The 144,179-nt window shown below is 41.4% G+C and overlaps 3 protein-coding genes and 1 long non-coding RNA gene across 4 annotated transcripts; 3 read left to right on the top strand and 1 right to left on the bottom strand.

Moving 5' to 3' along the window:
• The first annotated feature begins 34,723 nt into the window (after positions 1 to 34,723).
• On the top strand, positions 34,724 to 98,113 carry LOC132828376 (RNA-binding protein 33-like). The gene is made up of 6 exons (XM_060845423.1): positions 34,724 to 34,797; positions 43,969 to 44,015; positions 79,677 to 79,789; positions 83,894 to 83,987; positions 92,419 to 94,744; positions 96,565 to 98,113. Exons 3-6 carry the CDS (start codon positions 79,736 to 79,738, stop codon positions 96,665 to 96,667), a joined length of 2,577 nt encoding a protein of 858 aa, XP_060701406.1. The 5' UTR covers positions 34,724 to 34,797; positions 43,969 to 44,015; positions 79,677 to 79,735; the 3' UTR covers positions 96,668 to 98,113.
• On the top strand, positions 34,856 to 40,160 carry LOC132828377 (uncharacterized). Its single transcript, XR_009646113.1, has 2 exons — positions 34,856 to 34,898; positions 39,904 to 40,160. It is a non-coding gene; the product is annotated as an uncharacterized LOC132828377 (long non-coding RNA).
• A 14,630-nt stretch (positions 98,114 to 112,743) lies between the features above and the next one.
• Positions 112,744 to 137,043, bottom strand: wdr77 (WD repeat domain 77). Its single transcript, XM_060845096.1, has 10 exons — positions 136,920 to 137,043; positions 128,527 to 128,712; positions 127,647 to 127,788; positions 127,079 to 127,128; positions 125,784 to 125,854; positions 120,239 to 120,293; positions 118,910 to 118,981; positions 117,762 to 117,873; positions 116,284 to 116,352; positions 112,744 to 116,162 (listed from the first exon to the last, which is right to left on the bottom strand). The coding sequence occupies exons 1-10, from the start codon at positions 136,996 to 136,998 to the stop codon at positions 116,021 to 116,023; spliced, it is 978 nt and encodes a 325-aa protein (XP_060701079.1). The 5' UTR covers positions 136,999 to 137,043; the 3' UTR covers positions 112,744 to 116,020.
• A 70-nt stretch (positions 137,044 to 137,113) lies between these two features.
• atp5pb (ATP synthase peripheral stalk-membrane subunit b) lies at positions 137,114 to 142,772 on the top strand. Its single transcript, XM_060845422.1, has 7 exons — positions 137,114 to 137,311; positions 139,138 to 139,174; positions 139,541 to 139,686; positions 140,299 to 140,462; positions 140,972 to 141,097; positions 141,312 to 141,491; positions 142,559 to 142,772. Exons 1-7 carry the CDS (start codon positions 137,284 to 137,286, stop codon positions 142,628 to 142,630), a joined length of 753 nt encoding a protein of 250 aa, XP_060701405.1. The 5' UTR covers positions 137,114 to 137,283; the 3' UTR covers positions 142,631 to 142,772.
• The last annotated feature ends 1,407 nt before the right edge of the window (positions 142,773 to 144,179 follow it).

Genomic DNA, 144,179 nt, shown 5'->3' with positions numbered 1-144,179 from the left:
ACCATCACCTTCTGTTTTCTATGTTTGAGCCAGTTCTGTGTCCAAATGACTAGGTTAGATTAGATTCCCTACAGTGTGAAAACAGACCCTTCGGCCCAAAACGTCCACACCGGCCCTCCGACGGTAAGCCACCTAGACCCATTTCTCTCTGACTAATGAACTTAACACTATGGGCAATTTAGCATGGCCAACTCACCTGACCTGCACATCTTTGGAATGTGGGAGGAAACCTGAGCACCCAGACGAAACCCATGCAGACACAGGGAGAATATGCAAACTCCAGAACTGGCTCAAATGAAGAAGACAGAGAGTGGTGGTGGAGGGTTGTTTTTCAGACTGGAGGCCTGTGACCAGTGGAGTACCACAAGGATCGGTGCTGGGTCCTCTACTTTTTGTCATTTACATAAATGATTTGGATGCGAGCATAAGAGGTACAGTTAGTAATTTGCAGATGCCACCAAAATTGGAGGTGTAGTGGACAACGAAGAAGGTTACCTCAGATTACAGCAGGATCTGGACCAGATGGGTTGAGAAGTGGCAGATAGAGTTTAATTCAGATAAATGCGATGTGCTGCATTTTGGGAACGCAAATCTTAGCAGGACTTATACACTTAATGGAAAGGTCCTAGGGAGTGTTGCTGAACAAAGAGACCTTGGAGTGTAGGTTCATAGCTCCTTGAAAGTGGAGGTAGATAGGATAGCGAAGAAGGCATTTGGTATGCTTTCCTTTATTGGTCAGAGTATTGAGTACAGGAGTTGGGAGGTCATGTTGCAGCTGTATGGGACATTGGTTAGGCCACTCTTGGAATATTGCGTGCACTTCTGGTCGCGGAAAGATGTTGTGAAACTTGAAAGGGTTCAGAAAAGATTTACAAGGATGTTGCCAGGGTTGGAGGATTGGAGCTATAGGGATAAGCTGGACAGGCTGGGACTTTTTTCCCTGGAGCGTCGGCAGCTGAGGGGAGACCTTATAGAGGTTTACAAAATTTTGAGGGGTGTGGATAGGGTAAATAGGCAAAGTCTTTTCCCTGGGGTTGGGGAATCCAGAACTAGAAGGCATAGGTTTAGGGTGAGAGGGGAAAGATATAAAAGAGACCTAAGGGGCAACATTTTCATGCAGAGGGTGGTACACGTATGGAATGAGCTGCTAGAGGAAGTGGTGGATGCTGGTACAATTGTAACATTTAAGAGGCATTTGAATGGGTATATGAATAGGAAGGGTTTGGAGGGACATTGGCAGGGTGCTGGCAGGTGGAACTAGATTGGGTTGGGATATCTGGTCGGTATGGATGGGTTGGACCGAAGGGTCTGTTCCATGCTGTACATCTCTATGACTCCATACAGACAGTCACCCGAGGCTGGAATCAAACCTGGGACCCTGGTGCTGTGAGTAACCTTGCTAACCAGTCTCACATGGGGAACCTTGTCGAATGCCTTACTAAAGTCCATATAGGTAAAAACAATGACTGCAGATGCTGGAAACCAGATTTCGAATTAGTGGTGCTGGAAAAGTACAACAGTTCAGGCAGCATCCGAGGAGCAGTAAAATCGATGTTTTGGGCAAAAGCCCTTCATCAGGAATACCATTGCCCGAAACGTCGATTTTACTGCTCCTCGGATGCTGCCTGAACTGCTGTGCTTTTCCAGCACCACTAAAGCAGAATAAAGTCCACATAGATCATGTCCACCACTCTGCCCTCATCAATCCTCTTTGCTAGTTCTTCAAAAAAACTCAATCAAGTTTGTGAGACATGATTTTGTTTGGGTGCGCAGGAAAATCGGAGTGGTGAGGGAAATATATCTCTGGTGGTGGGGTCTGATTTTATGTGGTGGAAATGGCAGAGGATAAAGCATTATATCTGGAGATTAGTGGAGTGGAAAGTGAGGACAAGGGAGCTTCTATCCTTGTTGCAATTAGAGGAGTGGGGATCAAGGGTGGAGGTGCAGGAAGTGGAGGAGATGCTGGAGTACATTGTTGATCACGTCAGAGGGGAAATTGCAGTCTTTTAAATAGGAGGCCATCTGTGATCCTCCTGGGAGTGGATACCGCAGAGACAGAGGAATTGGGAGTAAGGGATCACATTTTTACAGGAGTGGGGGTAGAAGGATGTGTAGTCCAGGTAGCTGCGGGAGTCGGTGGGTTTGAAATAGATGTCCGTGGTGAGTCACTTGCCGGAGATGGAGGAAGAGAGATCCAGGAAGGGGAGGGAGGTGTCCGAGATGGTCTAGGTGAACTTAAGGTCAGGGTGAAAGGTGTTAGTGAAATTGGTGAACTGTTCAACCTTCTCGTGGGAACATGAGGTGGCACCGATACAATCATCAATGTAGTAGAGGAACATATCTCCTCATATCTCAACACTGTCCTGTTCCCCTTGGTCCAGAAACTGCCCACATACATTCAGGACACCATTCATACATGCCCTCCAACCCTTTTAAACCGTTCGATTCCCTGGCACACAATGCCTCATTTTCACCATGGACCTCCGATCCCTGTACACATCCATCCGCCATGACGAAGGCCACCAAGTATTCCATTTTTTCCTCCCCTGCCGACCCACCCAGTAGCCCCCCCCCCCCATTCAATTGATGGAACTGGATCCTCACCCTCAGCAACTTTTCTCTCGAATCCTCCCACTTCCTTCAGACGAAAGAGGTAGCTATTGGCATCCACAATATCCACATGGGCCCCAGCTATGCCTGCCTCTTTGTAGGATACGTGGAACAGTCCATCTTCCGCAGTTACACTGGCACCATTCCCCACCTTTTCCTCCATTACATTGATAACTGTATCAGCACCACCACATGTTCCCACAAGAAAGTGGAACTGTTCATCAACTTCACTAACACCTTCCACCCTGACCTTAAGTTCACTTGGACCATCTCGGACACCAAGTCTGCTTAGGGAACAACTCGACAGGATCCACCCTCACCTTTTCCCACAGGATCTTGAGGACACTATGTGCTGACTACTTCATAATGTATTTGTGATCAAAGGTGTTTTAGGTTTGATTAGATTCCCTACAGTGTGGAAACAGGCCCTTCAGCCCAACAAGACCAAACCAACCATTCAAAGAATAACCCACTAATGCACCTAAAGCTCTGGGCAATTTAGAATGGCCAATTCACCTGGCCTGCAGGAGGAAACCGGAGCTTCCGGAGGAAACCCACGCAGACAAAGGGAGAATGTGCAAACTCCACACAGGCAGTTGCCCAAGGCTGGAATCGAACCTGGGTCCTTGGTGCTGTGAGGCAGCAGTTCTAACCACTGAGCCACCATGCCGCCCTTTTTCTTTGCAAATTTCTCCATGAGGGACAGGATAGACCTGGTGGTCCAATTATTTGGAGCATTCCATGGCAACAAGGCCAGGTCTCTCCTCTATAACACCGGGGACAAATAAAATCTCAGAAAGTAGTGCTACTTGGTGTTTGCATACCAAAGGTCTATGCACAACCTGATGCTGCCAAACACAAGATGTCGGTGGTGTTGGGTATGCTCTTATCCCAACCATTCTCCAGAGTTTTGTACATTGTCTCCCTGTAGACATGGTCTATCTTATACTTCTTAGACTTGCAGCGGGTGACTGCAATGGCACAGAGTGTGGGAATGGGCCCGACCTGCACCATATACAATGACAGAGGGTGACTCACCCCGATGACCAGGTTTTTACCTGCAATGGAGAGGGAGCAGTGTTCCCGAAAGCCCAGTTTCTGCCTCAATTTGGCGATATGCTCCTCACAAGTTTGGTACACGCCTGGACCCCTCCAGACTATATTTCCAGCACCTTCAGGTAATCTGTCCTGATGGTGAAAGGGCTAAAGGATCTTTTAGCCCAGTTCCCAAAGAACATCAACTCACTCTTGCCTTGATTTACCTTGGCTTTGGAGGTCAGTTTGAACTGGTTGCAGATGCACACTGATAGCAGATCCGAGCTGATGTTTCTTGATGAACTGGCTCAGTCTGTGGTGGGGTAATCACTGTGGACATCTTAAGTCATTGTTTTGTCTTTTTGTATAACCATTTTAGTGCATGACAGGTCCAATTATTTAAAAATCAGGCATTGGAACTGATTGATAATCAACAAATTTATGGTCAGTTTTTATAATTATCATCACATTACACAATTGAAATGTACCCAAAATCACCTTAGCTTTATTAATATGTAAATGTTATTGCATGAGTTGTTAATCAGATCATCTTGAATAATGCAATGGAATCTTTAATATGCAACTGGACTTTGGTAACCTTGTTTAAAAAAAAATTGCTTCCACAAAGTTTTACAAAGATCCTTTATTTTATTGGAGGCATACAAAACCACACAAATCATGGTAAAATTAATCAACAGTGTGAAACCATTGCAAGCATTTAAAACTCCAACCTTTGTCTACATTATGGTTATGTGGACTCTGTTTATCTGTGTAGCCCAATGGTTGGTGCGATTCCACACCGCTGGTTTTCCATCTTGTTAGATATTAATCACTCCATCTTCACTGCACTATTGCAGTTCCTGATTCTCTTATTATAGCCTCAGACAGCTGCATCGTGGAGTAGGGACATGCTCCACCAGCTGATAATTGGATCGGATGTCTAAGTTTTCTACAATTTCAAGGATAATGTAATATGAGACAGGGACACCTGTGCTGCTGTTCTTACAATCCTGACTTTTATTACTGCAGCCATCTGCATTACACAATACTTACAGGAGGTCTGCTCACATTTTCCTTCTTGTGTGTGGTATTCTGAAAGGGATTAGCCCTGCAGTCATATTTTCTTCATGTCTTTAATGGAAATATGTTGAAAATGTCCATTCTTCCACATTCATAACATTATAAAACTGTAGAATCAGATACCATTTTCCTTTTATATGTCTGTTTAGGAGAAAAGAACTGCGAAAGAATAGGACTTCGTTTCAGCAATGGCGGCAATATTTTTGGGGATTTGTCAAAGCAACTGGTTAAATGGTTAATAGTGATATTATTCTGACATTTGTCCTCTATTGTGTCGGCACTGGGGATCCTTAGCTGGGGTGTAGCTGCCTGAAATTGATCAGAAATATATAATTTTAAAATGTGACAGTTTCAGTCAGATGCATTTATTACTCCATGATGTTCTATTTTCATCCCATAATGTCTGACTTCTTGTGACAGCAATGGGTCTCTAATTTCCTCCCCTCCATCAATTTCTTCCCTGGTTCCTCTTAAGAAACCATTGACACTTGCTCACTTTTGTTCAACAAGCAATACATTACCAAAATGATCACCATTCATGTGTAAAATTCCATATCATTGCCCTCTCTCAGATTCTAATCCAGCTGTGAATTGATACTACTAAAGTGAGTATGGAGCAGGGATCATTGGACAGTTGGCAGGAGTGAGAAATCTAGTTGATATTCTCTCTAATGTGGGAAAGGAAGGTTAATATTAGTTAATTAAAAACTAAAATGGGACAAAAATGTAGTTTTCCAAACTTCAAAGCTCAACTATTTATTAAATATGCTCAAAACGTCGAATTCTCTATTCCTGGGATGCTGCCTGGCCTGCTGTGCTTTGACCAGCAACACATTTGCAGCTGTGATCTCCAGCATCTGCAGACCTCATTTTTTACCCTATTTATTAAATATATTTGGTGAACAACTAGAGGAAAAATTTTGAATCGAAATGCTCAATGGTACTGAAGGATGTTTAGATGTTTCATAAATACTGCATTGAAATTTATTCATTTTCACATCTAAAGTAATCAGTAAATTTCTAGTTTTGAAATACCAGTATAAGTAATACAAATATTGACCAATAACAATTCTTCTTTGACCATTCTTAGATTATCACGCTTCTGCACAATAGGTCTTTCAACAATAATTTAGTGCCAGAAACTACATGAAATCCCTTACTATATTCATTACATGATCATAAATCAAAAGCTGCAGAAAGAAATCAGGGGATAAACATAGGGGACATGGGCACAGGCAAGATCATTATGGCTTCGGTTGGTGTTATCTCATCCTTGAAAAAGACTGATGAAATAGCCTTTTAAATAAACAACATTGTTGTTCATATCAAATACATTTTTTTAAGACCTAAGGTGAAAAATGAGAAAATTTGGGTGAAAATGACTTAAAAGAGATAATATAAACAGTTTACATGATTAATATATTTTCAGTTCTTCAAAAATTCTGATCACAATGTAATTTTTAATATTTTCCCCTACAAACTGCTACTATGTCCCATACAGTAACATTTCCAAATCTTTATTTTGCAGTTTTTCATTATTGTGTTCCTTCTCATATAAAATAATGAACTTTTGGATCTTTTATGGTATTAACATCATAGTTTTGGAAATGTATAAATTCAGTTTCTTTGTGTATTGCTGGTCTGATGATTGCTTAAAATATCTTCTGAAAACAAAAACAACTTTTTAGAGTATGTTTATATGGTCAAAAATGTTTATTAACTTCAATAGTATAATGTAGTGCCTGGAGTATTACATTCATGGAGCTAGATAATGAATGGCTAGATAATGAATCATTAGAAAAAGCAACATTTAACACCTTGCAATAGTGCATGGAGCAACTTAAATTATGAAGCATTACAACAGAAAATGTCAATAAACAACTGATAAGTAAAGTAATAATATGTATGCAGTTAATAAATATGTTTCTAATGTATTTTTTTTCTTTAGGTACTGAATTTAGTTAAAAGAAATTTTCTGTAAGATTTCTCATATTATACATACAGGCTTTAAACCTGGCATTACAGAATTTCCAGCTAATTAAAACAAAAAGAATTTCTGCAGAAACAGAACAGGTCTGACAACATCTGTGGAGAGAAAAAAAAGTCAACATTTCAGCTCCAGTGACCCTTCTTCAGGCCCAAAATGTTGTCTCTGCTTTTCTCCACAAATGCCAGACCTGGTGAGTTTCTCCAGCATTTTCTGTTTTTGTTTCAAATCCACAGCACCTGTGGGTCTTTAGTTTTTCTCTTTCTGACTAACTGCATTGTGTTCTGCCAGTGATGAGATATTCATGTGAATTATGGTCACGGCACATGCTTCAAGAATGCTTTAAATCATTTCTATGGAATGGAATGCAACAAAGAAGCTGGCTAGACCAGTTCTAAATAGGTTCAACATCATGTACACCACAAATCAACACTGCTAAATATTCTATTCTGATAAATTTTCACAAAACAACATGTTCATAAACGTATCTTCACTGACATCTTAAACTGGAATATTGACAGATTTTATCAGAGTCCATTGAACATCATTGAAATATGATGAAATGGCGGATTCAAAATGATGATTTAATTTCTCCTATTGCCTCAGGCATGTTTCTGACCAGCTCATACCAAGCAAAGTTGGCAAGAATTTAAAGCTTGCAATAGCACCACATTATCAATCTGATATATAGCTGTATCTCAAATTCTGATTGGTGAGAGGACATTAAATACACTAGCTGTTAACAAACAATCTGTTCAAACATCAAGAAGACATGTGCAAGAATGGAATTACAAGTACTGGAAATGCACAGCAGTCCAGACAGCGTCCCACAGAGAGAGGAACAGATAATGGCTGGGATATTCACATTTTTAAGTGAAGTGCGAAAGAGGCAGAGTTTCCCAGTGAGACGCCCATGACCCAGAGACATAGGAAAACGAATTAGTCATTCACCACATCAAGTCTACCATTCAATGATTAGGATAAGGAAGTGAGCTGGATCTTCCAGCAATGAGGCAAATGCTAGGTTTTCTGTCAGAATTAGAATCCTAGAACAGGAATTTCCACTCACCTAAAGTGGCTGGCTAATTAGGGAGCTGGGAGCACCAGGACCTGGCACCTCTATGGCAGAAGCAGCAACTTACTGACTCCCAGATATCACTGCTGGCAAAGATTGGTGCAGTTTGGTGGGCAAGTGGGTGGATAGTTTCTGGGATTCTGGGGAGAACTGGACAGGGGCATCACTAGGCCCTTGAACTTGCAGACATTACCATATATTGAAGCCCCCTCTCCCACCCACCAAACTGATGTCTGCCTACACCAATTTACCAATTCTTTCTTGATCTGCTTGGAGATGAAATAACTTCAGTCCCAGGGGACAGTGGTCATTAGTCAAATCAATTGGCAATGGAGCAGGTCCGAGAAGCTTGGGCCTTCTCGCCCAGACCTCAGAGATGCTGTGGGGTGGGAAGGCAGCAGACATCTCCCCAACCAACCTACCCAATAATATTCCCCTCAAATCACCTTCTCCACCACCTTTTAGGTGGGATAGATTCTGCTTGATGTTTCAGATCTCTGGCCTTTGTCAGAACTGGAAAATGTTATGGATGCAACGGGTTTAATAAAAACAAAGGAGGGAAAGAGGTGTGAGGAGAAAGGAACAAAAGGGTCTGTCTTTCATGGGATTAAAGTTAGGAGAGATTAAATGCATAACAAAATCATTATCAGCATCTAGTTCTTTGGAAAAAAAAACAGAACAATCGGAAATTAGTCAACATGTTATTGCCTTCAGATGTTTATATAATACATAATCAAAAGTTATGGTGTTGTTTCTTAAATTACTTAAGCTTCATTGTAACAATGGAAGGGTATGATGATTGAAATATAAGAGAGAGGGATAGAAATTTAAAATGGAAAGCAACCAGAAATTCAGGATCAAACTGAACATAGCGCTTGGCACAGCCTGGTGGTGGATAATGAAACAACTCACGAGAGGAGGAAGCTCCATGAATATTCTCTCTACAGTGATGGGGAGCATAGCAAAACAGTGCAAAAGATAAAGCAAAATCATTTGCAACAATCTTCAGCCAGAAGTGCCAAGTGGATGATCCATCTTGGCCACCATCAGAGGTCCCCAGCATTACAGATGCCAATCTTTAGCCAATTTGCTTCACTCCACATGATATCAAGAAACAGTTGGATGAACTGGACATTGTGAAGGCTGTGGCCTCTGCTAACATTCTAGCAACAGACTTGTCCACCAGAACCTGTCAAACTCCCAGCCAGCTTTAACTCTGGCATCTACTCAACCATTGGAAAACTGCCCAGGTGGTTCCCAAACACAAAAACTAGGACAAATCCAACCTGGCCAATTACCACCCTGTCAGTTTACTCTTGATCATCAGTAAAGTAATGGAAGATGTTACAAACAACGTGATCAAGCAGCACTGCAATAACCTGCTCACTGAGGCTCAGTTTGGGTTCAGCCAGGGTCCATTCAAATCCTGACCTCATTGCAGCCTTAGCTCAAGCTTCGAAAAAAGATCTGAATACTAGAGGTGAGGTGAGAATGATTGCTTTTGATGTCAAAGCTGTGTTTGACCAAGTGTGACAGAGGAGAGCTTGAGCAAAGCAGGGGTCAATGGGATTCAAGGAACTCTCTACTGGCTGGAGTAGTGCCGAGTACAAAGGAAGATCCATTTTAGTTCCAGGATATCTTTGCAAGAGTTCCTTAGGGTGGTGACCTAGGTCCAACCATCTTTAGCTACTTCAATAACCCTTAACATTTAATGTCATTACCATTGCTGAATCTTCTACTATTAATATTGTGGGGTTACCATTGATCATAAACTGAAATGGACTATCCATTTAAATAATGTGGTTACAAGAGGTGAGATACTAGGAATATTGCAGTGAATAACTCACCTCCTTACTCTCGAAAACATGTCCATCATCTACAAGGCACAAGTCAGTAATATAATGGAACACCCCTCACTTGGCTGGATGAATGCAACTCTGAACAACTCTATTTCTAGCCTCTGACCTGCTCTTGTAGCCACTGTATTTATGAGGTGAGTCCAGTTGAGTTTCTGGTGAATTTAACCTCCAGGAAGTTGATTGTGGGGGAATCAGTGATGGTAGCACTTTTAAATGTCAGAATCTGCAGGTTAGATTGCCTCTTATTGGAGATGGTGATTGCTTGGAATTTGTGAATGTTATTTGTCACATTTTAGGCCAAGCTTGAATATTGTCTAGGTGTTGTGTTTGAACATGGGTTTCTTAAGTACCTGAGAAGCTGCAAACAATGCTGGACATTATGGAATCATTGGTGAACATCCCCAATTCTGACCATATGATGGAGGGAAAGTCATTGACAAATCAGCTGAAGATATTTGGGCCTAGGACATTACTCTGAGGAACTCCTGCAGAGATGCTCTGGAGCTGAGACTGACCTCCAACAACTACAAATATTTTCCTATGTGCCAGATGATACTCCAACCAGCAGAGTTTTTCCCTTAATTCCCTTTGGCTCCAGTTTTGCTCGGGCTCCTTGATGCCACGCTCATTCATGTGTGGCCTTGATATCAAGAGCTGTCACTTCCACCTCAAGCTGATGTGCAACAAATGCTGGCCCAGCGAGCGATATCCACGTCCCACAAATGAATTGAAAAAAGTCGCACAATCCCTCGTGTAGGAGACACTGCACTATCAGGATCAGAAAACAGCACCGAACTGAAAGAAGTACAAGTAAATCACTGTTTCACCTGGCAGGAGCGCTTGGGACCCTGGATCACAGTAAGGGAGGAGGTAAAGAAGCAGCTATTCTATCTCCTGCACTTGCATGGAAAGGTGCAGTTTTGGTATAAAAGAGGGAGGAGCAAACAATATAGTTAATTGGGGTGGGAACTGTAGCCTTACAACAATGGGAGGCAGTGTAATAATCAAGGTCACTGCAGGAGTTACTGGGTTCAATGTAAACATTGCTTGGCAACCTATTCCACAGACAGAGATAGAGAAGTTAAAAAAGGGAAGCAAGAGTCAGAGATGAACCAGGTGAAGCTTCTGTCAGAATAAAGATAGCCTACTCTAAAGGAAAATATAAAAGTGATATGCTTCTTATTTTAAAATATGCAATTCTGACTAATGTAAGATTCCAAGAATGTAACCTCTCCAGCTGCCCATCTCATTGCTGGATGTCAAGATGTAGTTCAAACTAAACCAAGTGCATTTGATTATAACATCACTGTATGCTGACATGGACTGAAGCATAACACATGTAAGAAAACACTCTCACTGGGGCACTTGCCTCAAATAAGAAGTGGAAAAAGTACATTTACAGTACTTTTACAGACTTGCCTTTGATTACTCTGTTATTCTGACCATCCTGCCTCTGAAGTCCATCCAGTCAATTATTAACCAGCCCAGCAGATGGCTCTGCTCTAAGGTTCCATCTAAACTTTTCCCATTGGCAAAATAGGGATGAAGACTAATGCATTTTAAATCATTCCCTTATCTTTTATTTTAACAGAACCTTCAGATAATTACAAATAATTAACTAAAAATGGATGCATTTGAATGAGTGTGAAATTAAGTACCCCCAGCAAAACTGGAGTCAGTTGAAATTAGGGGGAAAACTCTCCACTGGTTGGTGTCATGTCAGACAGGAGAAAATGAGGTCTGCAGATGCTGGAAATCAGAGCTGAAAATGTGTTGCTGGAAAAGCGCAGCAGGTCAGGCAGCATCCAAGGAACAGGAGATTCGACATTTCGGGCATAAGCCCTTCTTCCTGAAGAAGGGCTTATGCCCGAAACATCGAATCTCCTGTTCCTTGGATGCTGCCTGACCTGCTGCGCTTTTCCAGCAATACATTTTCAATCATGTCAGACACAAAGGAAGATGGTTGTGTTGTTGTCATCACAACTCCAGGAGTTCCTCAGGGTAGTGTCCGAGGCCCATTTTCAGCTTTTTGATCAATGACTTATCCTCCATTAAAACATCAAAAGTGAGGATTTCACTGACGACTACAGAAAGTTCAGTACCACTTGTGACTCCTCAAATACAGAAAGAATCTATATACAAATGTAAAAATACCTGGACAATGTTGATTGATTGATTTATTGTTGTCACATGTACTAAGATACAGTGAAAAATGTTTTGTGTGAACTATACAGGCACATCATACCATACAAAGTGTATCAGGATAGCAGAATAGAGTAGGAGAAAGTGAGGACTGCTGATGGTGGAGATCAGAGTTGAGAGTGTGGTGCTGGAAAAGCACACCAGGTCAGGCACCATCCAAGGGGCAGGAGAATTGATGTTTTGGGCATTTGCCCTTCATCAGGAATTCCCGAAATGCTAATTCTCCAGCTCCTCGGATGCTGCCTGACCTGCTGTGCTTTTCCAGCTCCACACTCTCGACTCTAGCAGAGTAGAGTGTAGTACACAGTGTTACAGCTACAGAGAAGTCATAGACAGGGATCAAAATTAATATTGAGAGGTCCACTCCAAAGTCTCACAACAGCAGGAAGAAGGTGTTCCTTGAATCTATTCATACATGCAGTCTAAATTTTATATCTTCTGTCTGATGGAAGAGAGTATAACCAGGGTGGGAGGTGTCTTTAATTATTATGGTTGCTTTCCCGAGCCAGTGGGAAGTATAGATGGAGTCAATGGTTGGAAGATGGGTTTGCTCGATGGACTGGGCTGCGTTCATGACTCTATCATTTCTTGATGTCTTGAGAACAGCAGTTGTCACACCATGCTTTGATGCATTCAGTTAGGATACTTTCTATGGTGCATTTATAAAAATTGGTAAGAATCCTTGTGGACATGCCAAATTTCCTTAGCTTCCTGAGGTAGCAGAGACATTGCTGTGCTTTCTTGACTGTAGTGTTAACATGGGTGGAACAGGACAGATTGTTGGTGATCATCACTCCCAGGAACTTGACCACTTCGGCCATATCCACCCAGGGTGCGTTCCACTCTGCTTCCTTAAGTCGGTGACGAGCTCCTTCACTTTGCTGGCATTGTTGGTGAGATTGTTGTCATGCCACTAAACACTCAATACCTTTCCTGCATTCTGTCTCGTTGTTGTTTGAGGTACAACCTACAATGGTGACATCACCAGCAAACTTGTAAATGGAGTTGGGCTGGAATTTGGACACACAGTCGCAAGTTATAAAAATGTCTAGTTTGTGTAAGTAACATTTGCACCACACAAATGCTAGGAAAAGACCATTTCTAACAAGAGGAAATCTAACCATTGCCCCATTCACATTCAATGGTATCGCCATCACTGAATTTTCTAGCATCAGCAACCTGATGATTACAACTGGCCACAATCTGAACTGGACTCATCATGTAAATACAGCGGAAACAAGAACAGGTCAGAGGCTAGGAGTACTGCAGCAAGTAACTCATGTCTGATTTGACAAAGCCTGACCAATGTCTTCAAGGCACAAGTCAGGAATGTGATGGAATGCTCCCCTCTTCCCTGGATGAGTGACAACATCCAAGACAAAGACACCCACTCAATTGGCACACTATCAACAAACATTTATTTACTCCAACACTCTAGAAGCAATGTGTGTTACCTACAACATGCACTGCAGAAATTCACCAAAGATCCTTAGACAGCACCTTCCAAACCCATGACCACTTCCATGTGGAAGGATAAGAGCAGCAGATATATGGGAATATCATCACCTGCAAGTTCCCCTCCAAGTCATTCACCATCCAGACTTGGGAATATATTGGCATTCTTTCAGTGTTGATGTGTCAAAATCCTGGAATTCCTTTCCTAAGGACATTGTGGATGTATCTACAGCACAGGGACTGCTCACCAAAATGGTAGCTCACCACCACTTCGTCAAGAGCAAAAAGGCACAGACAATAAATACTGAACCAGCCAGTGAAGTCCACATCCCATGAATGAGCAAAAAAAAATTAAAAACAAGTATCTGTGATAAGGGTGAAGAGATGGCAAATAAACATATATCAAATATTTCTGTATGATATAGTGTGTAGTATAGTGAATAGTAATTTCAAACTTTGGAACTAAACTGTTGCCTAATGCAGCATAATTCTTGTATCTCTCACTGCACGTCTGTTGCAGGCTCACCCAATATGATTTCATGATTGATTTCAACACAAACATAAGCACTAGAGCAACCTAATAATGCTCACCTCATGGTACTGTCTGTGATGATGCATATGATTGTCCATTTGCTTCGTTCTACAGTGAAGTTTATAATAAAGAATGGAGAAGGATTTGAAACGTCCTTTTGATGTGCAGAACCCTGCAAAAAGATGGTGACAGGTCTTTATGTAGATAAATGGAACTCCACATTTATGGGTACAGACCCAGACATGTTTGATAGACACTGAGCACAGTTTAAAGGTGGTCCCAAGGGCTAGAACAGTGCATGCTGCACTCGGTAAAGTCATCACTTGTTTGGTTTTAGGGTCTTATTACAGAACAATAACAGAATGTCTTAGCTCTTGAGTTTTCTTTTCAATTTCAGTGCAATTGTCCATCTCGACAAAGAGTTTAGAATTGATCCGTTTTCTTTTTGGCTTAGAGCTCTGGCTAAATGTGTGTGCTTATGAGGAGGGAAACCCCCATTTGATCCTAAAGAACATCAAGCAAGACAAAACAGCCCATTTAATTGGCACCACATCCACAAACATCTACTCCCTCCACCACCAACACTCAATAGCCGAAATTTGTACCATTGTAGATGCACTCCATAAATTCTCCCCAGATTCCCTGGAAAACTAGATGAGACTCTCCACCCTTGCACCCTACTAATATTCCTACTGGCCTGTAAACCTTGGCCACAAGTATTGTTCATTTGATGAACCTGCTGAAAATTATTTCTTAACATCATAAAGCCCATGAGTTTGTTCACCAACACTCATTGAGTCATAGAGGCCTACAGCACAGAAAACAGCCCTGAAACCCATCAAGTTTGTGCTGGTCAAAAACAACCACCTAACAATTCTAATCCCCTTCTCAGGCAATTGACTCATTGCCTTGTATACCATGGTATCACAAGTGCACATCTAAATATATCTTAAATGTAATGATGTGATAAACCTCCTGCCCTTTACCTTAAATCTACGCCCCAATCATTGATCCCTCCACCAAGTTGCTTCCTGTTTATGCCTCTCATAATTTTATATAAATCAATCATGTTCTATCTCAGTTTCCCCTCTGAGGAAAACGACCCCAGTCTGTTCAATCTCTGTTCACAACTTAAATTCTTCTGCTCAAGCAACGTCCTGGTAAATCTCCTCTGCACCTCTCCAGTCACATCCTCCTGGAATGCACCTTCCAGAAGTGCACGCATTGCTCTGCCTGTTACTTAACCAGTGTCTTATCCAGTCCCAACATAACTTCCCTGCACCAAACCTCCACCACTAAAGGCCTTTTTAACTACTTTATCCACCTGACCCACTACCTGTCAAGTCACAGCATCACAGAGTCATAGAGTCACACAGCACAGTAACATGCTGACCAAATTTCCCAAACTAAACTAGTCCCATTTGCCCACATTTGATCCATATCCCTCTAAACCTTTCCTATTCATGATTTGGAGATGCCAGTGTTGGACTGGGGTGTACAAAGTTAAAAATCACACAACACCAGGTTAAGGTCCAACAGGTTTAATTGGAAGATAAAAACAATGACTGCAGATGATGGAAACCAGATTCTGGATTAGTGGTGCTGGAAAAGCACAGCAGTTCAGGCAGCATCCGAGGAGCAGTAAAATCGGTTTAATTGGAAGCACACTAGCTTTCGGAGTTCATCAGGTGATCCTTCATCACTAGCTCCGAAAGCTAGTGCTTCCAATTAAACCTGTTGGACTCTAACCTGGTGTTGTGCGATTTTTAATTTTCCTATTCACGTACCTGCATTTTAAACGTTATAACTGTACCTGCATCTACCACTTCCTCGGGCAGTTTCTTCCACATTTAAAGACATTCTGTGTGAATAAAAGTTGTTCCTCAGATCGCTTTTAAATCTTACTCCTCTCAGCTGTTGACAACAGCAAGGCGATTAATGACCATGATCTGATGTTACTTGAGGGATAAAGGACACTGGAGAAAACTCTGGTCCATTTCTTTAGGATCGTGATGACGGACTTGTACCACTCAAAAGATGGAAACTTGAAAGGCAATTGTGAAGAGGTTGAAGTGGAGTGAGATTATCTAGCTCAGTACTGACCTGAACCCAATCCCGGAATCGCCAGTTGTCAACAAAAATTTAGCTATCTCGCAGATAGATACTTCAAAAGCATCTGTTGGACAGCCAACCATTTTACGAAGAAAATTAGCCGAGATAATCGCGAAAAAACAATGAAAATTAACGTTTGATTTTGGTGTATATGTGGCCCAGCTTTATAACCTTTTTATAATGTTCACATCATAAGCAGATACCTTGTACTTAAACGGGCTTTCTGACTCACCTCTACTTCATTACTTAATGTGCTGGCATATTCTGTATGAAACAATACATCAAGATTTTGTGTAAAGTGGAAAAAGAACAGATTTTGGGGCTCACAGCAGCCCCTGGGAGCCTTGGTTACAGTACAGAGTGAAGTTGCGGTCATATCAAAGGGCTCCTCAAGAGATCCCCTTCAGTGACCCTGTGGTCATCAGTCAGACTTTCACTTCCAAACGTGCGGTTTCGTTTGTAAACTTGCCATACGCTTTTGACGAATAAAGAATAGATTTCGCGACGCTGAAGTTAAAGCAAAGTAGTTTCTGGACAAAAAAAAAATAAAACCAAGAAATTGGCTTTTGCTGACTGCATTTAGCCACATTTGAGAGTTTGTGAAGTCAACGTGACGTGAGCAAATGTGCCTAACTGGCAACAACAAAGTGGGGGCACATTTCAAGCTGCATCAATGTAGCAAAATGAAAAAAAAGTAGCAGAATAAAAGTTACAGTGTACCAAATCGCCAGTCACATTAACTGAGGAGCAGAAAGCAGCGCCAGGTAAATCCATCCAATGGAGATTATGTCAATGTCATGATTGATATTAAGAATTGACACAAGACAGTCAGTGCACTGGTTTCTACCCCCAAATATCATTTGCTCGAATACATATTGGAAGGAAGATCACTCAGATGTTTGACTGGTATCTCCATTTTAAATCCTTGCTCACTTTGAATGAAGTTCTGAGCCAGCATACTAATGCATTTAATTGACTGGCTAGACACTTCTTAAAATGTTCAGGTTGCTTTACTAAGTAGCGACGCTAGGTATATAAATAATGTCTGAATAGTCTGATTGCCACAAAACTGCCATTTCAAATCACAACTACTTAGAAATTGACTTATTTCAGCAATTTGAATTTCAATTCAAAATGTAATCCCTGTTTTGTTGATACATTAGCATTTTACTTGCGAACTAAAAAAATGAACAGAAAGTTTGAATGTTATCAAATGCTTCTACAGTGAAACAGGAGGAAATACTCAGCATTGAAGGACACCCTCCATCTATGAACTAGTACAGCAAGTTCCATCTCATGTGATCATGATGCTGCATACACCTATATATCAATTTAAAATCGGTGTGAACCCATTGATTCTTTGTTCTTTTGCTATTACACAACAATTTCCCACTATAGGCTTTGAAAATAACTGAGGTGCAATTTTTTTTTCTCTAGTGAAACGTGAACAGTGCAGTAAAACTTGTGTTTGACTGAGCAGTTTCACAGTATGAAGAGTTTAATTGCCTCATATCGGGAAATTGTTCACTTGATATGTGTGAGACAGAAGGATAAACACGGTGTTAGCAATTACATGCTGAAATTAATCTACTTTACATGATTTGTACTGGTAATTATAGCATCCAAACTTTTTAAAACAAAGGGATTAACTTTAGCCTGCCAAAATTGGGATGAAATGATCCGCAGCAGGCTTGAAATGGCGTCATTATCCTCAGTCATATTGAGTCTAACCTCGTTCAGAAGATCCTGACTGCTATTGTTATAAATTGGAGGGTGACCTCCCCCAATTCCCCCCTCGCCCCCACAGAACTAAAACTAAAACACCTAAAGAGGTGCACGTCACCCTATAATCTGTGAATAGAGTATAAAAAGTGGTGTAACCTGCTTCTTGGCAACTTCTAGTCATTAAATAAAATAAATCCCTGAGTCACTTTAAAATCAACAAGTAACAACTTATTTATTTAACTCATACAGTGAACAATGTAACTAAACTATTAACAAACTGAATAAATCCCTTCTATCTACTAACCATTCCCAAATAAAACAAGATTCTAATTGTTTGCTGTTCCAATTATAAATGCAAGTCCCAATCATATATATAAAAAAACATAGAATTTAGGCTTTTGAAATTACAGCCAGATTACAGAATGTTCTGTGCCTTGTCTGTGGAGCGTTCCGTCAGGAATACCTTCTCCATCAATTTTTCTGTCAGGAATGCCTTCTCTGTCATTGCAGTCATTGTAATTTAGATGGTGTTTTCTCTAAGATATAGATGAGGCTGTCAGAGCCAACTTTTCTCCCTCAAGGGCTGAGGGCTGTTAGCTCTGGTAGATAGAAGTTTGCTCTAAGGTCTTGGTCCAACCGTCCCCTTTTATATCCTTGATGGCATATCAATATTTCTTACAATAGAATTGGTCCTATGTTGTCAAAGCTGTCAGATTTAAATTTAATAGGTTTTTGGTATTTAAGTGTCTGGTTGAAATAAATTCGCTAAATTCAAAAGACTATTGGCTTAGTAAAGACTGCCACTTAGCTTGATAACTGTGTGGTTGTTTGATACAAGTGTTTCAGCTTGGGCTCTTTGTGTACTAGCAAACTTTCAAGCTGCCAATCACAGACATCCATTTTAAATCTCTAAGCACAGAAAAAACACCATCTTTTAAAAGGGACCATGCAATGTTTTCCCTATTTTACAATTTTATAAACACCAATTTTTAAATTCCTTCCTCCCAATTTACAATTATTCTACCCAACTTCACAAAACTATTTTAGGATATCATTGCTCAGATGTACACTTTGACCAGGTCCACTGGCAATACAAACAAAGGGGTCTCAGGAGTTAGTTGTTATGTTATTTTTAGAAAGGGCCAGTAAAAGTTGAAATCTTTTTCTTAGCTTTACAAGTCATGAGCAATGAAACCTATCCTGGTGTGGCAGCATTGGGCTTCTCTTGCATACTTCTACCCCAAACCTCCAAAATCCATCACTCATGCAGCCAAGTGGATATTTCTATGGCCCAAGAACTGGTGAGTTGTCTCAGGATGTCTGTTTCTCTGTTCACAGCTTGCTCATTAGATTTGATTGAGTCCCAGAGTTACAGTGCAACAGCATCTTCACCACTGCTACAGATATTTTGCTGTCTTGCTTGGCTTGTCACTGACCAACCTGTCTCTGCATTGCTCAAAACATGTCAAATAGGAAAAAGAAATTTAGTCAGCTCACCAGCTCACAGGAAAGGGTTAGGGTTAGGGTTAGGTTTATGTCAGGGTTTTTTATTTAACGACTTAAGGGAGATTTGGCTGGTTCTGGTGCAGCAAAGACCGGCTTGTAATAAACACAATAAAGCATTTTTTTTTCCTTTCAAACAAAAGAAAAAGGGAAACTTTGAAAATGGAATTTACTGTAGAAGAAATCAGAAAATGATAAATTCTGATGATGGCATTAAGTTCACAATTTCAACAGGACTCTAGTCCAAAGTACACAATTGAAATTCTGCCACTTAAAAAAAAACAGACAGCTATTTCAGGTGCTTCCATAATAGAACAAATATTATATGACCTTTAGAAGTTTTATTCCTGCAAATTTTCTTTTTGTTCTGCTTTATTTTAAATATCAAAGATCTCAATAAAAATCTGCACTGTATCAATTTTTAAATTTTTAATGATTTAGAGAAAAATAAACAATAAAAAGCACCAACAGATTTAATGAAGTTTCTAAAAGAACGCTTAAAAAAAAAGAGATTTAATTACGATATACAATAATCAGGATTCGAGCTACAGGGAGAGGCTGAAAAGGCTGGGGATGTTTTCCCTGGAGCGTAGGAGGCTGAGGCGTGACTTTATAGACGTTTATAAAATCATGAGGGGCATAGATAGGATAAGGAGATAAAGTCTTTTCCCTGGGGTGGGGGCATCCAGAACTAGAGGACAAGGTTTTAGGGTGTGAGTGGAAAAATATAAAAGGGACCTAAGAGAAAACCTTTTCATGCAGAGGGTGGTGCATGTATAAATGATCTGCCAGAGGAAGTGGTGGAGGCTGGTACAATTGCAGCATTTAAAAGGCATTTAAATAGGTAATGAATAGGAAGGGTTTAGAAGGACATGGGCCAAATGCTGGCAAATGGGACTAGATTAGGTTGGGATATATAATTGGCATGGATGAATTGGACCGAAGGGTCTGTTTCCGTACTATATGTCTCTATGACTCTGTGACTTTATTTTGGTGTTAGTAGATGACAAACTATGAAATTTATCTGCAAATCAGAAATAATTTGCATCCATTTACAAATTCTAGTACAGCTAATAAATTTCTAATATATTCTTTTACATTTCATGCTTCTAGTCTCAAAGATCAAGAGGTCCAAGGTCCAGTTTGTGGTTTGAATTAATTAGCTGATCTTAGAACATTGCAAAGGTTCTTTATAATTGGCTTTGTCTCTTTGGGTTATGATAAAAATGTTATTATTCAAAATCCACACTTAATTAACATTCAGTGACATTTGCTGGAAAATGAGGGAAGCATAGCCTCAGTTATTCTTGCTTTGTTTCACATTAAGGAGATTAGTGAAACCAACTCTCAGGACTGTGCACATAATGACTCAAAGGGATATCTGCAGAAAAGAAGACAAAAGGAGGACAAAACATGGGAAAAAATGAAATCATTTTTGGAAACTGTAAGAAAGTTGCTGTTGTACTTGACATGCAAATATGACACCATAAACACTACCATTTTCATTACAAATCTCTCTGAAGAAAAGTGCTTAAGTTGTCTTTCTTTCATGAGGTCATTAAGACAAAATGGAAATTTGCCCCGAAATAGATATATTTAATGAAAGGCCAAGTGAAATAGCATTTTCCATGTATTTATTTAAATCTTGTATCCGCCACTCACAATGTGGTCTCCTCTACATCTCGACTAAGCCCACAAGAATGACCGTAAGCTTCCAGTGGCCTGTCTTTTTAACTGCTGTCACACTAAGATCTCTGTCTTTGACCTATTGCAGGTTCTCATGAAGATCAAGGTGAGCTTTAAGAATGACACTTCTTTCGATTAGATGCTGTACACAATTCTGGACTTAACATTGAGTTTAACAATTTAAAATCATGTTCTCTGTCTCTCCCAATTTTTCTCATTTTCTTTGAGGGGGTTCAGTTTTAATCTTGCTTTGTTGTTTATATTTGCTGTTCATTATTCTTCAATGCACCCATTCTCTGGACCCATCTTTATTTCTTTAAATGTCCCATGCCTACTCATTAGTTGCTCCTAACAACTTTTTTTGTCATTTATTGTATCCTATAGTCTGTACTGTCACAAATTTTCCCTTTTGCTATTATCATAACCATGCCCATTTCATAACCTGACTGCATTTTACATCTTTAACTTTGCACACTTCTGACGAAATGTGAATTTTCCACAATCTCAACTAATATCACTGTGTAGAGTAAAATATTGTTTCATTGCTGTTTGTAAATAAATTGCTGTTTCCTGCATCACAACAGTGTGGCTCTATTTCAGAAGCTATGGTCTCAAAGGCTCTGTGGCATATTCTAACTTTGTGAAAGGTGTGATAGAAATAACCATATTTCCTTTTTTTTCTTCCTTCCTTCTTCCTTCTCTAAATTATATTCCTGTAAATGCTTGTTTTTATGTTGAAATAATGGACTCCTGTGTGAGTTTACAGCCCTGATACTGAAACACTCATTGTTATGTTATACCTGTTCGGGCACATACCATTCTCCGTTTAAAGTTAGATCACAATGACCTCTTCATTCGTGCAGGAACCTTGCCTTGCCATTGTCTAAAACAAGATTGCATTCCAGTTAAATAATGAATTGATTGTGGAAGAAACTGGGATCCTTTGTTAGTTTAAGGCTTGGATTTTCCAGAATATGTAACAATTCATGGCATTATAGCAATGCTCAGTGATAGTATTCTCTCTTATGATCAGAAGGTTACGTGCACCATTTCCAATCCAAACCTGGACACATAATCCAGACTAATACCTCAGTACATGCAAAAGGACTGTTGCATGTAGGGTGTGGATGATATGCCATATCAACCCACAGTCTACCTCCAAGGCATGTATAAGTTACATGACATTAGCTGAAGGAAAGCAGCTGCCTTCTCTCTGGTCACTATTTAACCCCAAAACATCCTTCCAGGTGAAACAGAGGTTCACCTGCCTCATCTCCAACCTAGTTAACTGCATCTGTGCACCCGATGCTGTCTTCTCTACTTTTTTGAGACCAAACGTAAACCTAGGAACGGTTTGCCAAGTATCTCAGCCAAGGCCGTAAGGGCAGTCTGACCTCCCAGTCACTGCCCATTTCAATTTCCCTTCCCAGTCCCTCTCTGACATGTCCATCCTCAGCCTCCCCCATTGCCCCACTGAATCAGACCACAAATTGGAGGAATAATACCTTATCTTCCACAGCCCAGAGGACTCAACATTGAGTTGTCCAAGGCGAAAGTGAGGACTGCAGATGTTGGAGATTAGAATCTAGTTTAGAGTGGTGCTGGAAAAGCACAGCAGGTCAGGCAGCATCCGAGGATCAGGAAAATCGATGTTTCAGGCAAAAGCCTTTCATCAGGAATTGTCCAATTTCAAATAACCTTCCCACCCATCCCCACCTCCTCCCTTCCATTCTACCTACCAACCCTTTCTTCCAGGTATCAACCTGATTCCTCCCTTCCATTGACCAACCAGGTCATAACCACCACCTATGTTGATCTATCACTACCTCATCATTCTGCTCCTGCCCCTACTTGCTGTACCTGCATGCTTTCTTTCATTGACTGATGTACAAGCACATCTAAATCTCATTGTACTTCCCCTTTACCTAACCTGACTCTATTTAGATAGTAATCTGCCTTCCTGTTCTTGCTACCAAAGTGGATAACTACACATTTATCTACATTAAACTGCATCTGCCATGCATCTGTCCACTTACCTAGCCTGTCCAAGTCACTCTGTATTCTCATAACATCCTCCTCATATTTCACCCTGCCACCCCAATGACCCTGCTTCAGTTTTCTGCCAGACCTGCTGAGATTTTCCAGCAATTTATGTTTTTGTTTTAGATTTCAGTTCTTTCATGTTTTTTTAAAATAAATCAGTGGATCATAGTTCTTTCATGTTTTTTAAAAAATAAATCAGTGGATTTTGTTTTTCTTTAAGTCCTACCATGAGTCCAAGTGTTCATGTTAAATCTTCAACCAACTGCTCCTTGATCAATTGTCCTTTACTATGCTGTTCCTTGACTCGCTATCCATTAACTTTATACAGTTTATCTTCTTCTACTATTTTAAGACAATAAAATCATAACATGTCTTCCTTTGTGTCTTGGACCATGCTGTTAGCTGCAGGTAGTGTTATTTTAATCATGATACAATTCCAGATAACACAATAACAATTGCCCCATTATTTAATCTGAAATTCATAAAATGATTATTGAAATAAGTATAAGTATACAAAATGTAAGGTCTGGATCATCTATTTCCCCAGAAAACACTTACAGTATTTCTGGGGAAGACTGGATGATTCAATCATTCATGTAAGCATTTCTTCTGTTGTAACTCAAATTAATCTCTTTGTAAATAGTTATTTGATTACTCAATTTTCTAAAACTGTATCCCACATCTGAAAATTTGTTGAAAATAACCTGTTGTATGACAGATAAAGATCTGCTTTTACAAGCCAGGCGCTGTACATATCTGTGAGGTTTCTTTGTTCCACAATACTGACAAGGATTATTAGTGTCCACTTCCTGTCCTACTCACTGCATTGGTTTCTCTCAGTTGTGAATTAAATGGACCCTACTGATTTGCTGTGCCAAGATTGACCTTCTCCCCCTCGGACTGATCAGTTTTTCTTCCATGCTTAGCCTTTGCTCACCTTCTGAATTATGTTCTCTATAGTTAGATCTCTTAAGGATTACAATAAATCTGACAAAGGCTCATCAATTCAGACAATAATCCTGACCATTATCAATTCTGACTTGGCATCACATAGTCTGATTTCTCCAAAAGTCTGCACAGATCATGAATGGAATTAGCGTGGATTCCCTTAATTGTTCCAACAGATCTTGCTCGTTGAAGAATCTTACTAGCTCTGAGATTGAACTAATTATCAAAGGCTGTCAGCACTTCCTTAAAAGAACCTTTTGCTCTGTTTACCTTTTATAAAGCTATAACCCCATTAACTAAATTCACATTTGTGTACAGAAGTGAATTTACTTAATCAGCTTCTGTTTTGGAATCCAATTTTGGAGCTATTCTGTATCTCAAAGGTTAGTTTCAGAGATGGTCTACAGAATTGGAAAACTTGGAGAAAAACATCTTCCATGCAAAATTATTCCTGATGAATGTCCTCCTAATGTGATCATATAATTTGCTTTATTTGGAAACTTTCATTTCCCAGAAATGGCACTTCAACTGTTCATTGTTGCTGTACTGGAGGATTTCCCCTCCATTTGGATCTAAAATAGACTATTGCTTCCTTCTTATGTCTAAGACAAAAGGGAGATTCCCTTTTTTTTGCAGTTTCAATGTACAAATCCAGCTGTTTGCAGCCTTAATAAATGATTCCTGTTTCTTTAACAGTTTTGTTGAATGATTTCCGTTCTCATAGTTTGAATTTATTATTTCACATTGTTACCTTGCCAAACTTTATTTCCACATTAGATCTGGTCTGCTTACACTTTTAATTTGTCCAATGTTACCATTTCATTACTGGCTTTACAATATCCTGGAGTCTGTAACCTCAGGTTAATATTTCTTGTGTTTGTCTTTACTTCCATTTCTGTAACTGCACCTTATGGTGCCCTGTCACTACGGCAGTGATAGTTGATCTAAGCAGGAAGTAATTTTTATCTTCTTGCTGTTCCAGCCTGAATTACTGCCCTTTTAACGAAAATTTCCCAGGAACTTGGAGTTTTATTTGAGGAGCCTCTAATTTTCATTCACTCCCTACTATACACTGATCTTGGACTGCTCCCACATAACACCATCTTGCAATGCTGCATTCAGCAGCTTTGGAATTACTAATTTCCCTTCTCTAGGTAGTTGCTAATTGTCCTATTGCAGACTGTTCCTAACTTGGTTGGAAAAGCTTTTACTATCAACCGGAGCACTCTTTCTTGTTGAAGATTGCCATTGGAGTTCCTTCTGGCAGCTGCTTAAATATTCAGCTCTTCACTCCTGCCTGTGCCATGTGAGCAGGTGACTTAAAGGTAAGTCTGAAGATTCCACACCACTGATCAATGTGTGTTGTATGAACAGTCAAATTTGCACAGCTGCCTACCACCTTGTGTAAGGACAAGTCAGCTGACTACATTATATGAGCTACTGTGCACATTGATCATCCTCTCTAAATCTAGGAATCTACGGGCCTCCTTGGTCTATTATGGAATAGGAAAACCATGTACAGGTCTAATTAAAAGAGTCTGTTGTAGTCAACAACATATAATTATTTTGTACATTATCAAGTAGTTACAGGTGACATTAACATGACAGGTATTGTTACAGAGACTTGAGGAGGGCCAGATGTCAGTACTCAATCCTTTGAGATCCTGAGCTGTTCTGCCTGCAAACCCATTTGATATATAAAAGTGAATATTTCTTATGATAGGCCTCAGGAATAACCCTTCCAAAGCCATATACAACAGAGGTGGTTGGTAAAGATGCCTGCTCACTTCCCTCAGGAACCACATTCAATTGGTATTGCCACCTCTTCACAATGAGTCAGATGTTCTGCTAATGTTAGCCACACTGTTCATTGGTTGCAGCTTGTTTCAGGTGGTGCAAAATCCAGCTTCACTGGTGCCACTGAAATGCAACTGGCATTGTAAAATGTACTCTAAAAGATAAAACTTTCTGCCAGACCTGCAGATAAAGCCCTTGAGTTCTCTGATACTGCCCTGCAGATGCTGTCTAGGGGACAGACCTAAGATTAGGGAACTCTTGATATCCACAGTGGAATGGAAGCCCTCTGCCCTATGCACCCGATGGACTCAACTGAAATCCTTATACCCATTCAGGGAGTAGGTTGGGACAGCACTTTATCATTAGGTGGGAAGGCTTGGGGCAGAATGCCTGTTATTCTCGCCATCAAAACCACGGAAGGTCAAGGTTGGTCTTCCCACCATAAAATCGGTATTATCCAGTTGAATTCCAATGCCGTGGCATTTCACCATGAGGAAAGAGAAACTTGTAATGCTCAGAATTGACTTTCAGTGCAGTATCAATGCAATGTGAAAGTCATCAAGCAGATAACTAAGGGAAATTTAAGGGTCTTTGCAATCTCTCTCACAACATGGAATTAAGAAGGACATTTCCAATGCTTTCAGTCAAATGTCAAATAAATCATCAAATTCCCGGGTGTCCCTGGAGAAGAGGCATGCGGTGTCCATCAACACCCTCAGGAAAGGTGAGCACTGCAGGGAGTGGAGTGTATTATTTCCCTCTCCAACTCTATTTTGATTTAATCCCTGCCCTCCCCTTCATTGTTTGATCATGCAGCATTGCTCTCTGATAAGGGCACTGCTTGTCGCTGGCCACTTGGGTGTTTCCTTTCTTCCTGGTGGTGGAATATAAATAAAGATTTATAGGATAGTGAAGAAGGCGTTTGGTATGCTTTCCTTTATTGGTCAGAGTATTGAGTACAGGAGTTGGGATGTCATGTTGCGGCTGAACAGGACATTGGTTAGGCCACTGTTGGAATATTGCGTGCAATTCTGGTCTCCTTCCTATCAGAAAGATGTTGTGAAACTTGAAAGGGTTCAGAAAAGATTTACAAGGATGTTGCCAGGGTTGGAGGATCTGAGCTACAGGGAGAGGCTGAACAGACTGGGACTATTCAGACAGGAATCCCAGATGCTGGTGCCCCCTCGCGACCTTGTAAACCTATCCCTGACTTCAATACCTTCAACCTCCTGTACACTGGAACTGCAATTCAGGTTCCCATCTCCCTGCTGCATTAGTTTAACCCTCCCCGAAGAGCATTAGCAAACATTCCCCCTAGGATGTTCGTACCCTTCTGGTTCAGGTGAAGACCATCCTGTTTGTAAAGGTCCCACCTTCCCCAGAAAGAGCTCCAATTATCCAAACATCTAAAACCCTCCCTCCTGCAACATCCCCACAGCCAAGTGTTGATGTACCCGAGAACTCTGTGGGAAGCTAGAGAAGTGATTGCTGGGCCTCTTTCTGAGATATTTGTATCATCGATAGTCACAGGTGAAGTGCCGGAAGACTAGAGGTTGGCAAATGTGGTGACTCTGTTTAAGAAGGGTGGGAAGGACAAGTCAGGGAACTATAGACCAGTGAGCCTGACCTCGGTGGTGGGCAAGTTGTTGGAGGGAATCCTGAGGGACAGGATGTACATGTATTTGGAAAGGCAAGGACTGATTCGGGATGGTCAACATGGCTTTGTGCGTGGGAAATTATGTCTCACAAACTTGATTGAGTTTTTTTGATGAAGTAACAAAGAAGATTGATGAGGGCAGAGCAGCAGATGTGAGCTATATGGACTTCAGTAAGGCGTTCGAAAAGGTTCCCCATGGGAGACTGATTAGCAAGGTTAGATCTAATGGAATACAGGGAGAACTAACCATTTGGATACAGAATTGGCTCAAAGGTAGAAGACAGAGGTTAGTGGTGGAGAGTTGTTTTTCAGACTGGAGGCCTGTGACCAGTGGAGTGCCACAAAGATAGGTGCTGGGCCCTCTACGTTTTGTCATTTACATAAATGATTTGGATGTGAGCATAAGAGGTACAGTTAGTAAGTTTGCAGATGACACCAAAATTGGAGGTGTAGTGGATAGCGAAGAGGGTTACCTCAGATTACAACAGGATCTTGACCAGATGGGCCAATGGGCTGAGAAGTGACAGATGGGGTTTAATTCAGATAAATGCGAGGTGCTGCATTTTGGGAAAGCAAATCTTAGCAGGACTTATGCACTTAATAGCAAGGTCGTAGGGAGTGTTGCTGAACAAAGAGACCTTGGAGTGCAGGTTCGTAGCTCCTTGAAAGTGGAGTCACAGGTAGATAGGATGGTAAAGAAGGCGTTTGTTCTGCTTTCCTTTGTTGGTCAGAGTATTGAGTACAGGAGTTGGGAGATCATGTTGTGGCTGTACAGGACATTGGTTAGGCCACTGTTGGAATATTGCATGCAATTCTGGTCTCCTTCCTATCAGAAAGATGTTGTGAAACTTGAAAGGGTTCAGAAAAGATTTACAAGGATGTTGCCAGGGCTGGAGGATCTGAGCTACAGGGATAAGCTGGACAGGCTGGGACTTTTTTCCCTGGAGCGTCGGAGGCTGAGGGGTGACCTTATAGAGGTTTACAAAATTATGAGGGGCATGGATAGGATAAATAGCCAATGTCTTTTCCCTGGGTTTGGGGAGTCCAGAACGAGAGGGCATAGGTTTAGGGTGAGAGGGGAAAGATATAAAAAAGACCTAAGGGGCAACTTTTTCACACAGAGGGTGGTATGTGTATGGAATGAGCTGCCAGAGGATGTGGTGGAGGCTGGTACAATTGCAACATTTCAGAGGCATTTGGATGGTTATATGTATAGGAAGGGTTTGGAGGGATATGGGCCGGGTGCTGGCAAGTGGGACTAGATTTGGTTGGGATATCTGGTCCTTGGTCAGCATGGACGGGTTGGACCGAAGGGTCTGTTTCCATGCTGTACATCTCTATGACTCTATGATTCTAAGGTTTACATACTTGTTGTTCTTCACTGTGTCTGGAAAAACAAATAAAAGGGAGTGTAAGGGTTCTGTTCACTCTAGGAAAGAAAACATCTAACTTAAAGTTATTGTACTTTTTTTTGCACTGAACATATAAAATGCTTGTAATGATTCAAAGATCAATAAACTATAGGGATTGAGCCACTATGATGAATTCCAATTATTTAAAAAATCTGAAATTTGTAACAAGGAGCTCTCACTTATGTTACTCATTAAACAATTATAAAGACATGGTTAGTTTTATATTGAAGTAGTTGTTTCCACTTGATCAACCATTCCCTGAAGGGTTTAAACTTTTCTTGCAATCCAATGGAATTTTATGATTGGTTGGCGATTAGGTAATGATTAAGTAAAAAAACAGCAATTGTCAAGATTGAACGATGCAATAAAATGGTTCACATGGAAATGAAATGCTGAGCACCTGAGTCAGAGTATTCAATCAGAGCAAATTATGTTATCAATCGGAACACATGGCATTTCAGAAATTAGACATAAAATGTTCAGTTCCACAAGCAGCAGAAATGCAGAGACAATTATAACCATTGCACAATTTTCTTGAGCAGATTTGCATTTTTATCTTTTGTTGTTCCTGAGAATATTTGTGCAATCATACGTCTTTCCCCACCCTGCTTTTACATAGTGAACTTTTGTATTTGTCAAGGTAAGGAATGTCTTCAGGGAGGGATAGAATGCTTATCCGCTTCTGGTATCAAGTTCTTCCAGTTTAGGCATTTTTTTTACAAGTTACATGATGAGTAGAAGTAGTTTCAAAATCCACCCAACAAAACATTGCAATTCCAGCCTAATCTATTTCCACCATTGACAAATTTTGAATTGAATTCAGTGCGACAATAACCATCCTCAGTTTCAAATTTCAGTTTTGCTTACATCAAACATTACCAATTTATAGATACAGCTCCAATAAGTACGGCACTGCTATATTTCAATTGAAATACTTCTAACTTTAATTTTGTATCAAAACTTGGGAATGATATTGAAATTGAAATGTATCTTGGGTCTTTTGCATGTATGTAAATAGAATAATGATAATCTTGAGATTTGGCAGAAGGTGAAGCAGATATATATATATATATATATATGACATTATAAACTGCAAACAGATAATACTTTATAATAATGGTAAAATAATATTATTATCTGACAATGTTGACATGAGGTTTTGGAGTATGGTACTTTGTGAGTCGAAGCTAGTATGTAACATCGAACAATGCATAATACATTGTCAGTTGTTCTGCTCACATAACATTAACCAACCATAAGCTTATTTCACTATGGAAATTTTTCATGTAAATCATCTAATCCTTGCCATGTTTGTCTTGCCCAAGTGCATCACCTCATTCTTATCCAGACTGAATTCCATTTGCCACCATTCTATATTCTTATTTATATTCTCCAGCAATCTAAAGATAACCTCCTCACTATTTACCACCTCACCAATGTTTGTACCATTCACGAACCTATTAATTGACTGATCTGCATTCAAGTCTGAATCATTTATATATACCATAAATAGGAAGGGCCATACCACTGATTTCTGCAGAACCTCACTCAACATAGACTTCTAGTCACAAAAATACCTCTCAATCATCACCCTTTGCTTTTTGTGACTCATCCAAGTGTAGAACCAAGTTGCCAAATTTCCTTAGATCATATGGGCTTTTGGTATCAATCTCTGATGAGGGATCTTATCAAAGGCCAGGCTGAAGTCCAAGGAGACTGCATTGCCCTCATCTACACATCTGGTTACCTCTTCAAAACATTCAGTCAAGTTAGTCAGACAGGATGTCCCCTTAACAAAATCATGTTGATTATTCTTAATTAATCCCTGCTTCTCCAAGTGCAGATTAATTTTGTCCCTCAGAATAGTTTCCCCACTCCTGAGGTTAGACAAACTGGCCTTTAGTTTCCTAATTTATCTCTTGCTCCCTTCTTACATACCACATTGGCTGTCCTGTTCTCTACTCCTCTGGCTTCTCCCCTATGGGCATTTAGGAATTGAAAACATTGCGAACACTATTTATATTTACTCCCTTATCTCATTGTACAGCCTGTGTTACATTTCACCTGGCACTGGATATTTATCTACTTTTAAGCTTGTCAGGCCACTTAAAATCTCTTCTCTTTCAAGGCTAACTTTAAGTATATCACAATCCTGCTCCTTGATTTATGTACCTATATCACCCCTCTCACCAGTGAACACTGATACAGAGTATTTACTGATTTACCTACGTCCTCCAGTCCACGCACAATTTACTGCTGTGGCCCCAAATGGGCCCTACTCTTTCCGTAGTTATCCTTTTATCCTTATGTAACTGCAAAATAAGTTGGGATTTTTCTTTACTTTACTTGCCATTATTCTTACATGCACTGCTTTATTGTTCTGATTTGCTTTTTCCAATTACACATTCTATACTCCTCCAGGGGTTCTGCTGTGTTGAATCCTCACTATCTGCCATGAACTTTCCTTTTCTCTTTATCCAATCCTGTATATCTCTGGTATCCAGGGCTAGCTGGATTTATTGGTCCCACCTTTGTTGTTATTGGAACATGTAGGCCCTATACTCTCCCTATTTCTTTCTTGAATGCATCCTATTGCTCTGACACTGAATCACCAAAAACTAGCAGCTCTCAGTCTACTCTGGCCAAATTATATCTGATCTTATTAGAATCAGCCTTCACCCAAGTTTCAAACTTTGATTGCAGGCTCAATTTTGTGCTTTTCCATATCAATCTTGAATCTAATGGAATTATGATCACTGTCTCCAAAATGCTCCCTGATTGATATTTCAACCACTTCATTACCTAAAATTAAGCCCAGGACACACACCCTCTTTTGTACAGACCAGTGATTTACCCACTAAATCACTAGCTCCCATTAAATCACCTGATTAAAAAGCAGGCAAAGCTTTTCATGCTTTACTGCCTTTGGCTTGGATAAAATATGTTTAGGCGAAGTTCCCAGTGAACATGTTGCACAGTGATAGTGGGGATTTCAACTTCCCCAACATTAACGGGGGTAATCCTAGTGCGAAAGAATTCATGGAAGCGAAATTCTTAAAATGAATTCAGGAGACCTTTTAAAGCCAGCATGTAGAAGGCTGTACAAAAGAGGGTGTGCCCTGGACTTAATTTTAGGTAATGAATTGTTCTGGAGCATGAACAATTACAAAATAATATAGAGATATCAGAACAAAATATTTACTCCTTATCAATTGAACACACAAATATAGAATTTGCTTTTAAGAAGTACGTCAATATGGTTGTCACACAAGGAAGCAATATTGTTCATCCATTGTTGGTCTAAGATGATGCTAGCAATGAATCTTCTTGAGCTGCAGCAGCTCTTGTGGTGATTGTGTTCTCACAATGGTATTAGAGAAGAATTCCAAGATCTTAAAATACAAGTCCAAATCATGATGGAATATGGCTAGGGGTGTTCCCATGACATTTTTATTGTAGTTGATAGAGGTTGCAGGGTGAAGAAATGCTATCATTAATTATTGGATTGCTGCACTTCATTCTGTAGATTTTACAAGCTGGAACCAGACATGGAAAGAATAATGATTGCATCTGATGATAATGGTACCAATCAAACAATTTTGAATTTACTGATTTTTGTTATCATCTGTCAAACTTTTGACATTTCGTTCACTCAGAGGCTTGTGAATCTTTGGAATTCCAAAAGGCAGTGGATGCAGAATCATGAAATATTTTTAGGCAGAGGTAAATAGATTTTTGATCACAATGGGAATGAAAGATTATAAGGAATATGCAAGAATGTAATGTTGAAGTTCAGATCAGATCAGCTCTGATTTGATTGAATGAAGGAGCAAGCTTGAAAGGCTGAGAAACCTATTCTTGTTTCTTCTTTACATAGACTTTTAAGTATTGAATAACTTTGAGAGACCAGGTGATGAGCCATACATACTGAGTGCACAACTTCTGCCTTGCCTTCACAGACACTGTAAGAATGTAGCTGGCCCAGTTAAGTTTCTGGTCAGAGATTATCCGCAAGACGTTCGTCAATGGTGGGGAACTGCCAAACAGTGATAACATCAAAAATCAAGGAGAAATGTCTCTTTTTCTTCTTGTTCAAGTGCTCTACTGAACAGGTTGCTATGGGAAGTAAGCTCTAGAGCATCCAAGCCAGGCTGTACATTACACAGTAAATAAACCAAATTGGCTGAATGTCCAGAGCAGGTGATACTTGAATCCAAGCCTCCTGGATCAGATGGCAGGACACTATCACTGTGCCACAAGAACAAGGCCCATAGCCTTTATTCTCTATTGTACACAATGTAACGTGAAATGAATAAAATTGGCTGAACAGTGATATTTGCATTGCGGAAGGCTTCAGGAAAGGGCAAACTACGATCATGAAGTTTAGATTAAAAAAAACTTTTGAGTATTTCAACCTCTGACTGAGGTTGATTATATTTTAAGAACTTTATTCTGTATGTCCATTTTGTAGTAATTAGAGTCAATAGTCAATGCCATTTATGGGTTTGGTATCACTTGTAAGACAGGCTTGATCAATAAATTACCAGTTAATGATAGCAATCATCAGTTACAGCAGGGCATAGATAAGTTAGTGGAATGGACAGGCAGGTGGCAGATGGAATTTAATATGGAGAATTGTGATGTACATTGTGCAAGGGATAGGAATAGGCAATATAGATGTAATGGCATAATTTCAAAATGTATGCGGGAACAGAGGGACTGGGAGAGGCACGTGCATTGATCTTTAAAGTTGGCTGGACATACTGAAAGAGAATAGTAAAGTATGTAGGATGTTGGACTTCGTAAATAGAGACTTTGAATAACAAAGCAGGGAAGTTGTGTTGAACTTTTATTGAACTTTGATAATGCTCTGGCTCTACCCAAAAGGTAGTATTGCATCCCAGGTTGATGACTGCACATCACAAAGGATGTGAAGCTCCTTGAGAAGGTGGGGAGGGAATTTTCCAGAATGATTTCAAGGATGGGCCTGAGGGGGCTGATATTTACAAGGTTGGGATATAAAAGCTCGGACTGTTCCCCCCGGAGCAGAAGAGATTGAGAGAAGATTAGACAGAAGTTCGTAAGATTATGACAAGTTTGGCTAAGAAAAATTGATCTCAGTACAATGAAGGACACAGAGTCCATGTTTTGGACAAGAAATTGATGGGTGGTGGGAGAAGGGATATGAAGAGGAACTTATTTTCTACAGTGAGTGGTAATGACCTGGAACCTCACTGCTTCTGAGGGTAGGAGAAGCAGAAACAGTCCATCACTTCACAGGGAAATTGGTGGGACACTCAAAAGCAACAAACGCTTTGGGGATCGCCTGGGGCGTACTGTATTGCCTCCTCTGTGGGGAATTGGCATGGTCTCAATGGACCGAATGGCCTCTCTGTGCGCTGTAAATGACTCGGTGACTGATCGATGTTTACATTCGACTTCACAATCTCCACAATGGGGGTTTAACCCACCGACCCTGGGGTTTGATCACCCAACCCCATAAGCAATAAGCCACTGCCAGGCGCAATTAAAAATCAGAATTAAAAATAAAATCGCTTGGAGACCGGGGAGATGGCTTTGCGGTTGTGGATATTCAGAGATTCCCCCCCGCAATTTCTCCACCCCCTTCAAATGTTGCGTCCCTCCTGAAATGTTGCGAATGAGGTTCGGAAGGGAAAGCTATTGTGGACTTGAAATAGTTGACATTGCAGCGCGGTGAGATGTGCGGACGGAGAGGAAATTCCTGTCGGAGGTGGCACCTGTTGGTGCTGGCGGTGCGGCTCTCCGTGTGGAATGCGGATGGTGTGTGCGCTGTTGCCTTGGTGACTGCGGATTCGGCGGGGCTGGGCTGGAGAGAGTATACACAGAGAGAGAGAGAGAGAGAGAAGGAAGGAGGCAGAAGCGAGCCCATTCCGCACTGAGCGCGATGAGGAGCTGCCTAGCGCTTTGGCAATGAGGAAGTCAGGGCCCGGAGAGACCATCAGCAAACTTCTGAGAAGGAAAAGTTCTCCCTCGCTTTATGCGGTGACCCCTCCGCCAGGCCGGGCGATCGCTGGCGCCGGCGAACCGGACGCACCGGGTGAGTGTTTGGGGAGAGAGGAGGGGGGGAAAGAGAGCAGCCGCACATTCCCCCGGCAGGTGAAGCAGGATTCTGCATCGCCTCAAGGATTTCCCTCTTCGGTGCGTGAAGGGTAAACTTAGCTCCAGGGTTATCGGATGGGTGAGAAGGGAGGAAACTGGTGTGTTTAGGGTCGCAGGGAAAGTTTGAAGAAATGGGAAAGAGGGATTTGGCGTGAATGCGTTTGCCTTGGTTAAAAACAAAGATAAATGGTGAAGATCGCAGTGTGTGCAGTACCGTACTTTTGTCACTGGGTTTTGAGCTCTCCCTAAGGATGAAGTGCTCCCTCTCTGCAAGTCCTACAGGCTGCTCAGTGAAATGCGCTGGGCCAGTCTCTAATGTCCAATCGATGTGGTCCCTCAGCATTGAATTACCAAATGTTTTGCAACTGATTAACAACGTGGAACACACAGCTCTGTGTACAAGATGGATGACATCTCCGAGCTCAATTTCACGTTAGATCCACAGTATCTTACGCATGTAAATACTGTGACATAGTAGGAAGGACCGGAGGTCTTACAATGTCCTTGATTTTAAAGACCACTGAGCACTATTTTGGGGAGGGGGGCGGGGGGTTCGGGTCGTCATTGACCTGACCAATACCTACCCCTCAAATCAACATGACAAAAAAACCCCTGTTTATTCTCACATTACTATTTGTGGCAGCTTGCTGTGTGCAAATTAGCTGTTGTGTTCCCACATGACAAACAGTGAGTACACTGCCAAAATAATTCATTGGCACTCAAGCATTTTGAGCAGTCCAGTAGTCGTGAAAAATGCCATATGAACATAGGTCTTGCTTTCTTTTGAATGAGTAATTTTTAAAAAATTCTGTTTTATTTAAATTCTAAGTTTTTCAACCAATGCAGGTATAATGGAAGAAATGCATTGTGGTGACTATTCCTTGGCATGGTCCTGTTGGGCTGTTCATAAGATGCAAATGCTATGGATGTGTTATTGTGTTATAGTTTGACTGTGCTTGGATAGAAGCCATTATTGGCTATTTTGAGCATGTGAAATTTAGCCAGACTCTGACCATTTACAACTTGCGTTAGTGGATTGACCTGGGTGGTCAGAACATTGTGGTGTTTGATCAGTTCAAAGTTTTGAGATTTCTGTGGATTTTGTGTGAAAGTAGAACTTGAATTATTTGACATAATGTGCGTAATAACATAATGCTGTAAATATGTGTTGTGTTTTGGGGGCTAGGTAGTGAGCACAATATACTTTGTCTGGCCTCCATCATCAAGAGAAATTTAAAATCTCAACCACAAATGGTCTCAGGTCATTTCTGTGACTGGACTCATTGAAGGGATATTCTGAATTATGTAATCAGCGCCAATTTGTAGACTCCTTGCCGACTTCCTGAAATTTGACAAGGGAATTCTGTAATCAAAATCAAAGACGGTTTAATAAAAACAAATCACTGAAGGCCAGGGAAATTACTTCATGGTTGTAGATATTCAGAGATCCCCACCAAGTTAATTTAGTGTGCAATGAGGGCTTGGGTTCCTGTAAACAACATTCATGTAAGCTTCATTAGAAAATGCAATGTACCTATTCCAAAGAATGTAGAATACAACATTTAACATAATTACTAAATTGTATAAATTAAGTTGTCACTAAAAAGGAAATGTAGACCATAAACAAATAAAATTCTGGAATTCACAGACCAAATGGTGAATACATGCAGTAAAATAAATTGATGTTTTAGAGCTGTTTCCATTCTTCAAATGTATCAAATCAGAAATCAAACAGACAAGACTTTATTTACATTTCAGCAAAGGGTAATCACTTATTGAAGCAGCAATTGTACTTAAAACACGTGAAACTTAAATAGTTCCTCACAAGCCAAATAGTAAATTTTGAAATATTCAGGTAGTCATATTTTCACTAGGTCACATTGAACATTAAAATGTTTTGGGTGCCAAAGACTTATTTCTGATAAATCTCTCAATGGATATTTTCCAGAAAGCAGCCTTTTTGTGTTCATTCAGAACATCCGTTTATGCAATATTCATCTTAGCTTATTCTACATTTATTACTTGTGCAAGCTGTCCAATTCTGCTCATTTACCATTTAAAAAAATAATGTTCCTGCAAATGAAACTTCCAATCTACTGAATACTTCATAACCTTTTCCTAGAGAAACCAAACATCCAGAACTAATTTCCTCAAATTCCTGACACTCAAGATAATATTTATTTGTGCACAAGAAGAGAAAGAGAATGGAAGTGAGGTGGATAGTGGAATGCACTATTACAAGGTACAGTTGAGGCAAGCTGCGTGAATGTGTTCAAGGGAGGCTAGGTAAACACAGAATGGAGAAAGGAACAGAAAAGATATTTGGATATGGTGAAATGAAGGGGGCAGAAGGAGGTGATAATGTAACAGCAATCTCTCTCGAAGCATAATCCAGAGCCCCTAGCAAATGCGTTTGAATCCCAGAAACAAAGCTCGTAGAATTTAAATTAAATTAATAAAATGCAGAATTGAATTTCAGTATTGGAGACTGTGAGATTAGCATTGATTGTTATAAAAACCTATTGGGTGCATTACCGTCCTTTAGGGAAGGCAATCTGCCATTCTTACCTGGTCTGACCTTTGTGAGACTCTAGATCCTCAGCAATATGTTTAAATCTTAACTGCCTTTGGAAATGGCCGATCAAACCAAGGGTCAATTAGGGACAGGAAACTAATGATGATGTTGTCGGTGATGCGTACATCATGGATATTTTAAAAATAAGGGTCTTCTGTGGAGCATAGACACCTGCATAGCCCAATAAAGTCAAATGGCTTGTTTCTAGACTTTGGGCCCAATGTCTTTCTTGATCACCTCATAGCTCACCAAAGGAAAATAAGATACTTCCAATACTTTGCCAACTGGAACTACACCCAGTACTCGAGATGCAGTATGACCAATGTATTATGCAACTACATAACAGCCTCTTAATTTGTACTTTATAGCTCTGCCAATTCAATCTAATAATTTATTTCCTTTTTCTACAGTCAAGTGGGTATATTACATCTGTCTTTGCTTTTCAGGTTGCCTAGGAGACTTACATTGCAATGAACAAGCCATGCTCCAAGCTACATGAGATTCTAAAATATTAAATATCAACTCCAGTGTTCTAATTATTTATATTTTGCTTCCTCCTCATTTATGTATGTCACAAAACAGTACATCTACTGCACATCTATGTCTGTTCATACTTTTCAAAACAAAACTGTAAAGCAGCCAAATTAGTTACTTGGCACGCACATGGGAAAAACTCCCACAGCAACTTAAAATACCTTGGTGTTGCAGGAATCCAAATGTCTGTAACTTGCACTAGTGGAGAAAGAAAGCTAGGTATTTATCCTGGATTCTCATCTGCACAACCTGAAAGCCAATTAAATTCTAATAGATCTAATCCTGTATGTATTTAAACTATAAGACACTATAGTCTTAAAGGGTGACTGAATCACTTTGGTGACAGAATAATATAATGTGCATCACCAGATAGCTGGAAGTTGCAGTTTAATTGCCTAGCTATGTTGTGGCCGTCTGTTATTATACCATTACTGTTGTAAAGTGGTTGGGTCAAAGTGTGTAATTACATGTTTCTGATTATTGGGGAGAAGGTGCATATGAGGTTGAATATGCTTGAGGACTGGTTAAGTGGATAGACTGTAATTACTAGGTGTACTCACAAAATAGAATCATTAAATTTTGAATTCATTTATGTTTTAAAATTTGAATATTTTATATTATCTTTTCCTCTGTCAAGATCAAACATGACCATTCTAATATAATAGATAGATCTCACGAAATATCATCTATTTGAAATGTTAACTGCTTTTTCTCTGTGTGAATGCTTTCTGACAGTTTCAGTTTCTTGGGGCACTTTATTTTTTGCAGATTTCCAGCATCTGCGGTATTTTGCTTCAGTCCTTTCTGACGCTTTCCTGATTATCCTACGTGTGATTTACCTCTGAAAAACATTCAACCTAATAAATAGCTGCCGTAGTCCTTTATTCCTTTATGTCCCACTCACCTACTGGGATCTCCACTGGCTTCCCATTCTCCACTGCATTTATTTTGAAATTAAACCACTTGTCTAGAAATTTCTCTACTTTGCCCCCACTCTAATTCTGCAATTTTCTCCAGACCTGTGCACTCTGGTTGCTGTTGGTGACCTTCCATGCATATTCACAGCAGATATCAGACTGCACCATCACTGTTCCATTTCTCCTTTCCATGTTTTCAAAAATTCACCAAGAATCAAGCCAGTCAACTATGGACTGTCCCTCTAACCTCAGTCAGTGGTTTAGTTCCTCTTTGTGCCCTTCGTTAATTTATTGTGAAGAGGTGAAAGTTATGCTTAAAAGATTATTTCTAAAGGTCTGTCGTGGAATAAGTAGAGAGCTGCCATGGCAGGTGTTATTTGGGAGAATTTATTTTGCTGCTGAAATGCTGCTGATTGGGCAGACCTTTGTTTTTTGTTGGTGTGTGAGTGAGTGCAATAGATGGTGAATGAAAAAGAGAGAAAGTCACCAAAGGAATGGAGCAAGGCAGCCTCAACTAATTAAGGTCAATTATAATAAAACTCTATGTTCTTTAATTCAGAATGATATTTGTAATATAGCAGTGACAAATCCTGCCTAAAGTGTGTTGTACAGTACACTATGGTTAGATTCCCTACAGTGAGGAAACAGGCCCTTTAGCCCAACATGTCCACACCGACCATCCAAACAGTAACCCACCCAGACCCATTTCCTTCTGACAAATGCACCTAACACTATGGCCAATTCACCTGACCTGCACATCTCTGGACTGTGGGAGGAAACCAGAGCACCCAAAGGAAACCCACGCAGACAACATGCAAACTCCACACAGACAGTCGCCCAAGGCTGGAATTGAACCTGGGACCCTCGTACTGTAAGGCATCAGTGCTAACCACTGAGCCAATTTGGAAGTCACTATCAAAGAAGCTGTGGTGAATGCTGCATTGTATCTTGTAAGCAGTATACATACACCTGATCCTGAGGCATTTATTTACCTCTCACATCACTTCTCGTTTGATAGGAGAAAGTGAGGACTGCAGATGCTGGAGATCAGAGCTTAAAAATATGTTGCTGGAAAAGCTCAGCAAGTCAGACAGCATCCGGGAACAGGAGAATCGACGTTTCGGACATGAGCCCTTCTTCAGGAAAATTGTGAATTTGCAGAGCATACTTGGACACTTATAACCTAGTCAGGATGGTTTGTAACACTTTAAGTGTTTACAATACTGTACCTGATTTGCTTCTTATTCTGATCTGTCATTAAAAGCCAAGGATTGAGTACTCCTGCATAGTGTCATTACTGGGGAATAAAGTAGTATGTGTACACCTCCCACAAGTATTCTATTTCTGCAACCTATCCTGACAAAGCTGGTTAAAACAATTTCCCTAATATTTAGTACAAATATGAATGAACAGCTTCTCTCCTAGGAATGCTTTTTATTTCTTAAAAAAAAAGAAGTACTGTTTTAAGGTTGAAGCTCTTCCATATAATATTCTAAGTCATTCATGTTCTGTAGTTTTCTATTGTACTTGGTGAATGCCTGATCTTATGTTGTTCTAATATGATACTTGCAAATTTATAAAAAGTGGGGCAGTTGAAGGAGTGGAGGTCAAAGGGCAGGAAACTGTCTGTAAATCAAACAATATGCTACAATGTCTGGCTCCATTTGCTGCTAATTTTGAAGGAACAGCATATCTTTGACAATTAACATTTAACTCTAGAAAGGATAACAAAGGGAAGGAGCACATGATATGTAAATGGGATAGAAATATAACATGGTCTGGTGACAAACTCAGTAAAAGATAAGTAGAATCCTTTTTGGTTTAGTTAATAAGTAAATGAAAAGCCAAAATATAAATGTTATTCATTCTAGATTCACAATTCTTTAGTTCAACTCATTAATGAATGATTGTGATGTGTGATCTAGTAATATTTACCTTGTACCCCTAAAGATCATTGCACATCTTTATGAAATATTAAAAGTGACGTGAAAACAATGTCGACATTGAATGTTCCTCTTCTATTCTATAACATGTATGAGGGTGGGATAGAGTGGATAGGTTTTGAAGCTAGAAAGGAGGTTAAAAATATATCCTCAAAAGTAGCAGTCTTTGGATCCCATATCATGCAGTAGCAAAATTGAAGGTGGGATAGGTTAATGCATGGATTGAGGCATGGTGTATTAGGGAAATCTTCAGATTTTTGGTGCATTGGCACCAGTTCTGGGGTAAGAAGCATCTAGTCAAATGGGACAGATTATTCTTTAATAGTGCTGGGACCAATGTATTTTTCTGGAAGTAGTTTAATTGAAATTGATCTGGCATTGAGCATACAGCAGTAAAATAAAGGAATTAAATAAATAAAGGAGCCTGAACATTAAATAATACTAGAGAAGGAAGTAATGACATATTAGATGAGAGCTGACAAAGTTGTACTATATGAATACAGAAAGGTTTGATTGTGCTGGATAATGTTACTCAAGGACAAAACGTGAACATGATATCATGGCAATAGTGGAAATGTAGCTTAAGTGGGGTCTGGGTACAATCAAGGATACCAAATGTTCAGAAAAGATAGGGAAGGATAAAGGAAGATGGGTTGGCAATATGCTTTAGGGAGATGCAGTTTTGAAAAGAGCAAATGTCTTTGAGGGAGCAAAGGCAGAATCCATTGGTTCAAGTTGAGAAGCAGAAAAGGTGTGACCTTGCTGCTGGGAATATTTATAACTCCAAATATTGAGAGAGTTTCAACAGTACATCAGCAGAGATTATGTGATGCGTAAAACCATAAGACTGGTGCTATTAGGGACCTTTAATGTTGGAGTAGTTGGAAAGGAGAGGGAGGATTTTCTCAAGTGTGTTCAGGAGAACTGCCTTGATCAGTGTGTTCTACATCCAACTTGGAAGAAAATATAACTAGATTGTCAAAAATGAGGTGTGCCACATGTTTGTGGGAGAACATTTGGATAAGAGTGATCACCATATCATGAGGTTTAAATTAATACAGAGAAGTACCAGGAACAATCTGAACCTATAAATTGGAGGAGGGCTAACTTCATTAGGATGAGAGAGCACCCAGTCAAGGTCAAATAGATCCAAAAATTGATGGAAGAAGTATTTCAGATGTAGGCTGGATATGTTCCAACATGAGAGAAAGACAAGGAAACTAAATCTGCCTCGTTAGATATTGAGGGCTAGTGAAATATGTTGAAACAAAATAAAGAGAGTGTATGAGAAGTGAATTTTACAAGTCATAACTAAGCCAATTACATTAAGCTGAGGTTAGAATTGAAAATGAACTGGCAAAGAGAAAATATTGAAGAATCGGAGGGTAAAATGGCTATAAACATAAAAGATTCCCAAAAATATATTACTGACACCTAAATAGCAAACAGGAAATAAAGGGTGCATCCATGCTATTACAGATAAAGAAGATAAAATTCACTTGTTGCCATAGAGCAAAGATATTTAATAAAGAGGATACTGTCAAAATATCAGTAAGAGTGGATATTGTAGAGATAATAGTTGAGGTAAAAATTGATAAGCTGCATGCACTGAAAAGACTTAGTGGAACTACATCATCTAGTCTTCATAGCTTTCACCATAGGTTACTAAGGAAAGTGGGGGTGGAGATGGCAGAAGGATTTGCCATAATTATGGTCAGATATAGAAGAGATTCCAGAGGATTGGAGATTTGTAAATATGACAAGTTTGTTCCAGCAAGTGCATAAAGATATTCTAATAACAGGCGCAGACTGATTAATTTGACATTAGTGGTGGTAAAGTTTTAAAAACAAAAATCAGAAAAATAATTAATATGCACTCAGAAATGTTTCATAAACTAAAGAGAACCTGGATTGATTTGCAAAAGATGGACCTGTTTGACTTTTTTTATTATTAAGTAACATATAAGGTTGATGAGAGAATGCAAATAATGTCATCTACATGGATTTGAGGACAGCTTTTGATCAAGTACCACATGAAAGGCTGGCTAACAAAATTGACAAACAAGAAGAGGTTGGGTTTAAAAAAAAATGGCTTAAGGACAGAAAACAGTAAATCATATTAAGGGTTTGTTTGTCAGACTGACAGACAGTAGACAGTGGTGTTCCCTAGGGTCAGTGCTAGCACTGCTTTTCTTTGTTATATACATAGAATACTTATATATTATACAGTATAAAATTTCAGAAGTTGATCCTAAAATTGGAGATGTGGCTGACAGTGAGGATAGTACCAATCAACTGTAACAAGACATTGATAGGCTAGCAAAATAGGAAGACAAGTGGCAGATGCAACTTATTGTAGAGACTGAGAGGGTGGCTTTTTTCAGAATGGATGGGGAGAGGCAGAATATACATACATCACCATTGTAAAGAGATCAGAGGGATTTTGGATTTATGTGAATGGACCTTTGAAGTTATAAGGACATGTTGAAAGAGGTATTAGCAAAATATATGGGGATTTTCTGCTTCATAAATGGATGTAGATTGTACAAAAGCAAGGAAAGTTAGGTAGAGCCTTTATAAACCTCTGGTTAGGCAATAACTAGGTTAGTGTGTCCTGCTGCGACAAGTGTGAGGATCTTTTAGTGGTGCTGAGGACATTTACTTGAATAGTTGTAGTGATAGTTCTCCATGTAACTAAGGTGATTGAGAGGTGCTGTGATGGAGATGTACAAGTTAGTGACAGGTGTAATAAAGTGTTGCTATTTCTGTTTTTTTCCCACCCTTGATGGTACAAGGACAAGAGAATGCAGACTTAAGGTTTTGTGAAAACATTATTGGGGAATATGAGGGAAAACTCACTGCATATGAGGATGATGGAAGTGGAAACAATAAGGAAATTAGATTCAAGCTTGAAGAAAATAAACTTGCAGGGTAGGAGCAGGAGAATGGGACTAACTGACTGGTTACTCAAGAGAACTGACGAGGATCTGAGAGTCTGAACAGCCTCCTTCTGTGCTATAGTTAATAATTATTTTAACAAATGCTTTCTAAAATATTTGTTATTCTACTTTATAGCACTTACGTGCTGTAATATAAAAATTGCATTTCCTGAAGTAGTTTGCAATTTATTTTTTCTGCAGAATTTTGAGCAGACAAACCACTCAAGTAAAATTCCAGAATCCAAAGGGTACGTTGCTACTGCGCCTTCTGTTATCATTTGCACTGGAGACCTGGAAATCTATTACCCTCACACTCTGTGAACCTCCCAGTTTCCAATATGGATTGAAATAAGTAAAATGATTTTGCAAGATTTTCTTGAGGTTTGGTATGTTACAGATACCATAAGTTGTTTGGAAGTTTCGATGGTGAGAACAATAACATTGAGTAAATGTCCCCATAGTCCCACTTGTGGATTAGAGAGAGAGAGAGAGAGACAAGGGGTGGTAGTTTAACCTGAGGGGTTTATCTCACTGGAGCAAAGTTGAGAGGTGGGACCTCATGGTGACATCAGCTGGTACAGGAATGAACCACACTTTTGGGGTCACTCTGCATCGCCAACCAACCTTCCAGCCAACTTGTGATGGTTGATTGCCATGAAAACCCATCTGGATCACTAATATCCTTTAGGAAAGGAAATCCACTGTGTGCCATTCTCACCTGGTCTGGCCTACATGCGATTCCAGACCACAGCAAGTGAAACATTTACAAGCTGCCACTTACAGTGCCATCACAAGTACAAATGTACCAAGGCACAGAATCTTGGTACACAACAGCAAAAATAATGAAAGCAATTTAAGAAATTAAACATTACAGTCCTTCATTTTAAAACACAGAAAAACAAAAAAAAACAGTTAATAGTTCAACGTCACAGTCCATGAGCACCTGGCCATGCTGGACTCCTCACAATGGCTCACCCTTGCTCCCACCGCTGATCTCGTGGCTGCCTGCTTCCTCTCTCACCCCCCTCAGGGCTGCCTGCGCCCTCTCTTACCCCTCTCAGGGCTGCCTGCTCCCTCTCTCACCCCCCCCGTCCCTCTCTCACCCCCTCAGAGCTGTCTGCTCCCTCTCTCACCCCCCCCCGCCCCTCTCTCACCCCCTCAAAGCTGCCTGCTCTCTCTCTCTCACCCCCTCAGGGCTGCCTGCTCCCCCTCTCACCCCCTCAGAGCTGCCTGCTGCCTCTCTCACTCCCCACCCCCCTCAGAGCTGCCTGCCCCCTCTCTCACTGCCTATCCTCAGGCTGCCTGCTTTGTTGTGGTTGAATCTTGACCATTTACTGCCCACCCATTAAGGATCGGCAATAAATGCTGACCTAGCAGTGATGCCCACATGTCATGAATGAGTTAAAGAAAACTCTCTCACCTGTTCCTGTTACTTCTGCAGATATGGTGAGAAATGTTGAGGCAAACTCATTAAAGTAACAATGACTCTTTTCTGAGCAAATATTTACATGATGTAACTGCAAACTACTCTGGTTGAATGTTACAAAAATCATTGCAAGTTTTACCACTTTGGACTATTAGTAAAAGTTCCAACAGTAAAAATGTCATTAGAAGTAACATTATATATTTATAAGCTGCAAGTGATGCTTTGAAATAGGGTGGGCATTGAATCTAAGATCAATTCTGTCAACCTATTGAAATAATGTTTTGTTTTTCCAAACATAGAAACAGATGATGAATATGAACATATTTCCACTAGTGGTCTGATTAGATGGTCATTATTGAGGGTAAGAGTGATGGCAGTGGGAATGGTTGTGCTAATACATTATGATCTTTATGTTTTAAATGCTTAATTTAAAGAAATACATATTTTCTTGCTTACTTATCAGGTTCTACTTCATTCCTGGCTGCATTTCGGCTGAGATAACAATTCCAGTTAGACCAGACGAAAATCCTGTTCTGTAATGTTTTAGTAATGGATCCATTATCTGTAATGAAAACAGAGAATGCTAGAAATACTCACTAACCTGTTTGATCATCTGTGGAGAGAAAATTAGTTAACATTTCAGGTCAATAGTCCGTCATCAGAACTGAGAAAATCCACCACTTTGCAATTTTTTGTCATACCCTGTTTACAAAACTTTATATGGTCTGAATAATTTAAGAAGTCTCCTTTTCTAGTATAATAGACCACATATCTGTAATATCTGTGGTATTAGCTCATTTCAGTGTGGTACTGCGTAGTGCTATCTAGTTAGAAATGCAGCTTTCCAAATGGAATGCTAAAATGTGACATCTATTGTTGATCAGGTGGATGGAAAATGTATCATTACACTATCCAAGTGAAGGCATAGTGTTCTATAATTATTATAATCAGTCTGTTTAGATATGTTACTGAACTCCTCTAAGGCAGGTGGGTTTTAAACTCAGTCTCATAGCCCAGAGATAGGGACCATACCAGTGTACCACATGACCCTCTGCAGGATGTTCTATCCTGCTGTCATTTATCTTTTTGGCAATGGCAAAGAGGATTTACTGCTAAACTATCTAATTTGCTGAATTTGGGATTTCTCTGGGCCACTGGATTCTGGTTTACATAGTAAACTAGACTATATTATGATACAGAGCTGAAAAATGTGTTACTGGAAAAGCGCAGCAGGTCAAGGCACCATCCAAGGAGCAGGAGAATCGACGTTTCAGGCATAAGCCCTTCTTCAGGAATCCTGAAGAAGGGCTCATGCCCGAAACATCGATTTTTCTGATCCTTGGATGCTGCCTAACCTGCTGTGCTTTTCCAGCAACGCATTTTCCAGCTCTGATCTCCAGCATCTGCAGTCCTCAGTTTCTCCTATATTATGATTTATGCCATCTGAATTTTATTTCTGGGCAAACTATGTTAGGGCAACTTCCTAATTCTTTAGCTGCTGAAACTTCTTCAACTTACTGTAAAGTTTTCACCCGATGCGAATGTCAACAGTATGCTGTCCAATCTCTGAAAGGTGCACTTGGGTTGAATAAGCAAGGATGTAAATACTTGATTGTACCGTGAATTTTGCACAAATTAGTCAGATAAATTTAAAGTGCTATTGATTTGCAAAGGAACTGAAGCTTACTGCTTTAAAAGTAAGTTCATGTAAGTAATTAAGTAGAACATAGAAAAATACAGCGCAGTACAGGCCCTTCAACCCTCGATGTTGTGCCGATCCAAGCCCAGTTAACCTACACTAGCCCACTATCCTCCATATGCCTATCCAATGCCCGTTTAAATGTCCATAAAGAGGGAGGGTCCACCACTGTTACTGGTAGGGCATTCCATGAACTTGCGACTCGCTGAGTAAAGAATCTACCCCTAACATCTGTCCTATACCTACCACCCCTTAATTTAAAGCTATGCCCCCTCTTAATATCTCACTCCATATGTGGAAAAGGGTGAAGTAATGTGACTCCTCAAAAATTTTAATTGGTTATTTAGCTGTCACGAATAATAATGTGAGAGCATTGTATATTACATTTCAACAGCTAATTTGTCATTGTCTAGGGATCATACCAAAAACGTTGCCAATCCAAAATAGTTTAGTTATGCATCAGAAATGTACTTAGTGACTGAACCAACAATAGATATTATTGGTATGAAGTAAGGCCTACTGATCTAGTTACTTTCATGGATTATCCTTTTCCCAAATTACCTTTAGAAAGTTTGGATTGCTGAAAATTCTGGTCATAGGATGTAAGTATTCTAATAAAATACTGCTTTTTATGCAGAAGACAAGATATTCAAGAGTTTCATAATTTGGTAAAACCTGATTGCTTTTTGCAACCTCAGGGAATCCTAAAGTGTTTCACAGCCACTTAAGTATTTTTGAGGAGTAGTTGTTGTTTCAGTGTAAAGAAATGAGGCAGTTAGTTTACAGCCAGCAAGATCCCATAAACAGCAAAGTAATAATGACAAGAGTCACCTTAGTGATGTTCATTGGCTGGAAGCTAGGAGACCTCCCTGGTTGGTCTTTGGATTGTGCATTGCAATATTCCAAAATCTATGTGAGAGGGCTCCATTAAAATCTTATCTAAAAGGCAGCATCTCCTATAGGGCAGCTGCCCCTCAGTTTTACACTGAAGTGGCAGCCTGGATCATTGGCTTGAGTCTTTGGAGTTAGGTTTGGAACCTCAACATTTACACTTGAAGGAAAACATATTACAAACTGAGTCAGATAACACCCAATTGTTACATATGAACAACAGAAATTAGGAGCGGGGTAGTCACTTGGCCCATCATATCTGTTTCCTGATTACTTGCTGTACCAACATATAAACCATTTGTGATTCATGCACTAGGACACCCATATCTCTCTGCATTCCAGAGCTTTGAAATGTTTTACTATTTGGACAATATGTGCATCTTTTTATTGTTTTTGTCATAATGGACAATTTCACACATTTCCACGTTGTCCTCCATTTGCCAGATCTTTGCCCATTCCTTAACCTATCTATATCTTTGTAGGCTCCTTATGTCTACTTCACAACTAATTTTCCTACCAATCTTTGAGTCAATAAGACATTTAGCTACTGTAACCCTAATCCCTTCATCTAAATCATTTATATAAATTGTAAAAGTTGAAGCCCTAGCACTGACCCCTGTGACACACCGCTCAGGACACCCTGCCAGCCTGAAAGAGACACACTCATTCCTATTTTCTGCTTTGTGTTAGCATGTCAGTCCTCAATCCATGCCAACATGTTACCCTCTACACCATGACCTTTTATTTTCCAAAATAACCTTTGATGTGACACCTTATCAAATGCCTTCTCAAAATCTAAATACAATACATGCACTGGTTCCCATTTATCCAAAGTACAAGTTCCTTCTTCAAATAACTCCAAAAAATTAGTTAAACGTGATTTCCCTTCACCTTAATCATCTTGTCTCTGCCTGATTAGCTTGAACTTATCCAAATGTCCTGTTATAACATCTTTTACAATACCTTCTAACATTTTCCCTGTGACATGTTAAGTTAACTGACCTGTATTTTCCCATGTTTTACCTCCCTTTTTTGATTAAAGGAGTTATATTAGCTATTTTCCAATCTAAAGGCAGCTTCCCTGAATTTAATGAGTTTTGGAAAATTAAAGCCAATGAATTAACTATGTTACTGGATACTTCTCAGCAGGTCTGGCAGCATCTGTAAGGAGAAAAAAGAGCTGACGTTTTGTGTCTAACTGACCCTTTGTCAAAGCTAAAAAAAAAGGAGAAATAGGGAGGTATTTATACCAGGCTCAGAGAAGGTGAGTCATGGCTCCAGAAGCAAAGGTAGCAATAAAGAGGTGATGATGACAGTGCATAGAGAGATTATAGGGAGATTAGGAGCTGTGAATGACCAAGGCTGAAGCAAGTGGTATGTGACAAAATATGTGGGGAATAGTGAAGCATAGGCAAATGGAAAACAGGGGAGAAGGGTAGCAAAGGGGGAAGTGAAGAGGAAAAAGGTGCTGAGAGAGTGGGGAGCGAGAGAAAGAGAGACAATCGAGAAATAAGAGGTACAGAACAGTGAAAAACAATTTAAAAATAGATAAATAAAATAAATGAAATAAAATTACGGAGCAAAATGAAAACAGAGGGGTCAAAATGGGATAACCATCTGAAGTTGTTGAATTCAGCGTTGAGACCGGCTGGCTGTAATGTGCCTAGTGGGAAGATGAGATGTTGTTCCTCTAGTTTGCGTTGAGCTTCACTGGAACATTGCAGCAGGCCAAGGACAGACATGTGGGCATGGGAGCAGGACTGCTAAAGTGGCAAGCCACAGGAAAGTCCGGGAGCTGTTTGCGTACAGACCGAAGGTGCTCAGCAAAGCGATCACCCAGTTGGCGTTTTGTCTCTCCGATGTAGAGAAGACCACATTGGGAGCAATGAATGCAATAGACCAAATTGAAAGAGGTACAAGTGAAACGCTGCTTAATCTGAAATAAGTGTTTGGGGCTTTGGATGTTGAGCATGGAAGAGGTAAAGGGGCAAGTGATTGCATGGGAAGGTGCCATGTGTGATGGGAGAGGTGTTAGGTGTGATGGAGGAATGGACTAGGTTGTCCTGGAGAGAATGATCTCTGCGGAATGCAGACAGGGGGAGGGAAGGGAAGGTGTGTTTAGTAGTGGCGTCGTGTTGGAGTTGGCAAAAATGGCGTAGGATTATTCTTTGCATGTGAAGGCTGGAGGGGTGAAAGGTGAGAACCTGTTACTCTTTTAAACTTCAGTGGATACAAGGAGAAAGTAAGGATTGCAGATGCTGGAGATCAGAGTTGAAAGGTGTAGTGCTGGAAAAGCACAGTAGGTCAGGCAGCATCCAAGGTGCAGGAGAGTCAATGTTTTGGGCATAAGCTTTTCACCAGGAATGTGTGTGGTGGGAAGTTGGTGGCTGAGAGATAAATAGGAGTGGAGGGAGTGCTGGTGGGAAGGGAGCTTGGAAGGTGAAAGGAAGATGCAGGTGGGGGTGATGGTGATAGGTCAAAGCAGAGGATGATGTGGGGAGGTGGGAATGAAGATGGACAGGTGGGACAGTTCAAGAGAGTGGTGTCGGATTGGAAGGTTGGATCTTCCTTCCCACCTATTTGTTCCACCTTCCGCTCCAACCTATCGCTATCACCCCCCATTTGCATCTACCTGCCTTCCAAGCTACCTTCCCCCGCCCCACATACCCCTCCTATTTATCTCCTAGCCTTCTTCCCCCCCCCCAACCACCACCACCACCACCACCACCCCCCCCCCACACACACACACCTCCCCCACCATCACTACCACATGCACACACACATTCCTGATGAAGGGCTTATGCCCGAAACGTCAACTCTCCTGCTCCTCAGATACTGCCTGACCTGCTGTGCTTTTCCAACGCCACACTGTTTGACTTCTGTGAATACAAGCCTGTTATTATGCATGGCCAACCTGCGTCGGTCATATCAAAGTTTAGGATAAAGTACACTGATTAGGCAGCTGTGAGGAAGAGACTTTGATGCGCTAAAATTAAATATTTATAATGAAAAATGATCTCCTAAAATGTAATTCTACCCCTTTTTCAATCATTTCTTTTCTCTGAAGTTAGCAAATAAAGTCATTATATTTAGATCAAATGATGAATCTCATTTCACTTGGCACAAACAACAAAAGATACTATAGGTAATTCACAGAATGTAGATAATCTCAGATAACTAAACACACTATAGATACATAGATCACAGAAAGGCACACAGACGTTTAACTCTAAATTTTCATACGTGTCTGTTTGGTTATCTGAAATTATCTACATTCTGTGAAGTAACTGTTGATTTTTCAGCTTGTTGAGAGCAAATTGTTGGTTGATTAGTAAGATAAAGGTGATGTTGTTGTATATTGGAGTAAGATATCCTCACTGCTGAGGTGTAGATGATCAGAACTGTATTTTGGTTAGGACCATCCAATCCACTGCTTTGTAAAACTCATTGTACATAAATGGACCAGCAACACATTTGCAGCTGTGATCTCCAGCATCTGCAGACCTCATTTTTTACTCGAAGAATTTAATAAACTCAACCTGACTACATGTGGTATATGGACTTTAATATAAAATCAACATGCAGGAGACCTTCATTTTTAGGGTAAAGAAGTGTGAAGTTATTGATTTTAATCGTGCAGAAAATATTTTAGAAAGTGTGAAACTCCCAAGTGTCTATATTCAAAGAGACTTGGGGGTGCTTGTACAAAGATTGCAGAAAGTCAATATGCAGATGCAGCGAACAATTAGGATGGCAGTTGGCACGTCGGTCTTTATTAAATAGAGTTTGAGTCCAGAAATAAATACGACTTGTTAAAATTATACAGGATCCACATGTCAAGAATTGTGTCCAGTTTTTGTCTCCACATTTTGTGAAAGAATTAGTCCTCATTTTCTCCTAGTGCCTGAAAGATGTAGTTGTAGAGGCAGTGGTACAGCAAAGGTTTACAAAATTGATCCTATCATAGAACATAGAACATTACAGCGCAGAATAGGCCCTTCGGCCCTTGATGTTGTGCCACCCTGTGAAATTAATCTGATACCTATTCCATTATTATCCATATGTAAGTCCAATGCCCATTTAAATGCCTTTAATGCTGGCGAATCTACTACAGTTGCAGGCAAGCCTTTGCACACCTCTACTACTCTGAGTAAAGAAACTACCACTGATATCTGTCGCAAATCTAGGTCCCCTTATGTTACCTTTACTATCTGAGGAAAAAGGCTCTCACTGACTACCCTATATAACACTGATTTATTTTATATGTCTCAAGTAAGTCACCTCTCAACCTTCTCTCCAAAGAAAACAGCTTCGGTTCTCTTAGCCTTTCCTTGTAAGACCTTCCTTCCATGCCAGGCAATATCCCAGTAAATCTCCTCTGAACCCTTTCCAAAGCTTCCACATCCTCCCTATAATGCAGACAAAAGTGTCTTGTACAACTGAAGCATGACCTCGTGGCTCTGAAACTCAGTCCCTCTACCAATAAACCCCAACACACCATATGCCTTCTTAATAATCTTATCAAACTGGGTGGCAACTTTGAGGGATTTATTTACCTGGATACCAAGATCTCTCTGTTCATCTACATTGCCAAGAATTTTACCATTAGCCTAGTACTCTGCATTCCTGTTAGTTTTTCCAGAGTGAACTACCACACACTTTTCCACAGTAAACTCCATTTGCCACTTCTTAGCCCAGCTCTGCATTTTATCTATGTCCCTCTGTAACCAACAGCATCTTCGGCACTAACCACAACTCTGCCTAGCTTAGTGTCATCCGCAAATTTACTAACCCATCCTTCTATGCCCACGTCCAAATCTTTTATAAAAATGACAAACAGCAGTGGCCCCAAAACCAATCCTTCTGGCATACCACTGGTAACGAGCTCCAGGATGAACATTTCCCATCAACCACCACCTTGTCTTCTTTCAACGAGCCAATGTCTGATCCAAACCATTAAATCACCTTCAATTCCGAAAGTCCGTATTTAGTGCAAAAGCATACCATGTGGAACCTTATCAAATGCCTTACTGAAGTCCATATACTCCACATCAACTGCTTTGTCTTCGTCCACCTGTTTTGTCACCTTCTTGATGAACTCAGTAAGGTTAGTTGAGGCACGACCTATCCTTCACAAAACTGTGTTGACTATCCCTAATCAAATTATTGCTTTCCAGATGATTATACATCCTATCTCTTATAACCTTTTCCAACACCTTACCCACAACCAAAGTAAGGCTCACTGGCCTATAATTACAAGTGTTGTCCCAACTCCCCTTCTTAAACAAAGGAACAACACTTGCTATCCTCCAGTCTTCTAGCACCACTCCTATGGGCAATGATGACATAAAGATCAAAGCTAAGGCTCTGCAATCTCCTCCCTTGCTTCCCAGAGAATCTGAGGATAAATCCCATCTGGTCCAGGAGTCTTATCTATTTTCAGATCTTCCAAAGTTGCTAAAACCTCCTCTTTGTAAACCTCAATCCCATCTAATTTTTGTAGCTGGTATCTCCATATTCTCACTAACATTGCCCTTTTCTAATGTGAATATAGACGAAAAGTATTCATTAAGCGCTTCCCCATGTCCTCAGATTCCACACACAACTTTCCACTATTATCTTTGATTGGCATAATCTTATTCTAGTCATTCTTTTATTCCTGATATACCTATTGAATACCTTAGGGTTTTCCTTGATCCTATCCGCCAACAACTTCTCATGTCCCCTCCTGGCTCTTCGTTTCTGACTCACTTTAACTCTCAAGCCCTCTAACTGAGCCTTCATGCCTCATCCTCACATAAGCCCTCTTCTTCCTCTTGACATGAGTTTCAACTTCTTTAGTGAACCATGGCTCCCTCTCTCAACAACTACCTCCCTGCCTGATAGGTATATACTTAGTAGATGTTCCTTGAATAAGCTCCACATTTCAAGTCTGTCCATCCCCTGCAGTTTCCTTCCCCAGCCTATGCATCCTAAATCTTTTCTAATCACATCATAATTGCCTTTCCCTCAGTTATATCTCTTTCCCAACGGTATATATCTATCCCTGCCCATTGCTATTGTAAACATAACGACATTATGGTCACTATGGTCAAAGTGCTCACCTACCTCCAAATCTAACAACTGGCCTGGTTCATTCCCCAGTACCAAATCCAATATGGCATCGCCCCTTGTTGGCCTGTCTACATACTGTTTCAGAAAACCTTCCTGCACACATTGAACAAAAACTGACCCATCAAAATTACTTGTACTATAGTATTGCCAGCCAGTATTGAGGAAGTTAAAGTCCCCCATAACAACTACCCTGTTACTCTCGCTCCTATCGAGAATCATCTTTGCTATCCTTTCCTCTACATCCCTGGAACAATTCGGAGGCATATAGAAAACTCCAAACAGGGTGACCCCTCCTTTCCTAGTTCTAACCTCAGTCCAAACTACCTCAGTAGATGAGTCCTCAAACGTTCTCTCAGCTGCTGTAATACTACCCTTCATTAACCATGCCACACACTCCCACCTCCCTTTTACCAATTTCTCTGTTCTTACTGACACATCTAAATCCTGGAATCTGCAACAACCAATCCTGTCCCACCTCTAGCCATGTCTTTGAAATGGCCACAACATCGAAATCCCAGACGCTGATGCCCCCTCGCGACCTTGTAAACCTATCCCTGACCTCAGTACCTTCAACCTCCTGTACACTGGAACTGCAATTCAGGTTCCCATCTCCATGCTGCATTAGTTTAACCCTCCCTGAAGAGCATTAGCAAACATTCCCCCTAGGATATTCATACCCTTCTGGTTCAGGTGAAGACCATCCTGTTTGTAAAGGTCCCACCTTCCCCAGAAAGAGCTCCAATTATCCAAAAATCTAAAACCCTCCCTCCTACCAAGTGTTGGTGTACCCGAGAACTCTGGGAAGCTAGAGAAGTGATTGCTGGGCCTTTTCCTGAGACTAGAGGTTGGCAAATGTGGTGCCACTGTTTAAGAAGGGTGGAAGGACAAGTCAGGGAATTGTAGACCAGTGAGCCTGACCTTGGTGATGGGCAAGTAGTTGGTGGGACTCCTAAGGGACATGTATTTGGAAAGGTAAGGACTGATTCGGGATAGTCAACATGGCTTTGTGCGTGGGAAGTCATGTCTCACAAACTTGATTGAGTTTTTTGATGAAGTAACAAAGAAGATTGATGAGGGCAGAGCAGTAGATGTGATCTATATGGACTTCAGTAAGGCCTTCGACAAGGTTCCCCATAGGAGACTGGTTTGCAAGGTTAGATCTCATGGAATACAGGGAGAACTAGCCATTTGGATACAGAATTGGCTCAAAGGTAGAAGACAGAGGATAGTGGTGGAGGGTTGTTTTTCAGACTGGAGGCTTGTGACCAGTGGAGTGCCACAAGGATCGGTGCTGGGCCCTGTACTTTTTGTCATTTACATAAATGATTTAGATGTGAGCATAAGAGTTACTGTGTTAGTAAGTTTGTAGATGACACGGAAATTGGAGGTGTAGTGGACAGCGAAGAGGGTTACCTCAGATTACAACAGGATCTGGACCAGATGGGCCAGTGGGCTGAGAAGTGGCAGATGGGGTTTAATTCAGATAAATGCGAGGTGCTGCATTTTGGGAAAGCAAATCTTAGCAGGACTTATACACTTAATGGTAAGGTCCTAGGGAGTGTTGCTGAACAAAGAGACCTTGGAGTGCAGGTTCATAGCTCCTTGAAAGTAGAGTCGCAGGTAGATAGAATAGTGAAGAAGGCGTTTGTTCTGCTTTCCTTCATTGGTCAGAGTATTGAGTACAGGAGTTGGGAGATCATGTTTTGGCTGTACAGGACATTGGTTAGGCCACTGTTGGAATATTGCATGCAATTCTGGTCTCCTTCCTATCGGAAAGATGTTGTGAAACTTGAAAGGGTTCAGAAAAGATTTACAAGGATGTTGCCAGGGTTGGAGGATCTGAGCTACAGGGAGAGGCTGAACAGGCTGGGGCTATTTTCCCTGGAGCGTCGGAGGCTGAGGGGTGACCTTATAGAGGTTTACAAAATTACGAGGGGCATGGATAGGATAAATAGCCAATGTCTTCCCCCTGGGGTCAGGGAGTCCAGAACGAGAGGGCATAGGTTTAGGGTGAGAGGGGAAAGATATAAAAAAGACCTCAGGGGCAGCTTTTTCACGCAGAGGGTGGTACATGTATGGAATGAGCTGCCAGAGGATGTGGTGGAGGCTGATACAATTGCAACATTTCAGAGGCATTTGGATGGGTATATGAATAGGAAGGGTTTGGAGGGATATGGGCCGGGTGCTGGCAGGTGGGACTAGATTGGGTTGGGATATCTGGTCAGCATGGACCGATTGGACCGAAGGGTCTGTTTCCATGCTGTACATCTCTATGACTCTATGACTCTAAGTGTTCAGCTCTGCTCTCTCCCTGTTCCTCGCTTCACTAGCACATGGCAAAGGCAACAGACAAGAGATAACAACTCTGTTCTAGCTCTAAGCTTCCATCCTCGGTCCCTGAATTTTTGCCTTAGATCCCCACCTTTCTTCCTACTTATGCTGTTGATGCCTAGGTGGACCACAACTTGTGGCTGCTCCCCCTCCCCCTCAAGGATCTGAAAAATACGATCAGAAACATCATGATCCCTGGCACCTGGGAGGCAACATACCAATCGTGAGTCTCTCTCATCCCCACAGAACCTCCTATCTGTCCCCCTAACTATGGAGTCCCCCAGGGACTAAAGCTCTGTTCCTCTTCCCCTTCCCATCTGAGCAACAGGGATGGACTCTGCACCAGAGACCAGTTCCCCATTGCTAACCCTTGGTAAGTCATCCCCCACAACAGTATCCAAAACAGTATACTTGTTGTTGAGGGAAGCCACCCACAGGAGATCCTGCACTGCCTGCCGGTTCCCTTTCCTACCCCTGACAGTAATCCATCTGCCTTCTTCATGTGGCTGTGGAGTAACTACCTCCCTTTAACTCTTCGCAATAACCCCTTCTGCCTTTCAAATGATCCAAAGTTCTTTCAGCTCCAGCCCCAGTTTCCAAATACAGTTCTCGAGGAGCTGGAGTTGGGGCAATTCCCACAAATGAAGTCAGTAGGGACACTAGAGGTGACTGTGTTTGCTACCACTTCTGCCCCCACCGCCACTCACCTGCATTCTGCTGACACGCCCCTCACAAATCCCACTGTCGCCACCCCAGAACCCTGAGGGGAACACCACCTCTGCTCATGACTCCACCCCCATTCCCCTTAAAACCAGCTACAGGCTCCGCCTCCACTCCCAGCTCCACTCCTACACCAGGTCCTAGCTCCCAGCCCTGCCAAGTATTCACGTCCCCCTGACCTCCCCCTCACTGAGGACAAACCATCAGTCCTCAGCAAAGGTCTCACCTCTATCCCCCTCCGTCCACGCATCAATGAATATATTACACGCCATGACGTCGAACACTTCTTCTGCCGCCTCAGCCTCCGAGCTTACTTTTTCAATCAGGATCCCACCCATCTTCCGAGAACCCCTTCACTCACCTCCAACACACTCCATCCACCTGGACACCCCGTGCTGGCCTATTACCTGCCCTCGACCTCTTCATTTCCAATTGCCGCCGAGACATTAACCACCTCAACCTGTCTACCCCCAACCCCTATTCCAACCTCTCACCCTCACAACACGCAGCCCTCCATTCCCTCTGCTCTAATCTCGACCTCACCATCAAACCAGCAGATAAGGGGTGTGCAGTGGTAGTTTGGCGCACTGACCTCTACACCGCTGAAGCCAGGCGCCAACTCGAAGACACCTCCTCCCACCGCCCCCTCAACCATGACCACACTCCCCATCACTAAACCATCATCTCCCAAACCATAAAGAACCTCATCACCTCAAGAGATCTCCCACCCACAGCTTCCAACCTCATAGTCTGGGAACCCCGCACCACCCGATTCTACCTTCTTTCCAAGATTCACAAGCCTGACCACCCCGGCTGACCCATTGTCTCAGCCTGCTCCTACCCCACCAAACTCATCCCCACCTACCTCGTCCAGGAACTCCCCACATACATTCGAGACACCACCCATGCCCTCCACCTCCTCCAAGACTTCTGTTTCCCTGGCCCCCAACGCCTCATCTTCACCATGGATATCCAATCCCTCTACACCTTCATCCGCCATGACCAGGGTCTCCAAGCCCTCTGTTTCTTCCTCTCCCAATGTCCCCAACAGTACCCTTCTACCAACACTCTCATTCGTTTGGCTGAACTGGTCCTTACCCTTAACAATTTCTCCTACGAATCCTCCCACTTCCTCCAGACCAAAGGGGTAGCTGTGGGCCACCGTATGGGCTCCAGCTATGCCTGTCTCTTTGTCAGCTACACATAACAGTCCATCTTCTGTCGTTACACCGGCACCACTCCCCACCTCTTCCTCTGCGATATTGATGACTGCATTGGCGCCACCTCGTGCTCCCACGAGGAGATTGAGCAATTCATCAACTTCAACACATTCCGCCCTGATCTTAAATTTACCTGGACCATCTCTGACACCTCCCTCCCCTTCCTGGACCTCTCCATTTCCATTAATGATGACCGACTTAACACTGACATTTTTTTACAAACCCACCGACTCCCACAGCTACCTGGATTACATCTCTTCCCACCCTAACTCCTGCAAAAATGCCATCCCGTATTCTCAATTCCTCCATCTCCACCGTATCTGCTCCAAGGAGGACCAGTTCCACCACAGAACATACCAGGTGGCCTCCTTCCTTAGAGACCAATTTTCCTTTCCACATGGTTAAAGATGCCCTCCAACACACCTCATCCACATTCCGCCCTCACCCTGAAACTCCATCCCTCCAACCATAACAAGAACAGGCCACCTCCCCCCCCCCCCCCCCGTGCTCACCCTCCACCCTACCAACCTTCACATAAACCACACCATCCGACGGCATTTCCGCCAACTCCAAACGGACCCCACCACCAGGGATATATTTCCCTCCCCACCCATTTCCGCTTTCCGCAAAGACCGTTCCCTCCATGGCTACCTGGTCAGGTCCATGCCCCCTCCAACACCCCACCCTCCATTCCTGGCACCTTCCCCTGCCACCGCAGGAATTGCAAAACCTGCACCCACACCTCCTCCCTCACCTCCATCCAAGGTCCCAAAGGAGCCTTCCACATCCATCAACGTTTTACCTGCACATTCACCAATATCATTTATTGTGTCCGTTGCTCCCGATGCGGTCTCCTCTACATTGGGGAGACTGGACGCTTCCTAGCAGAGTGCTTTAGGGAACATCTCCGGGACCCCGCACCAATCAACCACCCCGTCCTGTGGCCCAACATTTCAACTCCCCCTCCCACTCTGCTGAGGACATGCAGACCCTGGGCCTTCTCCACCGCCAATCCCTACCACCCGACACCTGGAGGAAGAACGGCTCATCTTCCGCCGCAGAAAACTTCAACCTCATGGCATCAACTTGGATTTCACCAGTTTCCTAATTTCCCCTTCCCCCACCTCACCCCAGATCCAACCTTCCAGCTCAGCACCATCCACATGACCTGTCCTACCTGCCTATCTTCCTTTCCACCTATCCACTCCACCCTCTTCTCTGACCTATCACCTCCATCCCCAACCCACATTCACCTATTGTACTCTGCTACTTTCTCCCCACCCCCACCCCCCTCTCATTTATCTCTCCACTCTGCAGACACCCTGCCTCTATTCCTGATGAAGGGCTTTTGCCCAAAACGTCGATTTTCCTGCTCCTTGAATGCTGCCTGACCTGCTGTGCTTTTCCAGCACCACTCTAATCTAGATTCTGCTTTCCAGCATCTGCAGTCCTTGTTTTTACCTTTTAACTAGAGGTGACCGTTAGCTCCCACATACTGCAGGAGGAACACTCAACTGCCCTAACCTCCATTCCCACTATTCTAAATTCCCAAATAGACTGCTGAAAAAATGAAACACGAAAGAAAACACTTGTCACCTTACCAACCAATGCACAAGATTTTTTTTGGTTAGAGGAGGAGGATGGGTGGGAGTCACTACCTGAGTCGTATTTCGGGTAAAGCAACTGTCCAAATATGTAACCTTGTGACCTCTCCAACTGCCTCCAGAAACTGAACAATGTCTGAGCTAAAAATAAATAATTTAGACAGTATACTCACATATCCCAACAGGTTTCCCTGCTCCCTGGTGACCTCTCGACTGCCTCTAGGAACTGAACCAGGAGGCTGAGTAAATTAGATTCCCTACAGTGAGGAGACGTGCCCTTTAGCCCAGCCAGTCCACACCAACCCTCCGAAGTGTAACCCACCCAGACCCATTTCCCTCTGACTAATGCACCTAACACTATGAGTAACTTAGCATGGCCAATTCGCCTGGCCTGCACAACTTTGGACTGTGGGAGGAAACCGGAGGAAACCCACGCAGACACATGGAGAATGTGCAAACTCCACACAGACAGTCACCCGAGGCTGAAATTGAACCTGGGACCCTGGTGCTGTGAGGCAACAGTGCTAACTACTGAGCCACCGTGTGCTTTTAACATTAACTCCGCATCCCTGCCTAGCCCTGATAACCAGTTTCTGGAGTTTAGAAAATGAAAGGTGAACTTATTGGACATACAAGGTTCAGAAGGGGCTTGATCAGATAAATGCTGACATACAAACTTCATTCAAAAATAAAACCACAGGGAGCATAGGCTTCGGATACAACACCACCATTTATAACTGGGATGAGGAAAAATTCTCAGCAGGTCTGGAGATAAATATTAGACAGACCAGGTAAGGATGGCAGATTTCCATTCCTAGAGGACATTAGTGAAACAGATGGGTTTTTCCTAACAATCAACACTGGTTTCATGGTCATCATTAGACACTTAATTCGAAATTGCACGATCTACCATGGCAGGATTCAAAACAGGAGTCTCTGGATGAATAGTCTGGCAATAGTTAGGCCATTGCCTCACCTTAGGCTGAAGTAGATATTCCCTGTCTCTATGGTCTCTCAGGTAATTGAGGGAATGGAGAATAGGTAGGAAGGTGGAATTAACGTTCAAGATCAACCATGATATTTTTAAATGGAGCAGACTCAATTGGCCATATGGTCTATTCCTCCTATTTCTTAAGTAAATGAATCTACTCATGGGATTTGAGCTTTGTTGGCTGGGCCATAATTTATTGCCTAATCCTAATTTCCCTTGAGAAAGTTCATAAGAAGGGTCACTGGACTCGAAATGTTAACTCTTTTCCTCTATCCAAAAGATGGTGCCAGACCTGCTGAGAATCTCCAGCAATTTCTATTTTTGTTTGTTTTAGATTTCCAGCATCCTCAGTTCTTTGTTTTATTTTACGTGTTGGACTTTAGCTGGAACACAGTGAACATTCCTGGGTAGCACACAATACGAAGAATGTAAATGCACTGGAGAGAGAGCAGAAGAGGCTTTCAAGAACGGTTCCAGGGATGAGAAACTTCAGATGTGAAGATAAATTTTAGAGGTTGGAGAGAAAAAAATTAGAAGCAGCTCTGATAGTTTTCAAACTCAGGTGAGGTCTGAATAAAATAGAAAGAGAGAAATAGCTGATGCTTGTAAAAGGATTGAGAACAAAAGCTCATAATCATGATTTGGAGGTTCTGGTGTTGGACTGGGGTGTACAAAGTTTAAAAATCACAAAGCCAGGCCATCGTCCAAAGTTGATTTGGAAGCACTGTCTTTCAGAGCGATGGTCCTTCATCGGGTGGTTGTGGAGTATAAGAGACAGAATTTATAGCAAAAGTTTACATTTGTTGATTTCTGTTCTTTCATATGTAAATCCCAGAACCTTTTTTTAAAGTTACATTCGCAAGTGAACTTTAAGAATAGGTGTCATGTCAGCTCAGATAATGCATTGAAGGTGTGAAGTGCCCTGTGTGAGTTCATGGTGTGAGATTTAAAATGATGTACAAATGTGCTGTGCGAAAATCTGTTTCACTTGTGTGATTCAGGCCTGGAAGTGAAGTGGTAGCAAAGTCAGTTGAGTCATTCAAGAGGACATTATCTCTATACAGAGAATCTTAAAATGTGCATAGATATGGGGGAAAAAGCAGTCAAATGGCACTAAATTGTGGTGCTCTTTGGAGAGAAAGTGTAGACAAAATGGGCTGAATGGCCTCTACTTGCCAATCATGACTCTGTGATTCTGTTCTCTTCTCCATCATCATAATTCAGCACCTGCCACCATGATGATTTTTAAAATTAAATACAATAAATAGGTATAATTAGCTGTAGAGCAGGGCTTCCTAAATTGTGTGGGTGGGGATGTCCCAAGCGGAAATTTTGGAATTCTGAGCATTGAGGCAGGAAATACCATCCTGGAGCTCTGCCCAAATGATAACAGCTGTCCAGCTCTCCTCCCCAGCAACAAGAGAAAGTGCTGGAGAAACTCAGCAGGTCTTGCAGCATCTGTAGAGACAAAAAAACAAGTTAAGGTTTTGAGACCAGTCACTAGTCATTAGGAAGCAGCTTGGAAAGGAGGCTGTCTTTCCACATTGATCACTGTGGGGTCATGACAACTTTCATATCTCAAATGGGATCATAAATGAAAAATGTTTAGTAAAGCAATTATTAAACATAAGCTTTTAATTGGCTAAGGTGGATTGGAAAAACAGATTAAAAGGCATAACTACATAGCTTTTACAGCAATGGTTTGCAGCAATTATACATTCCTTCAAGTTGAAGAAGCCCAAAAGGTTCAGTCAACCATCACTGACAAAGAATTTTAAATATTGTATAAGGTGAACAAAAATGGTTTATACAGATTGACAGGAAGAGAATCTGTGGAAGAGAAGGTTTTTAGAATACAGGAAAGAAGGTGTAAGAAACTGATACGAGAAGGAAGAATAGAATATGAATGCTGTGCAGGGAAAAACATAAAAACGCACTGTAAACATTTCTATAAGTACCTAAAAAGGAAAAGACTGGCTCAGACCAGTTGAGGTCTTTTACGGGCAGAGTCGGGAGAATGTGTTGTGGAAAATAGGAAAATGGCGGTGAAGCTAAATGATTACTTTTTGCCTGTTTTCACTGTGAAAGATAGAAATTTAGATATCCAAGTGAATAGGGGCAATGCAAAGTTGATGGAAATTGGTATTAGTAAGAAGGTTATACCTGAGAAAGTAATGGGGCTGAATAGGACTAGGTCGTACAGATTTTGGAATGATTCCTGCAAATTTGCACTAACAAATGTCACCCCACTATTTAAGAAGGGAGCAAAAGAGAAAAGAGGACTTGTATCAATAGCAGAGATAAATGCTAGAATCTATGACAAAGAATGCAATAAATAGATAGTTAGGTAGTAATGATCTTTAGAGTAGAGATTGATCGATTTCTGAATAAAGGTGATATAAAGGGTTATGAGGATTGTGTGGGTCAAGGCATTGAAGTGTTCAATCGACCATTATTGTATTAAATGGTGGTGCAGTTTTAATAGCTGAATGAACTTCTCCTATTCTTATGTTTGTAAGTACTGTTTTAAATGAAATATGTCTTGGCTCTGACTAACAACATGTTGTTAGATTGAAACTTGGAAGGAGAGAAAGAAAGAAAGACAGCCCCAGATAATGAGTTAGTGCTGGATAACCCCCCAAAACTGGCAATAGGACGGGGTAAATAGGAAGGAGAGAGCTGGTGAGGAGGAAGAGGTTGATGAGAGAGCCGTAATGTGGGGTAATTTAATCCGTTTTGTCTATATTGTGCTCTTGGTTAATTCCTCCAAATCCAAAAATATTTTTATTTCATTATTTCTACAAATAATCTGAACACTATAAAATCTGGGCTTTTATCTTTTAGTCAGAATAGTCAAGGGAGTGGCTGATTTGAAAGTATAAATGTTTACTAAGGCTTTGATATAGAGCGATCAAACATGCATGAGGTCAGTTTATAATTCTACTTCATTAAAAGACAACACCCAGCTTTTAAGTAGAGAAGTTGAACAGTTACTCATGCCTAGTTCCTGTGCCAAGTGGAGCAAAGCATATGCTGGAAAATGTAGAATATTCTGAAATTTGATTCCCTTTCAATTTTCTATAAAGATTTTCCAACAATGAAAGAAGGAAGGGAGTTTCCCCAATCACTAAATGTTGATAACTTTGCTCAAAGACCATTGACCTCAAATATTAAATTTGTTTCTCTATCTACTGATCCTGCCTGACCTGCTGATTAATTTCAGATCACTGTTTTTATTTCACATTTCCAATGTCCATGGTATTTTGTTGTGTTGGGATTTTAGGGGAAGTTGCATATTATTACTTTATATACCCTGCTAACAAAACTGGAAGCATTAAAACACTCAGTGACTCTTATTTACATAAACGTCATAGCTCCTGATTGGAGGTTATTTTTATTCTGGGGATAGTGATTAGATTTTGATTGTTGTTATTAATACTTCCATTAAGGTCATTTAGAATACCCTCTGTTCATTATTGGACGTATGTCACTTGCTTTGAATGTATATCTTTTAGAGGAATAATTTTGGATTAATTCAACATAGGCTATTTTTCTCTCTTTGATGCTGCTTGCCTGGATGTCCAACTGATTGCCAACTCCATTTTATTGGGAGCCTGTCTCTTTGCTAGACCTTACCCAGATTTTGTTCTCTGCTTTGCATTGGCAGCCTTTAGGTATGTCAAAAGAGATGAGGAGAGTTAATGAGTGGCATTCTGCAGGAGAATGGAAAGATATAGGGCTCCTTTGTACCATGTGTATGCTCTGATGGAGAAGCAGCAGGTTGCTAGCAGGATCAGGTAAATCAACTCGACGAAAGGGAGCTCTGAAGATGCTGGAGGTCAGAATCCAGAGTGTAGTGCTGGAAAAGCACAGCAGGTCAGGCAGCATCTGAGAAGCAGGAGAATCAACATTTCGGGCAATGACATTCCTCATGAAGGGCTGTGCCCGAAATGTCGATTCTCCTGCTTCTTGGATGCTGCCTGACCTGCTATGCTTTTCCAGCAGCACACTCTCGGATCAGGTAAGTCGTCATTTGAACGTATTTGGCTGGAATTTGAAATAAGAGTCAGTCAGCTAATTAATGCAGTAATGGCACTTTCTACTGTGCAAGAATAGAACATTTCTGGATTTTATAGTTTAAATGAGAAGTAGATTTGGTACAGTTTCCTTTGTGAGTGGTGGCAGAGAATGGATTCCATAAAAGAGAAGTGTTTAGATTTCTGTTGACACCAGAGTTTGAAGGAAAGGTTGTAAATTGGAAATGGAATGATCACGAGTTAGACTGTTGAAGGACATTTGGCAATGAGTCCAGATCCTGAGGTGTTGACTCTGAGCCGCATGACTTTTCCTGTGCCAGCAGCTGTTTCCCACTTATCTTGGATGTAAGTGGATCAGCAGCATGGTAGTAAGGCAGAGGAGTTAAAATAGTCTCATTTCTGTCGTGGAAAGTGTTTACAACCCATCTTGTTTCCTGCCTGGGGTTAAAATAAGTGTTCGTTGAGCCGATTTTAAGAACGTCATTCAATTTCGTTTTTAAAATTGGGCCCAGTGTGAGTTAAGTTGAACATCATCTTCGTGAAATTTGTACCTGTTTTAGTGACGGGTAGTGTCTGATTTGTCCTTTGGTAGCAACAGGGGATTGTGAATCACCTGCTTATGAATGGACAAAGGTATGGCAAGGATTGTGATTATTTTCCAGCCATGCCCTTTGTGCTCCACATCAGACCAGTAAAGTCATTTGATTCTGATCCATCAAACAGTAAATTTCTTTGCATTTTGAAATGTCAGCTTTGGATGTCTGGGTAGCCCTGTGGCTTTTCAGTCAGTGGTCTGACCGCACTGTCAGATGAAAAGTTTACCCATTTCCCACCTGCCTTCGCAAGTGCACATAAAAGATTCAGTCCCATTTTCTCAAAAAGGAGCTGAGGTGCCCTGTACACTATTTAACCCTTAACCAAAATCAGGAAAAACAGGTTGTCTATTTAATTGCTGTGTGTACGGTCTTGTGTGCAGGATAAAGAGCAAGATCTCACTGAGAAGAGAGAGCAGGCTTATAAAGTGTGAATTTAAAGAGTGAAAGCACATGTGGAGGAAGAGTGGGTGAGTGAGGGTAGCATGTGTGGAGGTGTGAGTGAGGACATGTGTGGGCACAGAATAGAGGGAACACAGGAGGGAGCAGAGAGAACATGGGGGGCAAACTGTGGACACTTGATGGGGAGATCAGAGATACACATGAGTGTAGCCATACATGAAGGTCACGAGGTGTGCAGTCAGCGGAGCTCAGAGCCCATGTTCATAAAGAACATCAAAATATAACATAACAGGGAAACAGATCTGTGGTCAGTTGGTGAGAATTTCTGAGTTGTTATTTAAACCAAGGAATTAGGACAAGTAGAACTTGTTTTAAATATAAGAAGGATCAGGACTAGAGACAATAATTAAAATGTAATTAATAAACTAATTAATGGGTAAGTTAATTGAGAAACTATAAAAAGGCTATGCAGGTATTGTGTTACAGCTGCAGTGTGTGATAACACTGGATACCAGTGTGACCCAAGGCAAATACATTTGAGGTAAATGTCTATGGCTTGAGAAAGTACAATTGTGAGTTAATGAGATGATACCTGAACTTTGGAATCAATGATGCATCAGGGAATGGCCCATTAACCAACACTTTGTTTCACAAGGTAGTCTGAAAATCAGCTAGAGTCTTCTGATTTGGACATGAAGATGTGGCTGTGAGTGAGATCAGTATGGACTTCATCCTTTACAGTTGCCAGCTGAAATTCTGGCAGCTTGTATGGATGCAAGTATGGTCTGCAGGGTGGATGAGCAAGCTAATCATGGCACTGTAGTACATGAAGCCTTTGAAACAGGGGTTGGGGGGGGGGGTGGGGGATGGAGGGGGCGAGGGTAAATAATAATGTGTGGTAGCAGACCATAGTATGGTCCGGGGATAAACACAGTTCTCTAGAACAGAGGTTAAGAGTGTATGTGGCTCTGTTGCTTTCCAGTGCCACGATTTAGGAAACCTGCTTCAGACTGAAAGGGAAAATGCAATGGGAGGAGAAGGATCAAGTTGTCATAGTCCATGTGGGTTCCAGTGCTCTAGGTAGGCTGAGGAAAATGACTGTGCTTGAGGATTATATGATTAGATAGGAGCTCAATTAGAAAGCAAAACCTGAAAGGTAATAATGTCTGGATAACAATGCCATTTCCCTATCGATGAAGTAGGGTGGCATAGTGGCTCAGTGGTTAGCACTGCTGCCTCACAGTACCAGGGATCTGGGTTCGATTCCCACCTCGGGCGACTGTCTGTCTGGAGTTTGCACATTCTCCCTGAGTTTGCGTGGGTTTCTTTCAGGTTTCAAAGATGTACGGGTTGAGTAGATTGACTATGACACATTGCCCATAGTGTTGAGGGATATGCGGTCTAAGTGGATTAACCATAGGAAAGGCAGGGTTACAGGAGTACGGTTGGGGTATGTCAGAGTTGGGTGCCCTTCAGGCGTTGGTGTGGATTTGATGGGCTGAATAGCTTGCTTCTGCGTGGTGGGGAGTCTATGAAGTAAGATAAAGAGTGGAATCCAAGATTGGAAGAAATGATTTTCAGTTCTTGGGATACCACCCTCTCCTGGGGAATGTGGGAGCTGTACCGTTGTATCGTGCTGGGACCAGTGTACTGGTAAGTTGTGTAACTCAGCTGGTATAAATGGCTTTAAACTAAATAGCAAGGAGAGAAGATTACAAGAGAGAAGATATGAAAACTTAAGGGAAATCTCAAAGTAGAAACAGGTGTGCAGGAAGTGACAGAGCATTCAAAAGTAAGAGTGCAAGGAGAGAAAATTACAAGAGAGAAGATGTGAAAAAATAAAGGGAAATCTCAAGGTAGAACCAAGTCATAATAACCAAAGTGTGCAGGAAGTGACAGTGCATTCAAAAATAAGAGTGCACCAGTAGATAAAGCCAGAGGTTACAAAGATAGTAAGAATACAGAAGAAAGTGCATTCACTATCTGAATGCATGTAGCAATCATAACAATAGTTTTTTAAAAAAATAGCTCAAATGGAAGTAAATTTGAATGAGCTGGTAATTGTTACAAAGATGTGGTTGCATGATGTCCAAAATTGGGATCACAATATTTGAGGGTAAAGACATAGAGAAAGCTAGGAAAAGGTGACAATCTTAATTAAGCACATTATTAATGCTATTGTTTATAGTACTAAATATCAAGGTGTAGAATCAGTTTGGGTAGAAACAGGAAACAGCAAAGGTAAGAAATCACTTGTGATTGAAGTTTATAGGCATCTCAACAGTAATCACACTGAGGTTAAGGTATGCAGGAAGAAATAATGGAGTCTTGCTAGGAAAGCATGGCAATAAACATTGGATAATTTTAATTTACATATAGATTGGATGAACCTGATTAACAAAGATGGCTTTGAAGATGAGTTCATAGAGTTTTGAGGATAATTTCTTACAGCAATACTCTTAACGGGTCTTTTTCTAGAGTCAACTAAAGAATTGTCTATTCTGATAATGTGCAATGAGACACAGTTAATTAACGAAGCAAGTCTCTGTACAGCAGTAGTCACAACATGATTGAACTTCACAGTCAGTTTGAGGGAGAGCAGAATGGGTCTAAGATGAGTGTGTTAAACTTAAATAATAGCAATTATAAATGTAAGAAGACAGAGAAGACTAAGATGACCTGGGATTATAGGTTAATGGGTAGAGCAGGTTAAAGAGTTGATGAGTAGAGAAGCAATGACAGACAGTTAAGGAGATAATTCATAACACTCAGCAAAGCTGTATTCCAGTGAGAAAGAAAGGCCCTCAGAGATTAATGAACTGTTCACACATAACTAAGGAAGTTAAACATGGTATCAAGTTGAAAGAAAAGGTGTACAATTCCAGGAAGATTAGTGGCAGGTCAGAGAATTTTCTTCTAATTCACTTTTGGGACGTGGGCATTGCTAGCTGAGTGACATTTATTGCCTGTCCCAAGTTGCTCTTGAGAAAATAGTGGAGCGCTACCTTTTAGAATCGCTGTAGTCCACGTGTTGCAGGTTGTGGAGACCACAACATTTTAAAAATAACAAGTCTCCTATTTAAGATAGCGATGAAGAGAAATATTTTCTGAATCATTAGTCTGTGGAATTCTCTTCTGCGGAGAGCAATGGATGCAGGGCCATTGGGTATTTATAAGGCTGCGTTTGATTCTTGATTAACAAGAGAGTCAAAGGAGAAAGAGGGTAAACAGGAAAGTAGAATTGTGAGGCCACAATCAGATTAGTTATAATCTTATAATATGACAGAGCAAGTCTAAGTAGCTGAAAAGCCCAGTTTGTATGTTCATATGTTTTACCACATCACAGGAACTGTTAGGATTCGGGCTGATGAGTCTACTGGTCAAGCCAGACCTCAGTTTGTAATCTGCCTTGATAAATTTTTCAAACCATTTTTAGTTAACATATTCTCCAATAAATTAAAAGAGCTACAGAGTTTCTGTAGCAATGGAGCACAGATTTTTTAAATACAAAAATAACAAAAAAACTATTTGCCTAGATATTGAACACTTTGAAAGATCTCAAAACACACACCAAAACAAAGTCTCACCCTGTTTTCTGACACAATCTGTTATAGAGACTCATTGAGAGAAATTACTCCTCTGTATCAAATTTTTAAGCTTGCCTTAACTGATTTTCTGCTGTCATTTCCTATAATACAGACAAATATATACAAAATGGAGATCTTGGAATTTCTCAGGTTTTAATAATCTGCAGGTTCTTAACCAAATACCCATGGTTTGGAATTTTCACAGACTAAATTTTTACACTGAGGTAATATGCTTTCCTTGAACTGTACTATACTCTTTTTCCAGGAGAAAAAATAAATATTTGCAGTGGCTCCAGTCAGGTGTCCTTCCAACTGCCCTGAACTTTTCATCTCTGGGTTTCTTAATCTAAAATCAATCTTGATTTCCCGACCAACAATAAGAGCCTAGGAGAAAGGGGGAACTGTAGATGCTGGAAATCAGAGTCGAAAACTGTGGTGCTGGAAAAGTACAGCTGGTCAGGCAGCATCCGAGGAGCAGATGAGTCAACATTTCAAGCATAACCTTTTCATCAGGAATGGGGGGGTGCCCAAGGGGGCAGAGAGATAAGTGGGAAGGGAGTCGGGCTGTGGGGGAAGGTAGCTGGGAATGCGATAAGTCAATGAAGGTGGGGGTGAAGGTGATAGGTCGGAGAGGAGGGTGGATTGGATAGCTAGGAGGGGAGATGGACAGGTTTGACAGTTCAAGAGGACAGTGCTGAGTTAGAGGGTTGAATCTGGGATAAGCTGGGGGCGGGGAAATGAGGAAACTACTGAAATCAACATTGAATTATGCAGTAAATTAACGCAGCAAAAAAAAATTTCCATTAACAATCTAGCAGATCCCTGTTCTCTGACATATTCTGAATTAAGTCTCTGTGTTGTAGAAGGATTGTCTGACCTTTCTTTTTCAAAAAAAAACTCTTCACAAATGTCTAAAAATTATGTTAATATATATTTGATGAAGTGGGACTTCTATATTAAGACTTGTGATTCATCAAGAAGCTTGCCAGTCAGATCTTAAGCTGATAGGAGCTCAATTTGGTACTTTCTCTTGGAGAGCCAGTCATCACTGAGCTCACCCACTCCAATACTTAGATTGCAAGATAGAAAATCTAGGCCATTATGTCTGGCCATAGCAATCAACAGGAGAAAGCGTAGGGATAATGGGTAGATAATTTATTTGGCAGGTTGTGATTCGTGGTATACCACACCACTTTGTGTCGGATTTGACTTATTCACCGTGCTTGTTTATGGCAGAGAAACCTACACATCCAAATTTACTGCAGATGCAAAAAGGTAGGTGGTATTCTGGGCTGTGTAGATGAAAGCATAAAAGTACGTGGAAATATTGATCAAACTTTCAATATAGAAAAATGTGAAGTTATCCATTTTGGACCTAAAGAGGATAGACCAGGATACTTACCAAGTGGAGATAAGTTAGGAACAGGGATGGTCTAAAGAGATTTGAGTGCCTGGATATGTAGATCATTAAAATCTCCCAAACCAGTATAGAAAATAATGAAAAAGACCTCATGGACGTTTGGCTGTTAAAACTTCAATACAGTGAGTTTCTGTTTTGAATATACAAAACTACATCTAATGCAAGATTTTTCAGTTTGGGGTGGGATTTTCTCATCTCCCCACTTGAAATGCGCTTCTGTCAATCACCACTGCTCTGAGGAGTTTCAATTGGCTAGAGGTGAGACATCTGCACCTCACTCAGTCAGTCCCACCTTACAGAGCTGTCAGCTGATGCCATCATTTTAAATGACTGAGCCTGCAGGACCAGCAAGGTGAGGGGGTTTGTGAAGGGACTGGAGAGGGGTCAGTGAAGGTGGGGTGAGGGCTGTGAGCAGCAGGGTCATAATGACAAAGCCAGATAGGAAGGAGCATGGTGGGGAGGGGAATGCCCTTTTTGAAAAGGAGGTCAGTAAAGGAGGTCACCTAAAACGCGACAGGCTTCCCCCTTTTCCCCTCGCCAATCCCACAATTTTTTCTGCTGGCAGAGAAATCACAATGACAGTTATTAATTAGTTAATTAAAGAGCCTTTTATTGGCCTGTTAAAGACTTCAACTGGAACAAGGATGGTCTGTGCGGAATCTCATCCTGCGCCTTGCCCCCAAATAAAGCTAAAGATTGATCAGGAGAAGGTCACTGGGACACTTTGTGACTCCTGTACTTCAGACCTGGTGATGGAGGAGCTGTACAATTATTCACAAAGCCATATCATAGAAGATGGAATCATTGGATTCCTACAGTGTGGAAGCAGACCATTTGGCCCATCAGGTCCACACCGAACTTCCGGAGAGAATCCCACCCAGACCCACCCCTCTACCCTATCCCAATATGTCCCATGGCTAATCTGCCTGGCCTGCACATCCCTCGACATTATGGGTAACTTACTGTGTCCATCTGTGGGAGGTAAGTGGAGCACCCAGAGGAAACCCGCACAGATACGGGGAGAATGTGCAAACTCCGCACAGACAGTCACCTGAGAGTGGAATCAAACTAGGATCGCTGGCCCTGTGAGACAGTAATGCTAACCATGAAACCACCATGTCGCCCTTCTGGAGTAAATGACAGTTCTGAACACCTTTTTAGAGAAACATTTGGCCTCGGGGGGAATATGACATTGGTTTACCAGTGTGAGAGATTTTTAATCAACCTATTCAGGTACTTTATGACAAATCTCTGGAGCAGGTGGGAGTTGAACCTGGCCTTTCAGCCCAGAGTTAGGGAGACTATTGCTGCACCAAAAGAGCTATTTTACCTGAGTAATACCAGGAGTTTATAGGATAAATTACAAGGAGAGGGTCCACAAAAGAGGATTGCATTCTCTGGAATTTAGAAAACTAAGGTGATTTGCTTAAAATTTTAAGATATATTAAGAGATTAGAGAGAGAGACATTTTTTTCCCCTATTTGAGGAGTTTAAGACTAAGGGATACAGACTAAGAATTAAAGGCAGAGCTTTAAGGAGTAAAATTAACAAGGACTTGCACAGTTGAGTGGTAAATCTTTGTAAGTCCTTCCACAAATGATAGTGGATGCTGAACTGGTTGTTAATTTTAAATGAAAGCTTGATAGACTTTTTGTATCCAATGCTGTTAAGAAATATGGGCAAAGGTGAGACTATTGAATTAGATCTCAGATCAGCTTGAATCGCATCTAATAGTGTTACAGACTCGAGTGGCTAATTAGACTACCGTAGTTCTTTTGTTTCTTTAAAACTAGCCCTTTATGTTAACAGCATTATTCAAAGTATCAAGCCTAGATACAAATACAAGCAATGCAAGGATTTCTCAATAACAAAACTCTGTCAATAAGCTACAATACCTTATGTACTTTATAAGTCAGTTAATTACATTCAACATCCCTCTCCTTGAATCCATGGTGAAGTCTGAGAATTGACATTTCTTTTCCCTGTTAAAATTGTAGTGATTAGAACCAGGTGGATCTTATTGTCTATGAGATCTTTGATTGGGTTGTTAACCTGGGTCAATCAGGGAGCCCTGGCTGACCAATATGAATGGAATTTTAGAGCCCGGGTGTCCCTGAAGAAGGAGCACGTGGTGTCCACCAACAACCTCGAGATTTTCAGGGAAAGGTGGGCACCGCAGGGAATGGAGTGTATTATTTTCCTGCTCCTCAGATGCTGCCTGACCTGCTGTGCTCTTCCAGCAACACACTCTCAATTCTGAGCTCCAGCATCTGCAGACCTCACTGTCTCCCTGTATTATTTCCCCCTCCAACTCTATTTTGATTTAATCACTGCCCTCCCCTTCACTGTTTTGATCACACAGCATTGCCCTTTGATGTGAAGGGCACTGCTTGTCACAGGCCACTCGGGTGTTTCTTTTCTTCCTGGTGGTGGAAACTGACTAAAGATTTGTACACGTTGTGTCTCTCACTGTGTCTCACACCTGCACACACACAACATGGGTGCTGGGGAAAATAAGCACTACCGCAGTTAGGTGGTAGTGTGGGGCAATATAGAGAAGAAGAAAAAAGAAAAAAGATAAACAGGAGTGTCAGGGGTTCTGTTAAAAAAAGAAGAAAAAAATAAATAAATGGACTTTTAGAGCCCTGGTGACCCTGAAGAAGGAGCACGTGGTGTCCACCAACAACCTCGAGATTTTCAGGGAAAGGTGGGCACCGCAGGGAGTGGAGTGTATTATTTTCCTGCTTCCCGGATGCTGCCTGACCTGCTGTGCTCTTCCAGCAACACACACTCAATTCTGAGCTCCAGCATCTGCAGACCTCACTGTCTTCCTGTATTATTCCCCCCCCCAACTCTATTTTGATTTAATCACTGCCCTCCTCTTCACTGTCTGATCGTGCGGCATTGCCCTCTGAAAAGGACACTGCTTGTCACTGGCCATCCTGGTGTTTTCTTTCTTCCTGGTAGTGGAAATTGAATTTAAAAAAATATAAATGGAATTTAGAATCTCCTCAGTTCGGGGGGGTCTGACTCCTAGTTGGCTGGTTGCAGCCAGCGTACTGTGCACGGGTAAATAAAGGGTGACTTGGTGATGGGATATTGGCCCCGGACAGTTACTTCAAAAATATAAATTGCTCAATGCAGAATTGTTTGCAGGGAATAGTTTCTCCTAATCAATTAAAACAAAATTAGTTTTCAACAGTGATCCAAAATACTTATTTGGACGCATTTACGTGAAAACAAACTAATGACCTCTAAATATTGCTTTTCACAAAATGGTCAGTGAGGAGAATTAACTTTCCAGCAATTTATCTCATAATTATTCATATTATTTTCATGCTTCATATTTTGATGACATTCTGAGTTATTTGACATGAGTGGGGAACTGGAATAGGCAAAGCAGTTACCACCATCTTGTCTGCTCACCTGTAGGTATAATATAACAGTGACACAAAATTGGAGGATGCTAACTAGACAGAAACTAAGTTAATGCTCACTAAAGCTTTCAGTGCTCATACTTTGATTATTTCTTCATATTTCATATTAACCACTATTGGTTTCTTACTTCCCATTGAAACTTCCTCTTGATTTCTATTATTTGAGGTGGCTGTCAAATTTCTAAATGCCATTCTAACCTTTCCAGCAGTTTGATGTTTCTGTTGGTCCTTGAATTTTTAAGACTCCTCCATTCTTGAGTAGTTGTATTGAGACCCTCTCCATTTCCCTAACACCACCATCCTGGTGTCATCATTGACCAGAAACTAAACTGCACCAGCCACATCAATACCAGGCTTACTAGAGCAAGTCTAGGTATTCTGTGTCAGTTGGCTTGACTCGTGGCTCCCCAAAACCATTCTACTACCTGTGAGTTTTAAAAGATTCTTTATTGCTATAGACACGCAGACTTACCTCCTCCAAGTGCCAATTCAAATTCCTTTTGAAATCATTAATCATCTCAGCTTCCACTACCCATCAACAGCAAGGTACAGGTACCTTGATACCTGAAGTTCTTTCTCACATTCTTTCAGTGTCACCAATTAAAATACCTTTTATTTCTTTTTTTGTTTATATTTTTAAAAATGTTGGGTTGCAGATTTAATCTTTTTCCTTCAATATATTGATTTCTTAAAAAAAACTGAAGTTATTGTTTGGACTTGCCCCACCAGTGGTTGTGTCATTAAATCAGCAGCTGAAAGCATGATCAGCCATGGAGTGAATGCAAATTGACAAGAAAGCAGGGCTTCCTGTTCCTTGGATGCTGCTGCGCTTTTCCAGTAACACATTTTCAGCTCTGATCTTCAGCATCTGCAGACCTCACTTTCTCCTCGAAGAAAGCAGAACTGAAAGCATGTAAAGATTTCAAGAATTTTGACGATAAATGGATCAACGTTAAATTTATTGTGATTAGTGTTGTGAATGTTGAATGTTCATGTCATCTACTTCAATATAATTAAGAAGAAGTTTAAGCAGATTTGTGATTTATGTGGTCTCAATGATTGGATGAAAATGGTTCTGTGTAGGTGTACATTGACTATTATCTATAGCATAATGTTTGTGCTCTTCTGCAAATGCAAAACAGGCTTGTTACTGTCAATAATAATATGGTGTTATGTATTTGTAAAAGTTGTTTCCTGTTGGCTTACTAACTTTATCACAAAGCATGACAGAGCTGCAAATGAAACTGGTATTTATGAGCTGTGACATAAGTTTGTATTGTGCAGTTTCAGTTGAAAGTTGGAACGAAGACTAATCCAGATAATGGCTATAAATTATCATTGAACTTCTTGCTTGTATTGTGACAGCTTTCCTAACTGAGCTCTTGGAGTTCCCCCACCTTTCTGGGTTATGTATTGTTGAGTTACATTGAGCCATTTAACTCCAGTCAGACTTCATTTCCTTGACGTCATTCTCACTGATTTTAAAATCTTTTTGTAGGATTCTATCAGTATTGAGTTTCTTTTGCAGCAATAGCTTTCCTTTTTAAAATATGTATTCTTTCATGCTAGCATTTATTACCCATCCCAAAGTGAGAAGGTGGTGGTGAACTGCCATCTTAACCAGCTTTGATACATGTGCTGTAAGTGAATCTGCAGAGTTATGAGGGAGGAAGTTACAGTTTGATTTTATTGTTGTCTTGATTTCTCCTCCAAAAAGGCAGTATTCAGGTTTTTTTTACAGTTATGGTGCAAAACTCGTGTTCTCAAAAAAATCCACTTAATCCTGACCTTTATTTGCAACTCTTGCGAGTGAGTGTAATGTTCTGTTCCAGGACAGTGTTGTTCAATTTGTTACAGCTCGAGACAGGATACCCGTCTAGTGTTAGGTGTAGGGGTAAATGTAGGGGAAAGGGTCTGGGTGGGTTGCTCTTTGGAGGTTTGGTGTGGACTTGTTGGGCCGAAGGGCCTGTTTCCACACTAAGTAATCTAATTGACATCTACCTCATCTTGCTAAGGTCCTAGGGAGAAGGGATGAATTGGCTCTCCTTTTTTTATTCATCTGCTAATTCAGCTGATCACAACAAAGTTAGTTTAAAAAGTATTACTTCCTTTGTTGATACTGTTTTTAGCAGACCAAATGAATTTATTTTAAAGGGACCAATTTAACCAAGCTTTCTTGACTTAACAAATGTGAGTTTATTAGTAAATGTAAAAAAAACTACACATATACACACAGATTAGGAATAAGAAGTGAGTTCAAAAAAACGATATATGTTTGAAAGAAGATACAGAGATCACTCTGAATTGTCGTGGATAATATGAGATAGTGGGGTAATATCAGTAGCATTGATAGTGAAAGTTGAACAGTCATTGTCAGGCTACTAACACATAGACCAGTGGTTGCAGTCAAATATTAACCTTTTTTTTGAATATCCCTGCAAAGGTACAACCACAAACATGACTTCAGGAGATGGCTTTCTGCCTAGAGAGTGTTACATTGTCAGCATTTCACTATCGCTTCCACTTTGGTTTCCCTGTGTTTTTTAAATGTAACCTCTTTTTCTAATCAACCTGTTCAGAGTTATGAGTACACACATCAGGAACAGGTGGAATTTGAACCCTGTTGGAGGGTTCTTCAACTTTGTAGGTGTGACATTCCTTCGGTTCATGCAGGACTGTGCCAGACACTGATTTAAAATCTGCAGTCGTCTTTTAGCTTTAGGAGTCATCTTTTAAAAGGAATTTGTTGGAATTAAAAATTTAATATGTCCATAAGGACTTTGGGCTTCTGATCTGTTATCATGACATGATTAATTATGTTGAATGTGTAGAATATGGAACAACTGATTAAGGGCAAATGTTTTCCTGTGATTAATGTTGATAGGCCATTACCATAAAGATGCATTATCTTTGGTGTCTTTCAGATGTGATATTTAATAGCGATCCTGTCTGGTCAGGTAGACTTAAAAGCTCCATTTATGTTTTGACAAAGAGCAGTGTGTTCTTTCAGTGTCCCAGCCAATATTTCTTCTTCAAACTCTACTCAATGCATTACCATGAAAGGCTTCATTTGCAATTTCGTATTTGGCATCACATACAATTTCATGGTGTCCATCTTATTTAGGACATTTGACAGGAATCAGTGTGCAGAGGCTACGATAGACTAGATTTTTCAGTCTCACTGCTTCCTTGCTACAATCAAAGTGCATTAGAGATGACTGCCTGAGAATCTCCGTGAACAGACTGGACTTTTAGCAAGGTTTTAATGAATGTATACTTAAATTAAGAACCTTTGCAACTTTTCCTCAGTCAAAACTAACTGGGGTAGTGCACTGCAAATCAAGTTGCGTTATTCTTGGAGTCATCACAAAAGGTATTGATTCTATAAAAGTTAACACATTTCCCCAATTTATGCATCTTTTATACCAGGCTGGTATAAAATGTGAATCCAGTTTCTGTAAGTAACAAGAATTACTAGAAATAAATAGGTATTAGCTACAGGTAAATAATTATCAACCATCAACATATAACTCTACTATTTAAACTCTAACCCCACTTATAAAACTCCCGAAGCACATTTACTGAGACACAAAAAAATTTGGTGTTATGGATGGAGGGAAAACTGGGAAGCTAGTTCAATGGTCCCTGTCCACAGGCTTCATTGACATGATCCTTTTTGCTTGACAGTATTTGCTGTTCGGAGAGTTCTGTTTTCTCCAGGTTCTTTGTCCTGCCTGCTGAAAGCATAGAGTAACTGGTTCACAAGTTCTAAACTTTTTGGCTTATTGATTAAAAGCAACAGCTTACAACAATTGATGAGGGAAAATAAGCTGGCTTCCTTCAGACTTAAGGTTTTTTTTACAGCAGACACAAAGATAGCACCATTCTTTCCAGAGATCCAAAGACTTCTCACCATCTCAATCACAACGACAAGCTGTTCAGCAAAACACACAGTTGTTGGTAGGCAGAAGGTCTTTGTCATTGTCAACTGGTCATCATTTCACAGACCAATCAGTTACTTGTTGCCAGTGAATTTTTTTAATAGAAATTCATTGTTGCCATTTCCCTGGTATCAGGGGATGCACCTCTGTTTTTGATTTCTGTTGACTTCCGGGTTCTGTAAATAAGAGTTAATGTTCTGCATTGTTTGAAGGCTTTCCTGTCTGTGATGGCTCAACAGTCAACAATGATGAAATACTGAACTCCAGTCAGCAGTGGGGACAGAGTACCAGTGACTTAGAGGATTGTAAGATGGGATGTGGCTGTGGACTGGTGAGGTGTGTGGCCTGGTTCTTTCACAGCGTGGGAATGTGCAGTTGTATGACTAGGGAATGGTCAACCATGCTGGCATGCTGCTTCTATGCTGTGTGTGCTGCATTGGGTTATGGCTGCTGTGCCACTACATTGACAGGGAAGGGCAATTCATGTCCGCCAATGCTTGATTAGGTGCATGGCTGGGGTGCAAAGATAGTGCCGGCTTCAAGCATGTCGGTCAATTCCAGAATATCCCTCTGGTGGGGAGTTCTTTTGGTTACAGCATGTGGTAGAATCCAGCTAGCAATGAATAAGGGACACAAAAGTGGTGGGATAGTTAGTTAATGAGACAAGTTTGGGACAATAGTGTACAAAATCTTGCTGGGTCTCACAGAGAGAAATCTTTCATGAAACTCAATAAAACAGGTATTTAGTCAAAATACGATAAGATTTAGCCCCATATTTTGCAGATCTGTGACTACTGGCTTTATTGACCTGTATTAATTTCTAGTCACCCCCAACTTAACCCCCTGATGAAGGGCTCTGGCCCGAAACGTCAAATTTCCTGTTCCTTGGATGCTGCCTGACCTGCTGCGCTTTAACCAGCAACACATTTTCAGCCCCAACTTAAATATACCAACAACATTTGACAAATGAACAAGGGATAAAGGTAGGCAACTCTGCTCTTTGAGCCTGCTCTGCCATTCATTAAGTTCATTGCCGTTCTGATTTGATGCACAACATTGGAAGGTTTCATCCTTCTGTTTAAAGACTGCTGAGGACTAGCTCCTCCATGCTATCTTTGTAACTTCTCTGCTGTACAGTCTGTCCAGTTCTCAACTTGTCTCACTGTGGCCACTCCTCCACCTTTAACAAATGCACATTCACTGCATAGACCCCATCATTCTGCAGTTCCTTTTTAAAATCTTTTAAAGCTCTCTTAAAAACTTTTCGCTCTGTCTATGCTTTTTGATTTCCTCACATGTTTGGGAAGATACAGCTATGAAACCTCTTGGATTGTTTCTCTGTAATGGTGTTATAAAAGCACAGTTTATCCTCAATTTAATTTGTACAGGAATCACTATGAATGTGAAGCTGACGTTTTTCAGAATTAATTTAAATTTCAGTCTCTTTTTGTTCTTTAAATTGCATTGATTGAGTTTCAAATTGTGTTTGCTTCCAGATAACCTCGATGAGATCCTAGCAGCTACGGCATACAATAAAGGAGCGATAAGTTCAGTCATGGACTCTGGAACGGCAAAAGTGAAACAACGGCCGACTGTCAAGCTGGCCATTGTAATGTTTGACTTTAGTTTGTTTCTTGTAATAGTTCAGTGTCAAGGCAAAACTTTATTGTCAAAAAAGAGCATCTGCACCAGCTTAACACCCTGATGTTCATTGGGATGACAAAAAATTAAAGTTTGCCTTAAATGAAAATAGATAATCCCCATTAAATTTCCATAACTAATATGTCTTTCAATGAAAATGTGGTTATAGTTGCTGTTATGACAGAATTTTGCCTGTAAAGGTGTCATGTGTAGTGTACAAATTAATAATCCCTTTTTCTTAGCTGTAATTGAACCAGAATGTTTAGAATAAACTGTCAACTGAATTTGGGATCTAAGTACAATTGTCTTTGAGGCTTTGGGTAGTTCATTTAGGACAAAACAGATAATACAAGGCACACAGAAGAAATTCCAAACTTATTTAGGATGGTTGTCCGTGGTTGAATGTATTTGTGGTCCCAGACTAAAGTTAACCATTTTTAATATGGGTTGCACAAGTTTAAAAAAAATTGGGATAGATTTTGTGGCAGAATTAATAGTCACGTTGATGGTGTTCATCATTATTTAGAGGGAAATCATCACAACCTCTGGTGATCGCATTATGTGCAGTCAAATGCAGAAATCAAATAAGTTGCTGGCCAGCCTTTCTGCTCTCAGGATTGTCAGGGATTGGATGGGTGCGTACCAAATGCACACCAGGAACCAGTGGAAGTCTTGACATTGGAGATCTCTGTGGGAATTGCCTGAAAAGTTCCAACTTCTAATGGGTAATTTCCCTGCTACCCCAGACCCTCAGCAAATATCTCTGACTGTTTAATTTGGAGATTTCAAATATTTCCACACTACTTATCTGCATTGGTCCCTAGGAAATGTTACACTGATTAAAACCCAATCAAACTATTGGGTTACTCCACAACTGAGCAATCCTCCTTCCCTAACCACCCAACCCAACTCCATCCTTCCCATTGACTCATCCATTCACAAAATTTACCATATATTAGTGAATATCATTAAAAAGGGGGTATGTCATGTCTTCTGATTCTGCAAGGTTTGTAGCTCAGGTTGAGGTTTAGGGTGTAGGTTTGCTCGCTGAGCTGTAGGTTTGATATCCAGACGTTTCATTACCTGGCTAGGTAATATCATCAGTGGCGACCTCCAAGTGAAGCGAAGCTGTTGGCTCCTGCTTTCTATTTCTATCTTTCTCCTGGATGGAGTTCCTGGGGTTTGTGGTGATGTCATTTCCTGTTCATTTTCTGAGGGGTTGATAGATGGCATCTAGACCTATGTGTTTGTTTATGGCGTTGTGGTTGGAGTGCCAGACCTCTAGGAATTCTCTGGCATGTCTTTGCTTAGCCTGTCCCAGGATAGATGTGTTGTCCCAGTCGAAATGGTGGGTTTTTTTTCATCCGTGTGTAGGGCTACGAGGGAGAGAGGGTCATGTCTTTTTGTGGCTAGCTGGTGTTCATGTGTCCTGGTGGCTAGCTTTCTTCCTGTTTGCCCTACGTAGTGTTTGTGGCAGTCCCTGCATGGAATTTAGGAGATGACGTTGGTTTTGTCCATGGGTTGTATTGGGTCCTTTTCAGCTTAAAACAAAAACTAACAAACTTAAAAGACCAGTACAACCCATGGACAAAACCAACGTCATCTACAAAATTCCATGCAAGGACTGCCACAAACACTACGTAGGGCAAACAGGAAGAAAGTTAGCCACCAGGATACGAACACCAGCTAGCCACAAAAAGACACGACCCTCTCTCCCACGTAGCCCTACACACGGATGAAAAAAACCACCAGTTCACTGGGACAACACATCTAACCTGGGACAGGCTAAGCAAAGACATGCCAGAGAATTCCTAGAGGCCTGGCACTCCAACCACAACGCCATAAACAAACAAGTAGATCTAGATACCATCTATCAACCCCTCAGAAAACAATCAGGAAATGACATACCCCAGGAACCCCATCCAGGAGAAAGATATAAATAGAAAGCTGGGGACAACAACTTCGCTTCACTTGGAGGTTGCCACTGATGATGTTACCTAGCCAGGTAATGAAATGTCTGGATATCAAACCTACAGCTCAGTGAGCAAACCTGCACCCTAAATCTTCTGATTCTACTTCACTCCAACGGAGTTTCCTGACAGACCTTTTATTAAATTCAACCTGGGCATCACTGATGGAACCAGCATTTACTGCCTGTCTCTAGTTGCCCTGAAGAAGGGGATGGTGAGCTGCCTTCTTGAACCGCTGCAGTAAATGTGCCAATTAATTTTGGGCTTAGAAGGTCCTGGAAAAATACACCACACATAACGTCTAGAGAATTTATGACAATCTGTCATTTGCTACCATTTCTTAGATGATCCTGGCTGCTGTCAAAGATGGACAATTCTTTCAAAGGTTGCACAGTAATGGTATTGTGCTGTCTGGCTCAGCATCCCAAACCATTCAACAGCAATAACGTTGTACTTGTCTGACAGATAAGCACTTCACTTGCACTGAGGATTAATTTTTATCAGTTCATTCTTTCAGACTTTAATTATTGTTAGGTAAGAAAGATATAAATTTTTAAATCTTTCCTTTAATCTCTTAATTCCATTTAATTTCTTGTTTCGCTTTTTGTTATAGATTTGGTATTCAGTACTCTAGTTGACAAGTCCTGGCTCAGCCTCTGTGGTGCTCATTAATGTTCTTATTAAGAAAATGCTCCTCCTGTTGGTGTGGGTTTGATGCTCTGTGGAGGGCACTGTGAATCGTTTGGTTCTCCAATGTACAATACGTTTCAATACAGGATCCCCATAAAAAACCCATGTCGTGAACAACTGGCCCTTTTTGGCTGTATCTTGTGTTAGTAAATGAAATGTCACAGGTCACAGAAGGGATTTGGTTAAATAGAATAAAAACATTTTAAAAATGCTGTACAGAGAATTTATTTTATGTTTTTTTTATACGCAGTTCAAATGCATTCAAAATGAGTCATGGGAGGTTATTGAACACGTAGAGATGTTCAGATTTCTGAACAATTTTGGAAGATGAGGAGGGGAAAAAGCAATTATGTTAACTGAATTGGTAATGAGGGCATGAATTTTAAGCCAATCATGAAAAGAATTAAAATGAGAATGTAGGACTTTTAACTTACACGGAAAGGGCAATGGAAGTAGAATCTTGTAAAGCAAGTATATATTTGGAAAGCGAGTTTTGAGAAATATATATATGTATACATATTTGGAATATAAAATGATGGCAATATGGAGAAACATAGGTAATTAATTGACGGCTATTTGAGGACAGCCACAGGGAACCAAGTGACTACCTTCTGTTCAAACTCATGGAGTTATGGAAAGAACTAAAGAACATCTCTGATTAATATGCATACATGTGCTACAAGTGTAAACTCAAGCAGATGGAGTATTATCAACAATTTTAAAAATGGAAAAAATGTTCATTGCATCATTTGCTTGATTTACCAACCAGATCTATACCATGCGATTGTCCACATATTTAATGTCTCTCATTAAATATGGCAATGAAAGAAGGAGGTTAAACTATCATTCATGTGGCCTGTTCATCAATTAATTATCCAAACCTTGAGATGAATTTTGTGTTCAATGTTAAATGTGGGTCAGTAAAGTTTCTGTTGATTTTACAGTGGTTCTCTATGCCGCACAGAAAAATGGTACAGTTAGGTGTTTGTGCAATTTCTGTGGGGTTTGTGATGATCACACATTGAAACATTAACAGGAGATGGAAGAGAAAACCAAATTCCTTTCCAGGGTATTAATAATAAGGCTTTCAGTTCACCTCAAATGTTTTGTGTTCATGGTGCATTCAGTTTTTCAGTTTTAACCTAACCTACCCATTAGGAAACCGATGGGATCACATTGGCTAGCTGATTATAATTTATTTTGACTTCATGACACAATTTTCTAAACTGAAAAAAAGGAAATAGATGAAACAGAAATAATTTCTCCTTCACTTCTATTGAACTATAAACTACACTGTGTTGTTGAGAGACAATAGGTGTTTCAGAACTTGTGTAGTTTCAAATGTGCAATATCTATAAGAGCAATCATTCAACATATAAACAGGAAACAAATGAATCAATTTTTCTTTCCAGCCTTTCCAAGAACGTCCAAAGCTTGCTGTGCCAACTCCGATTCTGCCAGATCAGGCATTGCTTTCTAAGATTCCAAGAACATCTTTAATTGCAGGTATATTTTGAATTGAAATGTTCGGCATTGTTTGCATGACACTGATTTGATTCAATCCATCACTGGGGAAATAATTGATGAAGAATCTTTGATATTTCAACAATTCTATTTAAGCTATTTAAAAAATAATATCGTTTCAAACTCACATTTTCAGCAGTTGTGTACTGAAATATTATTTGATTTGGTTTTGCACGTCATGGTAACAAAAGCAGAAATTGCTGGAAAAGCTCAGCAGGTCTGGCAGCATCTGTGGAGAGAAATCAGAGTTAACATTTTGGGTTGAATTGACCTTCCTCAGAACTCCTAGATAATTTGACGCCAAAAAGCTAATGACAACTTTTTTGAATATGAAAGGGCTGCTGGGGGTGAGATCCAGGCCTGTGCATGTAATACAATGTGACGGCTGCTTACAGGGAGGAGGATGAAATTTAACACAATTCTTCTCTTCATCCCCGTTCCCCCCCCCCCACCCCAGCAACACCACCACCACCACCACCACTCAACCCAGTACCGATTTATATATTTACAAAAAGGGAAAAGGTGAAAACTGCGATGATGAGTTATTTTTAGGAAATTGTCAGCGCACCAGCACATTTAATGAGAAAACCAGGAGTGTCCTGGTAAAATGTGAACTTCTGATCACCCTAGATGTAAGTGCAAATGCACTTGTAATGCGAACCCTGGATCATATTTCAGGAAACTGCAAAAAAGGCTTTTGTAATCTTGGACTTTGATAAGTATCTATTTCAGATAAGAATTCATGTAATTATTTTATTTTGATTAATTTAATCGTTTATTCTAACAGTAGGATATGGTTTGCACTTGAGAGTTATTTTATGTATTGTCCATTGTTTTTCACTTGTTCTAGTTTGTTCCTTTGTAATTTCACGCTCTTTTAGTATATCTTCCCAAAGACATCACTTGGGGTCAATGGTAAGCTGGGGAAGCTCACCTTATTGATCATTGTCCATATGAAATGGGCTGCCTCACTTTTATTAACCCTGCAGGTAAATGGATTGCTGACACTTCAAGATTGGAAGATTAATAATGTAGTCACTTGGTGAGGTACTGGAAAGCAGTTGCAAAAGAGAATTGGGGTGAGATAATTGGCAGTAAAAGTAGATTTTCTTCCTGTGCATGGTGATTTGTTTTTTTTTTGCGCTGAGTTCTGTAAAATCTCTGTGAACCAGCGTTCTCACACTTGGAAATGTCATAGTCCTTTTTTGCTTAAAGTAGGGAACCTTCAAATGACATTTGTGACTTCAGAGAACACCAGGAAAAAAATTCTATTTTTGTTTCTGTTGTTGAACTAGGTTAAACATCACCGAGTACATACAGTGGAAACCAGGCAAACTTATATTGGATCATATATTTTCACAAACTGTTTTGCTTAAGTGGAATTAATCTAAGCAAATTGTTTTTTGCCATGACAAATATAACTTAAGTACCATGATAAAACACAGTTAAAAATCACACAACACCAGGTTATAGTCCAACAGGTTAAATTGGAAGCACACTAGCTTTGTACACCCCAGTCCAACACTGGCATCTCCAAATCTTGATAAAAGAACCTCTTCTGTATAAATACAGATAAATTATTCAAATGAAAGATCTGACAGTTGTATACAAAGTAAAACAAATACTTAATGCAAGTGATTTTACTTAAAGAAAAATCAAGTAATCTGGTTCCTCATCCAAGAAGACCAAAAACCTACTAATTATGACAATGCACTGTTCTGTTGAGTGACCTTGGCCCAGGAAGTTTCTATGGATCCTGAAATAGAGCAGTTCAGGGAAACCGATTTGATTCCTGTTTTGGAAAACTGAAACGATCTGGAAAATGATGAGATTTTAACTTGATGTCAAGCTGTTGCAACTAATCAGAGTTTTAATAATGAGGAGACTGAATTCAAAGATTAGATATAGGAAGTGAATGAGATTATTTATGTGTTGCTTGACTGCACCCTCCCCCAAAACCCTTACAGACTCTATCCTGACACAAAGGTAATGAAGAGTGGACATGGTCTTCTTATTGTTTTGGTGATTTCCATGGCTGTACTTTGTAGAGGGTCAGGAACAGGTTCAGATCTTGTCAACATACACAGTGACCTCTGGCTTGACTGAGCCACTTAAACGAGCCTGGAATAACACAAAGAACTGCGGATGCTTCAGATCTGAAACAAACAAAAACAGAAATTGGCGGAGACGTTCAGTAGGTCTGGTAGCATCTTTGGAGAGAAAGCAGAGTTAATGTTTCGAGTCCTGTGACTGTTCTTCAGAACTCTTGAACAAGGCTCACAGGATGCGAAAATGTAACTCTGCTGTCTGTCCACGGATGCTGCCAGACCTGCTGAGTTTCTCCAGCAAATTTTGTTTCTGTTTGCTTTAAATGGGACTGGATGTGGGTCTCCTGCCTCCCATCTCATTTTCTGGATTGTTAACTGGGCACTTCTGCACAGAGACAGCCAGAAAAGTAAAATTCGCCTTGGACGTAGCACCAAATCTCTGTTGGATTATTGCAGTCTACATTGGCACCAGAAGATGTAGAGAATCATAGAATCTCTACAGTAGAGAATGAGGCCAATTGGCCTATCGGGTCAGCACAGAAGAGCATCCCACCCAGACCCGGTCCCCCACCCTATCTCTGTATCCCCGCATTTACCATGGCTAACCCACCTAACCTGTACATCCCTGGCTACTATGGGTCAATGTAGCATGGCCAATTCTCCTAATCTGTACACCTTTGGACTGTGGGAGGGAACAGGAGCACCTGGGAGAATGTGCAAACTCCCAACAGCCAGTCACCTGAGGTTGGAATCGAACCCAGGTCTCTGGCACTGTAAGGCAGCAGTGCTAACCACTGAGCCACTGTGTAACAACTCTGTAATGGTTTTGGGAACTTTATTTACATCTATCTAGTACTTTACTATCGGATCAGAACATTTGGTTGCCGATCATTGTCAGCAGCTGGGAAAGTGCCTACGTCTGACAAGAAGCAAGAAACTTGTACCTTTTCTGATTTTCCTGTGCCCTGTACGTGCCAGAAGGAACAACCCAGGATGGGTCTGGGTTTGATTTGTCCTTGGACAAGCATAAATGAATTTGGGCAAGGAATCTGTGGACAGTAGCAGCATGTTTCGGTTGCCTTGGTCCTATCTATTGCCGAAACGGGAAATGGAGGGAACAGAAAAATCTGTGATAAGTTGTTCCAGGTATTCAGTAAGGTATCAGTGAAAATAGGTCAAGAATGTAGTGATGGAAATGCACAGTAGGTCAGGCAGCATCCGAGGAGCAGGAGAATCGACGTTTTGGGCATAAGCCCTTCATCAGGAATGAGGCTTGTGGGCCAGGGGGGGCTAAGAGAAAAATGGGAGGGGGATGGGGGGTTGGGGGTAAGGTAGCTGAAAATGTGTTAGGTAGATGATAGGTTGGAGAGGAGGGTGGAGTGGATAGATGGGAAAGGTGATGTACAAGTCAGGAGGGCAGTTGGAGGCTTGGGACTAGGATAATGTGGGGAGAGGGGAAATGAGAAAACTTGTGAAATCTACATTGATCTGGTGTGGTTGCAGGGTCCCAAGGCAGAATATGAGGTGTTCTTCTTCCAGGCATCGGGTGGTAAGGATTTGGCGATGGAGGAGGCCCAGGACCTGCATTTTCTTGATGGAGTGGGAAGGGGAGTTGAAGAGTTCAGCCACGGGGTGGTGGGGTTGGTTTGGTGCAGGTGTCCCAGAGATGTTCTTTGAAATGATCAGCAAATAGACCTCCTGTCTCCCCAGTGTGGAGGAGACCACGTTGGGTGCAACGGATATAGTAGATGACATTGGTGGAGTTACAGGTAATTTTCTGTCAGATGTGGAAGGATCCTTTGGGGCTTTGAACGGAGATGAGGGGAATGGTGTGGGCACAGGTTTTGCACTTCCTGTGATGGCAGGGGAAGATGCCAGGGGGTGTAGAATGGTGGAGGCCGTGGATCTGACAAGGGAGTCATGGAGGGAGTGGTATCTCCAGAACGCTGATAGAGGTAGGGAGGGAAACGTATATCTGGTGGTGGGATCTGTTTGTAGGTGGCGGAAGTGGCAGAGGATGACTTGTCCATTATCTTTCCCATCCATTCACTTCACCCTCCTGTCTGACCTATCACCTTCCCCCCCACCTTCATCTACCTATCACATTTTCACCTACCTTCCCCCCCCCCCCCCCCCCCCCCCAACCCTACACCCTCCCATTTACCTCTTAGCCCCCCCGGCCCACAAGCCTCATTCCTGATGAAGGGCTTATGTCCGAAATGTCGATTCTCCTGCTCCTCAGATACTGCCTGACCTGCTATGCTTTTCCAGGATTACACTCTCAACACTGATCTCCAGCATCTACAGTCCTCACTTTCTCCCATCAGTGAAAATAATTTAAATAAGTATAAGTGAATGAAACAGTTAACCATGACAAATGAAGAAAGAGGGGTTAGACTTGTTTAGTGAAGACAGGGAACGGAGCTTTAGATTGGGCACAGGAACTGCTCACCATTGCAGAATGATATTCAAAAATAATTATGTCCAAATGTAATAAAATTAAATCTGCAAGTTTGGTAATAATCAGGATCAATTAATTGCGACAAAAGATTCAGCCCATGAACTCTGTTTCTCTCTCCTCAGATGCTGCCTGATCTGCTGAGCATTTCCAATATCTAGCTTTTGTTTTATGGCTGAGTGTAAATTGTGTTGAATATTTTGGAGGGGTATTTGCTGGGAGGCCCAGTAAGGTTTCTCACCTTATCTTACCAAGTGTCCCTCAATAGCCACCTCCCGATGGGGTTTCTCACATTTGGGAGGCAGTGACCTAGGGGTATTATCATTGGACCATAAATCCAGAGACCTAGGTAATTTTCCCAGGATCCAGGTTCGAATCCTGCCATGGTAGATGGTAGAATTTGATTTGAATAAAACTCTGGAATTAAGAGTCTGATGACCTTGAAACCATTGCCGATTGTTGGAAAAACCCATCTGGCTAATATCCTTTAGGAAGGGAAATGCCATTCTTATCTGGTCGGACTTACATGTGACTCCAGACCCACAGCAATGTGATGGACTGCCCTCCGGGATGGGCAATAAATAGTGGTCTTGCTATGGGTGCCTCATCCTGTGAATTAATATAATATCTGATGCCATCCCCATCTTACTACAAGCTGTTCCCAGGACACATCACTATTCAGTGAATAGCTGCTGAAAAATCAGCCTCCCTTGCTCGATCATTAGGAGGCTGCTGTGCAACTGAATAAGTGTTGGCAATTTGGTGTTTCCCCCTCACTGGCAATGTAATGGCATCGCAGCCACAAGGCCATGTTGACCATGGCATATAGTTGGTATGGCTGACACTCCCTTGCACAAGCAACTTCATTTTCTCACCCTAGTCACTGTTTAACCACCAGGTCCACACAGCTAACCTGTTGTAAGCTACAATGCCTCTGAAGACTCTGCCTGAGACCACAGTACTCACCCAATTTCCAGTGGTCACCCATTATCTTGTACTTAGTCAGTAGGGAAACATTTTATACAGACAAACATAAGTTTTTATTGATGGACAACTAAAGGGAACACAAAGGAAACATGGACTACAGGATACCCCTACAATGCCTTTTGACCTTGATTGCCCATGATGGGTTTCTGCATCCAGCTATCATCTACTGTCTCCACAGGAGGGGGAGGGGTGTGCGGCAATGGGCTGCCAGGATAGTGCAAGGTTAAAGGGACGTGTAAGGGGTGCGGGTGGTACCTGGAAACCAGGCAGGGCCAGATGTCAATCAGATCCTGTCTATCTTGTAATGTCTATGGCAGCTGAGCTCTGCCATCCACAAACATTATTCCCACTCCAATTCCTCATGCTTCTCCTCAGGCAACTGCTGTCATGTCCCCAGCTCTCAACATCTATCGCATTGCTTCGTTGCCTGCTCCAGTTGTGTAGACCACTCCAAGCTGGAGAACTGGATCTTCAGCAGCAGTTATCCATTCTACTGTGATCCAGTTCACAGTGTGTGCACCAACTTGGCAGAAGGAAAAAGTGCTTGCTGCACTCCGATGCTTGTTCCATCTTAGATCCACCACAGCCATCCCACTCTCCATTGCATTCAGGAGGTTCTTTCATCATATTTAGTTGACTTGTGATGCTTCTCTGTCCCCCTTATCCCACAGCCTTCTTGGAACTTCCACAATGATGGGGACTGTTGCCTAGCATTCACCACCTTTTATGATATTACTGTTAACTTCTGCATCACTAAGATGACAATGGTAGTTTAACCAGCACCAATGGCATGGTGCTTCCTGCCTTTCAGCAATATTTGATGCATAAGCATGACCACTCTGCATGCATTGCATACATGCGAACAAATGATTGCTAATGACAAGCAGCTGGAGTTTGCAAACCTATGCTTCATGTATTTGCCCCTGCAATGTCCTAACTTTCATCCATTATAGTGACACTGACTTACCCCCACCCTGGGTGCTGTACTCCATTTTTCAGTTGTATTATGCAGTTATGATGCTGGTTTTGTTTCTGACTATGTTGCTTATGGAGTAAAAGGAGCACAAATGAAAGCACTGAGCATCTATGTATTAAGATTCTAAGGTTCAAACAGATAATGTTCTTCCTAAATCACAGAAGTCAGCTTGTATGAACAATCTATTGCTACAACAATCTAAATAAGCCCAATACAAAGGAGTTGGGGGTTCCTCCATGGAAACACAGCTCACAGTCAACACTTCCAGCACAAAGCAGGGTTTCCAGATATCATCACCCCCTTCTCCCTTTAACCTGGTACACCCTTGCAGCCCATTTCCACTCCTGTGGAGACACACTACATTGAACTTTGCCTCCAACTGTCCTCCCTGCCCCCTGAGTCCAAACATTAGACTTTAATGATGCCACCCTGCTCCTCTACAATCCCCTTGTAGAGGCCATAGTGGTTGTCGCTGCCAATAACATCTCCTCTGGTAGAGTATAATGCCCTCCAAAGCTGTTCGGCATTCCTGCCCATACACGTTGAATTTCTCTCTGTGACCATCCTTGTTCCCACTTGCATAAATGTCTCTACTTCCTTCCCCACATCCTTGACTCCCACATTCCTTTTGGCAGTGATCAACTTGCTTCCCTCCAATAAGGCTCTGCCTTAATAATCGATGATGGAGTATAATTGTCACAGACCTCGGAATTACTTGACAAACTAAACACGACTGACCAAACCCCTGACCGTTGTCCTTGCAGCTTTCTTACTGACAGAACACCATTCCCCTGCCTGCTGCTGTTGTGTCTGCAGGACGGAGCATTGTGGGCTGCAGTCAGACAGATCGCTTGACACTGGGCATCCCAAGCTGATGACTGATTGTGGTCAGATCCCTGGACTATGTGCAAACTGTGCCCTGAGTAAAGGTACCAGGATCAGCATTTCCTGTAATTTTCTTCCCGGCTGCTTGGGTCTGTGAGGTTTCTGTATGGCAGAGACTCCCAGAACCAAAAATCTAAACCGTGATTGACACATGACTGTACAGTTTAAAGGGAACAATGAGCAGGCCCTCTAAACCAATGCAGACCCCTTGAATAAGTTGAAGAATAATCCCGATTCTGAAGAGGTGTCATACCTGACTCAAAATGTCAACTCTGTTTCTCTCCACAGACGCTGTCAGACAAACTGAGTGTCTTCTGTATTTTCTGTGTTTGTTTCAGATTTCCAGCATGTGCAGCATTTTGCTTTTGTTTGAGAGGAATTTAATGTCTGACATAGACTCTTCAACTTAATTGGTCTATTTCTTTCCTTTTAATAGTGGAGGATGAGAGAGGCATGGGCAATATTGTGAACAGAAGACATCTATGTACTGGGAATGTGGCAGACGAAATCCAATTATTTAGAAGCAAAATTATCTAAGTCTTCCCACTTCGGGTGAGAACAGGGAGCAGCAATGCAGTCATCATCAACCTTGAGAAACAAGATCAGGAGAATAGTGACATGGTGGCTCAGTGGTTAGCACTGCTACCTCACAGTGCCAGGGACTCGGGTTCAATTCCAGCCTTTGGTGACCGTCTGTGTGGAGCTTGCACGTTCTCCCCATATGCTCCGGTTTCCTCCAACAGTCCAAAGGTGTGCACATTAGGTGAACTGGCCATACTAAATTACCCATAGTGTTCAGGGATGTGTAGGTTAGGTGCATTAGTGAGGGGTAAATATTGAGTAATAGGGTAGGGGAATTTGTCTGAGTGGGATACTCTTCCGAGGGTCAGTATAGACTTGTTGAGCCAAATGCCCTATTTCTACACTGTAGGCATTCTATGAATATCTGAGGAGGACTGAAACAAAGATTTTACCCCATAAATCCCATGTTTCTGAAGCACTTTATATACTATTGCAAAAGATAAATTTGAACTAATTTATTATGTTTTCATTTTGTAGGCAGTGATGTAAAAGTGAGCAACAACAAACCTAATGTTGGAAACTATGGGCAGAATATCAGCATGCTGGAAGATGACTGCATTCCACCACCTCCTCCAATGGCTCCTCCACCACCTCCTCCAATGGCACCTCCACCACCTCCAACTCAAAGTATTTATCAAAATCCACAAATGACCTATTTGCCTTATGAAGTGACTATCCCACCACCTCCTCAGATAGCTCCTCCTCCACCACCACCACCACTACCTTTAAACATGACATTACAACAAAAATTTACTCCAAACTACCAACCTCCTGAAACAACCTTTTCTCCACCTCCTCTACCTCCAAATATGATTCCTCCACTGCCTCCAGCAATGGCACCTCACAAATCTTTCCCAAAGACTGATTTGTTCTCAAAAGCATCTTCCCCATCCAGTACAACAAGACCTCCTGCACCTCCCCCCTTTCTTCCACCTGATGATTATTCTCTCAACTCACCTCTGCAAAATAATGTTTCAAAATACAATCATATTAAACAGCCTAAAAAGTCACCACCAGCTCCTCCACAAAGAGATTTGATACAACACAATCATTTTCATGTCAAGCCTGAAAGGGAGACACTGTCTTCTTTCAAATTCTTCCCGAATGCTTCACAAAAGTTAGTTTCCGATAGTCAGTCTTTGTATATGGCAGAATCTCCTGAAGTGATTTCACAACCTCAAGTTGCATCAACTTTCAATCCGAAAGCAACAGCAAAGCTTTTTGGATCTTCAGAACCCGTTAACAGATCAGAAAACAGGTTAAATTCTGACTGGCAAAATAAAAGCAAGTCCATGATAGTTATGAAAGATGCTGACCAGTATACAATGGACCACACAGGGGAGATTAATCACCCTGCTTCCATGCACATGAACACAAATGAAAGCACTGAGCATCCAAGTATGAATAAGGTACAAATAGAACATGTTCCTCCTAAACCACAGAAGCCAGTTCGTAAGAACAATCTATTGCTACAACAATCTAAATCAACCCAATACAAAGGAATACTTTCAGGTTCCTCTATGGACCGTTGCACAGAGGATGAGAAAGAAAAGAACTGGAGCAACAGCATAGATCTTCGGCAGAGCAGTTTAAATCAACCTCATGATTCTAACAACAATCAAAACTTGGTCCATTCAACCATTTCGAACATTGATTCTGAAATAAAAAATGGGAACCACAGAGCAGGAGACAAGTCAAAATCCACTGTGATCAGAGATTTTGAAAACCAGAGTTCCTCAGAAAATGTTGCGTTAGATTTTCAATCCTTGAAACCAGTTGAGAAACCAACCACATTAACAGCAGAGATTCCAGATTTTCCTCCAGAACAAACTCTGCCTAGCCCAGAGCAGAATATAGATCCACGTTCACCACTGGCACTTCTCATGGCTGCAAAACAGCGAGATTCTAGTAAAAACAAAAGAGCTCACAAAGCATCTTCAGAAACAGCTAACTTATCCTTGGGAGGCACTCGGTTTATTCAGTCAACAAATTCAAATACAATCCATATCACACCAATAGCTAATTACAAGGATCGTTCTTTGATATCACATGCTGAAGAAGATAGTTCAGCATGGAACAAGCATGGAGACGATCTCATCAATCCTCTGAACAGCACCAGAGAGAGTCTAGATTGGTCAAAACCTTCATCCCGCTCTGCATCACGAGAAACTGCAGTACCAGAAGACTCTCAAAATGATGATGACATGTCTTTACTTCTGATCCCACCTCCACCATGCTTTAGTGATGAAGAGAATGAAGAACCCTCATTTGAACTTCTGCCACCTCCCCTTGAATTTTCTAACCATAATGAAAGTTATTCTTCTCAACCAGAAAGAACAGTGCATGTTGAATCTGAGATTGACAATCATCCCTCTGCCAATTCTGACCAGAAAGGGCTTTGTCTGCAGGATCCTGACCATTTTACATTTAATCACCATAAAAATCTTAACAATAAAAATACTCATTCCATTAGCAAATTGCCAGTAAACACTTCGTCGCTTCCTGTCAAAACAAACATTGTTCGGCAAAAGCCAGCAATTGCAGAAAAGCCCACGTTTATCAATAGCACTGTTGTGAATGGGGGTCCTGGAAAATATCAAAATTCAAAGCAAGTTTCAGATCCGCACAGTTATTCCCCTCTAATGCCTAAATCATATGAAAAAAACATACCCAAGATGGAAGATCCTCAGACAGAGATGGTACCATCAACAAACAAACTGGTAATGAAGAATAAAGTAATTGATGAACTGCAGTCAAAAGTGCAAGCCTTGAGCACAGACAATTCTGATATTACAGCCAAAAGGTGAGTTCAAATCTGTGCTAGAGTAATCCTCTTGGGGAGCAAAGTTCTTAAACAGCTTATATAAACAATTACAGTTCTGTATAAACCATTTAATTCCATTCTCTATTTTACTAATTGTTCAAGTCCTAATACAGATGATGCTGCATTGCTGCAGGAGGACTGCGTTAAATTCCATTTTTCAGATGAGATGTAATGCCAAGACTTTATCTAACCACTCAAGTGGATATAAAAAGATCCCATAGTACTGTGTAAAAGAGCATCCTGACCAGTATTTCTCTTTCAACAATGCAAAAACATTACCTCATCATTATCACATTGATGATTGTGACAATTTGCTGTCCATTTTATACATTACAATGATTGCACTTTGCAAATACTTCATTGGGAGCAGAATGCTTTGAGTTGCTCTGTGGTTACAAAATGTAAAATTTAAATGCAAATCTTTTACTCTCTAACTTGTTCGTCTCAGATTATGTTCTGAGGAAGGGTCACTGGATCCAAAACATTAATTTCTGCTTTCTCTCCACAGATGCTGCCACATGCTGAGTTTTCCCAGCAATTTCTGGTTTTGTTTCTGACTGTGTTGCTTATGGAATAAAAGGAATTAGCAACCGGATTAGGCCACTTAACCTCTCAAGACCTCTCACTGTATTCAGTGAGATCATGGCTAATCTGTCACTTTGTTTATCCAATTTTGCCCCAAATCACTCAATAGTTGTTGGTAATAATAATCTCAGATTAAAATTTAACAATATTACTTGTCATTTGTGACAGTGTTGTAAACATTTACCCTCTATGCACATTAGAGGTATTTCCTAGTTTCATTCCGAAAATGTATGCACTAGTCTTTCAACATTGTCCCCTGTCCTAAATTCCCCAACTGGTAGAAATGGATTCCTACTATCTAAAGTAATTGCTTCCACAATATTTTGAAAATTTCAATCAAACATTCGTAATTCCAGGGATTAAACTTTGACTTGTGTAATGTTCTTGGTAATTTAGGCAGTGAAATCCAGATTTTACTTTGGTAAAGCTTCCCTGTACTCTCTCCAGCCTTCTTAACTTCCCAGAGTACTTCTGCTGTGGTTTAACCAGGACGTTATACAGCCCGTATTCTCGTCCTCTAGATATGATGGCCAGCATTCCATTTGGCTTTTGATTGTCTTCTGTGTACAACCGTGTTGTCATTATATATTAATGGTTTGGAGGAGCCGGTGTTAGACTGGGGTGGACAAAGTTAAAAATCACACAATACTAGGTTATAGTACTATAAACTGGTGTTGTATGATTTTAATATTATATATTAAAACATTATATATATATTTTAAATGTTCTATCTTACACCTGCAATGATATTTGTTGCCTAAAATGATCCAGAATTTTAGAAAAGTAAATAATATTATACAAGAGGTAAATCAAATGAAATATTTACTTCAAGTTTTGTATTGTTGCATTATTGATGTATTGTTGCATTATTGATCAGTTTATAGTAGTTCAATATTCAGTCAGAACCACTGAACTTACAGTAGAATTGAATGCAGGGGAGGTGGTGGGTCTGGATGAGATGCTTTCTGGAGGGTTGGTACAGACTCAATGGGCTGAATGGCCTCTTTCTGCACTGTAAAGATTCTATGATTCCATGACTTCTTGGTATTGAAGGAAAGTGAGGTCAGTGAGCACAGATTAGGCAATAATAAAACATTGCTATTAACTGGGAATTTGATCTCAGAATGTTACTGAGTTTGTAGTTATCTTGTGGTTTTAAACTGTTACATTTACAAAGTAAAACAACTTTTATGAATCTTCCTACTCTTTTCCAGCTCTCAGAATGCACAACATCCACAATCTTATGGGCGGACCTTCACTATCCGGCCTGGTACAAAGCAACCAATAACTGTGGTATACCCTCCAACAACTAAATGAAGATCTGCTCTTTTTGAACCAAAACGATTTTCCACAGACTCCAAATATTGTGGGTATCACCTAATTAATGTCAGAGGATTAGGAGAGGCAGTGGCCAAGTGGTATTATCACTGGATTGTTAATGTAGAGACCCAGGTAATGTTCTGGGGACCTGGGTTGGAATCCTGTCACAGCAGATGGTAGAATTTGAATTTATAATTATCTGGAATTAAGAGTCTAATGGTGACCATGAATCCATTGCGAATTGTTAGAAAAACCCATCTGGTTCACTAATTCCCTTTAGGGGAGGAAACTTCCATTCTTATCTAGCCTATGCGACTCCAGACTCAGAGCAATGTGGTTGACTTTCAACTGCCCTCTGGGAAATTAGGGCAATAAATGCTGGCCTAGCCAGTGATGCCCTCATCCCATGAATGAATGAAAACAAAATCTTTCACACTGACTTTATTAACATTCCCCAAGGAGATATTTCTGAACATCCAAATTTCACCCTACTTATTTGAGTTTATCAGCACTTGGTGTGTACATACGCTTTGCATTTGTGACACATTCTGAAGAAGCCTTTTACCAGCAATAGCTTGTTTATATTGTGTGTGTCTTTGTGTAAAACATGGTAAAAATGCTTTTAAGAGATATGCCTTTTTTGAACAATCTTTCTGAAAGACATCATTCTTCTGCATGTTGAATAATACAAAGGCTCCTTCTGTAATATCTCAGCATGGTTCTAGCACATTATCTTGTAACATGCAGATTAAACAATGAGCTTATGCTGCAGTAATTGTAATCATGGGAGTATAAGGAAAATTATTTTTTTTACATAACTGTGTACACATTCTATAAGCCTGTCTTAATCTTAACCAAATACAGAGAATGTCCTGTAAAAATATTTAATTATATTTTCAATTTTGAATTATTTTCCCAATAGATGTATGTTAACATGCATTGTATGTTTCTTCCCCAGAGTAAAAGTTTTAAAGTATTTTATATATTTTAATGAAATACTGACATTTATGGCATTTATTAATGGTTGATGTGAAAAATTGCACTTATTACACAATCCATACCTAATTCAATCTGCCGGTACCATCCGCATGTAATCTCTACGTTGTATAAGTTTAAAAATCACAATGAAACTTCTTTACCAAATCAGAGAGACGGAGAGGGGAAAAGGGTTGCCCTGTGTTTCTGTATTTTGATTTGTATAGTGACTTTGACTTGAAATGAAACATTTTTATTTAACTGGTCTATTTTGGATAAAGGTCAAAATGTAATCTAGTGTGAATTTAAGTAAGATTGTATTGTAGAAGTATCCATGTATGATGTTCATTACCTCAATGCTGCATTTCCTTTCTATAATATGTACACCAACATCTATGATAAAGATGCTTATATGTTTGGTGGTTTCTCAACAGGAAAAGCTGATGCTATACCTCAAGAAATCAATAAATGTTAATCTTGTACAAATCAGTGTCACCATGCCATTTTGAAAATGCACTAAATCATTTTGAAAATGTACATTTCTGTTTAATATTTGCAAATGTAATGATTCTGATTTTCAGTTGGAGAGTAAATATAAAATCATTTTAAAAATATGCATAAGAACTTAAGAAATAGGAGCAATTGGCCATTCAACCCATCAAGCCTGCCCTCCCGTTCATTTAAAGTATTTTAGCTGTTCTACTACTTGTCTCAACATCTCTTTCATGCTTGTTCAGCATAGCCCTAAACTCTTTAATATTTCAAAAGTCCATCCAACTCTTTTACATACTTTCAGTGAATGAGCATCCTCAACTCTCTGGAATAGAGAACTCCAAACATTCACTCACTTCTGAGAAGAAATTCCTTTGCATCTCAGCTTTAAATGAGTGTCCCCTTATTCTCCAGTTTGAGATTTCCCCCACTGTGGAAATATATTCTCACCACCCTCAGAATCTTGTATGTTTTAATAAGGTCACCCCTCATTCTTCTAAACTCTTAACGAAGAAAAGCCTAACTTGTTCAGTCATTCTTGAAAAATCAACCCCTCACCCAAGGAATCAGCCTACTGAATCTCTTTTGAACCTTCCTTAATGCCAATTTATCATAGAGTCATACAGATGTACAGCATGGAAACAGACCCTTCGGTCCAACCTGTCCATGCCGACCAGATATCCCAACCCAATCTAGTCCCACCTGCCAGCACCCAGCTCATATCCCTCCAAACCCTTCCTCTTCATATACCCATCCAAATGCCTCTTAAATGTTGCAATTGTACCAGCCTCCACCACATCCTCTGGCAGCTCATTCCATACATGTACCACCCTCTGCGTGAAAACGTTGCCCCTTAGGTATCTTTATATCTTTCCCCTCTCACCTAAACCTATGCCCTCCAGTTCTGGACTCCCGGATCCCAGGGAAAAGACTTTGTCTATTTCTTAAATATCGGATGCAAAACTTTACACAACATTCTGGGTATAGCCTCACCAATACCCTGCGCAATTGTAAAAAGACTTCCCTATTTTTAAACTCCAACCCCTTAGCAATAATGGACAAAATTTCATTTAGCTTCAAAATTATGTGCTGCACCTGCACGCTAACTTTTGTGCTTCATGTACAAGAACACCCAGATCCCTCTGCACTGTGTTTTCTTTTGGGAGTCTCTGTTTGAACAATAGTCTGCCTTTAATTTTTTTCTACCAAAGTAGATCCCCTTTCAGATACCTTATGTCCTCAACACAACCTGCCTCTCACCTATATTTTTGTATCAGCAAAATTTGGATTACACTCTGCTGCATCCTTCAAGTCTATTCTATAGATAGTAAACAACTGAGGTTCTAAGACTGATCCTTGTGTATTAATGAATTAAAATTACAGCCCAATACATGGATAGTTGTACTCCTTTCAAACATGAAACTATAAAATAAAGCTTCAATGTTAGTTTTTTTAAGGACTATCTCTCAGCAGATTCTCAGCATTTTATATTTGAAGATTGGATTTGAGCTACAGGGAGATGCTGAATAAGCTGGGGCTGTTTTCCCTGAAGCGTTGGAGGCTGAGGTGTGACCTAGAGGTTTATAAAGTCATGAAGGGCATGAATAGGATAAATAGACAAGATCTTTTCCCTGACGTAGGGGAGTCCAGCACTAGAGGACATAGCTTTAGGGTGAGAGGAGAAAGATTTGAAAGGGACCTAAGGGGTAACTTTTTGACACAGAGGGTGGTGTGTGTGTGTGTGTGTGTGTGTGTGTGTGTGTTCGGAATGAGCTGCCAGAGGAAGTGGTGGAGGCTAGTACAGTTACAACATTTAAAAGGCATCTGGATGAGTTTATGAATAGGAAGGGTTTAGTGGGATATGGGCCAAATGCTGGCATTGGAACTAGGTTAGGTTAGGATATCTGTCGGCATAGATGAGTTGGACCGATAGGTCTGTTTCCAGGCTGTATATCTCTATGACTCTAATAACGTGCAGGAAAACAAATGAGAGTACAATACAAAGAAACCTGTGGACACTGGAAATCTAAAGTAGAAACAAGCAATGCTATAAACGCTTAGGATGCCAGGAAATATCTATGGACATAGAATCAGTGATTCAGGCCATCAGAACCTATGAAAGACAAAGGCATGAATGAAAAACACAGATAGTAGGTCATTGGTCATATCTGTGTTCCTCTCTCCATGTATGTTGCTAGACCTGAGTTTTTTCAATACCTTTTGCTTCCATCTTAGCTTAAGTGGAAATTGATTCTTGTTAAGGTGATGACATGACCTGCTTTCTGCCATTTATACATCTATCAGGCCCATTACATAAATGAATGAAGACAATGTGTAACTAGATACATTGGTTGTTTTACAGCTTTTATGCAGCTGACTCATTTTCTTATCCTGGGGAATGTCCTTGAGCATGTAGTTGATCTATGACGTTATTAACAATAAAGGAACATCATTTCATGGGTGACTGGGGTAGCATCAGTAAAAAGCTTCAGAAATTTATGCAAATTGGAGTCCAAAGATATATAAAGAACTATGATAGTATTTTATCAGTCACCTAGGAGAAGAATGCATCCTGAAATTAAGTGTTCAGGTTAATTCTTTGTTTTTGTGGAAGACTCCTGCTCCTTACCACAATGTGGAAGAATATTTCCCAGGTTTTGTGGCCACTTCTGAATTAGCCTACTTGTAGCAGAGTGAGCTACAGCAAGGTGATTGTTTATTCTAAATGTAACTTTCTTAATGAGGTAATGATAATAAAATGGACTGGCCTTCCTGTTTCATCATTCATGCGGATCCTGATCAGCCTGCTGTTAAAAATTAATGCTTTGCCACTGCAGGTAGTTCTCCGATAATGCTGTATTGCTTCCTAGCATAATAGAAAATAATGGGGCCTATGGGAAAAGTGGGATTAGAGGCAGACTTGCAAAAAATATCATGATCACTCAAAACTCACCCACAAAGCCTAACATAAAGTATTGCATGGCCTGATGAAGGTTTAAATCATATTTATTAGTGAAACAAAAATAAATTTAACACATTACGTTGAAAAAATATTGTTAACGCAGGGATAGACGGTCATCATCATCACCACCTTCAGGTGCAGTTGTAATTGCAGAAATGGATGGCTGTGGTTGTTTGTCTTCTCACTGTTTCTTGGGGTTGGTTTAGATTGTGTGATGTGCAGGTACAAGAACAAATTAGAAAGACAAATGGTGTGTATACGGGTAATGCAGTCTTGCAGGAATTATACAGCAATTATACAAGAATATTCTTGTCTCAGAGGAAGATCAATGAACAGCCATTAATTTAATTTTTGAGGTGAAGCTGCTCAACATATACTACTGTCCCTCTCATATGCTCTGACAGCAGCTGACATCGGCACATACACAGAATGGCATGGAGACTTCAACGCTGATATCAGCATTTGTACAAAACTAAGCATGCAAAACAATCGCTACTGGAATTGCACTATTGCGAAGAGGTAAGCATTCTTGTCAGCGACGTTATCACCAAATCACCCTGCCAAAACTCACTTTATACCATAACTACCTGTACGTGAGAGCTGCATTAATTATTTATAGCATGAAAGTTTCTGACCTTTTTGTGAAAATAGTTGCTAAAATTTCCTTATTGGGTGCTTAAAGAACAGTTGAATTATATCTTCATAGCATGTTGGTGAACTACTTCTTGAATGGCTGATTATTCACATTGATCACTATTCTCCAGAACTGTTCGCCCATTTTTGAACTAAAATTTGGCTGTAATTTCTTACACATCAATGCCACCAAATCTCCTATTATAAAACAGTGGAACTTCTCTATATGCTCATGCGTAATGACAGTGATTTCAATGGACCCTTCTTGCTGTTGAAAATGAACGTACCCTCCAACAGAATGGAATTCCAAAGTCGATTGGCACACCTGCAAAACTGTAAAAGGATTAAAAAGTTCACTAACCCCAAGTTCTTAGTCCTTCGAATTAGGTAGCCATTTCTTGAATTATATCTGTGAAGCAATAAGTGTCCCTACAGCTTGTGTGAACAAATAAAATATTTCTGCTAATTGTTTTCATAGCAGATGCTCTTTTGCCATGTGTTATTAACTACATTTCAAACTTGCTTTGTCACTGTTTTGGCAATGTTGCCTGCCATAAGATTATAGATGTTTTAATGCTGTTACATTTCATGCTATGGTTCAACATGATCAAAAAAACAGCTTTTACCCACCCAGTAACATTTGACCTACTTGAGCACAGTCATTAAGGCAGCAGCATGTTACACCCAGCCCAATGTGCTTATATTAATAGCGCATTAATGCATTTGAATTTCATTATTCCACGGAATTCAATTGTTAACTTGTTCTACCCAAATGACATGCAAAGTGGATCTCTGATATTACAGGTGGATCTAGTTCTCTGTTTACCAAATTAATAATGTGCTCTTGATATTTACACAGTGTGAAATTCAGTCCTTATTCTGTTTCCTAACCCAGCTACTACTCACTCTGAAATAGGTCCACTCAGTTCCCTCTCCAAAAGGTGTCCATTTCTAATCTTTTAACACCTTTGAATGTGCCATTGCTGTTTCTCCTAGTTCAACTGCTCTACCTTAAATGTATTATCCATCATGTCCACAATTCTGAAACTATCCTTGTCCTATCAAGAGATGGCTAATGAAATCCTGTCAACCAAACTATAGGCAATAGACTTTGCCTATTTACCCTATCCATGCCCCTCATAATTTTGTAAAACTCTATAAGGTCACCTCTCAGCCTCCGACGCTCCAGTTATTACAATCTCTGGAGCAGGTGGGGCTTGAACCCAAACCTCCTGGCTCAGAGGGAGGGACAAGAGCCCACTAATCATAGCTTGTGATAACCGGGATTCAAACCTGGGTCAACTGCATGGAAGGCAGCAGTGCTCATCACTGTACCATCTGCCACACAGATGCCACTTTTTATGGTGCCCTTCCCAGTTATCCTAATGCTGCTTACAAATCACTTGCTTGCTTTGGAATTTTCTCCCATGCACATTTCTGGTTTGCCCAAATTTCCAAATGTGACCAACTACTGTTCCTAGTATATACATTGTCTCTGCAAAACAGTGTCTGCAAACAAGCGTCATAATGCTGCTTTACCCTGTCCACATGACTGCTACCATGGTGCTGTTTAACAAGTTTGTAATATGACTCAGGCTTTCAACTAAATATTGGCAAGACCAAAGTCATCCTGTTTCTTTCCAGAAACTGACCCGCCCTTGCTCCTCCCTGAAGCTTAATCAGATGAAGATAACACAAAAGCGACCAAAAGGTTGACCAAAAAGACTACTTTTAAGGAGAGTCTTAAACGAAGAGGGAAATGGTAGTAGAGGAACTTAGAGTCTGATAGGAAGTGGGATGAACAAATGGGAGCATTCGCAATGTAAGATTGGAAGAGGCTAAGTTGTTACACTGGAGGAAGCAACTAATGTAAGGTGGGGCGCAAGACTGAAACACGAGTGATTGTTTTGAATTAGTGGACTATGAATTGGTGAATTCTGATGTTTTATATGCATAACCTTCAGATGATTTGTACGGTGACTTTACATATTTCCAAGATGTCAAAACCTGCGTTTCATCCACAAATGCAGAAGGATTTAAAAGTCAATTATTTCTTTAGGATACTGTGGTGTACTTACACTCCAAGGACTGGAGCGGCTCACAAAGGCAACACACTCCATTTTCTTCGGGCAGTTAAGGATGATTAATAAATTTTGGCATAACCAGCAACACCCACATCCTGTGAACAAAAACACTGCAAATAAATACAAAGGAATGAAACATACAGTTTTTTGGCTAGGTGTCAATTACGTCAAGTTGCACATAAGTCTTCTCTCTAGCGCATCTTAGCAAATTCACCTAAATACCTACACTGCCCCTGTAGAGAGGTTTTTGTCTGATTCTAGTCCCATTCTATTAGATGCTGTTCCCGGACCAACTCGTCACTCAGCAGAGCATCCCTGGCATCTCTACCATCTTTAAAAGGTTGCCATGGCCACACACCTCGAGGAAGTGGTACTAATCCTCACAAACCACCTGAACAATGAAGTGGAAGTCTTTCCAAATAATGATTTATGTAGTGCTGTGAGATGGCCCTCAGCAAATTATGTCCAGCACATGGGGGAAGCCACCTATGTTTTCAAATCTTAGTGCCTTGCTGCAGCTCTGAACTCATCTTAGGGGAATGAGCTGAGCTTGTTGATCTCATTGGATGGCATCAGTCACTGTCCTGATACATTTGTGGGTGCACGACAGAGATCCCACACAGGTCACCTGTCACTCCCTGCAAGGTGCAAATCACAATAGAAATTCAAAGGGGCTGCCACTTTCAGAGCCATCAGGAGAGGATGGCTTCCTGGTCCTACAGTCCTTAGTCCCACTCCAGCAACACACTTCCATCAGTATCCTGGGACTATGGAGGCTTCATCAACACTGCTCATCCCCACGAAATGGAGTTGGTTGCAAAAATATCTGGCCCACCTACAGCTACAACACATCCTGAGGGGCCCTACTGGGGCCTCCGGGTGGACAATGAATTGGCATATTTTGATGTTTTATATGCATAACCTTCAGATGTGTTGTACAGTGACTTGACATTTACTTATTTCCAAGATGTCAAAACCTGCGTTTCATCTTGAGCAGGGAGCCATGGTGCCGTGCTACGGCTGCTGCTCCTGGATTTGCGTTCAGCCCTAGTCCTCCTGTATTTACTTTCACCTGCTTAGGAAGGTGGCCAGAGTGAAGGAGGAGTTAGTAATTATCTGACACCAAAGTCTGTGAACAAGGGGCGCATGAGCCCGGTGTGCATTGTTCATGCTGTTGTTTAGTGATGTGGAGACTCTTCGCAGCCAGGGATGAGCGGAAGTTGGCTGCTTTGACATCCATGCTGAGAATTCTGAGTATAATTTGCTGTGCTGTTGTACAATGATGATAAATGCACATAAATGAGATGAGATCTTCAATTAATAAGTTCATTAACAAGCAATAATCTCTCTTAATCGGCTATTGTTCCCTTTCTCTTTCGTGAACTTTATACCGGTAAAGATGTTGTTTGTTTTTGTGGGTTTCTTCTAATTTGTTGTGTTTCGTGATGACAAAGGGGTCATCCACATAGCGGACCCAAAGCTGGGGCTGGATCATGAGAAGGGCTGTACATTCTAACCTCTGCATAACTGTTTCTGCTAAAAGTTCTATTGATTTGTTTGTAGGACTTGTTGTTGAAGGTGAAGTGGGTTGTGAGGCACAGGTCTACTAGTTGAAGATGCTGTCTTTGCTGATGGAGTTGGTGCTGTCAGGTGTTTGTCTCCTTGGTTTGTCTAGCGGTGAGGCTAGTGATTCTTTGAGTAGGTGATGTTTACTGACGTGAATAGGGCTGTCATGTTGAAGGAAACCATGACTTCGTGGTCCTCTACCTTAGCGTCTTTGATTTTAAGGAATTCCTGGATGGAGTGGATGCAGTGGTTTGAGTCTTCTACTAGGTGTTCCAGTGTGCGTTGCAGTTCCTTTGCTAGTCTGTTTGCCAGCCCCTCTCAGACCCCTTGTTTATGAACCTTTGGTAATCTGTAGAAATGATGTGTATTCGATCCTTCAGGTTTCATTCTTTGGGGTTGTTTATTAATTTCACCTGCTTTGTGTAGTTTCCTCAGGGGTGTTATAATGCAGTTTTCTAGCTGTGGAGTCAGGTCCATCGCCACCTTTTGGTAGGTATTGGTATCTGCGAGTAGTGTGTTTGCTTTTTCAAATGCATTGTGTTCTGTTCAGGATGATGGTCATGCACCCTTTGTCTGTTAGTAAGATTATGATATTTCTGTCTTAATTCCTTCAAGGGCTTTCCTTTCCAGTATGTTGTGGGTGTTCCCTTCCTTCTCTCTCCTTAGTATTGATGCTACTGGCTGTCTAATGACCTGCTGTGTTTCTTCCATAAGTCCATTGTCTTTCAGAGTTGATTCCAGAGCTGCGAGGAAGTCCTTTTAGTCCACGTGCCTATGGTTGAAGTTCATCCCTCATACTAGGACAGCTTTTTCTGTGTCTGAGTGGTTAGTCAGACAGATTCTTTATCCAAAGTCTTTGAATTGTCTATGTTATTGCTTTGAGAGAACTTGGTTAGTTCTTCTTGTAGGTCTAGTCTTTTTTGTCTTGGTCGGCTGTTGTTTAATGTTGACGACTCATTCTATTGTACTTGTCCATTCATGGTTTGTTGTATTACTGTACAGAGTTTTTTGTTGTGAAGTTTCTCCTTCGTATTTGTGGAGTCAGTTGTGGGCATCAGTTATCGTTACTTGTTGCACTCTGTGGCCATTCTCTCCTACTGTTTTCCTGGCTTGTGAGGTGTTGAGAGGTGGTCTGTATTTGACACATTTTTATAAACCTATTTCCCTGAGGCATTCCTGGAGGAAGTACATTTATTGGGGGGTGATGCTCAGTTAGATGGCATTGGTGTCCCACATTTGGACTAATTTGGGCATTTTGCACCCATTGGTATTTGAGAATTTGGAGATGATTTGTAGTTCAAGTTGTTAGGCTCAGCGGTTACCTAGCATGTTTTGTCACTATGCTAGGTAACATCAGTGAGCCTCCAGTGACATGTTAGTATTCTGCCCTGTTTACCAATTATGCGTCTCAGTTTGCAGTGTTGGGTGATATCACTTCTGGTTCTGTTTGAGAGCTTGGTAAATGGGGTCCAATGGAGTTCCGGTTTGAATGCCAGGCCTCCAGGAAATCCCATGCATGTCTATGTTAAGCCTGTCCTCCAGGATGGATGCATTGTCCCAGTCAAACTGGTGTTCATCTTCATCTGTGTATGGATATGTGATAGTTGGTCTTGTCTTTTGATGGCTAGTTGGTGCTCATGTGTGCTGGTGGCTAGTTTCCTGCCCATTTGTCCCATATAATGTTTGTTGCAATCCTTGCAGGTAATTTTGTACATGACATTCGTTCTGCCAGTTGCTAGTACGGGGTCTTTTAAATTCATTAGGAGCTGTTTCAGTGTGGTGGTAGGTTTTTGGGCTACCATGATGCATAGTGGACAGAGTAGTCTGGTCGTCATGTATCACAGGATACTTGAGCACCAACTAGCTACCAAAAGACATGACCAACTATCACTGGTATCCATACACACAGACAAAAATGGAGACCAGTTCAACTGGGACAATACATCCATCCTAGGAGAGGTTAAACAAAGACACACATGGGAATTTCTAAAGGTTTGGAAGTCAAACTGGAACACCATTAACAAACAAACATCGATTTGGACCCCATTTACCAGTCTCTCAGAAACAGAACCGGAAATGCTATCACCCACCCCGACAAACCAAGATGCATAAATGACAAGCGGGGCAGAAGGTCAATGCTTCACTGGAGACTCACTGTTGATGTTACCTAGCATGGTGACAAAACATCCGAGAACAAATCAACCAGCTCAGCAAGCAAATTTACAACCCAATCTACAAATCTTCTCCAAAATCTCAAAGAATGCATTAAACTTCCTTCAGAGTTCAAATCAATTTTTCATGTGGTACTATGTTTTAAAATCATACTCTTTGAATAAACAGAACATTCCTATGCTCAAATAAATTTATATAAAGTAATTTTGCTGAAGCAGTTTTATATAGGGTTCAATTGCAATGTTTCAAAACTACCAGAGGAATGCAGGCTGTTTAAAATACCTTTTAATGGAAAATGAGTTTAGCACCCCCTGTTGTTCATTTGCCATAATAATTATTTTCAGTGTCTCAAATGCATTCACTTTCCATCCAATGCCAACTTAAAAGAATCATAGTCATACAGAACAGAAACTGCTCTGTGAGCAACACTAAATCTACACTAGTCCCCCTTTCCAGTACTAGCCCCGTAACTTCTATGTTACTGTATTTCAAGTGCTCATCCAAGTACTACTAACAGGTTATGAGGTTTCTGCCTCAACTACCCTCCCAGGCAGTGCATTCCAAACCCCCATCAGTCTGAGTGAAGAAAGTTTTCCTCAAAATCCCTCTAAATGTTTTGCCTTTCACTTTAAAATTATGCCCCTTTGACTAAGGGGCATGGCTGCATTTTATTCACCTGTCCATGCACCTCAAAATCTTATTAGCTCTCATGGAATATAGGGAGAACTAGCCATTTAGATAAAGAACTGGCTGAAAGGTAGAAGACAGAGGGTGGTGGTGGAGGGTTGTTTTTCAAACTGGAAGCCTGTGACCAGTGGAGTGCCACAAGGATCAAAGCTGGGTCCACTACTTTTCATCATTTATATAAATGGTTTGGATGTGAGCAGAAGAGATATAGTTGGTAAGTTTGCAGATGACACCAAAATTGGAGGTGTAGTGGACAGCAAAGAAGGTTACCTCAGATTACAACAGGACATCCTTAGATGGGCCAATGGGCTGAGAAGTGGCAGATGGAGTTTAATTTAGATAAACATGAGATGCTGCATTTTGGGAAAGCAAATCTTAGCATGACTTATACTTAATGGTAAGGTCCTTGGGAGTGTTACTGAACAAAGAGACCGTGGAGTACAGGTTCAAAGCTCCTTGAAAGTAGAGTCACAGGTGGATAGGATAGTGAAGGTGGTGTTTGGTATGCCTTCCTTTATTGGTCAGAGTATTGAGTACAGGGGTTAGGTGGTGATGTTGTAGCTATACAGGACATTGATTAGGCCACTTTTGGAATATTGCGTGCAATTCTGGTCTCCTTCCGATTCGAAGGATGTTGTGAAACTTGAGACGGTTCAGAAAAGATTTACAAGGACATTGCCTATATTGAGCTATAGGGAGAGGTTGAATAGGCTAGGGCTGTTTTCCCTGTAGTGTTGGAGGCCGAGAGGTGACCTTCTAGAGATTTATAAAATCATGAGACGTATGGATAGGGTAAATAGACACGGTCATTTTCCTGGAATGGGGGAAGTCCAGAACTAGAGGGCATAGGGTGGGAAGGGAAAAGATATAAAAGAGACCAAAGGGGCAACATTTTCCACACAGAAGGTGGTACGTGTATGGAATGGGCTGCCAGAGTAAGTGGAGGAGGCTAGTATAATTGCAATATTTAAAAGGCATCTGGATGGGTGTATGAATAGTAAGGGTCTGGAGGGATATGGGCCAGGAGCTGGCAGGTGGGACTAGATTGGGTTGGGATATCTGGTCGGCGTGGATGAGTTGGACCGAAGGATCTGTTTCCATGCTGTACATCTCTACGACCTCTACCAGGTTCCATCTCTGCTCTGAAGAAAACATTTCAGTCTCGCCTCATAGCTGAAATGCTCCATCCCAGGCAACATCCTGGTGAATCTCCTGTACATCTCCTCCAGTGTGATTGAATGCTTCCTCTTACATGGTGACCAGAACTGCACAGTACTCCAGCTGCAGCCTAAGCAAAGTTCCAACCAACTCCAATATAACCTCCGTGCTATTACAATCTATGCCAAGTATTAATTGTTGTCAAGAGTCACAGCAAAGATGTCACAAACTAAGAAAATAATTTACTGGATGACATTTTCTGAAACCGACAATCTCCTCGAGATCTGTTAGAATACGTCAACATCAGTTGATGAGCAGATTGTTTATTTTGAATTCTGTAAAATACCTCAGGGGCATAGCTTTAAATTGAGGGGTGATAGATATAGGACAGATGTCAGAGGTAGTTTCTTTATTCAGAGTGTAGTAAGGGGATGGAATGCTTTGCCTCCAATTGCTTTGCCAATTTTAAGTACATTGGACAAGCATGTGGATGTACATGGAATACTGTAGGTTAGATGGGCTTCAGATTGGTATGACAGGTCGGCACAACATCGAGGGCCAGAACTACTCTGTAATGTTCTATGTTCAATCATTTATAGCCTAATTCTACCTTTTTTCAGATGTCTCAATTTTCAAAGTACACATGGATACAGCATAAATAATACAGAATAAAAGCAGCGATTCCTGCAGCCTAGTCCAGCATCTATCAAGATAGTGACTGAACTTCTGCACAACTCCACCTACCTGCCGTAACTCCATTCCTTTGATTTCCTTGGTGTCCAAAAATCTATTGATCCCAGTCTTGAATACATCAATTGACTGAGCATGGTGATCAAGAATTCCAAACATCCATAATTCTATGGATGAAGAGCTTTCCTATCATCTATCCTAAATGGTCAACCTCTTATTTGGAGATTATAACTTCCATTTCTAGATTCCACAGCCAATAGTTGGGTCAAGTCCTCCAACAGTGATATATACCTCAACAAATTCATCTTTAATACTTCTAAATTTCTGAGAGAACTTACGAGGCCATTTCACTCAATCTTTTCCCACAGGTTGGCCCTCTCGTCTCAGATCAGTTTTGTGGACATCTGTTACACCGCAATTAAGGCAAGTTTCTCCTTCCTTCAAAAATAGACCAATACTGTACTCCAGGTGCTATCTCAGCACCTTTTACATTATACTCAAACCCTTTCCACAATATAAGTTTAGTATCACTTTATTTTCCTAATTATGGCTGTGTTTCATATACATGGACCCCAAAATCCTTAAACATCCACACTAATGCCTCACCTTTTTAAAAAAAAATACTGCTCCATACTTCCTAATAAAATGAAAAATTTCACAATTTCCACATTATATTTCATTTGTCACGTACTTGACCAATCTCTTAACTAGTCTGTTTCAGTCTATCCTGACCTCCACTTTTTCCCTCACCCATCATTCTCAATCCCTTTATCAATGTAATTCATATAGATTGTAAATAATTCTAGCTTAATCACTGATCCTTGTGGTACTACATTAGTTTTACACACTATCTTGAAAATGAACTTGCATTTCCACTATTTTCTGTTTTTTAACTATCCTGAATCCACAGACTCCTAACCTGTGCATCAATGTATTGAGAGCATGGAACATTATCAAGCAACTTTTGAAATCCAGTTATGTTACATCTACTTGTGTTTCCCCATATCTACCCTGCTAGTTACACTGGCATGAATAAATTATCAAAAACAATTTCCTTTTCATAAAATCACAATAATGTTGCCTGTGCACATTATAATCTTCCAAGTGCTCTGTTACTTTGCGCTCAGCACTTTTTCCTACAACTGATGACAGTCTAACTAGTCTATAATTCCCTACCTTTTACTATCTCCTTTCCCTGAACGGGAATGCCATATTTACTAACTTGCAGTTAAATGGGGAATAGTCTAGAATTTAAGAAATTTTGTGAAATAAAAACAATGCACGCAAAGGCATATTTTGAACAATTAATTGTATTTAAGTTCCATTTATTGAGCTCATTTTTACCTCAAAAATTAGTTCAGAATTTGTTCCTGACCATTCAATTTTTACTCTTGTGTATATCTTCTTGCTTATATTAGTTATATCTTGAACATCACTCCCAATGCATACATATGGCCTAAACCATCATGTACAGGAGTGTTTCACATTTATTTTTTATTTTCATGTCTTTTACATGGTCAAAACTTTCAAATGCTTGAGAAGTCAGTTTTAGTGTATAGATTGAAGCCAAAAAGGAGGTAGGCATAAAACAGACACAGCAAGAAATGTTATTCCAATGAAAAGCTGTACATGCCTGCTATTTGCAGGTCACTGAAGGTGTGAGTGCACATTATTAGGTTTCATGGTTAATGTCAGACGAGGTTATCATGAGCTGAGCTAGTTTTCCTTCATAGGACTGGAATACTGCAGCAGCATTTTTTGTTTGTGTGCTATTTCTTCACAATACTCATGGTCAGGCTGTTGCCACGGTTACAGCTAGCATTCAAAACCTGATGGCAAAGAACTAGCACAGAGCTGCTGGGTTTATTTTTAAATTTTCAGGTCACTTGGAGTTGGAATGCTGCCTTATGCATGAACTGCATATTCCAAACACATCCTGCTTTGGGCCATGTATATTGCTTGGAAGAATTATTTCAACCTTTAAATAGTACCTGTAACACAACAGACTTATTTATGACATTGTGATGAAGCTAACTGTCTTGCTGTTTATGATTAAAAACGACTAACAGATACTCAAATAATTTTACCATTGAGATGGTCTAAATGTCTAAAGAAAACTGGTCTTTCACAATGGAAACAAATTGTATAAAACTATTTCCTAATTCAGCAAGAAACTTTGAAAGGTGGTCCAATGAGCAGCTCCAGCCCAATTTTAACATTTATATAATAATGCAGAATTCTCAATATGCCTTTTAATTTTAATTAACTGCAAGCTTATTCTCAACTTTGTTATATGACTCTCACCAACAATTCTGGACGTCGAGCAGTGGTCTGACAGATGAATGAACTGAGTTCTCTCAGCTGTCAGTGGTATCTGGACAGTAACATCCCTCCATGTTCAGAGGCAGCAAATAACTACAGTAATGACCAGTTCTTTATTAATTAAACCCATTAATAAAATAGAACCATTTTATGATAAATTAGCAGTCACAGCAAAGTTTCTGTATGGCAAGAGTCACCAAAATGACTAATTCAGATGATTCAACATTTTGCTGAATTTCATTATAACACAATGTGCAACATTATGATCATAATTATCTCCTGCAGTTCAACAGTGTTGACAGAGACTTGTACATTTATTTGTGCATTTTCATATTTCAATTATATTTTTTCCAGACCCAAAAACACTATCGTTGATACAAGTTGACATGGAGGTCACGATCAAATACGAAGTTTGTGAAAGTTGTTTATTCATCAGATCTATCACTGAAATTGTTCACCTTATTATGAGACTGGGTGAAGGCCAATCTAGAGAGATATCTCCTTGTCTTCTGCAAACGTTACCAAATAGCACTTTTTCAACATAATGTTTCTCCACAAACAGCACGACCCACATCAAAATGATGCAAATTAAGACAGCAATTGACACAGGATATTCTCTCATAACTCCAAGATTTAAAACTCCATTGTCAGGGATTTGGTAACAGCAAGTTCAGCACTTTTTGAGGTTGAGTTTGTACTCTGTGCCAGAGACTTGAGCAAATCATGTAGGTTGACTGGTATAACACTGAGGGACTGCTGCAATATTAAGGGCAAAGATATATTTGTTGGATTGGATATTAAGCTAACCAATAATCGTTTTATAAAATAATTCACAGCACTCAGAACAGTGGAGTTTGCAATGTCTGAGAAATCTGCTATGTAAAGGCATACTTTCTTTCCCTTTTGTCTAATGAATGGTGCTTTGGTGGTATAAGTAATTATAATATGACGATAAAAGATAAGACAAACTAAGGCTAGTCAAAGTATACTTTTAAATTCAATTAATCCATTTCAAAGAACAAGGAACAGTACAGCACAGGAATAGGTTCTTTAGACCACCAAGCCTGCACCGACACAAGACATTTTTCTAAATTAAAAACCTTTTGCCTCTATGAATCCCTATCCCTTTATTCCCTGCCTATTCATGTATCCATCAAAATGCTTCTTAAAGGTTGCTATTGGATCTGCTTCTACCACTTCCTCTGGCATCACCCTCTGTAGAAACTTGCCTCTCACATCTCTTTTACACTTTTCACTTTTACCTTAAACAAATGCCCCCGGTGATTGACATTTCTACCCTGGGGGAAAAAAAAGACTCCAACCATCCATGCCCCTCATAATTTTGTAAACTTCTATCAAGATGTTTGTTCCAGCTTTCCACGGCTGTGCATTCTACTTGTTGCTTTCCCTTATCCTTGCCAAGTAATAACATGTAGCCCCTCAGGAAAATAAACTGGAAAAGTAGACAACAAACAAAATGAGAAAATAAAATGAAAAATAAGAGTCCAGGATCTATGATGTAAGAACGGGTATTCTTTCTTGGAATATGTAATTAAAATTGGTTAAATCACATCTGGGTTAGTGTCAGCATAAATACAGTAAGGAGAATCATGGGATCCTGCCCAGAACAAAACTGGTTCCCTCCTCTCTGTTGGATGTGATTAGAAGTCCCCACTGCCACTACTCCTTTGTCACAAACTCAAAGAAAATAACCCTGCATGTATGCAGCCACCTTGCCCAACCTTTGCACACATAGATGTATAATAAAAATTAGCATTACAAAGACTTTAATAATGGAGACCTGTGGTGATTTCTTTAATATGCATAGTTTTTGGAATAAACTTCGACATATTTGGCCTGGGTTGAAGTTGGGTTCGGTGGCCCAGGAAGAGCTGAGGCAATTGACAGTTCCTGAGGCAAGCTGGGTGAAAAGTCTGCCAAAGAGCTCCATGACACCATCCTACAATCAGATGCAATGGATAAAACAAACCATTCCTCCAGACCTTACTTCTCACATTCCCTTCACTTCCTTTCACCACATTCATAATCTCTCCTAGCATCTGTACCTCTCTAAACCCCACACTAATAGAATCTAGTGCCTACTTCCACTCACCATCTTCACCACTTTCTTATGCCAAGCCAAATCATTCATAAGTACACGTGCACAAAGGAAAGAAAGCAAAGTTCGATCAGTTTCTATGATGTTGATTACATTAGTGAGAAAACACTCATTCACAAGAACATATTTGACAGGTCTTGACTGTTTTGACACTGCTTGACACTTCTTAGTATTTCTGGTTAATTCTTGACAGTTTTTCACATTTCTTGCAGTTCATGCCAACACTGTAGCTCAATGGTTATTACTGCTGCCTTACATCACCAGAGACTGGTTCAGTTTCAGCCTCTGGTGACCATCTGTGTGGAGTTTGCACATTCTCCTTGTGTCTGCGTGGTTTCCTCCGGGTATTCCAGTTTCCTCCCACAGTCCAAAGTTGTGCAGGTTAGGTGGATTGGCCACGCTAAATTGCCCATAGTGTCCAGGCTAGGTGAATTAGCCTCGGGAAATGCATGATTAGATGGTTTGGGTAGGGTGCACTTCAGAGAGCAAATGGCCTATTTCCATGCTGTAGGGATTCTGTGCATTAGCAATTAGTTCAACGCATCATTGCAGTAATATCCTTTTCATAGATAATACTAAATTAATCATAACTTAATGGCCATTAAAGATAATCTAAAAGCCAGTACATACTTTGTTGTACTCCTTACAGTTTCCTTGCATTAAGGGATCATACCAGGGTTCCTAATGAAATATTAATACCAGTTTATTTACATAAACCCAAGTAGTGATTTGGAGTGGCTTTTTAAAGAAAACAAATTCAGAAATTCACACCACTACAAACAGAACATTTTCCAGTTATTTTTCCAGATTTCTTTCAATTTTTCCTCAGATTGTATTACATTTTGCTAATTATATTGACCAACTGTTACGAACCCTGCAACATGTAGTTTCAATAGTAGTATAGTTTCTTTCGCTGAAGTCTACATAAAATATGTAAAAACTGACAAGTTTATATTACTTAAAAGTTTCTTTTTAATCCTTTTCTTCCTCATCCTAAACACAATGTGAAACATAGTAGAAGGGATCAAAATTCACAGTCACCCTGTAGCTCCAGGCTACCAAAATATCTTGCAAGCCACTGAATTATGAATACCGGAAGTCCAGTTGGCTACCCATTTCTAATACATGACATTCTAGAGAACATTTATTCTCATTTCTACAAGTCCACAAGAAAGATGAAACATCTTGATTATCTTACTCTCACTCTGCTTTCAGAGTAGAACTAGGCAGGTGCACAAATTCATAGACTTTGATGGGCATGGATACAGATTTTGGTGGAGGTTAGTAACTTGTACAAACAGAAAGTTGGAGTGTTACAAATGATTTCCCCCACAGCTTCCCCCCACCCTCCTCCCCTCACCACTACTTTGGCATTTGGGTATCCCAACGACACACCTCTGTTATTACTTCTCCTCAGAGCACAGTTTCAAAGATGTAACATGGTTATAGAAAAGGTATAAAAGTAGGATTTTGAATATTACATCTTCTCCTCACGCCGTGCCTGTGTCCTTATCTAAGCCAACCGTGTGATGTAGAACTTGATGGTCCCATCCTGCAGTACTGAATAGATCCAAATTCAGAGGTGACCAGCATACACTACGAACAAAGTCCTTGTGAGATTTATTCCTAAACCTAAAAAAAAATTTAAAATAGGATCAATTTTTAATTTGTAACTTATGAGCAAGCAACTTTATTTTGCTATCTGTTAAAAAGTAATAGATTCCTGCAGACTGCAGGCTTTTTAGCCACTTACACTTCTGACAGGTTGATGTCAATGACAGCCACTGTACAGTCTTCACTAACGGAAGCCAAAAGGGGAGAGCTGCAAAATTAAAAAAGGTAAAAATCACTTATTAACAGATTAAATTGCTCCATTCCTATCTCTCCCGTTCTCTCAGATATTAGGTGAAGAGCAACCACATATGCAATAATATCCTCTGCAACTTTTAATACTTATTTTGGTCAAAGGTCTAGAAGAATAATTTTCTGTACATTTGAGGGGTGAAATATTGAACATCACTAAAAGACATTATTTCAACAGGTTAAATAACATCCCAGTTTTGACTACTCTCACACTTAATTTAGATTAAGGAAGTGTTACAACACAGAGGTGAACCCCACTGTTAATTACAGCAAACACCCAGAAAAACTCGCCTTGCCTCAATCTGTTAAAATATGAGTGAGACAGAACTCGCAAATTTCACTATTTGAAAAAAATAACATCAGTTTATTTTCTAACTCTAAAAGTGAACATTAAACTATTCACAACTCTAAGCCCCCTTTCTCTTAACTGCTTACTATCTGCCTTCAATTAGCAGTTAATATTTATTAAAATTATTTCAATTTAAATTTCAAAATCTCACAGCCACTGTCGTCGTCTTCTTCCAGCTGAGGATCTCCCTGAATCATCATCTTGTTGCGAGTTTGTTTCATAAGAGAAGGCATCTTCAATAAAGAATGTTCCCACTTTCTTGGACAGCAAGAGTTTCTCTCTCTCTCTATGGCAGTTGCTTTCAACCAATTTTCAAAACCTCCACATTTTATACCCCTCCCCCCCAACATTGGATCATCTCACTGTTTTACCAACATCAAACCAATAAATTTAAACTCGACTAGGGTAGAGTATCCTGGGGAATAATTTAAACTAATTGGTTAAATTAGAATTGTTGTCAAAACAGCAACAAAAATGCAGATATCCATTTCACAGCCAAATGTTACACACTTTCAATTTTTGAACACACTCTGGGACTGTCATTTAGTCAATAAACAGGTGCTTGTAATCCCTCAGTAGAAAACAGCATTTACTCTCTCAAAGGTACAGTACATGCCGTCAACTTCATAACAGAAGAAAAAGCCATGAGCAGATGCTCATTGTAACTTGCAGTACAGCAAAACATGCTTCCACAAATTAATGGAACAAAAGTGGCTTTTCTTGCACTAGACAAAAGTGACTACTGAATCAATAAGTCCCATAGATGGTTATGGTGTTTCTATTTTTTCCATTGATGAAAACTGAAAAGCAAGTGTGTAAATGACCAGTTAGCTCAAGAAATTTTCTAAATGGTCTTTTACAATACTGATAACTATTTTCTAAAATTAAAAGATGCTCACCACCAACTCCAGTCAACATTTTATTAACACAAAACACAGAAACACTGGCATTAAAATATTCAATCACCATACACCTTTTGACAAGTAATCCAATATTTTTCAAAGTAGCCATCAGGTTACCTGTGAGAGGAAAACTGCAGCCCCGAAACAGTCCGTGAATGCAGTGCCGACGTCTGAATGGAATCACACTGTTTTTGTAAGCTTTTCACACCAACAATTCCATTTTCAGTTCCTGTTAAATTAACAATTTTAAAGAAGTAACTTCCAGAACTGAATTGAGGCAATGCAGATTTATACAAGCAAACATATTTTTCTTAAATATATACATTAAAACCAGAAGTATTAAACTATGTTGATTAACAGTTTTAAGTTGTTACAAACAATCTTTCCTGCTAATGTAGTCAACTCTGCCACATTTGGGAGATTTAAACAATCCTTAGATAAGCACATGTGATGATTTGGGGATAGTGTAGGGGGACAAGCTGAGAATAGTTCACAGGTCGGCGCAACATTGAGGGCCGAAGGGCCTATTCTGCGCTGTATTGTTCTATGTTCTATAATAAGGGCCCAAGACAGTTTAAAAATCAAAATAACCTATGAGCATAATTTTCTTTACTCATCAAATTATAAGTCCTACTTATTGCAGAAAACATTTATAATCAAAAAGATTTAGATTGTAGTAAACAAAGTTAGATCATTTAAGCACAAAACAAGAAACAAATGTTATAATGGCTAATTATTGCAGAAAAAACTAATTTGACACAACCAGAACACTCCATAACCATATATTCCCCAAATAAATTAAGTTTTAAATGTTGTTCTTCAACTTTCCTGGACCATTAGATACAAGGGAGTGCAATTTCTGAAAAGTCTAGAAACTACAGGCGTGATAGATCTAAGTGGCCATTTTAAATCAATGATTTGTTCATTCTCAAATGAATTTCTATTCAGTTTTGAACAAGGATTTATTTTTCTCACAAATACACAAATAATTTAGCAAACTTACAATAAAGTAAATTGAATTTGAAGTTACAAAAATAACAGCAATGGGGAATTAAAGTTATTTAAGCGTACATTTTCATACATGAAAAACAATATGAATTTAGCAGTTTATCAACATCAAGAATCACTCGATTAGTTTACTTGCAGTCTCCCCCTTTTTCAAATCTTAGACCAAAACCTTATGTTTCTAATTGCCTTAGACTATTTTTAACACAAGTTAATGTTGAAGAATAAACCACAAACTGAGAGATTCAGAACCATATTACCAAAAGCAAAGATGTGATCTTTCTGACTGTGCCATGTAACGGTAGTTGGAGAACAGTGTGGTAATCCCATTTCTGAAAACAGATTTAATATTTAGAAAAATGGGTTATGAACTGAGTTAACAGTTGAACTTAGAATACAAGTACATTCTCTTAGAACAGGGTGTATGAAAAGAGTCATCCATAAATTAGATTTGTTCAAAATGTATAAGCAGCATCTTTTATTCAATTAATATCAACTTACTTGAACAAGTCAACTTGGCATTGTATGTTACTCGAATTGTTGTCTGCTTCACCACATGCAGGTAGACTCTCCCTGTGCTCCAATCAACTCTCAATTCCATTTAATTCTTATTGACCTAAGCCACTTCTGTTTACCCGAAAATCCAGCAGTCTCAGTCCAGAGGCTGCCGGTTTTGAGAGAGTCTATCTGTGCAAGAGAACTTCTCTTGTCAGCAGTAAAATTAGCACCCTATCAGAGCTGAGAAAATCATACACCTTACCCTCACTCTTTCCATTTAAAACCCAACTGAGACATTGGCTAATCTGTACTTCCCAATGTATCCTTCTGCATCTTTGTGCAACATGAACACTAGTCTTCCCTCTAGAATTTTCAACAACAAAATTATTTGCAAATTCTAGAACAGCTTAAATCGGTTTCAATCACATTTGCAATGATGTCAACTGTCAATAGTTCATGATGAGAGATACATGGATATTGCCCAAATAGCTCGCAACACTAATGGTCAATATGAACATTAGTTGAGAAACATAGTTCTCATTTCATTCAACATTTTTCTGGCAGTTTACTTTTAAATCTTTCTGATTGCAAAAGTTAGCAGAGATAGGAAGGAGTCACATTCAGGTTTTTTTTTAGATTAGACTTACAGTGTGGAAACAGGCCCTTCGGCCCAACAAGTCCACACCGACCCGCCGAAGCGCAACCCACCTATACCCCTACATTTACCCCTTACCTAACACTACGGGCAATTTAGCATGGCCAATTCACCTGACCCGCACATCTTTGGACTGTGGGAGGAAACCGGAGCACCCGGAGGAAACCCACACAGACACGGGGAGAACATGCAAACTCCACACAGTCAGTCGCCTGAGGCGGGAATTGAACCCAGGTCTCTGGCGCTGTGAGGCAGCAGTGCTAACCACTGTGCCACCGTGCCACCGTTTCTGCATTAATTACATATATATTAGAAAATCCCCCAACCTGCGCTTTAGATAATATTAAAAAAAAACATGAAATGTAGATAACAGCCTAGAAGTTGAAATTACTATTGATCAAACACAGACATCACTAAATAGAGGCAAGATACACACCAATCCGTAATGCTGGTTTGGAATTTCTTCTGTCCCACAGTAAAAGTCTCTTGTCCTAAAAGAGGAAAATCAACCAAAAAAAGGAGGATTGTTTTACTTAAAATGCAACAACTTAATGCATAGGTTCAAGGTTTTATAGCCTTACTTTATAATAGAAATGTAAATTAAAAGGTGCTTAAAGTTATTTTGTTTACAGAACATGGATTCAAGAACTGAAAAACAATCACATTTTTGTTTAATGGGATGTGATTAGATCCCGATATTAAATGCACTTATTAGAATATGTACTACAGATCTCAAATTAAATCGACACTATCAAACAGTTGATTCTTGATCCAAATAGGAAAGAGTGACATGTAAATATAAATTAAATGTTAAATCTGAAAACCACATGGCCATAAAACATACAAGCAGAAATTAGGCCATTCAGCTGATTGAATGGCAGAGCAGACTCAATCATGGTTGATAAGTTTCTCAGAGAAAGTGAGGACTGCAGATGCTGGAGATCAGAGCCGAAAATGCGTTGCTGGAAAAGCACAGGAGGTCAGGCAGCATCCAAGAAGCAAAAGGAGGGCTCATGCCCAAAACATCGATTCTCTTGCTCCTTGGATGCTGCCTGACCTGCTGCGCTTTTCCAGTAACACATTTTCGGCTCTGATAATTTTCTCAACCCCGTTCTCCCACCTTCTTCACAGAACTCTTGACCCTCTTGACAATCAAGAACCTATCTATCTCAGTCTTAAATACACTCGATGACCTAGCCCCCAAAGCCTTCTGTGGCAATGAATTCCATAGATTCACCACTCACTGGTTGAAGACATTTTCCTTATCTCCATTCTAAAAGGTCTCCCCTTTAAGGCTGTGTCCTCGGGTCCTAGTCTCTCCTACTAATGGAAACATCTTCCCAACATCCACACTGTCTCGGCCGTTCAGTATTTTGCGAGTTTCAATGAGATCCCCCTCATCTTTCTAACCTCCATCAAGTATAGACCCAGAGACCTCAAATGTTCCTCATATTTTAGCTTTTCAGGACCATTCCCGTGAATCTCTTCTGAACATGCTCCAGGGCCAGTACATCCTTCTTAAGATATGGGGCCCAAATGTACTCCATATGTGCTCTGACAAGAGCTTCATAGAGCCTCAGAAAATCATCCCCGCTTTTATATTCAATTCCTCGCAAAATAAATGCCACCATTACATTTGCCTTCCTAACTACTGACTCAACCTGCAAGTTTACCTTAGAGAATCCTGGACTAGAACACAAAGTTCTGTGCACTTCAGATTTCTGAATTTTCTCCCCATTTAGACAACAGCCTATATCTCTATTCTTCCTACCAAAGTGCATGACCTCTCACTTTCCCATGTTCTACTCCAAAGAAGTTGCCACTTCTTTGCCAATTCTCCTAACCTGTCTAAATCCTTCTGCAGCCTCCCCACCTCCTGAAAACAATAATTCAGTTTGCATTAGTCTTCAATATATTACAGCAGAATATACTTGTGTTCAGCACTTATATGTAGCTTTTACTGGTAAAAGGATAAAAATATGCATCAAAATGTCAATGAGACAATTTTTGTCAGATTATAATTCCAATCTCAAAGTTATGGTTCACACTCTGCATATGTTTTAAGTACAAAACTGGGCTTTCAGCAAAATTAAAAACGCACATGAAAGTACACCGATAACTCTCAGTTTGTTATAATTATGAAGGTAATAAGATTACAATTTTCTTTCAACTTAGGTAAAAACAAAGGGCATCCTGAAACAAAAGTCTGGGCAGCTTGATCTTTAGAGATCAAAGGAAAATTTAGATTGTAATACTAGAAAGGCAATGAATGGCACTCATGTTTGGAGTCAGGGGAAGCAGTCTCCAAGTTCACACAAGGTAGACTCAAGAGCCTCCCAAAGCGCCATAAAGGGAGTAAAGGTTTCGGATTGTAATTAAAGATGAAAGGGAGTTGGGATCAAGAATCAGTATATGTAGCTGGATTCAAGATTAATGGGTTTAATACTTCAATGAGGAAGAGGACAATGGAAGCCATTTTTGAGAACAGGTTGCAGGTTTCCATTCAAATGGTTTAGTAAATAACCTGGCCACCCACCAAAGTTTCACATGGTCAACTGGGAGTTGTTGCTTGGCCGTGAGAATTTGGCAGAGCCTTATGTAAGAGAGACAGTCAGAGATAAATTGCACAGCCAAAGGATTCCAGAAAATTCATTCTAACATGTCAGAGGGAAAGACTCATTGGTATAAGGTTTACTGCTAGTAGTGAAATTCGGAAACTAACAACTGAGGAAAGTGCCCTCAGACATTTACTCAAAATTACTACTCAGTGAAATAGGGACATGAGGTTCCAATGAAAGCTGGCAGAAACTGTGGACTGTTGTTTTTGTGAACAGTTCAGCATGAGATAAGAATAATGGGAAAAGGTCCTTTTAAAATTTTTATCACAATTGTCCACAAAAGTATTATCTTTTCAAGTCCTTTAGACATCTATTAGAGTAAAAGTATCAAAATGCTGTCATGTAATCCTTTACAGCCAATAAGTGCAATATAAAATCTCTTTTTAAAATGTGACTGCTTTCTCGCGAGGTTTCCAGTAACAAAATCTTCCCCTAACCTGAAACTTTTAAAAAGTTGCAATATATATTTGTCAATATAAAATCTGGTTTTCTGTGCCATGATTCTAAACATTCTGTACTGGCAACAGTAAATATTAATGTCTGTGGGGACCAGAAAGGGCGAACAAAGACAAATTCAGACTCAGATGATGATTAAATGAGGTGTCAAATTTCAGTTGTAGGTCACAGTCTAAACACCATCAGACATCTGAGCTACCTGAAGACCATCAGTGCTACTGAACCATACAGTAGTACAAATTACCACTTTGGGAAGAGGAAAAGAAAACTGGACTTGGCTGTCAGCCCTTTGTGTCTGTTCCACTGCTTTATTAGGTCACGGCTGACCTCTACTTATAGAACATAGAACATAGAAGGATACAGCGCAGTACAGGCCCTTCGGCCCTCGATGTTGCGCCGACCGAATCCTACCTAACCTATACTAGCCCAATAACTTCCAAATGCCTATCCAATGCCCGCTTAAATGACCATAAAGAAGGAGAGTTCACCACTGATACGGGCAGGGCATTCCATGAAATAGAACATAGAAGGATACAGCGCAGTACAGCGCAATACTTCTAACAAAAAACTTATCAAACTGGTTCTTAATTTAATTCCTAAATAGCCCCTCTACTTTTAAAATTATAACTCTCTTGTTCTTAATTTTTCTAGAAATAGTTGCTATTTATCTACCAAATTTATTATTTTCAAGACACCAATTGGTTCACTCTTAGCTTGTTTAAACTAGAGAAAATGCAAACTGAGGTTTATGCAATACATTGTTAAAATTTAACTCGAAACCTCTGCGTTCAATATATCTTTCTTGGAATGCAGAGACCAAAACTGAAAGCACAATTCAAGATTAGGTCTTGCCAAGACTCTGGACAACTAAATAACATCTTCACTTTTATATAACACTGTTTGAGTAAGTAGGGTATTGGGATACATACTGATTTTGAACATTATCATATTGTTCATTGATCATGTCCCACTGTTTGTCTACATTTTCATCCATCAATTGTTAGATTCAGATTATTGAAAGTCACTTCACCTTTTTGAACTTGCAGATTGTTAATTTAAAATCTTCATTTGCAATTATTGCTCTTCCCTCAAACCAAGTATCAATTGATTTATAATTTGTCTCGATTCAAGGGGAATGGGTCTGGTGGGTTGCTCTTCAGAGGGTCGGTGTGGACTTGTTGGGCTGAAGGGCCTGTTTCCACACTAAGTAATCCAATCAATGGTGCATTGGATGAAGGTGCTGGTGAAAATAATAAATTGATCATGCACATCTTTGCTGCAATTGTTGCAAAGTGATCCACAAAAGAAATCGGTTGAGACAGAGGTCAGTGGCAAAACAGACATGAACGCCACTGACCTAGAAGGTTTTTGTGACGTGGTCTTCCCTTTTCCACAATTTGCCACAACAGGATGTCTTGATTAACAGTCGTGATATCAGCAAGTAAATAAAGTACAAGTATTCACACACACAAAAAAAGGAATTAAGAATACTTTTAAATTTCAGGCAAAATAAATGATTGGATTAAGATTAGATCCAAATTTTTAAATGACTTTAAAAAAAAACTATAAACTATTTTTGAGAAGCTTTTCTTTTAAATGCAGAGCTTTTTTAAACATTGGGAGAAATTTGAGATATCTATAAAACATTTCAGGACCAGTGAATTGCTATTTTATCAAAAGCCCAGTTACACTTGATTCAACTTTTATCCTCAGTTTTAGTGAGACTAATGCATAAGAGTGGATAGTCTTCACAATTCAACTGATCTCAATCAATTGCAGTGTGTGCACAGAGAGAGGGGGCACTTGCACAATGTACTGTCTAGAAAAATTTGCAATCACTAGCCTTGGCTTTTGGATTTCCACCTTAATCTGCCCATGCATCAATTCCAGAAGTTGCCCTTAGTTTCAGTGTAGTAACAAGAGTTGGCATTGACATCTTTGCAACAGTTCCTCCACCTGAGGTTTCCAGTCTTCAGCCAATCTTATCCATTCAAATTATATCAACATGGCTGAAGGGATTGGGTAAAACAAAGTTATTAGCACTGATAACATCCAGGTAATAATACTGAAGACTAGACTCCAGGACAGTTGTGCTCCTCGCCATGTTCAGTTGTAGCTACAACACTGACAAAGTGGAAATTAGACAAAAAGACAGCACAAACTCAACCCAGCCAATTATCTCCCAATCAATCTAACAGCAGTTAAAACGAATACTCCTATCACACCACCAATACTCATTGTTGCATAGTTTTGAGTTTTCCTGAGGACACTCATTACAGTCTTGGTCAAAATATGGCCAAAAGAGGTGAGGTACCAGTAACTGCTCTTGACAACGAGGCATGCACCAAGAACTGGACAACATCTAGATCAAGGCTATTCGGTGGCTGGTAACATTCATGTCATGCAAGTGTTAGACTATAAGCATCTCCAGCAAGATTAATTCCAATCATCTTCCCATGTTATTCAACTGCATTATCATCATTGAATTTTCATGGCATATCACTAACTGTGACCCAAAATGGACCAACCATAACAACATGGTACAAAAGCAAGATAGACACTGAAAATCAGTGCCAATTAATTCACCATCCACCATCCCAAAGTCTGTTCTCTATCTGTAACCCGTAAGTCAGAAGTGTGATGGAATTCTTCCCACTTGCCCGGATAAATGCACTTCCAGCAGCACTCAAGGAACTCAACACCCCCCCCCCCCCCCCCCCCCCCCCCCCCGCAAGCAAGTACAACTTGATTGGCATCTTATTCCGCACCTTACACAAACTCAGGCACAATTTTCTCTTAGATGTATGCAACACAATTTCATGCGTTGAAAAACAATTCATGCTTGATCTACAACCTTTGTTTTAAGGAAACATTTATATTTGACAAGCACACAATGTGTCATTTTACCTGAGCACAAGAGAGGAAGAGGTTTTCATTGCTTGGGCAGGCAGATACACACATCACTGCTCCTGAATGAGCTGCATTCAGAAACCAGAAGATAATCAATGAACAATTCTTGATTTAAATAAACATTTTTTAGCATATAAAAGCAACTCCGCTTGATTAAGTTCTGGTCACACTGATATCAAAACTATTTCTGGGGGGACCTTCAAACTAATTTAACATTTATGCCATAATTTATTGTGTGTCAAATTATGTTGCATTCCTCGTAAAATAGCGAAACACCTGACTTACTATGAGCTATGTCACTGAAGGTGCATTACTTTAAAAGCAAAATATAAATGTGGACTACTCTGAATAGACTACTGCCAGTAACTGTTGATTACAAAACCTTTAGAACTGACCACTGTTTAATGTCCAAGTACTCTATCTCTTTTAATCAGGTGAAGTTACTAATCTTATGAAGTCACACTCTTTGGGAAAATGGAATGAATCAATTATAAAAGGATGTTATAATATGGAATTTTGAAATACATAATATATTAATGTCAGACCATAAGATATAGGGGCAAAATTAGGCCATTCAGCCCATCTAGTCTGCTGCACTATGAAGTTGTGATTGATACGTTTTTGAACTCCATTCTCTTGCTTTCTCCCCGTAGCCCTTGACCCCCTACTAATCAAGAACCTACCTTTATTTTAAATACACTCAATGGCTTGGCCTCAACAGCCATCTGCAGCAACGAGTTGCACAGATTCACCATCTGCTAGCAAAAGAAACTCCTCCTCATCTCAGTTCTAAAATGTCAGCCGTTCACATTGTCCTAGTCTTTCCCACTAGTGGAAATATCTTCTCCATGTCCACACTATCCAGACCTCTCAGTATTCTGCTAGTTTCAATCAGATCTGCCCCATCCTGCTAAGCTTCACCGAGTACAGACCAGAGTTCTCAACCCTCCTCATACAACAAGCTGTCATCCCCTTGCTCATTCTCGTAAACCACTTAGGCTTCTAATGCCTGCACATCCTTCCACAAGTATGGGGCCCAAAGCTGATCACAATATTCCAAATACAGTCTGACTAGTGGATTATAAAGCCTCTTCAGTGGACCATCTTGCTGTTGTATTCTAACCCTCTCCAAATAAATGCCAACTGTGTATTTGCCTTCCTAACTTTCAACCGAACCTCCAAGTTAACTTAAAGTGAATTTTAAACTAGAGAAAAATTCTACTCTTATTAAATACAAATCTTCATGGATGCAAGAAGTGACATAAATGTTCTTTTTATCTATCACTGCTCACCTTGGTAAGAGATCAACACTGTCTTCTGCTCCAGGTCCCAAATCTTCACACTAATGAGCAAATATGCACATTATCACATGTTAAAATTAATCTTGCACAGTATATTAAGACTATTTTCAATGTTTAATGTCAGTCATTTGCAAATGTTCATGTTCAATTGGTAGTAAAGAAAATTAATGAAGGCAAGTTATACAAGAGACCATTTTAACCTTGCAATCCATTTTAACCTGCATCATCAAGCAATTAATGCAAAATATTGTGCTACTTTCAATTCCTGCAGATTTTTGAATCAAACATTGATTTGTTATGCTTACACAATGGCAAAATTCTACTAGGCTTATTATATTTACATGGAGTGCGATTTCTTCAATGTCTCTGCATCTTATGTTGCTCTAAACAAGATGAGCATTTTTTGTTAAATTGCAAAAGAACTGAGGTCAGAGAACATTTCAAGCCACAAGCCTTCTTTGCTTATTTGAAACCTACAGGCAATATTCAGTAACGACGTGCAAAGAAAGATGTTCTGGAAAGCATAGTTAGACAGAGCAAGAATGATGTTTTTACAAACCTGCAATCTAAACTGCTGCTAACCGCCTGTTTTCCACCAGAAAGCAAGCTGATTTTAGTAACAATGTCATCGTGTTCATATTTACAGAACTTGCTCACCATTGCAGTTTCACTCTCAGACACCTCCCACAACTCTACAGCACCTGCAGAAAAAGTAAAAATGAAACAGGTGAAGTAAGTGATGGCTGGATTTTTCCCCCCACAAAACATTCCAACTCCATGAATATAAAACAAAGGATTGTGGATACTGCAGATGTGAAATAAACAAAAACAGAAATTGCTGGAGAAACTGAGCAGATCATGCAACATTGTGGTCACAAAACAAAGTTAATGTTTCTAGACCAGTGGGAGGGTCACTGGATATGAAAAATTAACTCTGTTCTCTTTCTACAGATGCTGCCAGACTTGCTGAATTTTCCCAGCAATCTCTATTTTTGTTTTGTTCAAGTAATGTAACATTTCAGTTTGGGCAATAAATACCCGTCTGAAGTAATGTTCAAATTCCATGGATTAAAAAAATTTGGTCCATTGAACTTTGCGTAACATATTAAACTCACTTTCCACATTAACTATAACTACACATATGCAGCATATAAAGATAATTTTGTAATAAACAAACTTTAAATCATTTATATACTGCTTATTTGTCCACACGTGACAAGAAACGCCATTCTAGTTTACCAGTATTTAGATACACATATCTCTGCCAAAAACTCAACCATTTTTGAAAGTACGCAAATAGTTACGGTGAATCAATAAAAGGTGACCCGATTATTATGCCAACTTCTGGTGCGAAAGATAAAATGCTACAGGGCAATGCAGAGAAAAGCATCAATTGATAGTCCACAATTCACAAAAAAGTACTTTAAACAAAGCCTTACCGGAATCAGATGCTACAAGGATTTCTCTGTCAGAAACCCAACATGCATCCACCACCCCTGCCTGTGCTTGGACACCAACTGTGCAGAATGCTTCATTTGGAGCCTTGAGTGGATCTTTGAATAACCAGATAGATCCCAACCAACTGCGGCCAGATAATGTAGATGCGCCAAGTAACAGAGCTCCATCTGCAATCAGATACAGAAACTTAAATTAATCTTGAGAATGAAGAATAATTAATTATTGTGCTACAAGCAAATGAATGAACAATGAGTCAAAACTAATAAGTGCATGATGCACACATGTAAAGTTAAAAGTACAAATTAATGTTTGATAAGCAACACATTCTTAACTGAAAAGAGAGTAGTGGTTTCATGAAGAGCAAGAGAAAGTATAGATGTTATAATCATTGAAAAAATACCATTGGCATACAAATTGTCATATCATGCGATATATTGAACAAACCTAAATCACTGTTAAGTCTTTCATGTTTTAGAATGGGTTGCAGGTTTCGATTCATTAATACGTAAATTCTATCTCCAATGATTCTACTCCGCTAGTCACGTGATAAAGGAGCAGCGTTCCAAAAGTTTGTATTTCCAAATAAACTTGGACTATAACCTGGTGTTGTGTGATTTTTTTATCATAATCATTGTAGGAAAGCAATGATTGAGTGACCTGCTATTTCAACAGGCAATGGATTAACAGAATTAAAAAATTAATTGATGGAATAAATGATCAGCTGGATGCTGACAGGCCCACCTCACACACCAGTATCTCACAAAGTGATGGGTGGATGGAAAGTGAAAAGAGTCTGAACAAAAAATGCACTCAAACGACGGAGAAGATGTTGTTCCTAAAGTATGGAATGAGCCTGTATGGTTCAGTGCAGAGATCAAATATGGAGAAAAATTTGAAAAGGTGGAAGTGAACCAAAATAATAGGAGTAAGAGTCAGCTATTTAGTCTGTAAAGCTTGCACCATCATTTAAAAGGCTCACATACCATTTTCTATTACCAGAAATCCCCATTCCTGCAATCTCATTTTTTAATTCTCTGAGCCTAAAGAAATCAATCAGCTTCAGTCTTGAATATAATCAAAATAAGCAAAGATTGACAACATAGTAATGGTGCAAATTGCTCCTGGTTTCAGTCCAAAATAACAGCCTACCTGAGATTGTGCCCCAGCTGTAGATCCCCCGCTGGGGGAATACTTACTCAGCATCCACTTTTTTTTAGCACATCAATAATTTTTATAGATTTCATTTTGTAAGCTCTCATAAAAGTTGCAGGATTGAGGCACTCGGCAACAAACAAGTCAACTTTAGCATTTTCCTCCCAGCTCAAACACCTGATAATTCAGCGATGAGTGAAGTCTGAGAAGCTTGCTAATTTATCACTCAATGTGACAAAACAGATCACTAAGCTAGGACCTGTACACAGAAACTGCACATATAATATCAAAAAGACAACAATGCTGAAAAACACAGCAGACAGCATCAGCAGGGACAGGAATAAGCGTTATGGGCAAATGACTTTCATCTGCAATGACACACATGCTTTTGCATTCATCAACTTTGACCTATAATGCTTGCTCACTACAAGTTAAACAATATAACCATGGCAATTTTCTTCCCCCTATCATTGCATAGATACTGCATAAAATATATCCTAGCTTGTGAACCAATTATACTAAGCAACTTTTAAAAATTAATCACTAATTGTTACAGGGGATGATGCCAGGGCTTAAGTTACATCATTATATTCCTTCTTAAACAGGACAATCGAATATTATTTCAGATTAGCGTGAATACATATGGGCGGGGGGGGGTTTAATGTTATACAGGTTGCCCCATTTGTACACGAACTCCCCTAAACACAAGAGTAATGCCCTAGAGAACATATCATAGATTGCACAAAACCTTATTGATTCCGATCGCCCTCAGTAATGAGTGCTCCAAAAATGATATTATTCCCCATTCACTTCCATCTGATTGCTGGCAGCACAATCCCCAGATTCAGAACAACAGAGCTAGCGTCACCGAGGAACAAAGATTATCAAAGCCAATAAGTCCAGTACCCTTCTTCAGAACTTGAGTTCTGAAACAGTGCAGTACTGATGCATAGCCTCCTTCATTCCCCTCAACCACCTCACAACCCAGGTCACTTTTCCTCTCCTATCCTCCTCCTCTTTCTTTTCTCTTGCGGCATTGAGCATCGCTTGTTGGCGAGCATTTACTACCAGCCCCAAGATGTCATTTAGAAATTGGAGGAGAGTTGTTTTTGTAAACTGCTGGACAGATTGTTCTGTGATGATGTGCATTTTGTTAATGTGAGTTCATTTATGTGACTAACGAATTGGGGATACTGATTCCACAGCACGAATTTTTAAAATGTGTCTTGACTTAAAGCAATTACCCAGCAAACATTAAGCGCTGTTTCTAAAGCATGACTCTTCCGCATTGTGGGGTTGCACAAGAAAGCCTCTTCTCTCTCTCTCTCTCTCCCCCTCCCGCCCCCGACTTCAACCTCCTCTCCCTCGCCCTCCGACATCACCCTCCTCTCTCTCGCCCTCCGACATCACCCTCCTCTCCCTCGCCCTCCCACATCACCCTCCTCTCCCTCGCCCTCCCACATCACCCTCCTCTCCCTCGCCCTCCCACATCACCCTCCTCTCCCTCGCCCTCCCACATCACCCTCCTCTCCCTCGCCCTCCCACATCACCCTCCTCTCCCTCGCCCTCCCACATCACCCTCCTCTCCCTCGCCCTCCCACATCACCCTCCTCTCCCTCGCCCTCCCACATCACCCTCCTCTCCCTCGCCCTCCCACATCACCCTCCTCTCCCTCGCCCTCCCACATCACCCTCCTCTCCCTCGCCCTCCCACATCACCCTCCTCTCCCTCGCCCTCCCACATCACCCTCCTCTCCCTCGCCCTCCCACATCACCCTCCTCTCCCTCGCCCTCCCACATCACCCTCCTCTCCCTCGCCCTCCCACATCACCCTCCTCTCCCTCGCCCTCCCACATCACCCTCCTCTCCCTCGCCCTCCCACATCACCCTCCTCTCCCATCACCACTGCCGACTTCACCCTCCTCTCTCCCACTCCCCCCGCACCCGATTCCACCTTCCTCTCTCTCTCCCACTCACCCCCCGATTTCACCCTCCTCTCTCTCTCCCACTCCCCCCGACTTCACCCTCTTCTCTCTCTCCCACTCCCCCCGACTTCACCCTCCACTCCCCCATCCCCCAGTCTTCATCTCTCTCTCCCCCATCCCCTAGACTTCACGCTCCTCACTCTCCCACCCCCCCGCACCCACGACAACCCTCTCCCACAACCCTTCCTGCACCCTTCCACTCTGTCTCTCCCCTCCCCCCGACTTCACCCTCCTCTCTCTCTCTCCCCCTCCCCCGTACCCACTGCAAACCTCTCCCACTCCCTCCTCCCCGTCTCTCTCTCCCCCTCCCCCCGACTTCACCCTCCTCTCTCTCTCTCCCCCTCCCCCGTACCCACTGCAAACCTCTCCCACTCCCTCCTCCCCGTCTCTCTCTCCCCCTCCCCCCGACTTCACCCTCTTCTCTCTCTCTCCCTCCGCCCGACTTCACCCTCCTCTCTCTCTCCCACTCCCCCCGACTTCACCCTCTTCTCTCTCTCCCACTCCCCCCGACTTCACCCTCTTCTCTCTCTCCCACTCCCCCCGACTTCACCCTCTTCTCTCTCTCCCCACTCCCCCCGACTTCACCCTCTTCTCTCTCTCCCACTCCCCCCGACTTCACCCTCTTCTCTCTCTCCCACTCCCCCCGACTTCACCCTCTTCTCTCTCCCCCTCCCCCCCTCCCCCGTACCCACTGCAAACCTCTCCCACTCCCTCCTCCCCGTCTCTCTCTCCCCCTCCCCCCGACTTCACCCTCCTCTCTCTCCCCCTCCCCCCGACTTCACCCTCCTCTCTCTCCCCCTCCCCCCGACTTCACCCTCCTCTCTCTCCCCTTCCCCCCGACTTCACCCTCCTCTCTCTCCCACTCCCTCGACTACACCCTCCTCTCTCTCCCACTCCCTCGACTACACCCTCCTCTCTCTCCCCCATCTCCCAGTCTTCACCTCTCTGTCCCCCATCCCCTAGACTTCACGCTCCTCACTCTCTCCCCCCTCCCACACCCACGACAACCCTCTCCCACAACCCTTCCTGCACCCCTCCACTCCGTCTCTCCCACTCCCCCCGACTTCACCCTCCTCTCTCTCCCACTCCCCCCGACTTCACCCTCCTCTCTCCCCCTCCCCCCGACTTCACCCTCCTCTCTCTCCCCCTCCCCCCGACTTCACCCTCCTCTCTCTCCCCCCGACTTCACCCTCCTCTCTCTCCCACTCCCCCCTCCTCTCTCTCCCACTCCCCCCGACTTCACCCTCCTCTCTCTCCCACTCCCCCCGACTTCACCCTCCTCTCTCTCCCCCTCCCCCCGACTTCACCCTCCTCTCTCTCCCACTCCCTCGACTACACCCTCCACTCTCCCCATCTCCCAGTCTTCACCTCTCTCTCCCCCATCCCCTCAACTTCACGCTCCTCACTCTCTCCCCCCTCCCACACCCACGACAACCCTCTCCCACAACCCTTCCTGCACCCCTCCACTCCGTCTCTCCCCTCCCCCCGACTTCACCCTCCTCTCTCTCCCCCCTCCCCCCGACTTCACCCTCCTCTCTCTCCCCCTGCCCCCGACTTCACCCTCCTCTCTCTCCCACTCCCCCCGACTTCACCCTCCTCTCTCTCCCACTCTCCCCCCCCCCCTCCCTCTCTCTCTCTCTCCCGTACCCACTGCAAACCTCTCTCTCCCACTCCCCCCGACTTCACCCTCCTCTCTCTCCCACTCTCCCCCCCCCCTCCCGACTTCACCCTCCTCTCTCTCTCTCCCCCTCTCCCGTACCCACTGCAAACCTCTCTCTCCCCCTCCCCCCGACTTCACCCTCCTCTCTCTCCCCCCTCCCCCCGACTTCACCCTCCTCTCTCTCCCCCTCCCCCCGACTTCACCCTCCTCTCTCTCCCCCTCCCCCCGACTTCACCCTCCTCTCTCTCCCCCTCCCCCCGACTTCACCCTCCTCTCTCTCCCCCCCTCCCCCCGACTTCACCCTCCTCTCTCTCCCCCTCCCCCCGACTTCACCCTCCTCTCTCTCCCCCTCCCCCCGACTTCACCCTCCTCTCTCTCCCCCTCCCCCCGACTTCACCCTCCTCTCTCTCCCCCTCCCCCCGACTTCACCCTCCTCTCTCTCCCCCTCCCCCCGACTTCACCCTCCTCTCTCTCCCCCCGACTTCACCCTCCTCTCTCTCCCCCTCCCCCCGACTTCACCCTCCTCTCTCTCCCCCTCCCCCCGACTTCACCCTCCTCTCTCTCTCCCCCTCCCCCGACTTCACCCTCCTCTCTCTCCCACTCCCCCCGACTTCACCCTCCTCTCTCTCCCACTCCCCCCGACTTCACCCTCCTCTCTCTCCCACTCCCTCGACTACACCCTCCACTCTCCCCCCCATCTCCCAGTCTTCACCTCTCTCTCCCCCATCCCCTCGACTTCACGCTCCTCACTCTCTCCCCCCTCCCACACCCACGACAACCCTCTCCCACAACCCTTCCTGCACCCCTCCACTCCGTCTCTCCCCCTCCCCCCGACTTCACCCTCCTCTCTCTCCCCCCCCTCCCCCCGACTTCACCCTCCTCTCTCTCCCCCTCCCCCCGACTTCACCCTCCTCTCTCTCCCCCCTCCCCCCGACTTCACCCTCCTCTCTCTCCCCCTCCCCCCTCCTCTCTCTCCCCCTCCCCCCGACTTCACCCTCCTCTCTCTCCCCCTCCCCCCGACTTCACCCTCCTCTCTCTCCCCCTCCCCCCGACTTCACCCTCCTCTCTCTCCCCCTCCCCCCTCCTCTCTCTCCCCCTCCCCCCGATTTCCCCCTCCACTCTCTCCCCCTCCCCCCGACTTCACCCTCCACTCTCTCCCCCTCCCCCCGACTTCACCCTCCACTCTCTCCCCCTCCCCCCGACTTCACCCTCCCCCCGACTTCACCCTCCTCTCTCTCCCCCTCCCCCCGACTTCACCCTCCTCTCTCTCCCCCTCCCCCCGACTTCACCCTCCTCTCTCTCCCCCTCCCCCCGACTTCACCCTCCTCTCTCCCCCTCCCCCCGACTTCACCCTCCTCTCTCTCCCCCTCCCCCCGACTTCACCCTCCTCTCTCTCCCCCTCCCCCCGACTTCACCCTCCTCTCTCTCCCCCTCCCCCCGACTTCACCCTCCTCTCTCTCCCCCTCCCCCCGACTTCACCCTCCTCTCTCTCCCCCTCCCCCCGACTTCACCCTCCTCTCTCTCCCCCTCCCCCCCCCGACTTCACCCTCCTCTCTCTCCCCCTCCCCCCTCCTCTCTCTCCCCCCCCTCCCGACTTCACCCTCCTCTCTCTCCCCCTCCCCCCGACTTCACCCTCCTCTCTCTCCCCCTCCCCCCGACTTCACCCTCCTCTCTCTCCCCCTCCCCCCGACTTCACCCTCCTCTCTCTCCCCCTCCCCCCGACTTCACCCTCCTCTCTCTCTCCCCCTCCCCCCGACTTCACCCTCCTCTCTCTCCCCCTCCCCCCGACTTCACCCTCCTCTCTCTCCCACTCCCCCCTCCTCTCTCTCTCCCCCTCCCCCCGACTTCACCCTCCTCTCTCTCCCCCTCCCCCCGACTTCACCCTCCTCTCTCTCCCACTCCCCCCTCCTCTCTCTCTCCCCCTCCCCCCGACTTCACCCTCCTCTCTCTCCCACTCCCCCCTCCTCTCTCTCCCACTCCCCCCGACTTCACCCTCCACTCCCCCCGACTTCACCCTCCACTCCCCCCGACTTCACCCTCCTCTCTCTCCCACTCCCCGCGACTTCACCCTCCTCTCTCTCTCCCACTCCCTCGACTACACCCTCCACTCTCCCCATCTCCCAGTCTTCACCTCTCTCTCCCCCATCCCCTCGACTTCACGCTCCTCACTCTCTCCCCCCTCCCACACCCACGACAACCCTCTCCCACAACCCTTCCTGCACCCCTCCACTCCGTCTCTCCCCCTCCCCCCGACTTCACCCTCCTCTCTCTCCCCCTCCCCCCGACTTCACCCTCCTCTCTCTCCCCCTCCCCCCGACTTCACCCTCCTCTCTCTCCCCCTCCCCCCGACTTCACCCTCCTCTCTCTCCCCCTCCCCCCGACTTCACCCTCCTCTCTCTCCCCCTCCCCCCGACTTCACCCTCCTCTCTCTCCCCCTCCCCCCGACTTCACCCTCCTCTCTCTCCCCCTCCCCCCGACTTCACCCTCCTCTCTCTCCCCCTCCCCCCGACTTCACCCTCCTCTCTCTCCCACTCCCCCCTCCTCTCTCTCTCCCCCTCCCCCCGACTTCACCCTCCTCTCTCTCCCACTCCCCCCTCCTCTCTCTCCCCCCCCCTCCCGACTTCACCCTCCTCTCTCTCCCCCTCCCCCCGACTTCACCCTCCTCTCTCTCCCACTCCCCCCTCCTCTCTCTCTCCCCCCCCCTCCCCCCGACTTCACCCTCCTCTCTCTCCCCCTCCCCCCGACTTCACCCTCCTCTCTCTCCCACTCCCCCCTCCTCTCTCTCTCCCCCCTCCCCCCGACTTCACCCTCCTCTCTCTCCCACTCCCCCCTCCTCTCTCTCCCACTCCCCCCGACTTCACCCTCCACTCCCCCCGACTTCACCCTCCACTCCCCCCGACTTCACCCTCCTCTCTCTCCCACTCCCCGCGACTTCACCCTCCTCTCTCTCTCCCACTCCCTCGACTACACCCTCCACTCTCCCCATCTCCCAGTCTTCACCTCTCTCTCCCCCATCCCCTCGACTTCACGCTCCTCACTCTCTCCCCCCTCCCACACCCACGACAACCCTCTCCCACAACCCTTCCTGCACCCCTCCACTCCGTCTCTCCCCCTCCCCCCGACTTCACCCTCCTCTCTCTCCCCCCCCCCCGACTTCACCCTCCTCTCTCTCCCCCTCCCCCCGACTTCACCCTCCTCTCTCTCCCCCTCCCCCCGACTTCACCCTCCTCTCTCTCCCCCTCCCCCCGACTTCACCCTCCTCTCTCTCCCCCTCCCCCCGACTTCACCCTCCTCTCTCTCCCCCTCCCCCCGACTTCACCCTCCTCTCTCTCCCACTCCCCCCTCCTCTCTCTCTCCCCCTCCCCCCGACTTCACCCTCCTCTCTCTCCCACTCCCCCCTCCTCTCTCTCCCCCCCCTCCCGACTTCACCCTCCTCTCGCTCTCTCCTACCCCCCTGTCCCTCACAACCTCCCCTCTCCCCCAACCTTCCCCCCAGTGGGGCCGGGCTGAGTGGTCTCTGCGGTAAACCCCCAATGAAGCGCAGCCTCAAAAGGCGCAGCCCCCTCCCCCCGGGTTACCTTTCCGGTACTGGAGCGTGTCCAGGTGCCTCTCCATGCAGGCGGGTACATTCAGCGGGACGCCCCAGCAGTTCTCCATCCCTCTCCCTTCCCCCCCACCAACCTCACCAGCGGCTCGGGCACCGCGTGCTTCCGTTCGACCCCTGACCCCTCACCTCTCGCGAGAAGATGCCGGGCCTGCCCCCGGCGCGGGGGGACGGGACGGGGAGGGGTCAGGGCCGTCGCCATTTTGGCTGGGGGTCGGTAGCTGAGCAGGCGGAAAACGCCGGGGAATTCTGCGCATTCCCCCCCCCCCCTCTCCCTTTTATAACCTCCCCCGGAGGCGCGGGCCGCTGCCGCCGGCGAGAGAAGAGGAGCCGCGATCATGTTGTCCCGCGTCGTCCTGGCTTCCGGTGAGGGAGAGACCGGGTTTAGGTCAGACAAGGGCACGCCAGGGAGAAGCGGGTGGATCCTGCACTGAAGGCCCTTGGGTGTCACCTCGTCCCGGGCCCTGCCGTCCTCCTTCTCTAGAGGCATTCCGCCACCCCCCTCCCCCCCGCTCATTAACAGAGCTCCACCGGAGACCTCACTTTGATGTTACCTCGGATGGTGACGACTGGTCTCCATACAAACTTTCCAGCTCCCACTCCTCTCCCTCACTCAACAGGGAAGAAAGAAAGGCCACTGGGCCTGAAACATTACCTCTGTTTCTCTCTCTCGGCAGACCTGCTGAGTTTCCTTTAACTGTCACTGTTCCCTGTTGCTGGGGCCTTGCTCTTCCCGTCCTCCAAGCAACGCTAGCTGCCTTGATCGGTTTGCGCCCACCTTAAAGGTCACTAACCATCACCGTTGAGGTTAGAGTGGAGCTGGAAAAGCACAGCCAGTCAGGCAGCATCCGAGGAGCAGGAAAATCGATATTTCGGGCAAAAACCCTTCATCAGGAATGGAGGCAGGGAGCCTCCAGGGTGGAGAGATAAATTTTGGGGGAGGGGGGCACTGGCCTAATAACACAAATCCTGATCCAAGGAGAGATTTGGCGACTTCGTGCAATAGAACTGCAATGAAAGCGTTAACCATTTAATCTCACTGCAGTTTATGTTGGGTTTTTTTAAAACTATACCTACCATAACTTATGAGCCTACTAATTTGTAACCAGGCAATCTGTGTTGATTCAAACATTTCTAGAGAGTGCTGGTTGGATTGATGTTTTAAGGAGCTACAGAAGCTTTACATGCAGCAGAGCCTTCAAAGCTTTAAATGTTGGGCACTTTAAATATTCAGAAAAAGTGAGGACTGCAGATGCTGGAAATCAGAGTCGCAAAGTGCGGTGCTGGAAAAGCACAACAGGTCAGGCAGCATCCGAGGAGCAGGAGAGTCGACATTTCGGGCATAAGCTGTTCTATCACATTCCTGATGAGAGTTTATGCCTGAAACGTCAACTCACCTGCTCCTCGGATGCTGCCTGACCTGCCTTGCTTTTCTAACGCCACATTTTTTGACTTTTAAATATTTGGTAGATTATGCTTTTTGGCTATTGTCAGGAATGAAGGTGTGCAGCATGAGAATGAAACAAGATTTCAAAGATTTCAAAATTACTTTTGAGCCAATGTCAAATTAATATGCTTTCTTCATCATTTCTATTGTTCTCTCAACTCTGGCTATTTTTTATATTGTAGAGCCTCATTCCACCTGTTGCATTCATTTATTGTAACTTTAAAGTGCATGGATTGAGGGCTTTAGAAAATTTGTTCACACTAGTGAGCTGTAAAGAGATTTCAAATAAAAAAGTTACCTAGCTTCATTTTAAATAAGGAACAAAGCAGACTGGAGGGTTATTTCTGCTCCTGTTCCTGTACAACTAATGACAGGCTAAAGTGCTATGGAAAAAGTTATAACTTTTAAGTATTTGCATTCAAATGATCTTTTCAATCTAGGACATGAGCAGTGGAATTCGCATCTGATGTTGAAGGGTCCCTAATAATAACAATAATTTTAGGTTAATACTGTTTCTAATAGTTGGAAGATTGCCAATTAAAATGTGCCTGAGTGTCTCATTTTGGCAGTCTTATTGACAATATAAGATTGAGCCTTGAGACTTCAGGGTACAGGATACTGTCACAGGATGAATTAGGATGTTTGCATTTTCTGCATTGATCCACAAAAGGATAGTTTTATTCATTAATGCACTTACTGACTAATTTGTGTGCATCTTAAGTATTTATGTATAATTATTTTTCAGCTGGTGCTCTGAAGACATCGGCACCTATCACTGCCAGGTTAGTAGTAGTAGTTTCTCGACTATTGAAGTTAACCACAATAATATGTTTGAGACAATGCAATCCATTAACATGACGGATAAGTTGCAAAACCATAATTGCTGAGTTTCTTTACATTTGTTACCTTTGTATCATTTGCTCACATCTTGCGTTGCCTACAAAATCTACACACTGTTGTTCTAATTGGAGTTAAAATGAAATAGTTTATATATTTTGAATGGGTGAAGTTTGCATAAATTGGAATGATTGTCACTTCACCCAGGGATCCCTCTTGAGATACAATTACAATTTTGATTCAGGCAATGATAAGTTTTGTCTAAAATTTGAAAATTGTGCCGCATTTTCAATAATTTGTGTTTTTTTCAGTCTTTTGCCGCTATCCAAATCTTTACATACAAGTTGTCAGTCTTGGACACCAGTGCCACCCCTTCCTGAGGAAGGAGGCAAAGTGCGTCATGGTTTGTTTCCAGAAGAATTTTTCCAATTCTTGTACCCAAAAACTGGGGTAACAGGTCAGTGCATAATATCTTTACAATTACATCAGATATGTAGTGAGTTGCAAAGTATAGTTGGAATTATAGTATGGTGGAGCACAAACACCAGCATGGACCGTTTGAGCTTAATGGCCTCTTTTTGTGCCACTTATTCAATGCAATCCTTCAAAATTGTTTTATTTATTCTTTTGTTGTGGTAAAATACAGGCTATTGGTTTCCATTGCTTCACATTTCTAAAAACATCTTTGTGAATGTTTTATTATAACTTAGTCCACACCTTTGCGGATGGAGGGATTAAATTGTCCGTAGATGAGCAATGGAGTGTTCTTTCAAATTCATTAATTACTTGCAAGTTGCCAGAACCTTATCTAAAACGTTATTATCACAAAAGATAATATTGCAAAGTAATAGTTCCTTTTCCAGCATTAAAAATGTTTAGCTATTAGTGCAGGCTAACCCTGGATTGTGTTTTGGACATTTTAATCTCTAAGCAGTAAATATGAGTTGTCTTCTGCATAAATGGTATTTGAATTATTGTATGATTTTAATGAACCTAACCTGGGTCACTTTTAATGACTTTATGATCAGTCTTTGTACCTGCTTATTTGTTGTTTTTCTTTCCTTTTTAGGGCCTTATATGTTTGGTGTTGGGCTGTCAACCTATCTTCTGTCAAAGGAGATTTATGTCATTAACCATGAAACATTTTCAGCTATCTCAATTGGCATTGTTATCCTCTATGCTGTCAAAAAGTATGGCAAAAATGTGGCAGAATTTGCTGACAAATTGAATGAGGTAAAGATATTGATATTTTAAAAAACTGATGCAGAAGCCATAAGAATCAAGAGTAGGATCAGACTTTTGTACCATTGAGTCTATTCTACCATTTAATATAATCACAACAGGTCTTGAATCTCCACTCCACTTTCCCATTTGGTCCGTATGTCACTTGGTTCCCTGAGAATGAGGATCTATTGATCTTTCCAAGATCCAATTCTGTTCAGTAGTGCTGCTTTAAAGCACATGAAATACATATGGATTTTTTTTTTAAAAATGGACACTTCTTTTTTTCATTGTTTGGTGTTGGTATCAATATGTTAACAAGATAGTTTAAAGAGGATTAGCAACCTGTGCAACTATTGTTAAATGACACATTTAAATTAAAGAAAAGCTTTGTGAACCTATTCTTTGTGTAAATTTTCTCCAATAAATATTTTGTGCAAACTCTCATTAAACGAAGATTTACAAAATTACAGTGATGTATTTATGGTTCAGCTACATTCTAATTTGTTTGATAATTTCAGGCTAAGGTTGAAAAAGCACAAGAAGTAAAAGATCTGGCCATGAGCAGTTTGCAAGAAGCTATTGAAGCAGAAAAAAAAGAACAGTGGAGAACAGAAGGGCGCGTGCACCTTTTTGATGCAAAGCGGGTATGAAAGCATTTTTTTTAGTGACCCGTTTTAATTATTGCAATTTATTGACATATACCCTTGTCACTTGCAACACTTTTAAATTGGTGTTTCCCAATGGTGTACATTTTAATGTGCATATAAAATTATGAATTCTTAATATCGACTGCTTCATTGTTATAGATGTGGTCAGAGATAGCATGGCTCCAGGCATTTACAAATTTTGTCTTTGCAGAACAACATTGCAATGATTCTAGAAACCAACTACCGTGAGCGACTGCATATGGTGTACGATGAAGTGAAGAAACGTCTGGATTACCAAGTCAGTCTCCAACATCTACAACGAAGACTTGCACAGGAACACATGGTTAACTGGGTGGAGAAGAGTGTAATCCAGAGTATCACACCCCAACAGGTAGATGGAGAAATAAAATGAAAGACACTGGTTTTTATATTGACCATCCTGTTAATACAAGTGCAGTTATAAAATTGCCATCTCCACTGTTAATATGTAAAACGTACATTGAAATACATATGACTGTCAGTATTTATATGTGTATGCTTGGTAGCTGTGGAGACTGTGGGAGTTGCATGTCAATTTAAAAGCTACCAAACCTTTCTGGGGTACAAGAAGATTTTTTAACATGTATCCAGGTTACAGCATGCGTGTGCAAGATATTTTTTGAAAAAATTGAAGCACCCAACCCATTTCAAACTGATGTATTTTGTTTATTTCAATGCATCTAAACAACTTTCGCAGCAGATTTGGGTGTGAGTTGACTGTCATTGGAACATGTTGCTAACTTGCCAAAGTTCAGAAGAAATGTCCTCTCTTCATTCCTTGAAATTTCTTTGTTTTTTTTCATTCCTGCCTCACTTCTTCTGAAAAGGAGTCTTGTGTTGGACTGTTATTCTGAAATGTCTTTGATACTTGCATAGTTTCTTTTTAGAAATCATTTATAGGATGTGGCAATTGTTGGCTGGGCCAGTATTTATTACCCATCTCTAGTTGCCCTTGTGAAGATGGTGAGCTGCCCCTTTGAATCATTACAGTCTTTTCCATGTAAATAGATTTGCAATGCCATTAGAGAGTGAGTTTTAGAATTTCAACCCTTCAGTTCTGGATGGTAACTGGCATGGAGGGGAACTCTTTGGGTGGTGGAGTTCCTGGGTATCTATTTCTCTTGTTCTAGGTGGTAATAGTTCTGAGTTCTCATATAGGAAATTGAATGTGAGCATCAGATAAAATACTGATGACTTATTTACATTATTGAGATTCAGATGTGCTGAATTTGTTACTTAATGATTTTTTTCCCCCCTTTTCCTAAATCTGGTTAGGACTGACTGACAGGATGGACTGGGATCTTCCTGGATCACCATTGTGCCACACTTTTCTATGTTGATTTTTTTTTCTAGCTTTTTATTCATGCTAGTACTAAAAGTTAATGTGTTTCTGCTAATATTTTGCTTTTCTTTTCACAGGAGAAAGAGAGCATTGCCAAATGTATCTCTGACCTCCAAGCACTGGCAAAGACTGCTCAAGCAAAGGTTTAACCTTGATCCAGAATTGCTATTGACATAAATGTATGCAAATCTACAGATTTGCAATATATATGTAACACTGAAAAATGTAATTTAGGTTCCTTGTAAATGTTCTTGTAATCTGGTGCAGAACATTAAATGGAATGTTGATAAATCTCCAGTTGATATTGTTTCTTTTACCTATTTGCCATTACTGTCTGTTTCATGTTCAAAGATGCCATCTATGGAGCATGTTTAGTCTTCAACTAATTTTCATGTTTCCATACCAACCGCATTCATTTATTGACTACTACAGTATAATTATCAATTACTAGTCATAATTTTTTTGTAATATCCTTTCATGTGTTTGGCAGAGGCAACATTTATTGTCCATCCTTAACTACACTTGAGAAGATGGTGGTGACATTGTAGTCTATCTGTTGATGGTACTCCCACATAGCTATTAGAAAGGGAGTTTCAAAATGATGATTTGACAGTGAAAGAACAGCAATATAGTTACAAACCAATATAGTGTATGCCTTGGAAGGGAACCTGAAACTGGTGTTCTTCATACGTGTCTGCTGCCCTTGTCCTTCCAGGTGATGGAGATCAAAGAGTGAGTCTTTGTGAGTTGCTGCAGTGCATTTTTTTTTTTAACTGCACTTTATTGACATTCTGTTGGTAAGAGAGAGTAAGTATTATTAAGGTGGCTAGGGTACAGATCAAGCAGACTGGTTTTGTCTGAATTCTTCTGGGCTGCTTGAGTATTGTTGGATACACGCTCATTCTGGTCAGGGAGAGTTTTTCATCTCAGACCTGCATTGTATCCTGTAGATGATAGACAGGCCTTTGAGGAGTCAGGAGGTGAGTGACCCATTTCAGGACTCCATGTCAGAACTGTTCTTCTGGTATAGTTTACATGTAGCTGATTCCAGTTGAATTAATGTTCAGTTTCCTATCTGAAAACCCATAACCACTACCACCTGGAAGGGTGAGAGAAGCAGATAAATGGGAACACAACCACTGAGTAACTTCCAGTATTTTGAAAGTTCAGAGGTTAGCAATAGTAAAGTCATTGAATGTTCAGGGGGTAGGGCTTGTTAGATTCTACTTGCCACCTTTCAGGTTAACTGGAAGTTGACCAGGTTGTACTGCATATGGATGTGGACTGCTTTAATATCTGAGGAGTTCCCAATGCTTTTGTGGTTTTAAGTTTTTTTTTATTTTACTGAACCTGTCTCTTATGCCACTAAAATTGTAGTTTGTTGTTTTTGTCATTGATTGTGCTCTGAACTTCCAAAATCCCATGGTTATATGTTGGATTTTTTTACTGAGACATGGTTGTTCTTCTCGAGATGCTGTCAGTTTTCAGCTGTGCCCTATATGCATGTTCCAACTGATCATAAAAGACTTGATTTAATGTACCCAATATTTTGGCTAACATTCATCTCTCAAGTGCCATTATTTAAATAAAGTTTAATCTTTTATCTCATTACTGATTCTGGGACCTTGCTGTAAACTCAATGGTTACTGCACTTTCTTGCAAGACAACAATGACTTGTTTATCTGTGCAGTGATTTAG

This window comes from Hemiscyllium ocellatum, chromosome 26 (assembly GCF_020745735.1).
Source record: "Hemiscyllium ocellatum isolate sHemOce1 chromosome 26, sHemOce1.pat.X.cur, whole genome shotgun sequence".
Classification (NCBI taxonomy): Eukaryota; Metazoa; Chordata; class Chondrichthyes; order Orectolobiformes; family Hemiscylliidae; genus Hemiscyllium; species Hemiscyllium ocellatum.
The sequence above is the reverse complement of the archived record's forward strand: the minus strand, read 5'-3'. Positions and strand labels throughout refer to the sequence as shown.

Coding starts and splice junctions, on each gene's coding strand:
- LOC132828376 (XM_060845423.1), top strand. CDS start 79,736: ATGGACTCTGGAACGGCAAAAGTGAAACAACGGCCGACTGTCAAGCTG. Junction 83,988..92,418: donor AAGAACATCTTTAATTGCAG/GTATATTTTGAA, acceptor TTCATTTTGTAG/GCAGTGATGTAAAAGTGAGC. Junction 94,745..96,564: donor TCTGATATTACAGCCAAAAG/GTGAGTTCAAAT, acceptor ACTCTTTTCCAG/CTCTCAGAATGCACAACATC.
- atp5pb (XM_060845422.1), top strand. CDS start 137,284: ATGTTGTCCCGCGTCGTCCTGGCTTCCG. Junction 139,687..140,298: donor CCCAAAAACTGGGGTAACAG/GTCAGTGCATAA, acceptor TTTCCTTTTTAG/GGCCTTATATGTTTGGTGTT. Junction 140,463..140,971: donor TTGCTGACAAATTGAATGAG/GTAAAGATATTG, acceptor TGATAATTTCAG/GCTAAGGTTGAAAAAGCACA.
- wdr77 (XM_060845096.1), bottom strand. CDS start 136,998: ATGGAGAACTGCTGGGGCGTCCCGCTGAATGTACCCGCCTGCATGGAG. Junction 117,874..118,909: donor AGATCACATCTTTGCTTTTG/GTAATATGGTTC, acceptor TTAATTTAACAG/GAACTGAAAATGGAATTGTT. Junction 116,353..117,761: donor CTGCAGTTTTCCTCTCACAG/GTAACCTGATGG, acceptor TTAATTTTGCAG/CTCTCCCCTTTTGGCTTCCG.